Source organism: Pungitius pungitius, chromosome 20, assembly GCF_949316345.1.
Source record: "Pungitius pungitius chromosome 20, fPunPun2.1, whole genome shotgun sequence".
NCBI lineage: Eukaryota > Metazoa > Chordata > Actinopteri > Perciformes > Gasterosteidae > Pungitius > Pungitius pungitius.
The window spans coordinates 15,460,599-15,582,494 of NC_084919.1; the positions used below are offsets into that span (position 1 = coordinate 15,460,599).

At 44.0% G+C, this 121,896-nt stretch overlaps 2 protein-coding genes across 6 annotated transcripts; one reads left to right on the forward strand and one right to left on the reverse strand.

Moving 5' to 3' along the window:
- Positions 1-3,776: 3,776 nt before the first annotated feature.
- Positions 3,777-33,751, reverse strand: LOC134107830 (C-type lectin BfL-1-like). Of its 2 annotated transcripts, XM_062559699.1 has the most exons (7): positions 33,388-33,751; positions 5,997-6,075; positions 5,678-5,778; positions 5,455-5,594; positions 5,201-5,365; positions 4,708-4,837; positions 3,777-3,918 (listed from the first exon to the last, which is right to left on the reverse strand). In XM_062559699.1, the coding sequence occupies exons 3-7, from the start codon at positions 5,742-5,744 to the stop codon at positions 3,851-3,853; spliced, it is 570 nt and encodes a 189-aa protein (XP_062415683.1). In that variant the 5' UTR covers positions 5,745-5,778; positions 5,997-6,075; positions 33,388-33,751; the 3' UTR covers positions 3,777-3,850. The 2 variants fall into 2 exon arrangements, with proteins under 2 accessions (XP_062415683.1, XP_062415684.1); XM_062559700.1 differs by lacking the exon at positions 5,997-6,075.
- A 12,225-nt stretch (positions 33,752-45,976) lies between these two features.
- cnih3 (cornichon family AMPA receptor auxiliary protein 3) lies at positions 45,977-114,142 on the forward strand. Of its 4 annotated transcripts, none has more exons than XM_037449359.2 (7): positions 45,977-46,572; positions 54,533-54,601; positions 61,230-61,277; positions 95,867-95,979; positions 101,210-101,353; positions 101,912-101,967; positions 112,006-114,142. In XM_037449359.2, the coding sequence occupies exons 1-6, from the start codon at positions 46,495-46,497 to the stop codon at positions 101,937-101,939; spliced, it is 480 nt and encodes a 159-aa protein (XP_037305256.1). In that variant the 5' UTR covers positions 45,977-46,494; the 3' UTR covers positions 101,940-101,967; positions 112,006-114,142. The 4 variants fall into 4 exon arrangements, with proteins under 4 accessions (XP_037305256.1, XP_062415628.1, XP_037305259.1 ...); XM_062559644.1 differs by having other exon boundaries at positions 95,867-95,978; positions 101,206-101,353; XM_037449362.2 differs by lacking the exon at positions 61,230-61,277.
- Positions 114,143-121,896: the final 7,754 nt, after the last annotated feature.

The window sequence follows — 121,896 nt, forward strand, 5'->3', positions numbered from 1 at the left end:
TATACAAGATATCATTTGATTATGCACTTTAGTCAAATACACGGGCATAAAGATTGTCCAGGCGGTTTGGGCTTTATTTAGCTCATAATAAAAAAAAACATTTTGTTACACAAACCAGCGGATTATAGAGAACATTTTATGACTAAATGAATTCATCAACTAATAGATCTGTAAAAATATAAATTTTTGGTATTACAACAACTAATTAAACCACCATATCAACTGTCTTAAGGGAAAACGTTTGGGGGAAATTACAACTGTAGGACAATGCGGAAGAAGGTAAACCCATATATAAATATTAGGCTACTTGCTCAACAGGAGGGATGGAAGTACTGAAACATTTTTTTAGCATGCCTTGATTGTGATAAAAACAGAATCCCAAGGTTTAAATTACGAGAAAGCATTAGTATGTGTCAGGAATTCAGCTTCCTGAACCGGTTTGCATTAACATTGCCACTCTAACCTGAAGGTTTTTTTTTTTCTGAGTTCCCCCAAACACATCCTGACTGATGGATTCAACCATCGACACGTGCTGCTGTCTGCACACCCGGTCCTGATTACCATCCCCTTCACCATTTAAGCCGTGACCAGACAACCAGTCCCTGGCGGATTGTTAGCGTATCACATACGGTCTTGCTCCTGAAACTTAATTTCTTAGTTGGGAAAAGTCAGTGTGTTTGTTTGCTTCTGTTTTTGTATCACTAACCTGCAACCTGTTTTCCTACGTAGCTGTTGACTCCACTCCAGTCCTACTCATCACCAACCAACCGACCAAACCTTCCCCACATTCTATCCCAAATAAATACCCACCTTTGAATTTAGATTTTTCTGTGTTTGTCTGCTTTTGGGTTCCCGTCCTGGATGATCCCTGACAGTATGGACTTCATTGAGCTAAATTAATGTAAGGAAAAGGATTATTGTCTGATATTTAGATGTTTTCCAAAAGCATGGGATGTGTGAGATGTATGTTCCTTTTTGTGTGCTTTTTACATTTTTTTCTATAGAGCAGATGTGACAATCAAGTAAATATTGCTGTGACCATATAAAGGCACACAAGGGAACTGAGGGATGAAGGAGTACAGGAAGCGTGAAGATAAATCACCATCTGACACAGTGCTCCTATCACAGAATGGTACAGAGAGGGGAACACCTAAACATCCTCGTTAACAGCCGTCCTTAGACAAAACCAGCTCAAACTAGTGCTCAATGACATCAGGAAATTATAAAAAGAGTCTGACAGCAGGCAGACTCTTGGATGGATGGCTTGCTGTTACCTGTGTAGAGTCTCCAGATGCAGCTGCAGGGAATTGTTCAATGGATCTTTTTAACTTTTAAAGTGCCGGATTCTTCTCATCAACCAACTCAACGAGATTGAAAATCCCAACAGAGAATATTGAGGATGTATAAAAAAGAGAATATAGATGTAATAAAGAGCGAATTACAATTGCTGATCAATGTTTTTTCTACACAGAAGCTGCCATGAAGGCCACAGAGAGCCTGACATGAACCGAGACAGCAAGAATCAACAAGCAGATAGACTTTTCTGGATCTACCTCATGCATGATCAGAATCAGGAGACATGTATTGCCACATATGCTACACACAGTCATTTGTCTTAATGGTTTGTGTGATTTAAGAAAAAATAAGAAAGCAAAATTAGATAAAAAATATACAGGCAAAATCTAAATATATCAATGGATAAGATGTAAGACCTTGAGCCATTTCCTGGCAGGGGATTGCACTGTTGATGACTCATGGCAGATACCTGACTCCTCCGAGGCTGGCCAGCCAGGGAGGGGAGTACAATAAGGTCACCTAGCTCAGTGATTCTTAACCATTGAAATATTTCAACTTGATGCTTGACACAAACACAGCTGAGACTGAACGCCTTGAAAGTATATTTGTGTCTAACCGAGAGACGCTGGCACCGAGCCGACACAACAGGTGATACTGGTCAGCCTGAAGCAGCGCTGGAAGCAGCGTCATCCAGGAGGAGTCGGTGAAATTATATGGATGATGCCAAACACAAAAGCGCTTGCAGGCCAGATGTTTGCGTTATTTAAACAACAAATAACGAGCAGAGATTGGTTATTTTATTTCTATAGTGGATAGCGACAATACAACTCACGGTTGAGTAAAGCGTGGTGAATATTTGCTTGGCTTTTGGTGGGAACGCAGCATAACGCTCCCAAAGAAGCATTGGATTCACTGTTTATTTTGATCTCAGTGGCTGTATCGCTCCTCGCTGTGTTTGGGTGCCTCTAATACATGGTATTGGAGGACTACATCAGCGCCGGGTGGATGCTACCATGATTAACCAAGTTGAACCAACAGGTATCTCAACAGGACAATCAAAATTGGGGAAAAAACGGCAGAATGCTTAGGGAGTCATCTCGATCCCGTGACCGATTATATTGAGGCCTCAATGGCTTTATTTGAATCAAACTCTGACACCGGATTATGAAACAATGATTTATTGTCAAAGAATTGCGAAAAGTGATGAAAATATGAATTAAAGTATTTCTGGTATTGGCAAAAACAGACAGCTATCATCTATTTTATGTCATACCAGGAGGTCAAGCTTGTGTTTGTGTCCTGTCGTCACGTCTGTTTTTGAACATCCTGTTTTATTTTGGTGTCTAATTCCCCTCTCGTTTTAGGTGCCTTGCCCTTCCTCATGTGTCTCCTGTTGATTGTCTTCCCTGATTCCTAATTGTGTCCACCTGTTCCCTCACCTCCCTCATGGATACTTATAGTCTGCATCTCCCCTTGTCCTGTGCCAGTGTGTCTTGCATTGCATGTTAAATGTATTCACACCTGCGTCATAGTTTCCAAGGAGAATTATCATTTGTTACCTAACTGTGAGTATTGTTAAATAGTGGAGTGTTGGAATAAATCCGTATCAGTCAACCCATCTCTGCATCCTTGTCCTTCCCTCATGCCACGTGTTTGATATTAATATTTACAAACAACTTCAAAGCAATCCATTGACATTATATCTTCCTTTAATGTCTTTGTTTTATGTAATTAGTCAATTAGTTTACGCAGGGTGTAATGCTCAATCCGGAGAGAAGGTTACCAATAGTAGGCTCAGGCGAGCCTACCCCCACGATAAGTGTCAATCAACCGACACCACGGGCAGTGGACCGACAGACGCCCAGTGCATGGTGTTCTGTATCGACTGTTTACAACGAAAAGTAAGGACCATGAATGCAGTTTATGACTATCCGCTTCCTACTCTATCCTTCTCAATTCTCCGCATTTGTTTTAGATTCCACAGTGATGCTTTTTAGATGAAATGAAAATATTTTTTGTACTTTTCAGACAATTTTAATATATGAATTGATCTATATAAATGAAGCAATCCTTCGTGATATGTAGTTAGTACTTAATTGTAGAATACTGTGAGGTACTGTGTGATTTTATACTTTTCTTTTAACCAATTTTTACCAATTGTTTTTTCTTTGAGCAGTTTTAAATAAATCAATTATGCCTGACTTCATTTTATTAATGTGCCTTTAGTAATATGGCTTTAAGTAAGTTGGCCCCACCTTTGTTTCATTGGTATCAAAACATGAATTTAAACAGCGTGACTTTGTACATCAAACTATCAAGTTCAATCTACGTAAAATCCTTGTTTTCCAGTTTTAGTTTTAGTCCATATTCTGCCTTTAGTTAGTCCTGACGTAGTGACACCATGAAGCTTTGTGCTCTGTTGCTAACATGAAGGCAGAGGGATCATTTGTTGTACAAACAGGATGCATGACATGTTGATGTTGATGCTGAATATTTATTTCTATAGATGTGAAAGTAGACAGGTACACCTGCAGCTCTTCAAGTTTATGCTGAACTAGACTTTTATTGAACACACATAAGGCCTCGCCAGATAACATTGCTCATCGTTCCAGAGTCCCCAGCCTGGAAAAAAGAACAGACATGTGATTCAGTGGAATTTCATGGTTAGTGGTATTAATAGCTCTCGCGGGTCTTCCACATCGGCTTTGTACTGAAACAGTGCACGGTGACCTCAGACGTGCTCCCTGATACGCCTCATCCTGCGACTGAAGCTGCTGTCACTTTTTACATTAAATACTTTCAGATTGGGAAACTCATTGTGGTAAACTGCTGTGGTCATGTGATTTCTGACATCACAAAACGATGCATGGAAACATCTGGCAGCGCTCAGTGAGACACCACAGGGTCAAATGAATAATGCAATCTATTTTTAATTTGCTATATAATAGTTTAGTTATATCTAGCTATTCAGCAAAATTCTAATAAATTACATTTGTATTGTTACATATGGCGCTGTCTGCTTTGCCAGTCCCCCCTTGTTTTTCCCTTCAGGTGCCAAACTGGCTGCACCTGGGATCCTGAAGCGAGGGGGCCAATCATCTGAGTCGGCCCTGGTTTTAAAAGGAGGAAGGGGTCTTCTGATTTGACCACAAAAGTTATGTGGTCCAATCTGAAGTGTATTAGAATGTATGATATTATTATTAATATCATCTGAATTCTGTTTGTACTTACGGCTTGTGGTAATTTATGTTTTCTTTTAGTAATAAATACTTCATTATGAACACGTTTAGAATACTTTTGATTTCCCTAAACTATTGTAATAATCATCCTCATGCAATAAAAGTGTCTTTTATTCTCAGAAGTCTAGATTCATCTCCACCTAGTCTCCTCCCGAGCATTTGGTTTACTTACTCCAGTAGTTCATCTCAACGCAGTGCTCTCTCCATAGGAAGTTGTCTGGTTGTTTTTTAGCCCAATGGGAGAATCCTAACAAAGGTCCACTTCCATCAGTCCAGACAAATTGATAATCACTCTGTGAGGTCTAAAATATTGATGGAAAGAGAATTTATTTGTGGTGAGTTTTTATTATCGTCAAGAATTCAACAAAAATGTATTGTCTTCATGTAAAGAAAAGAATATAAAACAAAATGCATTTGTATCTGACTTGGACTGAGCATCAGAACATCAGCTCATAGTCCACCGATCCTGAAGTTCTCTGCTTCTCATGCAACTATCATGACATCAACGCTCAGCTGCTTCCTGACTGGGACTTTCTGAATGTCACAGTAGTCAGACTGGACTTACTTCCTGAGTACGACACTTTGACCAATCAACAGCACAAGCCGGTTATATATTAAATATATATAATGTGTAAATATTCCAAATATTGTTTTTGTGAACTCACCAGAAGAACAAACGGAAGTGCAACTTTGTGCATCTGCTTTTTCAGGCCGATCCAGTAATGAGCTTTTCCAGTTGTTTCTCTGTACATGGCACATTGCACTATAGACAGCTCTATAGGGCTCCTGATTGACACCAGATGTCCACCCGGTAACTTTTGACAGGTTCTCTGTAATCAGCCAGAAGTAAATCATGAAGGCAGTTCACATTCACTTTGTTTTGAAAGAGGAAAGTTCACAAGAGCATCAGTAAAATTACCTCTGCGTCATCAAAACTCAGGTGGGCGTTGTGAAAGAAGGCCTTCACACAGCGGTTTGGACCCATCTGGTACCAGCCTTTACCCATGTCTTTTGTACATGGAACTTTATATTTGGTACTGCACATTTCTTCAGGTGTCACTGTATCAAATAAAAATACTTTTGTTAGTTTTGTGTTTCTATTGTGCAGGTAGAAGATCATTTAAAGACTGTTTGGTTCTTACACTGTGTAGTGGCTGACATGGGCATCAACACCACCAGAAGGCAGGCGGTGATCCCAGCAGGACGCATGGTGCAAGGCTCACTGATGCAGTGTAAGAGGTGGCTATGTATAGATACAAGAATTGACAGAGTAAGTGAAAAATTATACTAATAGAAACATTTTAAACTGCTAATATTCATCTTCATTACTGAAGGTGAGTGATGAGGTTAAAATAAGATGACTGTTAATGACAAAAACACAGAATACATCAAAGGTATTCACAGGAGCAGCCAATTCGTATCGGTCCGTTTCCTTTGATGACAGAGGCTAAAAAGACTCACCTCAGGTGTGACAACTCTTCCTCCTCCGTCTGGATGTCAGTGCAATCTTTTCCACAGTTAAATACTCTGAGCTGATGGCCTGAAAACATGGAAGTTCATGATGATCAAAGGCTAAATATTAAAAAGTCAACAAGTCAACGGCGGTTCCTCCCTGTCTCCAGGCATTGACCACTGTGTATTAGCTCATGTTCATCTGCCCTACAGGATAATTACTGCTACTGTGTTTAACTGGTCAACAGGCGTTATTATTCCTATTACTGTGGGAAATATCCCGCTGACATTCAGACGGAGGAGGACGGTGGAAGAGCTCTGTCCCACCTGAAGTCTGTTTTTGTCTGTGTTTCAGGACAAAGATAAAAAGATCATTTGAGAGATCACCTTTGACTTTAAATGTCTTTTCTTCAGTTAAATACTCAGGCCTGATGCCCCGAGTACAGTATAATTGTAGTTTCAACGTCAATAGTAGGTTTTTCTTAAGTCAACGGTTCCTCCCTGTCTCCTGGCAATGACCAGTGAGTGTTTGCTCACATTCATCTGCACCTTGAAGGTACGAGGGTTACGGTTTGAGTGTTTCACAGATAAATATCAGAGCAATCACAACGTGAAGACACTTTGTGAGCAATAACATAGATCCCTTGTGGAAGTTTAACATTCTAAACATGGTGATGAAATCAACAAAGAATATGAAACATTTGTTAATACACAGAGTACAATGTGGAAGCCCACAGATGGGTCAGGTACTAAGCCCAGGTTCCTGGAGGACATTTACAGGGGCTGTTACTGCCTGAAACTGTCCAACAGGAATTATTGTTCATTTGGATGATACAGAGCTACTTAACAAACACAAATGGAACTGTCCTCTGTTTGCTGTGTACTTCAGGGGGGCAAAGTTTGGACCCAATAGAGATACATGAGGTGCTGCTGGGTTTTAAAATACACTTTTACTCTCTTATTTTACTATCAAACTTCCATCAATGATGAGCAAATTGTGCCACTAGGCAGTCCACGTAGCTCACATCATCTGACCACAACAACAGAAATACAATGATAAAAACTGTAAGTCGGAAATGTTTTTTTCTGTAGGTATAAAAGAAAACCCCTGTAAGAGTTCTGGTTTATTAAAATCAGTTAATGTTACTGATGAAGAAATAAGTATTGAACACTTCACCATTTTTCTCAGTAAATATATTTTCAAAGGAGCCATTGACATGAAATTTTCACCAGATGTAATACATACAACTAAAACAAATAAATTTAGAAATAAAGTTCTGTGTAATAATGTGAAATGACACAGGGAAAAATTATTGAACACAAAGGGAGGTGCAAAAAGGTATGGAAAGCCAATACAACAGCTGAAAACTATCAGTAATTAAAAAGCAATCCAGACCCTTGTCAGTGCAAATTAATATCAGCTGGTTCAGTCCCAACTGATGGCCTACCAAAAGGTCACATCCCATGATGGGTAAAAGCAAAGAGCTGTCTCAAGACCTTCACCACCTAATTGCTGCAAAACACAATGAAGGCATTGGTTATAGGCGCATTTCTAAGCTTCTGAATGTTCCAGTGAGCACTGTTGGGGCCATAATACGGTAGTGATGGCAAAGTGAAGCTTTCCAGCCAATTGTATTGGGAAAAGGTTCATTCATTCAGTGCATTGCAAACTCTATGATGACCTCGGCTGTTGAAAACTTGTAGTGCATGTTTCCAATAGCCTGCCAGTAGCATTTGGCCCAGTCTCTGTGGGTTGAACATAATTATGAAAAGTTGAACCAATAAATCATTGATTTTCAGGTTTGAATTGTGTCCTTGTTCGTGTATTTCAATTCTCTGTACATTGGGAAGAAGTGGAACAAACACTTATTTATGTGTCTTTCTGTGAGTTTGTGATCATACTAGCAGAAGAATTAATAGATGTATATATAATATATATATATATAGTATAGAGTTATATGTAAGCAATATAATTTAAAATACAAGCAAGTGCTTCCTACTGCATGTGCACTTCATGGCAGTCATAGGGACTGATGTGAATGGTTTGAATCCAGAATGTGGGAAGTGATTTACAGAGGAAAGGTCAGTGGGGCAGTGATTGTACAAGTTTGTTATGACAGGATATTGAAGTGCTTGTGGACACATGGGATGGGGCATAACATTTTTTTTTTGAGATATAATAAAAATCCATAATTAATAATTACACAATACAACTTTGCCTTCCTATTGCCAACCTTGTTAGAGGAAATCAAATTGAAGTGCTCCCACATCTCGGAGGGACCTCTTTGCAACAGGTTCCATTGTAAATTTGCTACTCTCAACAACACTGACTTTGACTGTATGAGACGGACAAGCCTGAACCCTGTTTTGCACCCATTTGAATCAAATCGAAACAGTCACGTGGCTGTGCCCGGAACGAAGCTTCGGACGTCACTGATCACGTGATCAGCAGCGAACGAACCAAGGACCGATACATTTGCTTCGCCTTGCACTGGTTCATATTTTTCGACTAGGGCTGTCAAATGATTAAAAATTTTAATCAAATTAATCAGGATTAATCACTATTTTCAATTACACCTGAATCCTAACCATTTTTTCTTTCTGAAATGCATGCCAAAGATAAATAACAGGACACAGATACAATAATAATTATCATCATTATATTTCACATAAATACTATAAAAATACAATATATTGACATTTGACTTAAACAAAATAACCAAAGCAATGTTATTTGATAAGTTAGACTGATTTCCCTGCATGGCTCTAGAAGGGTCTCATGTCGAGACTCCCGCATTCCACCCGAACGACAATATTGCTCCACCAATAATAAAGATTACACCTTGAGTCGAGTGGCAATTAGAACCGAGAAAGATGAGACTGGCGCTGCAAAGAAAACCGCTAGCACCCGCAGTAGTAATAGTAGGGCGGGTAAAATGGCGGACCTGTCAATCATCCTGTCAATCATTTTTTGACATTTTTATAATTTATGACCCTGATGATTTATGACCCTGCGCGTGCAGGCGTATGTGGGTGCCTGTGTGTGTGTGTTAATGGTGATAAAACAATAAATTGTTTTTTGGCAGCAGAAGGTTCACAGGGGGGTCCCCAGACCGGAAAATACGTCATCGAGGGGTGTGTAAATAGGTCCACAGAATTACCTCCAAAATACTTCACTCTGCCCTCAATCATCGCTGGGACCACTGCTCCTGATTCTGAAGCTGTTTTTTTGTTGCTGCTGCTCGCTTTGCAAAAATGGATCATGCTCCGACAGGCTCCATTATAGGTATGTCTACAGACAACGCCGACCATTCAGATGTTGATTACCCCCGACGTATGAGAAGGCCTGCTACAAGCTTTACTGCAGAGAAAGACCCATCGGTAGACTTACAGTATGAGGGAGTCAACGGGTATGTGTATATAGTTGAATACTATGATGGAAAAGTGACTCTGGCATCACACATCAACCCGGTGGATGAAAAAGCTGCCAATGTTGTCCATGGCGGTCACATGTCCGCGCAAGACTGGCAACTGTAAGATATTTTCGGCGTGTTCAAGGATTGGAAGCCCGGTCGGGGATAATTTAGCACAAAACAACTTCTCTCGTTCTGGTAAATTTATTCATCAGATCACAGGTCAAGTAAAAGCGCTGCGTTTGCAAAGGCAGGAGCAGTTCAGGCAGCACGCAGGCTGTAGGAACAACTAACCAAAATCAGCAAGAACATCATGTTTTATAACCCAAAAGACAAAGAAAAAGTTTCTATTGGCCCTAAGCTGGAATGTAGGAGGATCTGTCACCCCCTTGCATCCAAAGATCTGGTCACATTCAATGTGCAGACCACCTTGCCTAACGTAAACAATGAACACAGGATGAGTGTTGTAAGAAATGTGGTGTGGCCCTCCCCCCTTATCTTACACGTCTGCTGCTAGTTGACCCGCTGACCCTGCCTCCTTAAACAGAAACAGTTCCCATATATGTAACACAAGAAGCCTCTGTCTATAAGTATGTTATCTAGTTTTTAACGACACTAGTTAGAGCATCCCCCCTTCCTCCAGATGTCTGGCCTTGCTAACACATCCTGTTCGCCCCCCGACCTTGAATTCTTCAGCAGAACAGGAAAACAATTTTCTATCTTAGAACTAAGAAAAAAGCTTTTGATTATCACAACAGTTTTGGACAGTTGTTTGTACAGACCTTGAGCAAGTAGGTTTCCTGGAATCGCTTTACGCTGTTCAGTGGTATAGTGCATCAGGACCGAAAATATACCATCTTACCAGACGACATGGTGATTTCATTTTTCTGACGGCGTGCGAGGACCGCGAGCAAATTGTGGCAAATAGGGGTCGTAATGGCTGGAGGGAACAGCCATATCCGCTTACAGACGAAGAGTATAACAAGTGGTTCCCACTCATTTTCTTTATTCAGTGGTGTGACTGGCCTGCTCTGCAAAAAGTGTTTAAACAAATTGACGAAGCAATCAAGAGAGACAGGGTTAATCAGGCTTACGGGTCTGTTAGAAAACGTCTTGTTTACGACAATACACCGAGTGGCATGCAATCTGGTGTGCATGCTACCTTGCGTAGAACGAAAAGCATCCACCCCTTAAGCATCTAAAAGAATGACAGGTGGGTTATGTACTTGTTATATCTATCTGCAACTGAGGTTAATTATGCAGAATCCTAAAAATGTTTTTATTTTCAGGCTCTGAAAACGCCAGCCTCCCCACGACCTGGACTCCCCCCTCTTCTCCATCTCTGATGATTCACACCCAGCAGCCAACACCTCCCCCATCCCCAGAGCCTATGGCCACAAAGGAAGAGAAGAATTGTGAAACTCATGAGGTGTTTGAGTATTCTGAAAAGTTTGTGGAAGGTATTAGAATGAGCGTGATACACTTGCTGGCCAACGTCTGGCGTCGATACGTCAGAGAGACCTGTTATGGATGTCAGACGAATAATCCCAGTCAGAAAAACCATCCGTGTTTGGAGCCAGACGACTGTTTCTACCAGCTACACTTTGAACCTCTGATGAAAAGGCTTTGGACTGACAACTTCATACCCTCCATCTCCATGTTTATGTTCATGAATAATGTCGATGTGGGGGTAGACCGCATCATGGGGGCTGCGGAAGTACTTTTAAACAAGCTGAAATATGCAGATAATATGGAGCACGCCATGGATAAAATGTCTGAGACCTGGGGGGGAGACAAACACAAAATTAAACAACTGCAAAAGCTTCTCAACATGTATGATAGAGAGTGTGAGTCACCCGATGAAATCGATGTTGATGATGACGAAACTGATGTTGCGGAGACGGAGGAGGATGATGATGATGTGTAAAATACATGTTGACAGAGAGAAAATGAAATGAAATCGAAAACAATGTGAAAATCTTGAGTGTCTTAATAACGTAATTCTTAAACTTATCCGTCCGGCTACCGCTGATATGTCTTGTATGACAGAAATAAAACATGTTGGAATGAACGCCCCCGTGGTCACTCGTACTTTGACACCATCATAGAGAGGACGCTGCAAAAGATTTATTATGATCCATCGCATCCATAGGGTTTGGGCAGCGCGACACCGTTAGAGAATGTACCGGCGTGACCCCTCCCATGACCGAGGTGAATGCCTTTTTATTGGAGATGTGTACACGTTACACGCCAAGGCTGCGCTACATTTTCCGAGGAACAGGGTTTTAGTTAGCGGTATAGACAGACAGTTTCAGATGGATCTTGTTGATATGGGAGAATATGCGGAGGAAAATGACTCAGTACGGTATTTGTTGACGTGTATCGATGTATTTTCCAAGTATGCCTGGGTTAGATGTCTTTCTAACAAATCAGGCCCCACCGTCGCCAAAGCCTTTAAGGATATTCTGAGGGAGGGGCGTGTACCAGCGAAACTCCATACTGATGAAGGAACAGAGTTTTACAATAAGCAATTTAGGAAGCTTATAGATCGACACAAAATCACTCATTTTTCAACCTCAAACGAGACCAAAGCAAGTGTTGTGGAACGTTTTAACAGGACGTACAAGACTCGAATGTGGAGATATTTAACATCCGTTAATTCACGCAGATATGTGGACGTGGTTCAAGATCTTGTAGACGCGTACAACAACTCGCATCATAGATCTATAAAAATGGCTCCATCATCTGTAAATAAAGACAATGAAAAGATTGTCTTCAACCATCTATACAAGTCGAAGCCCACAAAGACTGTGAGCTTTAAATTTCACAAGGGGGACACCGTGAGAATATCAAAACTCCGAGGTGTGTTTAGGAAGGGTTATAAACAAACGTTCACAGATGAGCATTTTATAATATCAAAGTGTATAGCCAGAGATCCGCCAGTTTACAAACTTACAGACTGTGCGGGCAAAGCGGTGAAAGGAGCATTTTACGAGAGGGAGTTGCAAAAAGTGATAATAGGTAAAAACAAAGTCTTTAAAATAGAAAAAATCCTGGACAGAAAAATCTCCAGGGGCAGAAAAGAGGCGCTGGTAAAATGGCTAGGCTGGCCGGATAAGTTTAATGCTTGGGTCTCAGAAAAAGACATTGTGGACGTGTGATTTAAAAGTCCGAGCCGTACACCGTTAGAGGTCACTCTTAAACAAGCCAGCGACGGAATCAACACGATGGCTGCGAATGGATTTTATGTCACACTACCGAGTAACGCCTCATTTCAGGTATATTCTAAAAATGAGATATGGAATTATAGGACAAAATTATTGTCCTATTATTATCAAACAGATTTTCTAAAGATGAGGCGATCCACCTACATCCGCGATGACGGGAGATATATGGCGTATTATATGAACCAAGCCGGCGGGGAACTACCCGGATTTATAGGAGCGAGGGCCCAGTACGGTAACGGATTAGGAGGAATATTTCGCAGTCTGTTCAGAATGGCCATGCCTCTTCTAAAACGAGGATTCAGTATGGCCAAACCGCATTTGAAAACAGCCGCTGCTAATATCATCGGCGATGTGGTATCAAATATAACGAAAGGCACATTATCCAATAAGCAAGAGCGAAATGGTATGTTGGTCCACACGCGCCGGGCTTTGAAAAGACCCCCCCCCGGTTATGGGCGGACCAAGGATGGTGCTAAAAATGGTAAAACCGCAAAGAGAAGAGTCAAAAAGAAGACCGGCACAGATCGAGGAGGTTCCCAACTAAAACGCTCTAGGATTCTGACAAAAGACATATTTTAGGATAAGCCATGGCTCTCATTCACAATCAATCGGCCGAATGTGTCAAGTCCGAATTGGATCTCTTTACCGTTCCATTCACCCAAACGTCCATCGAGAGATATGCATTTATCGAAATCCCCCCCGTATCTGCGATTACAACCACCGGGCTTCTGGAGTTTCATATCTCGGCCAGCGGGGAAGATTACTATGATTTGAACGATACATTTTTGTTTATGCGCGTAAAGATAACCAACGCCGACGGCACCAATCTAGCGGCTGATGCGGACGTAGGCTTCATAAATTACCCAGGATGCACCCTGTTCTCACAGGTCGACATAATGCTGGGGGATCTCTCAATCTTCAAACACATACCCGTACCGGGGCATAATCGAATGTCTGATTAACTATGGAAAAGACACCCTGGATACTCAGTTCAGTACCGCTCTGTTTAGTAAAGACACCGCTGGGCACATGGACGAGACGTCTATAAAAGGAGACAACGAGGGATTAACGTCACGAGGAGGCTACACCGGGGAAAGCCGAATAGTGGAATTAATTTGTCCTATCCACGCCGATTTGTTTTTTCAAGAAAAGCTAATGCTTAACGGTGTTGAAGATGAATTCTCTCTGATGACACCGACGGCTGCACATTACAAGGTTAACATTGTGTCAGCTAGCGTATTTGTGAAGAAAGTTGCTGTAGCCCCAACAGTCCGGATGGCGCACAGCAGAGCCCTACAACAGACAAATGCCAAATATGCCATTGACAGAGTAACCCTGAAAACCTTCTCCATCCCGGCCGGGACCCGAGAATGCAACCAGGAGAATCTTTACATGGGTCAGATCCCTAAATTTATTGTTTTGGGATTCGTAGACAACGAAGCATACACCGGTGCTTATAGACTGGGTCGTAGTGTTGGAAATTAAACGGATTCAGAGTTTTTGTGCGTCGATGCTGACGGCAACGCGTACCCGTCCCGACCATTCCAACCCCTCTTTCAACGAGGGCAGTACGTAAGAGAATATTACCACATGATTCAAACTACCGGTAGGCATTTAAAAGATAGATCGTTGGCGGTAACACGGAATGACTTTGGCCAAGGATACTCCCTGTTCTGTTTTAATCTGGAACCCGACGACGGGCACTCGGGGAACTAATTAAGACGGGAAATGTTCAACTGGAGGTCCGTTTCAGAACAGCTCTGCCCCGGACGATAAACCTCATTTGTTATTCTGTTACTTTTTCATGTGTACAATGTGCGATTTAATATATATCCTGTAACAACGAATAAAAATAATAAAGTAGAGAAGACATTTTTCGAATCAATAGCAATCATTTTATTCATTTTACCAGTCCTGGCACAACACAAATAAGTCAGTACATTCAAAGTGACATAAAACAAGCATCGGTTATATTTATAGGTGACATAAAAAATGACAATAAGTATATTCAAAGTTGACAAAAAAAATAAATAACATGCAATCAGTATGAAAAAAACAACAACAAGAATAATGCAATCTTAAAAGTTTAACCAGGAATCGCCCATAAGGCCATGAGCTTTAGACTTTTTGGTCTTAAAGGGTGTGCTGTCTAAAGAGCGGCTGCTCCTAGACCGCGGGCTGAATGAGGCCTGGAATGGTGTGTCATAGTCACCCCCCACTTTATATTCAGCTATAGACCTGCGTACCTGGGTATTGGGGATAGCCGATAGCGGTATGTTTAAATCAGCAAGTGTTTTTTAAAAAAAACTCCACCCCGGGGGTCTAGAAGTGTCTAAAACATTATAGGGCGCCGTCACCCCTATCACCAAATCATACAAGTGTGTGCCTTTAATCGTTTTATTATTGATGATAATCTCGCCCGTGTCTGTCCAGGATATGACATTTTTCGAGTGGTTTAAAACATCTAAAATGCATTCAGCATGTTTCCTACTTTTTTTAGGCATGTGTCGGATGACATTGTTCAAAATCACATCTTTTCTGTGCCCGTCTGTTGAGGCGACCGGTGTTGAGACAGAGCCGCTTTCATCGGTAGGTACTGATAGTGACAACACGCCTTTCTCACGCTCGCCCTGTCGCACCACAGACAAGAATCTTTGTAAAATACCGGCATATTTTTTGGCCTTTTCATACATGTCCGTGTCAGGTTGGTTCAATACATCGGTCATGGCTTTATCCAGCTCATTTTGTACGGCTTGTCTTATGGAGCTTCGCTGATTGTGTTGTTGCTGCTGCTTTATCGATTCAATCTGGTGCATGGGGACCAGAAACATTTTTTGCGCATGCTCCATCTTATTTCCCACGATTGACGAGACTAATAATAAAAGGAATAGCGGCTCCTAATAACGGTAATAAAAAGCCTCCCGTCTGATTGAGTGCCTTTTTCTTCTTGTCAAGTCTGATCTTTTTATCGGTTACCAGTCTGATGAGATTCTTCTTCTTCTTTAAAAGTACAAACTGTTTGGCGGTTAAGGGAATATTGCCCCGTAACACATTGAGGGCGATCTCACACAGCGCTTTGATAAAATCTCCGTTTGCATTAGCCACAATGACTCTCCTCACACAGGGTGGGGATTTATATATCAATTCTAACCGAGTCAGATTCCTACGCATGCGTGACGACATTTTGTATCACCTCTGTGGTTTTTTAGGCATATACACCACCTGTTGTTCTGCTAGCAAACCCGTTCTGAGCCTCATGTGTTCAGGCGTCATGGCTTTATAATCTATGAGGAGATAACCATAGGCGGGGTTCGTTGCATCATTAAATGCTTCTAGAAAAAATGTAATATTACCGGGAAACATCTGTCTGGCCATTAGTGTGATTTGATATTTATCCCTAGGGTTTTTAAACAATATGAGAGTTTGTGTTTAAACTAATAGTGCGGCTAGCTTTGCCCTGAATAAACAGATTCTGCACCAAATATATACAGCTGAGGTTTCTGTGGTGTATGTATTTGGTAAAAACATTTTGAACTTCTATATTATTACTGGCGTCATTCATTAAATCATCTATGATGAGTAGATTGTTTTTATCTTGTGGTAACAAAGCATCATCACATAGAGACTCTGGTAATCCCTCTACAAACCTGATGTCTCTTATTTGAAGTAGTTGATCATATAAAGGTTGCCAACACGAGTAAATGTGAACAACATTGTCAAAACGGTGTGAAATAACCTTCTCGGCGTTCTCGATAATATTCCTGACAAAAAAAGTCTTTCCGCAATTTGATGGTCCGCTCAATACCAGACTAAATGGATGTTGTTACCGTGCATCAAATCCTTGATCACCATTAGTAGCCATAAGGGAGCGTTGTTTTATCGAACAACACCCGACGTTTATTGTACACCACCTGGACTTTCTTGAAAAGTGTCTCGTTTTTAAGATGGAACCTCTTTTTGTCCCGTCTGATGGTTTCAGACACAGTCGTCAGTGTAGGGGTGTTCTGATTGGCCACAAAAGATTGAACAAGACCGATCAGAGCGCGAGGCGTGACAACAGCTGCATTTCGGGCATTTAGTGTGATGCCTTTGCATTTGACGATTGTTTTACCCTGGAGTGTGTTGTATGCATAACATTTGGGGCCCCCCGATACAAACTCTGTAATATAGTCTGTTTCGGGCTGACCACACACATCACCACTGTTTAACTCGTCAGTCAAGTCCCCTAGATAAGAGCCCAGGGGAGGGACCCAGTCGTTGCCCCTTGATGTGAAGACTATGCTGTCTGTGTCACAATACAACACCCTCTCCTGCAGCTTATCTAGCAGGTCGTAAAGCAATAATCTCGCATGGGCAGTTGTCAGGGCTCCTATGAAAACATTGACATCTTTTACGCGAGAGTTGCCACTGTCTGCATGACGCCACTGCACCAAAGCCACCTCGTCTGAGATAAAACAGAATTGTCTCACATCGAATTGATCGCTAAACATCAACTGTGTAAACCGGGCTGGGTCAGTGATCAACTCACAGGAAGCCATGTTGCCCCTCATGCTAAACCGACCCCACAGAGAGTTTAAGAGGAGTTTGTTACAACTCCTCATGGCTTTGTTGACACAGATTTTGTCAGGGTTTAGTTGTATGCCCTCCTTTTCAAAATAGTCAGACGTATTTCTCGCGATCGGCCTGTGTTTTGACGTGACTTGGATAGCCTGACGCCTCTTGTTTGCATTTCATGAACGTCTTCACATACCCACTAAACAAAGTGTCCGTCTTGTCGGGGAAATGCCAGACTTCATCGATAGACACAACTCGATAACCCTTTTCCACAGCCTTCTGCAACTCCAGGGAGACCCAAACCCCCGACAGTTGTCTCTCTCCATCCCTGTGAGTACACGCGCTAGTTTGGTTCAAAGTTTCAGCACACAACCCACACAGGGGGAACATGAGCTTACCGTGAAACCTGTAAGGTAAGACGGGGTGAAACAGACCTCGGGGTGGAAGCATCGTACACTTTATGAAACCAAAGTAGTTATCGATAGATTCAAAATCTCTGACGATAATCTGTGGGTGTCCAACGGGATACTGCTTTTTTGCCTGCACAGTTGGGTACAGACTTGTAAAGTCGTAGTATCTGATTTTTTCATCATCGCAGACTGTGTGGTATAGCTTCATAGCATTTGTACGCCCTCCAAAGAGGGCCTCTCTGGGGTCCAGACGCTCACGCTTTTTGTATGTGGCCATAAAAGCCTGAACAGAAGCGGTGGAGAGCTTTAATGAGCCCCACTCACACTTCCACATCACTACAACATTCAAACCATGTTGTTTTTGCAGGGCATCTATTTTATCCATAAATGCCTTGTATTGCCTACCATACGGGACTTTGGTGACAGGTTTCATGCCGCTCTGTACATGACATTTGACACAACCATGGAAAAAACAACCGGCAAACTCATAACAAGTGTTTGTTTCCGTATTGTAGCCGTCCACATAGAACGGAGAAAACTTTTGCTCTCCGTGTGGGACACGTATTCAAGCCACTGCATGGAAACATCAGAATATGTCTTATTCTGCCTCGTGTAGGCCCCCTCGTGTGTCAGAGCCACAGTGTCCCTGGGGAGAAACAATGTTTTGAACACACCCATACAACTCAATGCCAACGTGGTGAAAGAAAAAGGGTCAAGCTGCGTACATTCTAAGAATGTTTCGCGGTAAATTGTGCACGCTCTCCGCAACACCTCTACGTCGTTTACACAGTAACAGCGAAGCTCTGCCTGGAGATCAAATTTTTCGCCACAAACAGTGGTGTACCAGCGCATGAAGGAAGTTTTTTCAGCGTCGCACATGGCCTCATATCCGTAGTATGACGGGTCTGGGTATTTGCCAACATAGCGTTCGTTTGCCCTTGTGTTGAACTTGTGTGGAAAATAACCTTTTTCCAGATCCTCAAACCCCAAAGCCGCTGGTGTTTTCGACAAACGCATAGGCAGAAAACTAAATGAGTCTACCCATCTCTGTTGGTATGCCTTGTCATACATCAGGATGACACGGCTCCCTCTCATGACCACCTCGGGTGTTATCTTCTGTTTTACAAAATACTCCTACACAATATAGTTGTCGAAACCAGATGCATTGTGGGCTATGAATGTATAACCCCGGTATTTTGGCCTCCTATAGCGTCTCACAAAGTTGTCCACGCATTTTAAAGTGCTGAAACAAAATTTGTCCCCCTCGAGATCCATCGCACATACATAATTCGCCTCGTGTTTACCACCGTGAAATCGTGTCTCAAAGTCATACAAAATGTATGCTGTTTGGGGCTCCTTCATTTGTGCTCGTCCTCACCCTCCAACCGGGGCGCCTTGCAGTGTAAACAGACGCTCGATTTGCACGTGTGGGGTTTTTTACCGGCATAGTGTGTTTTTCCACAGGCCTCGCAATATTTCATAGTTGTGCATGGCACGACGGAGTGTACTGCTTCTGGATGCTTGTGTTGATCGAAACAATATTTTGATTTACATATACGTTTACAGTCGTTGCATTTCTGTGTTTTAGTTGCGTGTGTTCGACACTCTGTTGTATAACAGACGTTGCACAGTTGTTTACAGTTGTGGTGCATGCGTACCTCATATGTCTCGTAGCAATACTGACACACATATGAAGCCCCAAAAAAGGCTGTCTTGTTTAGAATCATGTGGTAATGGTCATTTTGTAGATATAACCAAACTGTCTGAGGGTGGGGTGTGTCATGTGTTTTGAAACATTGCAGACGTTTACGTCCTTCAGTATGGTGGAAGATTATGATTTTCAATCCCAGATGCCTTTCAAAAACACCTACATCGGCGAATGAGACCTTGTGATTGGGGTCAAAATTCAAAGAGTTGTGTAGTTGTAATGCATATCTTAATTTATAACTTGTGTCCTCGTCTGGATGGTTAAAATGTGCTAGACAAATAGAGAAACAGAGATTATTATCCCTGTTGTTTGGTGTGTACAGATTGCCCCCTTTTTTTGATAATATCTGATCATAAGGGACATTCCCTAGCTTTAAACGCCCCCCTGAGACCACAATTTCCAATTCGTCATCCGATATACAGTCATCATTACTTTGCACCACTTGGGCTATTTGTTCCATAAACAGATCTACATTGTAGGAGTCGTCTGCTCGGAGAACTGCTTGCACATCGCTAGCCAGCGAAGGACCGCGTAAAACAACATTGAGAACGCTGCCTTCAGGCGCTTCGGCGATGGCTTGGTCAATAACAGCAGACACGCTGTCACTCGCTCAATGTCTGTGAGATCGATGTTTCTGAAATCAACACGTTGCCGCAGTTCAAAAGCGTTGAATGAGGGTATATCTCTCCTGGTACCGTTAAAACTTTTCCCAGCCCCCTCAGGCATTTGCGGTGCGTGTGTCTCCGCTCTACCTTCCTGAGAAGGAGGTGGCCCCTCCCCCCTCTGGTTTACACCGTGGGAATTGGCCCCGTCAGGGGGTTGTGTTATCGGTACATGTTCAGCAGTACGGGATGTTATTTCGGGATCAATACCATAATACATAGCAACATCCGTTACGGCGTTAGCTTCACTCTCCCTCCTAGCTAAAGCACATAATAGCTCAAAGTTATTCTCTGCACCCTGCAGAAGGATCCGAAACTCCGGATCGGGGCGGGATGTTATTTCGGGGGCGATGCCGCTCAGTGTGTTTATACCCCCCTGTCCAGATACGTCATTAGCAGTAGCAACATCAATCACATCGACAGCTTCACTCTCACTCCTAGCCAAAGCACATAATAGCTCCAAGTTATTCTCTACACCCTGGAGAAGGATCCGAAACTCCGGATCGGGGCTCCGATTGTCGTCAATAACCACATGATTTTGCACACAGTCCTCCGTACTACGCTTCAAAACTTTTCTGGGAGGTGACATATTACACACTTTGCAGACCCTTTATGACACAAAAAAAACCTTATAGGACGCCTCGGTTAGACCTAGCTCTGAGGAGGTGTCACGGTTTGGCTTCGCTTCCTGTTTTAGTTTGAAGTTTCATGTCTTTTGTGGTCCTGGGTTAACTTTACTTCCTGCCTTGTCTTGTGATTGCGTGATTGTCTCCACCTGTGTCCAATCACCTGCACCTCCCTTGTGTATTTAAGCCCTGTGTGCCTGTTGTCCCCTGTCGCGTCATTGTCAAATGTCCCTCGTCGTTGGAGCACGTTTTGGTTTGATAATAAAGAGCACTTTTGTGATTGAAAACTCTGCGCCTGAGTCCTCACTGCACCTGCACCAGCCCCGAGTACGTGACAGAATGATGCGACCCCAGGAGGACTCAGCAGAGTTTTGGAGCATTCGGGGCCCCGACTATTTGGACGAGGGAAGTCCTTTTTGGCGGCGCGAGACGGACCTTGTTCTCGGGCCCAGAGGCTACCGAAAGATGTGCCTCGAGATTCGAGACCTCCTCAACCCGAGGAAAGGGAGCCCGGGGGGGGTGGAGACCTCAAACCCCTCAGTCCCGGCTCCTGTCCCGGCCCCCAGAGTCTCGCCTCCACCCGTTCCGGAATCCAGAGCCTCGCCTCCACCTGTCCCGGCCCCCAGAGTCTCGTCTCCGCCCGTCCCGGCCCCCAGACGCCCGTCAGCGCCCGTTCCTGCGCCGAGACGCCCGTCAGCGCCCGTTCCTGCGCCGAGACGCCCGTTCCTGCGCCGAGACGCCCGTCAGCGCCCGTTCCTGCGCCGAGACGTCCGTCAGCGCCCGTTCCTGCCCCGAGAACCCCGTCAGCGCCCGTTCCTGCCCCGAGAACCCCGTCAGCGCCCGTTCCTGCCCCGAGAACCCCGTCAGCGCCCGTTCCTGCCCCGAGAACCACGCCCCCGGCCCCGGCTCCGCGGCGCCTGACCATGACCCCCCCTTCCCACCCTCTGGGGACCGTCTGGAATCCGGTCCTTGGAGGGGGATTGGGGTCAGGGCTCAGCCCGGTGATCCTCGCCACGACGACGCCGCAGCCGCACAGCTCGGCGCCCCCCGCCACGACGACGCCGGAGCCGCACCGCCCGGCGCCCCCCGAGACCCTGAAGCCCGGTCGCCGTAGCGGCCGGCCCCCCGAGATCCTAAAGTCCGGTCGCCGTAGCGGCCGGCCCCCCGAGACCCTGAAGCCCGGTCGCCGTAGCGGCCGCCCCCCCGAGACCCTGAAGCTCGGTCGCCGTAGCGGCCGGCCCCCCGAGACCCTGAAGTCTGGGCGCCGTGGCATCCCGGCCGGAGGGACCCGACACCGTGCCGCCGACCCTTGGGGTCCCCTGGGCGGCTGGGGGTCGTTGGGTTCCCCGCCCTCCCTCCCTTGTCTGTTTTTCTAGGTTCCACCCTCCTTTAGGACCGTCTGGAATCCGGTCCTTAAGGGGGGGGTTCTGTCACGGTTTGGCTTCGCTTCCTGTTTTAGTTTGAAGTTTCATGTCTCTTGTGGTCCTGGGTTAACTTCACTTCCTGCCTTGTCTTGTGATTGCGTGATTGTCTCCACCTGTGTCCAATCACCTGCACCTCCCTTGTGTATTTAAGCCCTGTGTGCCTGTTGTCCCCTGTCGCGTCATTGTCAAATGTCCCTCGTCGTTGGAGCACGTTTTGGTTTGATAATAAAGAGCACTTTTGTGATTGAAAACTCTGCGCCTGAGTCCTCACTGCACCTGCACCAGCCCCGAGTACGTGACAGGAGGTCTATGATAGCCGCACCTATTTTCTCTTGTACTTTCATATGAAGTTTTAGGGTTTGCTTCACCTCATCCTGCTCTTTACAGAGATTTGTCACTAATGTTGTTAAATTCTGGTTAGCATGGCGCAAATCACGGATCTCCTTTAACAAATCTTCATGTCTCTCATTTTCTTCAGCATTCGGTACAAACAGTGCTGCACCATCAGCATCTCTCTGCTCACCTACAGCCTCCTGATCTTGCCGTTCGTCAACATCCGCTTCGAGAGCCTCAACACAGCGTATTATTTCCTCGTCGGTTATCCACTCGTTGTATCTCGGGGTAAATAGGTCCTTCACATCACCAAATATAAATCACTAGACCTCATTGGTTCTTTAGACGGTTAACCTCAGGGAAGCCATTTTGTGGAGAAAACCTTAATAAATATATACTTTTAAGTATAATGCACTTGTACTACAATGTGTAATAAGAAGTAAAACACGACACTCACCGCCATAGTGTTCCATCGTCATTCCGGGTTGACAAAGTGTAGGATTGGGTACTGCACAAGTTACTTGAAAACTTCCCAAAACCTAGTATTGTGGGTGGGAGTGGTCTATAACACCTCAATGACGTGTTTTCCGGTCTGCTCATACTGACTGTGAACCATCTTCTGATAACACACCTCTGCCTGCTCAAACAGGGTCACCTGGGGGTTTAGCAGCCATCTGGAGTCTGGATCAGCGTGGTGACCAGTCGTAAACTGTATGCTTACGCTAAAACCACTTTTATTGTTTTATCGCCATTAACATCCTTAACAGACTCCTTGAACAACACACACGCCCGCACGCACCCACACACACACACACACAGTGATTATATCAGGATCAGTGTAGTGACCAGTCGTAAAAACTTGTTTATGCTTACGCTGGAACCTAAAACCACTTTTATTGTTTTATCGCCATTAACATTCTTAACAGGCTCCTTGAACCACGCACACACCCGCACACACACACGCCCGCACACGCAGAGTCATAAATCATCAGGGTCATAAATTATAAAAATGTCAAAAAATGATTGACAGGATGATTGACAGGTCCGCCATTTTAACGGTCTATCAGAGTCATAAATCTGTCACCCCTCCCCCCAATACCCACCCTACTATTACTACTACCCGCACCCCCCCGGTCCTTTTGAATATCTCCAATTCTGAGGTCTCAAGGTTGGCAAGTATGGCGATGACGGCCTCTTTATTTCTGCTCACGCGCTTGACCATTTCCAGCGTCGAATTCCAACGTGTTGGAACATTTTGCAATTGTTTTTCTGAACTTGACGGCCTGACATATGCCTGCAGGTGGCAGTAATTTGCAGTGTTGTATAAGATGAAGTGCATTACCTAGAGGAAGAGGTACTTTCCTGACCTGTGTTAAAAAAAATCACGTAATTAACAACAAACAATGAATTAACGTCGTTAACACGCTATTTTTGACAGCCCTAATTTCGACACAAGCTTCGAAGCAGGAGGTAACAACACTATAATACAGAAGTGGAATGACTTCACCATAGATTTGTCTCAACCAGGTGCTCCTCGCAAGATTTCTGACAGAGGAGTGAAAATAATTATCAGGACGGTTGTCCAAGAGCAAGGACCACTTGTGGAGAGCTTCAAAAAGACCTGAAATTAGCAGTTACTGTTGTCTCAAAGAAAACAGTAAGTAATGCACTCCACCGCCAAGGCCTGTATGCACGCTCACCACACAAGACTCCATTGCTGAAAAAAACCATGTTGAAGCTTGTTTAAAGTTTGCTGCACAACATTTGGAAAAAAGCCAGTAAAATACTGTGAGAATGTAGTATGGTGTGTCAGATCAGAGCAAAATTGAACTGTTTGGATGCCATAATACACACCATGTTTGGAGGAGAAATGGCACTGCACATCACCCTAAAAACACGATACTAACAGTGAAGTTTGAAGGTGGGAACATCATGGTGTGGGGCTGCTTTTCATCAAATGGTACTGGCAAACTTCACATAATTGAAGGAAGGATGAATGGGCAAATTTAAAGAGACATTCTTGACAGAAATCTGCTGCCATCTACCGGGATGATGAAGATGAAACGAGGGTGGACATTTCAGCAAGACGATGATCTGAAACACACAGCCAAGGAAACTCTCAACTGGTTTCAAAGAAAGAAAATGAAGCTGCTAGAATAGCCCAGCCCATCACTAGACTTAAATCCCAATGAAAATCAAGATTCAAAGACTGTGTGGAAGAATGGGTAAAAATCACACCAGAGCAATGCACGCGACTAGTTTCTCCATACAGGAGGCATCTTGAAGTGTGTTTAATACTTTTTCCCTTTGTCATTTCACATTATTATACATAACTTTGTTTGTATGTAATGTATTACTTTGTTGTTACCAACATCTGGTGAAAATTTCTTCTCAATAGCTCGTTGAGAAAAATGGTGACGTCCCAGGTAGCCAAAATTACCTGGCCCAGATCCGGCTTGAGCTCGGCATGCCGAAAAAAGTAGTAGTAGTAGACTCGTCTGAGACTCTGGGTGAATGATGCCCCAGAATCAGCCCGAATACATTGGCCCAAATCCGGTACACGACACTGTCGTCACTGCACCATAATCGGTAATAACCCGGGCCAGCATCGGCCCAAACACGGCGTTAGAAAATGAACGTGTCGGCTCACGCCCGGTTGCCGGCTCGTCTGAGACTAGGTATGAATATATTCTTCATGTCACAAAAACACTTCTATTACTTACAAAATCAAGACAAGTCATTATCATTGTTTGGTGATGAATGTACGTCCAGAAAAGATATCAAGTGAAAACCATAAGCCAAAAGATACTTTGTTGTTTTTATTTTGTGCAAGTTATAACAAACAAATGCCAAATAACATATGATATAGTAGTATTATTCAAATACGACTAAAATGTTCCAGTGAATTTGTAGAAAGCCCACTGTTAGTTAAATAATTAAAACTCATACTGGATAGCAACCTTTGATTCCGGCCAAAATCCAGAAGTTGCAGCCTGGTAGAAACCGAGACAAGAAAGAGTTGTGAGATCTCACATATTACAAAACAAGAATGGTATGTAATACTATTGATTAGATTTACCATTCATACCACTCCTTATGTTAACCACTGGGTAGATGTGGACATAGATGTAGCCTAGCAGCTAGCTTAGCCGTGGAGCTAGTTTGTAAATTGTTCCGTTTTCCACTCATTCCCGTTCTGTTTGACACACGGAAGACTTCTCTTCTCCATCTTCAACTACCACCTTGCAATCAAAGCGACCGCAAGTAGCGGCCGTTTTGTTTCATTGTTGTTTACTTCCGGTTTCCCGTAAGTAAACTAAAGTCACCCTTGTAACAGGTATTCAAATATTTTATTGCATTCATTTGCATTTATTGCTGCTTGCCCATGAACCCGGCTGCCATGTTCCAACCAGTTTAGGCCCGTTGCTATAGTGACAGATTCTGCCCAGGTCTGGATGCCATCAACGGGCCAGAACCTGTTTCAGTGCTGGTTGCCAATAAACCCGGCTACCATGTCTTAACCAATATTTGTAACAGCAACATCTGGGCCAGATATGGCATGAATGAAATGGGCCAAAGCTGGCTCACATCTGGCTCCATCGAGCCAGAACACAGCCGAGCTAGTCGACACTCAGCCACAATACGGCCGAATACTTATTTCACCCGCTGTATAACACACCAACAAAACCTCGACTTGGGTCTTTGCCACGATTGCCCGCGGTGAAGCCCACCTGTGCAGTGTGCTGGAAGAAAAAGTAGAAGGCCAAATTATTACATCCATCAACAGTCACACGATATGGAATGCTGTTGTACGAATGCGGGAAGAAGTCTTTTACAATTATGCAGACAGAACAAAATATACATAAAGAAATGCCATTCCCATTGATGGCCTCAGAGTGGTGGCATGACTTTGCACGGGGCATCTGAAAGTATTTGAGCACCAAGGTGTATTATCACAATATGATTAGGGCTGTCAACAGATGATAGACAATTAACTAGTTAATCACACATTTTGAAAAACATTTATCTTGATTACAATATTTGTTTCTCTTATATTAACTGTTTACAGTGTAGTAATTTGTTGTTTCTCCTCTATAAAGAGCTTGACGTGTGTATATTATTTCATTGGAATTTGGGGCATATTAATTATATAATTTAATGTTAGATTCATGCTCATTGTGAAGGAAATAAATATATGTAACATATTGAAAAGCATTGAAGACGCACATTACATTACATGTCATTTAGCTGACGCTTTTATCCAAAGCGCCCGGCTGCACGCTGCGGGCAGATTATAGACAATGAAGTAGTTAGTTAGCTGCTGCGAGCACGGTTCTACTCATAGTGTGTAAATAAAGTGATTCAATTGGGCCAAGGTATTTAGGGCACACGGAAACGTAAACAAAGTGGCGCTAATAGCGTGAAGAGGGGTCTTTTATCCCCGTGAAGCCACCGTAGTTAGCTTTACAGGAACAAAATACGTATGCTAGTTGATGTTCTTCAAGTATAGCTTAGGCTGCTCTGGGCTGTGCTAAATAGTGCCCAGCAGCCGGCAGTAAACTCAAATCAGTGTGACAAATCTGCTCTAAAGTGTAGTTATTTAAGTCAATAACCTCAGCAAATAGAGTAATCTGAATCACTTTGTTCGTTAGATCAGCCGGAGACACGGAAAAAAGAGTAGAAAAAAAAAAGATGTTTGTGACAGGACGTCCCTTAAGCAGCTGTTAGCAACGAGGCATTGTTAGCATGTTCCCCGCAGTATCCCCGCTGTTTAAGTGGGTAAGACTGAAGAACGCACAAGGAAAAAGTCATCACTCACCGTCCAAAGCATCTCCACTTGGTTTAGTCCGTTTGGATGTAAGCATAGGTGTGTAGTTAGCAGTTTAAAATATAAAATACGGACTGGATACGAGCTGCAGCTGTTCAACGCAGGGGCTCCAATGGCGAACTCTCGCGATAACAGCATGAACTCACGCGAGACTACGAGCGCGTCTGTGGCTCCGCTATTTATATCTGTAGATGTAATCATATTGAACTGTCCGTGTTATCTGTCCAGGTTAGATATGTCAAACTCACTACACGCTGCGGAACGGCTGTCCCGTCCAGACCGTACCGCCACTGGACTGCGTACTGCAAGCTGCCCCGCGTCTGCCTTTCCTTCGTCAGTCAGCTGTTAGTTCCGTTCCTGCTGATCCTACACCGCAGCCGACAGTAAACTCAAATGAGTTTGACAAACGTCCTCTAAAGTGTACAAAGTCAATAACCTCAGTAAGGAGAGTAAACTGACTCATTTTGTTCGTTAGATCAGCCGGAGACGCGGAAAAAAAAGAGTAGAAAAAAAAGAGATGTTTGGGATGGGGCTCGAACTCGAGATCCCCACGGGAAAAACGTTGGAGCATGTTTAGAGCTAAAGGCCCACTTGAGAATCTGGGATGAAAACGTCCCTCATAACGGGTTCACGGCTCTCTGCAAAAAATACTTGGAATAGTCACACTAAAAAAATTATAACTGCCGGTGTGGAACTTAAGATTGACATCCCAAGGTAAGTGCTTACTGCCAGCACCCGCCCCTCCCCTTTTGCCGTTGCTTCAGTGAGCAGAGCAGAGACAGTTTATGGAGATCGCAGAGTAAACGTGTTCGCATCTCCACCAGTATGTGGCAGAATACGTGTATTTAAACCATAGCTACCACAAGCGCCCTCCGTCAGCTGTTGGCACGGACATTGCACTTTAGAATGTATATTCATTAACTCAGCATGTACCGAACCATATTTTCATGTAAAAAAAAATATGACAAATGAAATCACTGCCCCTGCATACTGAACAAATATTACATCCTGGATTCATTAAACACATTTTAAGTCACATCAGGAGTCTTATTAAATAAGTTGTGGCAATGTACAAAGTGCAAAACCGAAAGAGGTAAAAAAAAAAAAAGATTTGCCATGCCTGGAATTGTACCCACATCTCCAACGCCAGGGGCCAAGAACTCTGCAGGTGAGATATCTGCTCTGATAACATTTTGTAATACGAAACGTCCCTCAAATAGGATTGGTGACTCTTTCAAAACTACAGGGAGTATTCACACTAATAGAGTTATAACTGACTTCCTGTTTGATTTGGAGCAAAGTCCTCAGAGACTCTTTTAAGTCTCTCTGTAATACATTTTCTCAAAAACCACCGTACTTGTAGGTCAAACATAGTGCCGGCGCCGCTTCGTCAAAAACCTCCAGGAGGCGCTATGGAGGGAATTTTTAACTTTTGATCCAAAACTCTACATCAGGTCTGTATAGGTCATCACCTAGGACACTCAGTGAGCTTTCCAAGAGTTTTGGAGTTTGCCAAGGCTCAGAAGATGTGCTCGAACTTTCATGCGAGGATGGCGTCGTCACGGCAACAAAGTTGGTCCAAAACTCCCAATTCTCACTGTGAGCCATCGTCAGTCTTACGTCTTATATTCCCAGATTTGAAGTTGAACAGATTAAAGGGCTAGGAAATGGACATCTAAATGTAGAAATTTTGCATTGACCTAGGCCAATAGGTGGCGCTATACTTATAGGCCTACACAAGCATCATGAATTAAAATTTCTAGCCAGAAATATCAATGTTCCTTGGAGTAATACCATTTTACATTTTTGAGGAAAATCGTCAAAAATCATCCTAACTGCACGCAAGCTCACGGCCAGGTAGTTTTATGAAAACTCTTGATTTTAATAACTTTTGACCCCAAGGGGGTCAGGATCAACTTGCCCGATTTTGAAATCGATCGGATTTAAACTCTCGGAGGAGTTCGTTCGTTTGTAAAACCAAAATACGGTGGAAATTGCGAAAAAAAGGCCAAAATACAGTAAATCACCATAGCGCCCCCTAATGTTCGATTTTTTTAAAATTCTCAGGGGAAGTTCTAGGACCCAATGTGAACATGTCCTAAAGATTTGGTGGCAACAGGCCTTTTACTTTTAAAGTTATTGGTCTTTCCTTTTCAGGCCACACCCCCTACAACTTGATTGGTCCATCAATTAAAAACGCAATGAGATATCAACAAGCTTTTAATGGCATTGAGCCAATGATCATTTTGCTGAAGATTTCGTGAAAATCGGACCAAGCGTCTGGGAGGAGTTCGCAAAAACGTGTTTTTCACAAAATTCAAAATGGCGGACATAAAACGGTAGGCGCATTTGCATACCATGATTGACTTTTTTGTAGAGCACAACCAAGAGCACCTGTGTGCAAAATTTCAAGTCAATCCGTAAAAGTGGACAAAAATGTCCCCAGAGGCAGCACTTTAGGGGGCGCTAGAGAGCACTTTTTTTCATCCCCAAATTGCGCGACCCCAAGAATATATAAATTTTTCGCACTTCTGAAGCGCATGCAAAAATTCAAGAGTTTTTGAACATGGCAAAGGCCCCAAAAGTGAGATTGAAGTGGTGAAATAATAATAATAAGAAGAATTCTTGCAATAACAATAGGGCTTTCGCCCGACTTTCAGTCGGCTCAGGCCCTAATAAGAAGAATTCTTGCAAAAACAATAGGGCTTTCGCCCGACTTTCAGTCGGCTCAGGCCCTAATAAGAAGAATTCTTGCAATAACAATAGGGCTTTCGCCCGACTTTCAGTCGGCTCAGGCCCTAATTAGAATTCTTGCAAAAACAATAGGGCTTTCGCCCGACTTTCAGTCGGCTCAGGCCCTAATAAGAAGAATTCTTGCAAAAACAATAGGGCTTTCGCCCGACTTTCAGTCGGCTCAGGCCCTAATTAAAGCTGCAAGCAGCGATGAACGGGCCTTCGCCCCCTTGCACGTCGGGGTGGGGCGGCGGTCGGCCGGGCGCGCGGGTCAAAAAGAGACTAAGGAGACAAAATAAATCACTCTCGGGGCTGGCATTCAAACCTGACTCTGTGGTCTCATGAACGGAATCCACCAAGACAGGGCTACTGCCGAGCTGCAAAAGGCCTGCAAAAAGTTGACAAGTCACATCAGGAGTCCTAATAAATAGGTTGAGGCGATGTACAAAGTGCAAAACCGAAATAGAGGTGAAAAAAAAAGATCTTCCGCACCTGAAATCGAACCCGCATCTCCAGCGCCGGGGGCCGAGTGCTCTACAGATGTGCTATCTGCTCTGATACAATGTAGTAATTCGAAACGTCCTTCAAATAGGATTGGTGACTCTCTTGCAAAACTACAGGGAATATTCACACTAATAGAAATATAACTGACTTCCTGTTTGTTTTAGAGCAAAGTCGTCAGAGACTTTATTTGAAGTCTCCCTTTAATACAATTGTTAAAAAAATCACCACAATTGTAGGTCAAACATGGTGCTGGCGCCGCTTCGTTGAAAACTTCCAGGGGGCGCAATGGAGGGAATTTTTAACTTTTGATCCAAAACTCTACATCGGGTCTGTAAAGGTCATCACCTAGGACACTCAGTGAGCTTTCAAAGATTTTTGGAGTTTGCCAAGGCTCAGAAGATGTGCTCGAACTTTCATGCGAGGATGGTGTCGTCACGGCAACAAAGTTTGTCCAAAACTCACAATATTCACAGTGACATACCATCACAGTCTTACGTCTTATATTCCCAGATTTGAAGTTGATCAGATTAAAGGGCTAGGAAATGGACATGTAAATGTAGAAACTTTGCATTGACCTAAGCCAATAGGTGGCGCTATACTTTTTCGAAAATCACTGCATGGCATTACTTACAGGCCTACACAAGCATCATGAATATACATTAATAGCCAGAAATATCAATGTTCCTTGGAGTTATACCATTTTACATTTTTGAGAAAAATCGTCAAAAATCGCCCAAACTGCACGCAAGCTCACGGCCAGGTAGTTTTATGAAAACTCTTGATTTTAATAACTTTTGACCCCAAGGGGGTCAGGATCAACTTGCCCGATTTTGAAATCGATCGGATTTAAACTCTCGGAGGAGTTCGTTCGTTTGTAAAACCAAAATACGGTGGAAATTGCGAAAAAAAGGCCAAAATACAGTAAATCACCATAGCGCCCCCTAATGTTCGATTTTTTTAAAATTCTCAGGGGAAGTTCTAGGACCCAATGTGAACATGTCCTAAAGATTTGGTGGCAACAGGCCTTTTACTTTTAAAGTTATTGGTCTTTCCTTTTCAGGCCACACCCCCTACAACTTGATTGGTCCATCAATTAAAAACGCAATGAGATATCAACAAGCTTTTAATAACTTTTGATGGCATTGAGCCAATGATCATTTTGCTGAAGATTTCGTGAAAATCGGACCAAGCGTCTGGGAGTTCGCAAAAACGTGTTTTTCACAAAATTCAAAATGGCGGACATAAAACGGTAGGCGCATTTGCATACCATGATTGACTTTTTTGAAGAGCCCATCCGAGAGCACCTGTGTGCAAAATTTCAAGTCAATCCGTAAACGTGGACAAAAATGTCCCCAGAGGCAGCACTTTAGGGGGCGCTAGAGAGCACTTTTTTTCATCCCCAAATTGCGCGACCCCAAGAATATATAAATTTTTCGCACTTCTGAAGCGCATGCAAAAATTCAAGAGTTTTTGAACATGGCAAAGGCCCCAAAAGTGCGATTGAAGTGGTGAAATAATAAGAAGAAGAATTCTTGCAATAACAATAGGGCTTTCGCCCGACTTTCAGTCGGCTCAGGCCCTAACTAAAGCTGCAAGCAGCGATGAACGGGCCTTCGCCTCTCCTCGCACGTCGGGGTGGCAGCGGTCGGCCGGACTCGCGGGTCAAAAAGAGACTAAATCACACCACTTTTGCTCCATCAAGAAATATTCACCTTTTAACTACACACACCGGATGACCACGTCGCTGTCTTACTAAAGAGATCTTTGCTTAATGAATTAATGAATACATTTAGTAAGATACGCTTCTCATCGGGGGCATTATATATTGGTGAATTCAAATTGAATCAGTGGAGCCAAGTCCTTTCAGCTAAAATTAATATTGCAATCTTATCCCTGTAAAATAAAAGGTAGAGTCTGAAGCGCAAGAATCACAGAAACACTTGTCTCGTTCTCCAGATTGCGTTTGTATAATTGATTCAACACATATGCTATTTACATCCAGTGCATTTTTCTTGTCCTGTACATCTTATAGATGCAGTCTCAATCAAGGTGAATTCACAGAAATATCCACCTGTAATTACCTTAGCTGTTATTACTGCCTAATATAGTTCCTATTGACCAACTACATAAGGGACATTCCCACACCATATCGACTATCATAAACCTATACAACTCTTATTCACATATGGATATTGCACTTTAGAATGTATATTCATTAACTTAGCATGTACCAAAAATATACAACATGACAAATTAAATCACTGTCCCTGCATACAGAACAAATATTACATCCTGGATTCATTAAACACATTTCAAGTCACACCAGGAGTCTTATTAAATAAGTTGAGGCCATGTACAAAGTGCAAAACCTAAAAAGTTAAAGCTGGCGAACTCTCGCAGTAACATGAACTCACGCGCTGTTACTTTGCAGTGGCTGAATAAACTTTTAAAAGGCTTGATCATATTTAGCAGGTCGACCCAACCATGAATGAAGTTATATTCAATATAGGATTTAATTGGAGTTTAAAACAACTATTTCACACTGAAACGTTTCCCTTTGTTCATGACCAAGCTTTAACAGGGGCACACCAGTCCTACTCAATTAGTTATTGTAACTGAAGGGGGCTCATTAACCAGAACACAACAGATAAATCCCCTGTAACAACACACAAGCACCTCCAATGCGTGTTAATGTTATTAGCAACAAATAGCCATAGATGCGGTAAACGACAGGCCAAGCTTAACACTGTTGCTCTTAACTGAATGCAGGAAAACATGCATTCACATCATTCAAGACTACCCATAACGAAGAGGTCCGTGCATACAATAAAGTTCAATGTTATTCACACTGCGTCCTCAGTATTATGTCCACCCGCAGTTCACAGTTCTACCCGTTCAGTTAAAAAAAAAGAGCTACGATCCGCTGCCCACATTGCTGTTCGTGGACAAAGTGGAGTAACATGTGGCAGGGTACTTACTCACAAACGTCTGTTAGTGGCGTGGGAGAGAGAGGGGGAGAAAGCCGGTGAGCTGCGGTCACATCACGGGCTGTCGAGGCGAGGCGGCTGGCCGTCGTTGTTTGCTGGCGCGGTGAAGCCTGCGGCGTTGGTGACGAGCTAATAAAGTTGCTAAAGTTAGCTAAACACTTCACTAGCTAGCGAGGAGACCCCACATAGCACTACACGAGCTATATTTTGCTAACCGCGGCGCCGGAGGTGACGCGGACCCTGAACTTAACTTGAAGCTAAACTTGCGGTTGCCAGACGTATCCTACTGTCCCGTGATTGTGAACGCGGTCCCCGCCATTCTTCCTCCTCCTCGCTCTTTGTCTGTCCCGCGTCCCGCCCCTCTGCTCGCCTGGGCCATAGACATGTATAGAAAGGCTAGATGGCTTACCGGCGCTGAGAGCCAATGGGACCCGACGACGTCACACGGCGGCCATCTTAGGACAGGACCGCTCGTCCAGTTATAACATTAAAGTCTACTGTGCATGTAGTGCTGAAATAACTATACTTTGCTCAATTTTCAACCGATTTTCAAACGGCTTGGTGTGTCATAAACGTCAGGGATGCGGCTATTTGACTGCATACTAATACTACATACTGCATACTACATACTTTAAACATCGCCATGAGCAGAGCAGGCAGTTTATGGAGATCGCAGAGTAAACGTGTTTGCATCTCCACTAGTATGTGGCAGAATACGAGTATTTAAACCATAGATGTAATTATATTAAAGTGTCTGTTAGCTGCCCCGCTACCACAAGCGCCCCACGTCAGCTGTTCGCATTAACTCAGCATGTACCGAACCATATTCTCATGTAAAAAAACTAAACATGACAAATTAAATCACTGCTCCTGCATACTGAACAAATATTACATCCTGGATTCATTAAATACATTTTAAGTCACATCAGGAGTCTTATTAAATAAGTTGTGGCGATGTACAAAGTGCAAAACCGAAATAGAGGTGAAAATAAAAAGATCAGCCATGCTGGGAATCGAACCCACATCTCCAGCGCTGGGGGCCGAGCGCTCTGCAGATGAGCTATCTGCTCTGATACAATGTAGTGGTTTGAAACGTCCTTCAAATAGGATTGGTGACTCTCTTGCAATACTACAGGGAATATTCACACTAATATGGTTATAACTGACTTCCTGTTTGTTTTAGAGCATAGTCGTCAGAGACTTTATTTGAAGTCTCCCTTTAATACAATTGTTAAAAAAATCACCACAATTGTAGGTCAAACATGGTGCCGGCGCCGCTTCGTCGAAAACTTCCAGGGGGCGCAATGGAGGGAATTTTTAACTTTTGATCCAAAACTCTACATCGGGTCTGTAAAGGTCATCACCTAGGACACTCAGTGAGCTTTCAAAGAGTTTTGGAGTTTGCCAAGGCTCAGAAGATGTGCTCGAACTTTCATGCGAGGATGGTGTCATCACGGCAACAAAGTTTGTCCAAAACTCACAATATTCACAGTGACATACCATCACAGTCTTAAGGCTTATATTCCCAGATTTGAAGTGGATCAGATTAAAGGGCTAGGAAATGGACATGTGACTGTAGAAATTTTGCATTGACCTAGGCCAATAGGTGGCGCTATACTTTTTCGAAAATCCTTTCAAGGCAATACTTATAGGCCTACACAAGCATCATGAATTAAAATTTCTAGCCAGAAATATCAATGTTCCTTGGAGTTATACCTTTTTACAATTTTGAGAAAAATCGTCAAAAATCGTCCAAACTGCACGCAAGCTCACGGCCAGGTAGTTTTATGAAAACTCTTGATTTTAATAACTTTGACCCCAAGGGGGTCAGGATCAACTTGCCCGATTTTGAAATCGATCGGATTTAAACTCTCGGAGGAGTTCGTTCGTTTGTAAAACCAAAATACGGTGGAAATTGCGAAAAAAAGGCCAAAATACAGTAAATCACCATAGCGCCCCCTAATGTTCGATTTTTTTAAAATTCTCAGGGGAAGTTCTAGGACCCAATGTGAACATGTCCTAAAGATTTGGTGGGAACAGGCCTTTTACTTTTAAAGTTATTGGTCTTTCCTTTTCAGGCCACACCCCCTACAACTTGATTGGTCCATCAATTAAAAACGCAATGAGATATCAACAAGCTTTTAATAACGTTTGATGGCATTGAGCCAATCATCATTTTGCTGAAGATTTCTTGAAAATCGGACCAAGCGTCTGGGAGGAGTTTGCAAAAACGTGTTTTTCACAAAATTCAAAATGGCGGACATAAAACGGTAGGCGCATTTGCATACCATGATTGACTTTTTTGTAGAGCACAACCAAGAGCACCTGTGTGCAAAATTTCAAGTCAATCCGTAAAAGTGGACAAAAATGTCCCCAGAGGCAGCACTTTAGGGGGCGCTAAAGAGCACTTTTTTTCATCCCCAAATTGCGCGACCCCAAGAATATATACATTTTTCGCACTTCTGAAGCGCTTTGCAAAAATTCAAGAGTTTTTGAACATGGCAAAGGCCCCAAAAGTGCGATTGAAGTGGTGAAATAATAATAAGAAGAATTCTTGCAATAACAATAGGGCTTTCGCCCGACTTTCAGTCGGCTCAGGCCCTAATAAGAATAATTCTTGCAATATCAATAGGGCTTTCGCCCGACTTGCAGTCGGCTCAGGCCCTAATAATATTTCTTGCAATATCAATAGGGCTTTCGCCCGACTTGCAGTCGGCTCAGGCCCTAGTAATTCTTGCAATTTCAATAGGGCTTTCGCCCGACTTGCAGTCGGCTCAGGCCCTAATAATTCTTGCAAAAACAATAGGGCTTTCGCCCGACTTTCAGTCGGCTCAGGCCCTAAAAATCAAAGACCGTAAATGGTGTTATTTTTAGCTCCTAAAGAGTGCTGTGATGGAGAACAGATTTGACATCAGTTGTATATGTAGGAATACGTATCTGACAAATGTATATCGTTTTTTATAATGTCAAAATATAAGATATTGTGACTTTTTTTTGTTTTCAGTTATTTGCTAATCTCACATAAATAATATTGGTATTCTTGTTAGTTTTAAACCAATTAACAAATGTGTAAAAAATGCTCATGTGAACCTTTATGGGTTCATGTGGCCTCAAATGGACTCATGAGAGTGAGAGAGGGGCTCGGTGTGTCCTAAGAAGTCGCCCGGCAGTCTAAGCCTAGAGCAGCTTAACTAAGGGCTGGTCCAGGCTAACCTGAGCAAGTCCTAACTCTAAGCAATATCAAAGAGGAACGTTTTAAGCTTTATCTTAAATGAACTGACCGAGTCTTCCCCACGGACCGAAAGTGGGGGGGTGGGGGGGGAGAAAGTCTGTACCGGATCCGGAATGGACCCCGAGAGACGGATGAGTGTACATGTTAATATGTGTGGGTGTGCGTATGTTTGAGAGGATGGGTATGAGTGTAAATTCCAATGGTAATGATGACAATGAACCCTCATATAATACCGAGCGGATTCTTGATCTAAGGTGATTCTGGGGATCGTCTCTCCTCCTGCAATTCTGCTGTTGGAGTTTCGTTTCATTCGTCCAAAGTGAACAAGGAGATTAAAACCAAAGAGGTGGACACTAAATCTAAAACTGAGTAGAAACGCTTTGGGAACGCCTCTGCGTGACTGCGTCATGAAGCAGGTGTGAAATCTAACCAATGGCAAGCTGGTACGTCATAGGCGGGCGACGCCGGACCAGGGCGCTATAAAGGGACCCGAAGGGCAGGACCATTCATCTCTGTGCCTTCATCTAGTACGTGTGAAGATTTTCCTAGTAGCAATGGCTGAGCGAATTTGTCCAGTGTGTCATTACGGGCAGTGACTCGCACGCCTTGTGTGTTGTCTGCCTGGGCGTGGAGCACGCTCAGCTAGCCCTCGAGGGGGTCAAGCCCTGGCTCCGGTCCAGCTCGTGCTGAGGCAGAGCGCCAGATGTCTTTATGGGGATCACAAATGCATCTCGCTGAGGCCCTTCACCGTGAGACACGCTAGGCACGCTTGGCGGCTTCCTCCACCCCGGACGAGACGCTGCTCTCACGTTCCTCCAGCTCCGAGGAGCTGGACGTGGTGAGCGTAGAGGCAGCGGGGGTGACGTAGAGGCGCCACATTCCCCCGTTGCCGCCAAAGAACTGCTGGAGGTCCTCACCCGAGCCGCTGACAGGTTTTCATAGCAGCTGGCCGGCGGGTAAACGGCAGGCTACTGCTTCCGGTAAGCTGCATGAACGGTTTCTGCCTTCCCGTAGAGTACCTCCGCGCCGGTGCTTGCCTTTCTTCCCGGACGTCCAGGCTGAGGTGTCGGCGTCCTGAGGGAAGCCGGTGTCCGCTCGCGTTTACAACCCGCGTGCGGCTTTGTATTCGTCAGTGGCGGAGGCTAAGCGACATGGCTATGCTAGCATGCCGGCGGCTTCCTGCCTGCATACGATGGTGCTACCTCGTAAGAGCCCGTCGACGCCTCGTCAGCGGGGCCGCTCGAGGGTCGTTCGCCCCCTCCGAGGAGGGTTCCGGCCCCGAGGGGCCAGTGCCCCTGAGAGACTTTTTGGGAGAGTGGCGAGCCCGCCGCAATGTATCTCAATGGGTCCTGCGCACAATTGACAAAGGCTACGCCACCCAGTTCAGGTTGCGGCCGCCTCGATTTCGCGGGGTACTACCCACTTTGGTAGACACCCAGCAGGCTCGGATATCGGAGCGTAGTACAGACCCTGCTGCGGATGGGAGCCTCAGAACGAGTTCTCCCTCCAGACAGAGAGTCGGGCTATTACAGCCTATACTAGATCTCCGCCATTTGAACCACGCTGTTGCGGAGTTAAGCTTCAAGATGCTCACTCTCAAACAGATCGCGGCACAGATCCGGTCTGAGGACTAAGGTTTGTCACGGTAGATCTTCAGGACGCTTACTTCCATCCTCCCACGACAGGAAGTTCCTGATGTTCGCTTTTGGGGACAAAGCTTACCAATGCCGGGCACTTCCGTTCGGCCTAGCCCTCTCACCCCGTATGTTTACCAAATGTGTGGACGCTGCTCTGGCACCATTGCGTCTCCAAGGCATCCGCATTTTGAACTACATAGACTAGTGGATTCTAGCGCCATCCGTGCGGCTGGCGGCCCAACATCGAGGGGCTGAGATTCAACGCCAGGAAAAGCGTGCTGTCCCCAGTGCATAGGACCACCTTCCTGGGCGTTGTTTGGGATTTGACCACGATGCAGGGACATCTGTATCCCGCTCGAGTAGTTTTGATCTTCTCTGCAGTCAAGCAGGACAAGCTAGGCCAGCCACTCACTGTGAAACAGTTTCAGAGACTGTTAGGTCTCCTGGCAGCGCCATCCTACGTGATCCTTTGCGGCCTGTTGCAGTGGGGTTGATTTATAACTTTTCATTTGTGTTCTCACAGGTGGTTTAGAGTTTCAGTATCACTCGTGTCTGCATACCAACAGAAATTATCTCCACAGAGCTCCGTGATACGTGGCTGTCTAGTTGACCTCCTGCTTGCAAGCAATAAATGGACTTTCTGCAACTTTGATCATTCATCAAGACTGTTTTATTAGACAAATCATTCTCTTCTACCGAGCGTATTGAAATATTCCACAACAATTTGCAGGCATGGCAGAGGTCATGTCTGTACGCCTTTTTTCCCCGGTTGATCTGCTCCCGGGGGTTCTGGAGAAGGTCTGTCAGGGCTCTGGCCGGCCCTAGTATGGTTTACGGACCTTTTGTCGCTCCTCGCAGGTCCTTCGTTGGAGACCCCCATCAGGGTGGACCTGCTGTCTCAGGCGTCGGGGTCCATTGGAAACCGTTGGCGTGGCCCTCAAAGGGACCTGCCTCCTAGGAGCCGGTCTCTCGACCGAAGTTGTGGAGACCATCCTCCACTCCAGAGCCCCCGCCACGAGGAAGGCGTATGCCGGTAGATGGAAGCTCTTTGCCACTGGGTGTGGGCAACGACAGCTGGACCCAGTTAACTGCCCAGTCGGTTCAGTACTGGTGTTTCTTCAGGAGCGTTTTGCCACAGGTTTATCCTCGTCCACCATCAAGGTGTAGATTGGTGAGGGTGGTGATGACAAACCTCAAGGCAGTGAAGACGAACTCAGTGAAACATAGGCAGGAACAATATATGAGGCACGAGACTGGAACGCCGGCAGGAACACGCCACAACACGGGAGACGTCAAACAACGATCTGACAATGAGAGGAAGGACATGGTGAGAATATATAGGGTGGCGAAATGGGCTGGCACACAAAGTGTGATCAGCTGTCCTGCTGATTATGCGGGATTGCTGACTCCACCCACTTCACACACCTACATAACAAACAAGACAAGGAGAGGGCAGTGGAGTCGTGAACCGTGACAGTGTGATAATTAATTTGCTGCAATAATGTTGTTCTCATATGTGGGTTGTTTGTTTTGTTTTCTTAAGATAAAGAGCTGGGGGCCAGAACACTGACGGAAGAAGAGCAGGACTACGCTCAGAACTTGGGCCTCGGTCACATCCTGGCTTTTGCAACAGGGAGCAGCAAAATTCCAGCAGTTGGATTTCAGCCAAATCCAAAAATTGTGTTTGTTCATGACGAGATCAAGCATCATCCAGTTGTGCACACCTGCTCAAATGAGCTTCTGATATTTGTCAATGCCAAAAACATGGCTGATGATGATGAATACTGCTTTGTGGTGGCGCTGATGAATGGAGGCTTGTTTAGCACCATTTAAGAACACGTGTAGTGACAGCACATAGTCACAAATGGTTTGTGTGTTTAGACTAGTAACCTGTTTTACACGATTGTGGTTGTTTCATGGAATAAAAACTTAACTGCATTGCTTTATTTTGCATCTTTATGTACCATTAGCTACAGTTAACTTAAAACGATTTACAGCTACATCTTTACAATGTTTAGGATTACGTACAAATGTTGCTGTTATGGTTTTGTAGGAAATTATCCAAGTACAGACCAGATTTTCAGCAGAAACTCAATTTATTTTTTATTAAGGTTACACTCAAAAGATCTGAAAACTAAAGAACTAAAAGAAAAACAAAACAACTAAACAGAAAAGGCGGGTCTCTAACAGGCTGTATTGGAACCACTATATTGTTGTGTGTATGTTCTATACTGACACGTAGTGGCGAATGTCGATGTTGAATGTGGATAGCTATCGACTAAAATAACAGGAAGTGACATACAGGATGTGACATACAGAAGTGTGATTCAGGAAGTGATTAGCATCTCAGTTTACCATCTTCACAATCCTATGCCTTAAAGTCCACAAACCGGCTTCATCTGAAAGTTGACTATCATTTATAGTTATATATGTTTGTTATATATAGAAGTTCTTCTTACATAGTCATGATGATGATTTTCTGTAAATTAAATGTGAGTGTGTTATCACATGGTAATCACGTTTTGGCGCTAACATAAACCAAACGTACAGTGCTTGTTATCTGTTGTTAGTTTTGGTTTACACTAACAACCTTTAGTTTGTGACTGATGTGATTTCTACTTTCCACGCACTTACCTTTTGTATTGTGCTCTTTTCAGTTTTACAAAGTTTATTTTCCTGCATTAAATCTTGCCAAGCACAACACCCCGTCTGTTCATTGGAGAATGAGGTGCTGGAGAATATATTGTTAAGCTGGCTGTATAGCTATAAAACAAGCAACTTTTAGCGAGGACAGCACACAGGCTTTAGATGACGACCAGACAGGGAACCAAACAAGTAACAACTCAACACCCCCAGAATCAACCCTTTTAATTAGTTAGAATGCATTGATGCATTCCAAGTATTGTTCTTTGAATCTTTATTGTTGGAATGCATTGCTTTCTAGCTCTTATAATTGAAGTAATATGAATTAAAATCATCACCCTTTTTAACATGGTTTCCAATGGATTACATTTTCAAATCCTTTCAAAACTTCAACTTTTTCAGCTTTTCCAATCTTTAGCTAGAGACACCATTTAAACTTTAAAATGTTGACACAAGTCATAACAATTTCATTAAAAAAACAGCTTGTTGATATCCATTATAGTTGTTGGGTCCGTTTGGAAGTTCGAGTGGAGTTTTCCAGAATGTCCTGGGATTTAGAGAGCAGTCTCAGAATCCGGTAAAAAAAGGCACTTTTTTCTTTACGGTCACATTATTCACTTTTTAGCCTCCATTTCTAAAAAAAAAACTCGTATGAGTTTGGAATCCCACAATCATTTACTTTTTGTGTGAGGAGCCCGATAGTGAGACAAAGTCTTCCCGAGCCCCATAAGCGTCAATACAAATCTGCCGACATTTAAAAAAACAAAACACAGAAGGTACACTTTTTGTAAACTGCTGTTTGGTAGAGTCTTTTGCCTCTCAAAATGCTATTATTTTTTTGGCTACTCCAATTAGTTTTGCTCCAGGAAGCATTTGTTTGAGGTGTGGATTCTGTGTAAATCTCTGCACTGTGAGCTCATTAGTGACCAGCTGGTGTTCGATGGCCATTTAGACCTCCACTGTGCAGGGACGTGTAGGTTTAACCGTGTTTAGCTAACCGTACATGGACGTGCGTGACGTGAGTTGGGACCGGAGACTCGGGATGAGCAGATCGTAAGTAATGTGGAGGCAGGACGGTTAGCTATTTGGGACATGGGAGAGCGATAAGTGCTAGCTACCTAAACTGCTAACGAGGCTACTCCCCGTATGCTGGACTTGTGATGTACGAGCGTCTACACTTCCGGCGTTGAAGATCGTCAGTCGCCGCGGTTAGCAAAGTATAGCTCGTGTAGTGCTAGGCGGGGTCTCCTTGCTAGCTAGTGAAGTGTTTAGCTAACTTTAGGAACTTTATTAGCTCGTCACCAACGCCGAAGGCTTCACCGCCCCAGAAAATAACAACAGCCAGCCGCCTCGCCTCTACAGCCTGTGATGTGCGCACAGCTCACCGGCTTTCTCCCCCTCTCCCTCCCACGCCACTACCCGACGTTTGTGAGTAATTACTAGAGATGAGCGAGTACAACATTATCTGTATCTGTTGAACCATATGAATTATCTGTATCCGTATCTGTACTCGGAGTGGGCGGGGCTTAACCCGGAAGTATGAAGGATTTAACCCGTAAGTTGTCTTGAAATGGGCTGGGCGTTAAGAACAACAAACCGAAGTAAAGCCGAAGAAATCCTTTAAATTTATCGGGAAAGACCCGCGATCCTGCTAACTGAGGGAGGAAGAGAGGAGTTCTGTGTGAGTGAGCCGAGCGGGACACAGCAACACAATAAACTGTATGTGTGTAGGGGAGGGGCACTGTGACTACCAGCCAATCACAGAACGCAGACACAGACAGCTATCCAAAATGAGGACTTTAATTCAATCCGAGCACAGATATTGACTCGTATTACTCGTATAATACTCGTACTCGGCAAAAGTGCTTTATCCGTACCGGATACTCGGCTCATTTCTAGTGAAGTAATAGTGTAATATTGCGGGGAATCCCTTCGCTAAAACAGCTCAGGCTTGTCTCTTCTGCAATTAGTATATCAAAGCACAACTACCATCCACCATTTTGGCTAACTAACTAATTTAAAGTTACAGTGTATCACTTGGTTCCTGGTTGGCGGGCAGCGGGAAAAACATTTTTTACCCTCCTAGGGAGTGTTTTCCTTAGAATGTGAAGTTACATGAAAACTACGAATATGCTGCTCTTGTTGGTTGCTATACAACCACAGAATTAGCTTTAAATTTGGCTGTTGGTTGAACTTGGACATCTGAAAAAAAAATCTACATAAAAATAAATGAATGGGCAAAGAGAACCACAGAAGTTGAAAAGTAGAAGATTCTTTGTAATCTAAATGTAAACTACAAACATTTTATCTGCTTTTAAAAAAACAAGTCAGCTTGCCCTTTAACTTAAAATAATGTAAATAGAAATAGGACGTCTATCCCATGAAATTTCTTTGCCAAGGTAGCAAACAAAATTTTAAATATAAGTTTTAATAAATGGATCACAAAAGCCCTGGCACATTATATGTATTCAACTGTAGCCACATTTTTTGTGCTGCATTTCTATACACTTAGGGGGCTTTCACACCTACCAAACAGGCAAAATTTGGTCCGACGAAAAGAGTCAACTAACCGAATGTATCAAAACATTCAGGTGTGAAAGCCCCCTTTAGTGTTTCGCTAGAGTTTGGGTACTGGTCATGGTTTTAAGGTACTTACCTGTCTCTGTAATAAAAAATGTACTGTAATTTAAGTTATTAAAAAAACATTAGTGTGTCTGCTGTTACTTTATGCAAAAAGTAATGTTGGAAGTAACTTAAGAGTAGTGTCTGTGTTTAAATACTTGTCCATTCTTTTCACCAGGACATGGCTGAGACCGATTTCTTCAGTTCCATAGAGATGACGACAGTGGGGAACTATGTTGTGAAAGACACTGCCAACAGCGAACCCTCTGACGTCGGACTAGTCATCTAGGGTGTGGTGGCACTTTGAGATCTTGAGAATGTAGCCCTTGCGTCTGCAATGTTGTTTGGACTCTTTTATGCATTAAACATGGAGTACCAAACAAAGCTCTGCTACACTTTTGAGGTAATTCAAAAGTTAATCATGGAGGTGAAAACTAAGCTCCACCAGTGAAGAGAGCTCATTGTTCTCCAGTGATATTTTTCTTTCACAGTACAAGGCACATTTGCATTTTTCCTTTCCATGTGTTAAAATGTAATACATTGTTCAAAAACCATATTTTCCCTGTGGTCCATTTGGAGTGAATTGTTTTATAAATAAAGTTTGCAGTTAAATTTTACATTCCTTGAGTGATTTGTGTTGTGCAGTCTTGTTTTGTTATCACCAATCCAGTGATATTCAAGTGCAGTACACCTAGGACTAGGGGTGCCTGTGGGATGTATTTTATGTTAGTTGCTTATGTTAAGTGAGGATTTTGGTTGCCTGTTTGTTTTGTCATAGTCTTCCTTTAGAAGATCTGCTTTTGATCTATTCTGTTTTTGATTTACACGGCACCCATTGGCCCCTTTTCTCAGTTCGTATGCCCTTTTGTTTGTTTCCCTGGCTCCGAGGATAAATATTCTTTTTACCAAAAAAGAATCACCAAAAGAACCTGGTTTTATGTACACTCACCGGCCACTTTATTAGGTACCCCATGCTAGTAACGGGTTGGACCCCCTTTTGCCTTCAGAACTGCCTCAATTCTTCGTGGCATAGATTCAACAAGGTGCTGGAAGCATTCCTCAGGGAGTTTGGTCCATATTGACATGATGGCATCACACAGTTGCCGCAGATTTGTCGGCTGCACATCCATGATGCAAATCTCCCGTTCCACCACATCCCAAAGATGCTCTATTGGATTGAGATCTGGTGATTGTGGAGGTCATTTGAGTACAACGAACTCATTGTCATGTTCAAGAAACCAGTCTGAGATGATTCCAGCTTTATGACATGGCGCATTATCCTGCTGAAAGTAGCCATCAGAAGTTGGGTACATTGTGGTCATAAAGGGATGGACATGGTCAGCAACAATACTCAGGTAGGCTGTGGCGTTGCAACGATGCTCAATTGGTACCAAGGGGCCCAAAGAGTGCCAAGAAAATATTCCCCACACCATGACACCACCACCACCAGCCTGAACCGTTGATACAAGGCAGGATGGATCCATGCTTTCATGTTGTAGACGCCAAATTCTGACCCTACCCTCCGAATGTCGCAGCAGAAATCGAGACTCATCAGACCAGGCAACGTTTTGCCAATCTTCTATTGTCCAATTTCGATGAGCTTGTGCAAATTGTAGCCTCAGTTTCCTGTTCTTAGCTGAAAGGAGTGGCACCCGGTGTGGTCTTCTGCTGCTGTAGCCCATCTGCCTCAAAGTTCGATGTACTGTGCGTTCAGAGATGCTCTTATGCCCACCTTGGTTGTAACGGGTGGTTATTTGAGTCACTGTTGCCCTTCTATCAGCTCGAACCAGTCTGGCCATTCTCCTCTGACCTCTGGCATCAACAAGGCATTTCCGCCCACAGAACTGCCGCTCACTGGATGTTTTTTCTTTTTCGGACCATTCTCTGTAAACCCTAGAGATGGTTGTGCGTGAAAATCCCAGTAGATTAGCAGTTTCTGAAATACTCAGACCAGCCCTTCTGGCACCAACAATCATGCCACGTTCAAAGTCACTCAAATCACCTTTCTTCCCCATACTGATGCTCGGTTTGAACTGCAGGAGATTGTCTTGACAATGTCTACATGCCTAAATGCACTGAGTTGCCGCCATGTGATTGGCTCCTTAGAAATTAAGTGTTAACGAGCAGTTGGACAGGTGTACCTAATAAAGTGGCCGGTAAGTGTATATGTCCGTCTCCCCCTAGCGACAGGACGTAACAGGCACTAAAGTGTCACACGGTGGCGCCATCCTCCAGGTTTAAACATACGTGCCTTAGTATAAGCACGGGGTTCTGTTTCTTTTTAAGTCATCAATTAAACCATATTTATTTTACTTCAAATAATAATCTTGAAAGTTTGCTCCCCCTCTGTGTAACTGTGCACCAGGCGACCAGTCACATCCTTTTGTACGTGTTGTGCAGATTAAGTGGTTACAGTCGCTGACATAAGAATGAGACACTGTGCATCAATCAGTTCACCCAGAATCCTGCGCGATTCGGTTCCCGAGGCGGGGAGCGTCATTGAGGCTGATCAGAGATTCACGGCACGTGGATCCGCTTCATGCGCACCCCGGGGTTTGCTGCTCTTTAAATCCACCTGTTCACGCCCCCCCGTCGCTGGTTTATTTTTTAACCCCTTGTGACTCGAGAGGAGCTCTCATACCGCCACACGGACACGCACGCACGCACGGCGGCCGCGGACTGAATGGATTACCTGGTCGTCTTTGCGCACTAACCCCATCACTATTTGAGACTCCGAAGTCACATCGCACGATCCGTCTGGAGAGCTTCGGCTTTTTCTCCTGCAAACGTTGCAAACACGGGGTGAAGTCATGGTGCCGGCAACGCATCGGCGTCTCATGGCACCGTGAGGACTTCCCTCCCGTGTCTCCCTCCGTTCTTCCTTTTTTCCCTCGTCTCTTTTGGGTGTTTTTTTCTTTAGATGTGTGTCAGCGGGGATAAGCTCCGCCGTTTCCCCTTTCAATTATGTTCACTTTTGCTGCCTTCTGCTACATGCTGTCTCTTGTCCTCTGTGTGTCCCTGATCTTCTTCGCAATATGGCATGTAAGTACCTTCAGTCTTTTTGTGCTTCTTGGAGGCACAGGTGTGACGTGTGGTTAAAAATCCCCTGAGTGTTTTACCTTTACCTCTGCTAAAACATTGGCATGATCATTATGTTTCTTAATGATAGGTTTCCACCTGTATCTTCATGATTGTGTCAATTAATTTTGATCACTTTCCTCTAATTTGGGTATACTTTGCTGACCCAATGCAGAAAGGCATTAAACAACCTTCCTTCTATCGATTAGAAAAAATATTGCCTGAAAACGTTGAACACTCCCCACTGCTATGCTCCATCCGTCTAATCAACTCACTGCTCTGCTATATTCACCAGCGCCCAATGTGACCAACTGCTATATCGGAATCATCTCATGATTTTCTCCCTGAGCCATATCTCCATCATGCAGGAGGGGCCTTATGTAAAGACCGATTTGGGTCAGGTCTTCCAGCCTTTTGTCTCGAATCTGCCTTTTTGCATGGAAACGGACCTGATGGTCGTTGGGTGACTGATCAAAACCCAGTCTGGTCTGCCTGTCCCTCTGAACGGGGTCCCATGTGTCTGCTCACATAGTGGAAATAAAGACACCAGGGCAGTGAGAGTAGACACGCGTGACAGTACTGTTTAAGTAAAGCATGCAAAATCAAAAGCCAAAAAGATCCAATGAAAGCAACTCATGTTGCTAGGTCCTGCTACACTGATACGGAACGATGCCAAAGAGGCATTGAAACCATTCTGTGATGCATTAAGCACTGCCATGACTGCAAACGCACTTTCTCTGTCTATGGTAATAATCCACACTTCATTTTGGGCTTTATTATGCTCTCTGATTGCGTAGCGGCACGCCATGCAGCGTGGTGCAAAAAGCCGTGAGGAAACACAATCACAGAGATGGCTGAGGTTGGGGAAGGGGGGGGGGCGGGGGAAGAGTTCGGCACAGCTGGAGCTGCACGTACACACCAGCTTAATGCTGCGAGTATTTAGGCACCCTTAGAGAGTGTCAACCTCGGAGACAAAACCAAACCTTCGTCGGCCGTTACATATTTTGCAACATTTTTTCCGATTGTCAGAGTTGTGTGGTCGGATATAATGATTAGACACTTGATTCTACTAGTATGATTCATCGGACTAGTGCTATCCATGCAACTATAGAACCTCAAAATGCTTTGAAATGTGCACTGTTTCATTGATAAAATAGAGAAACTTGTTGAGCAGAGGCCTAAACTTTCTAACTTCTATCTGCCACTTTGCCAGTTGGCCATTATTCCATCCCTCTTTTTTATTCATTTTTGCCTCAGAGGGCTTTTCAGTCCAGCCCCCTAAAATATTAAAACAATGGAGAACCTTAAAGAGAAAAGCAGAGGAGAGATCCTTTCCGCGGAATGAAGAATGTAAAAGATGTACAGTACGTTCAATACATACGCATCAGATTTAATCCTCATTCACAGAAACCTGTGGGGAGGGAAAGCACAGGAAAGAAGCAAAGTTAGTAATGTGATTAATAACGATGGCAGCATTAGGTTTCAACAGGGTGGAGGCAGGACCCGGGTACAGATAGCAACAGATCTATAAATACGTGAGGCGAGAAGGCAAAGAAGCTACATTCCTATAGAAGGAGATGCCTGTATGCATACATCTCGCTGACAGAATCTTTTCAAATTTGGGACATAGGTCAGAAAGACTGACAAAACTTGACCATGACTTAAAATAAAGTGCTACCTATGAACATTTCACACAAGTGTTTAATAGATGGAAAAAAATAAGTATACACATTTTAGAAATCCATGGATGTAAATTGCAATTCCACTGGTTGGCAGAGGTGACAACCTGCAAAGCGGAAATTTCAGTATCTCTAATTTCCAGAACTTGGCTCCTGAAGAAATTGCTGCCACATTAGCCACTGCAATGCACTGTTAAAAAGATTAAGTGCGCTAAGCCAAACTACCTGGGGGTAAAAAAATCAAGCGTGAATGAACGTAAACTAATAAGGCCTTCAAAATGGCCTGGCCACAGAGAAAAGACAAGGAGTCATGAACAACCGACTCAAACATATTAATGGACCTGTCAGCAGGTACCACCAGCGCCTCACTCATCCAAGTGACTGCACACAGATGGACTTCTGTCACTAATTGGACATAATCAATCCAACCATACACTGTTAATACCAATACATACAAAGTTAATTTCCTCCTTATCTACTGCTCTACACAGTATTGAGGAGGAAACCAACGCTGTATATTTACATACCAATATATTGGCAACTTTGTTGGTATGTTCTTCAAAGTGACTTTGGATTAGACTGAAAATGTACAGGGCATTCCCAGGTTTAACAAAGGTGTTTCACAAATAATCATACATGCTCCACAACCGTCACACTCCATTGTCTATTGCTGTCCCCATGGGGTTCTTGTGATGAGCATGCATTACTGTGTGCAGGAGGGTGGAAGGAATATATTGTGAAGGATCAAATTTCACTGGTTGATTTGGCTTCCGACACAGATGTGGAAAGATGGAAGAAAGCAGTAGAGGTATTTAGCAGAGCACTCTCTGTGCTACTGGCCTCAGTGTGCCTGGAGGCCTGAGCTTGTTCTCACGATCTGTAACACCTCAGACAGCTACTGTGGAGCTCTGCTGGGGACAGACTGGTCCAGTCAAAGTCACGTCTGCCTCACGTCTGCTGCAGGAGACGTGATGGTATGATGGAGAAGGACCAAAAGGAATATTGCTTTTGCTTATTGGGAGTTCTCTCAGTCTTATTGGACTGCTGGATTGATGACTTAGTAGAATACAAAATGGTGTTCAGACATGTTATAGAAGGAAAAGGCAGATACTGAGCAGCTGTACTGATCAAAGGACGACGGGTATGAAAATCAAAATAAAGTTGTGTGTAGCGTAAGCTTTTCTAGGAATTGAGGTTGACCGCACAAGTTGCAAAAAAAAAAAAAGATCAGAAAGTAAAGTAATTAACTGGAAACAAAAGAAGAGAACTTCAGTCACAGCGCCTAATGCGTTTCATGAAGTTATGACACTCACCTTCATCTGGATAATTCATTAATGAAAGTACGTGTGCTTTCCACTTTTTCTTGTGATTTTTTTTCTGTATCCAAAATAATGACTTTATTAAATAGTTGCTAGCGGTAATTTAATGGAGATGATCACATGGTGTTTTGAACAAAAGAAAATATCTCCGTCAAAAAAAAGCCAACTTGCATCCTCTCAAGTGAGAATCGGGGCGGGGGGCTCTGCTTGCACAGTATAGTCAATAGAAAAATGACTCCTTATCACTTGATTTATTCCCTCAGTAAATATTGTGAACTTGCATCTGTGGTTTCAATCTTTAGTTTTCAAGTCATTAATACATCATGATGTATTGTAAATTGTGCTCTATTTGGAGTAGAATCTACCAAAAAGCAGGGTACGTGCTTTAGGACGAGGCGTGTTTGGATTGTTCCTGCATCTCGTGTGCCGGCGTGTCTTCCCTCCTTTGTGATTTTGTGCCCTGTCCCTAATTGTTCCCGCTGGTGTCCAATGACCTGCATCTGCACAGTGTTGGTGGTATTTTCCCCTGTGACCCTGGAGTAGTGCCCTGTTGTTTCTGAGTTATTAGGTAATTTGTTTGAAACCTGGGTTCTGCAGTTGAATCTGAACTGCGACAAAGGCTGCTGTGATAGACAGATCTTCATGCAGTATTAGTTACTTTGGGTGTTGGTGTATTTTTTACTTTCACTCCAAAACAGATCTACAACTTGTACTCTTCCTTTCCCCATTAAACTCATGCAAATTAACATCTTTGCATAGAGTTCGTGAAGAATTGGGGCAGCTTAAAGTTTTCTTTGCATTCTGATTAAACACAACATTAAGGATTAAGTGTACTTCTTCCATCCCTTTGTGCAAAGAACCTCTTTGGCTTTGAAAATGCCATTTAAATGCTATATTCAAAGGGAGACGGGAATGATGGGAAAGAGGTGTAATGACATTCAATAAAGGCCTAAAAGCTTGATTCCGAGTACCTTAAGGCAAAATGTCACTATAAAGGACAACCGAAGAGAATGTTGAGTGAAAGATATTTGCTTAAAGGAAAAGACATGTCTGGTAATCCAAAGAGGTGAATTCCAGGCCTTTGGGCTCCACCAGGCATTTAACATGTACAGTCACAATCATTTTTCACCCCACTTCCTTAAACCGAACAATGAGGAAGCTGCTTGTGTCAGGTAGCGGGGTGCAGGTTGAAGGCAGGCAGGACTCAAATGCAGGAGTTTCCAGAAGGTGCTCTTTATTCACCACAAAGACAAAAAACGAAAAACGTGCACCAACGACGGGTAGACATTACGCGACAGGCACACAGGGCTTAAATACACTAGGGAGGTGCAGGTGATTGGACACAGGTGGAAACATTCAGGCAATCACAAGACAAGGCAGGAAGTGAAGCTAACACAAGAAACATGAAAACTACAACAAAAGACAGGAAGCAGAACCAAACCGTGACAGAACCCCCCCCTCAAGGACCGAATTCCAGACGGTCCTAAAGGGGAGCAGAACCGGAGAAAATCAGACAAGGGGAGGTAGGGTGGGAACCCGACGATCCTAGGCCGCGCAGGGAACTCCAGGTGAACAGTCCTTTCTGGCACCAGGTAGCATTCAGTGTATAGCAGGGCAAGCTCTATATTGATCCACATGTTCATTAACCTCCGCTGGCTCCTCATCCATCCTTATGACTACACTGTTTTCTATTGTTCCCCAGCGTGCTGCATACACTGAAATTGCATTATAGATTGTCATCAACCCTCTTTTTTCCTTTAGATAAACTGTCACTTCACTGACTCTCAAAATTGCTTGTAACATCAGATAAATCCCATTTCACGCGTTTTCTTTGTCGTAGGTTATTTTTCAATGTTTACAATGTGTATATCTCATTCTACACATAGGTTGGGTTCATACTCTAGTCATGGTACAAAGGTAGGAATGCCATGAATAAGTTGTATTGCATTCACATGAGAACAGTTTCCTCTGAAAGGGAACTTTGTGGGATTGGTGCCTCAGACTATCCATTGCCATGTCTTTCTCCACTAGGTGATTTATACTCTTTAGCGAATATTCATTAGGTAAAAAAATCTCAAATGAAAGAATTGAGAAATTTAGAGGAAGAGAAGATGGAGTCCAAAAAAGCTTTTTTCATCAAACCAGATTATGTTATTAAATCTAAATACATTTGCTTACTAGAAGCTAGACTAATTCAGAAATGAATGAATGCATGAATAAGCTTTGGTACTAAAAGGACAGAAATGTTCTTAAGTTTGGCCAAGTATGATCCACAATCTCAGTGTTGACCTGAAACAAATCAAAACATCAAACAACAAATGTAATTGTCAAACAGTAATCAATGATTTGAGTAACTGATTCATCTTTGTCGGTTCATTGTACTGTTTAATGGTTTAGTGTGAGTTAATATCAGTACCCATTACATTTATATGAAACTTGCAATGACATTATTGGTTACTCTGTAGAATAGGGTCTTTGTTTATACCTTATTTATACCTTCACCCTAACCCAACAAAAACACATTGATTTGTTCATACTGATGTGAATCCTGCAATCGATTTGAGTAACAAAAGCTTATTCTGTCCTGTAATGTCACTGCCGCTTACGTTTTTTTGCATCATCTGTGAAGTGAATGCTCAGCTTATATAATGTCTTAATTATTACTATCACTGTGGCAGTGCATGTATTTATCATTTGGCATTGGGGGCTTGGAATTTTCTGGAAGGAAGAGATTTGATTGCAACACAGTGAAGGAAAGGGTTAACTTCATAAGGGAAAGTGGCCTCTCAAGGTGTTCAGCACAGATACAAGCCAATACCCAGCATATGGACAGTATTTTAATGCTCCTTTATAAAATCTTGTATAAAGGGGGGGGGGAACGGTAAGGTGACCTACAACAGCGCTACTGTAGGAGCCTCTCATCTGTCTGAAGGAGGAAACTGTCACAGCCTGCGTTACTTTGGAATGAAATGTGTCCGTTAGTAAGCAAGGACCGTTAATTAGCATTATCATTAGTTTCGGTCATCTCCCGCGGTAGAACGCGCAGACGTGACATCGACTGGTCGACCGCGGTCATTAGTGTAATTTCTTTATATGCGTCATATTTCTAAAATGGGACCAGATATAAAAAAATATTTGACTAAATAACATAAAACCTATTGAGCCAGAAGAATGTGGCAACATAAGCTTCCTTATACAAGGTGATGGCACAAGGATCTCTTATGCTATTGATTTAAACAAGGAGGCGCTTATATAGATGAAGTCCACACCTTCATCAGGGAGCTGCACCTAGGACTCACAAACATCGAATGCACACAGACACATTCACTGCAGGACACCTAACAAAATCTACATTTACCAAGCAGGAGGTCCAAGAATGGGTTGGTGGCGGTTTTAGGTGAGACACTGTAATTTGTAATTACCTTGATTTAGTTTTTTGTTTTGAACATGGTAAAAAAGTTGTTTTTTCAAGTTTAACTGACTCTTGATTCTCTGGCCAGGATAATGGCGAAACGATACTTTGAGAAAACACAATTAGTTTTCACAATCCTAACGTAAGTGAAGGAACTGAACAATACAGTTACAAACGCAATAGTTCTCAACTCAATGATCCTTTAAGCCTTGACAGGTCTGTAATGCTCTTCTCATGGGGTGTGGGTGCTGCACTTCTATGTGACGTCGTACAATGGGTATGCTAGGGTTTATGCAGCCATGTGCACTGTGTATGTGGTCCCCTGTCCATGATTAGCAGTCTGATGGGGGGGGGGAAGCGTACTGTAACAGAGCGCGGAAATGAGCCAGCATCACCGTTAGGTTCCATTGGGAAATAACATGTAAAGAGCTACATGTCCGTGTGGGGGCGAGCCCAGGGAAATAACCAGGAATTGGTGCAAACCTCTGCCTTTTCTTTTATCTTAATTCCCCATACTGCGGCTAACACACGCATTCCCATGTACTAACGCGTATGTTTCTGCCTCATAGAGGACACAATGCATAGATGACATTTTCGTACTGCGCAAACAATTATCCTTTTTTAGTCTACACGCACACAATGATGTTCTCACATTGTATAATTCCCCCATGGTGCAAACAAACTAGAGACACATGCTGTTGTTCATCTAAGCCTGCACTGACTCCCTCACACACACACACACACACACAGTCGAGCAATGATGGCTGTCTTTGAAGTTCAATTGCCTTCATTGCCACACCAATGGAACTGTTCATCATTACTGCGGCGTTGTCCTCGCTCAGAGCGTCCCACAATGCTGGAGTGTGTGTGGGCGGCAGGATCAAATGGCGGTCAATCCACCTTTTGTGCTGATTTTGTCCAGTATTTGAATTGTAGCAAACCATGTGAATGACAGCACGGGTGAAACGCTGATTCCAAAATGAAGGCTGTGTGCTCAGAGCAACTTGGTGAACGCTGCAGCTTGGTAAGAGCACGTCAGGGACGGTTTTTATCTGACTGTGCAGAAAAGGGCAAGGCTTTACGGCCCTCGCTTACAGAGAATCGCTGACGAACACAGCTAAAAAAAAAATGAATATTTTGTTGGATAAACTCTTATTTTGAGAACTACCTCTTTTCAATTAATATTGGCTTTTGGGCTTAGGTTTTATTGACTTTACAATACAGCAGTCACATTGAGGTATGTGGAACCAGTCACAGGACCAGAATATTACATGAAAGAATACGTTAAATGTAATATGTAATGTAAGTGATATGTTATTTTGTTGGAAAAGGTGTTGTGTAGGCATTACTTGTTACATCAAGCAGCTCACCATATGCACTCTCAATGATGCATTGTCGGTCGTTAAAGATACACAGGAGGCCGCTGATGATAATGTGATTTCAGAGCCATTTGATTCTGTTTTGTGCTTCTAATTTACTGATAAAGTTTTTCCTTCTCTCTCTCTCTGTTGCAGATTACAGCTTTCGATGAGCTCCAGACTGATTTCAAGGTGCCGATCGATCAGGGCAACCCACTACATGCGGTACAACTGCTCTCCCTTTTATAAACGTGTTCTTAGTATTATACTTTATTATCATCAACACCATCCTCTCTGGATCGTCTTCATTCCCTTTACTTTCCTCTCCTCTCTTTCTCCATTAATATTAATCAATGTCTTACAGAACATATTAGTTCTGTAAGACCTCCTCTCACAACGTCCTGGCTCAGAAGCAACTCATCTCCTTCGACTTGTATATATAAGTATAAAATCATGTAAAAATAAAATCTTGAATCCCAATGAAATAAAAGCGAACAAAAAACAACAATACAGAATCTACAAATGATTACCGGTCCCAAACCAGTATTTCGTATCGTTCTCCTGAAACAATACCATTCAACCATCAAAACACGATTTCTAGAAACCAATCGTTGTGTTATGAGGGGACACCTTTTTGAAAGGGTTCCTTCACATGAGAAACGTCATGTTGGTCCGTTGGATTGCAGTGTTGTCATTACGAGACCAGCTTCGCTTCAGTTCAGCCCTATTTAAAGACTTTTTCAGGTTAATGCAGGCTTTCGTTGGTTCGGTGTATCCAGAGTGGTATTTTCAATTCATTTGTATAGCCCAAAATCGCAAATTACAAATTTGCCTCTGAGGGCTTTACAGTCTGTACACATGCAGCATCCTCTGTCCCAAAACCCTCACATCGGCACAGGAAAAACTCCCCAAAATATGAAAAAACCCTTCAATGGGGAAAAATGGGAAGAAACCTTAGGGAGAACGTCAGAGGAGGGATCCCTCTCCCGGGATGGACAGACTGCAATGGATGTCATGTGTACAGAATCAACAATGTAAAAGATGTACAATACATTCAATTTCTCTAACAGAAATGATACAAGTAATTGCAAGTAGCAGAACAAGTGTACGGCAGGACCACTGCAGGGACAACCACCATCAGGTCGAACCACCATCCACAGAGGCTTCTGTGGGGAGGGAGAGCAAAAATAGGAAGAAATAAATTTAAATGGGAATATTTATTTATTTCACTAGCTGAGACCATGCCATCCAGTGAAGGCGTCTAACGTGAGTGACTGTGTCATTGATTGATTTAGTCTGGTCGATCTGGTGGGGGTGTGGGGAGCTACGTCGAAAGATCTGCAAACCCCTTCAGGGCCCTACGAAAAGTCGGAAAAAGGAGGAAAAGAAAAGGGGTTGGAAGGGTGGGGTTTACTTGAGAACAAGAGGAGTGGGTTGAGCTGTATTTATAGAAATACCCGAAGAGGCGTGGTCTTGCTCCCGAAATTATGCCAATTACCTCCACTTCGGCTTATTGAATATTAACAGTAGTTAATTCATACATACAACCTCTTCTTTCTCTAGCTGTCCGGTAGACTAATCAAACGTGCAGTGCATAATAATCTATAAAAAGCAATGCATGCAGGGCATTGAATGGTGTGTGTGTGTGCTAGCTTTTTATTTCTTCCTACTTTATTCACTGAGAACTTTTGAGTAGACAAACACGTTCTGCTTCATCACTCCTTAAAATTGCCACAATAGCAACCAGGAGACGTTGTGGAGGAAAGAAAAGTGTGTTTGCATGGGCCGGCACAGGGAAGACGCCCCCGCTGAAGGTCTTTTAGGTTTTACTCCAGCCTTCCAAATCCCTTCCCTCGAGTCTTTTGGGCTTTTACGAACACTGTTGGGTCTTGATTGTGCATGGCAGCATGCCACAGCACGGGCCTTTGGTTTGGAGGTTACTTTGAATTTGGGGCTCTTGACTGTATGGCTTCTCTACGTGAGTGGAAGTAGGCAGGGGGGTGGAGAAGCAGACCGATGAAACAGCACCTCGTATTTGCATATCATTCTGCAGTGTAGAACTTATCAAAGAATCCAGCAGGAGAATCAATACAAAAGGTTTCATCTTTTCTTCTCTTGACCCCCAGGATTTCCGTGACCCATTTGTTTGCCCTTTGTTTCACATGAAATGCGTCAATACAGCCCATATTTATACAATTTCTCTTTCAAAGACATTAGTTCAATCTCAAAGGTGTCGTTGCCCTTAATCTTAGAGGTAAAGCTTTGTGGATTCCTGAAAATAGTTTGACCGAATTGGAAACTGTAAAGTTATTGAGTAGCATCCACAATTTCACAGTTGAACACTGAGTTTGCTCATTGACATGATAACTATCGATAGTGTCGAACAGTACAGTTAGCCTTGCTTGGCCCCAACACGAGTAGCACTCTCTGAACCCACAATTTCTAGTAGCATGTCTATTGTGGATGAAATAATCGGATATGTCAACAGTTTTATCGGACGATAGGTGTTGCTTTTTTACCTTTTGAATATGAAGCAATGCAGGTTTTGGACTAAACTTTGTTTTATCTCAACTTTATCTTCCAGTTTTCATCTCCTCCCTGTTCTTTTAATTGAGCAAGTCGATGGAGTTGTCCTACAATACAGTAATCGGACAATATTCCCCCCACCCCCGATCCTACACACCCAGAAATGATTCATACGATTCGGCTCTCACTTACTGTCTCCCACCCGGCCTTCCCTCCTTCCTGTTGTTGTCTCTTTCTTGAAACCCCCACAGTCTAATTAGCAGTTTGTGTCAACGTGCTGCCCTTCACACAAACACACACATCTGTGACTTTGTGAGGACGGTCATAGATTGAATTCATTGCCTGGCCAACTACCTACAATATAACTCTAGCCAAAAGAGGTTCTGATCCTCCCTATGCATGAGAACACACACACACACATTCATGTTCCACTCTTTGTCAGTCAGTGTAGAGGAAATATTACACTATGGTGAAGACCGTCACTGGAGAAGAAATGTTTATGCCTTCCAAAAAGGATTCCAAGAGAAGGAGGGCGGCTGTCGCCGGAGGAGCCAAGGATCTGGTTGTTGATGTTTTCAAAACCCCTTTGATAGTTTGTGTGCTTATTGCGTCTTTGCAGTGTACTTCAGGAGTGTAGTTTGCAATTACTACATCCTTCTGTATGATTGCCTGCACCTCCATCTCTACCAGAGTGTCAGGGGATAGTTACAAGCTGAAAAGGTGAGATCGGCCCACATGCTCCAAACAAATAGGGGGCAGCGTTTCCCCTCCACACACTCTAAATTCAGACATTGGTGTCCATAAATTTAAAATTCTAATCTTCGCATTGTAAAAAAAACTTTTTTCAAACAATTCTGGCTAGAACTCAAATGGCACCTTTCACTAAATGATTGTAAACATCCTGGTGAACTCAATTCCACTTAACCTCCCCCCAACTCCCAAAAACACAGGATAGTACGACCCAATACAAAATAGTGTCACTGTAGTAACCAGAAGTAGCAGGACTAACAGGTTAGTCCTGCTAGCAGTCACTGCACGACCAAGCTACACTCGCCACCTGTTACAAGAGGATGAATTAACTTGAGATATATATTTCTGTTCTAATGTCCTCGTATCCCACAGGGGTGGCAGCATCTATTGCCTGAGTGATGGTTGCACACATGCACGCTGCAGGTACACAGTACACATTCACATGCTTGCTTTCATAGTAAAATTGTGCTACATAGTATCTGTAGCTCGTTGGAATGATAATATTATCTCAGTCTGAAATCCGAGTGAGGATGGAGATGAAGGAGAAATCATTGAAAGGTATTTATTTGATGTTCATCTCACCAAGAACACAAGCTACAACAGCTTATGTAGCCCCTTAACACCATTTAAAATGCTCCCCTCCATATCACTCCATCTCCCTCGCCGCTACACGCCTGTCTCCCCCGCTTAAGTTCAAGTCTTACTTGAGTCAAGTAGGGGAAATTCATTTCACAGCATTTGAACACACACTTGAACACACAATTGCCGGCGGGACATTTGTGTCACGAACAAATCTCCGCCACTTGATCGTCAGGGGTTCAATGTCTGACTACACACGTCCCGTGAATGACAATTAGCTCTCAATCACTGTCAGCTTAAATAAATAAAGGTCAATTGAAAGCCTGCCACCCTTCACCTCACCACTTCTAGTTTTCCAACTCTGACTCATGTTTATACTTACGTCCTGCTTATGCTTGTCAAGCAAAGAGTCCTCAGCCTAAACGCTTGCTAATAAGCAGACAGTTGCAGGCATGTGCGTAGACTTACACACACAAACTAGGCTGTTTGAGCGTAATATAGGGGCCTCTTTCAGACTGTGTAGGACGCAGAGGTAGGGAGGAGATGGTGTTGTGCAGCAGCGCCTTTCATAAGGTGTCTCACAAATACAGACCAGCAGTGGAGATAATTGGCTATCAGACTCATCCTGCCATGGAATGTGTATGTGTGTGTGTGCTTAAGCAACAAGGTACGAGATAATGTACTATCATCAATAATGTTACAGTTCAAGGGTGTTGTTAGGCAACCTGTGATACGGTTACCAGCGGCATTATAAATACTAATAGCTGCCTTTCAGCACAAAATAAGTGAAGTTTCCTCTTTAGCAAAACGGTGCCTTGGAGCAGTCCTTTGAGGTCTTTCCGGTCTTAATTCGGCACTTGACGATCTATCGTGATAAAGCAGTCCTCGGACCTGATCTGTGATGCGATCTGTTTGAGTGTGAACATTTTGCAGCTCAACTTCGCGACTTCGAGCTAAAAGCGGAAATGACAACTATTGGTGGCGCAAAAATCAACCTTGTCTTGAGCAGTGATATGGAACGCTCCAGTGTATGTGAACAGGTACTGTACATTACAGCTCAATTCAGTACACTCCGTGACTCACTCTCAACCACTCACAATGCTGGATTTCATCTACCCATATTATTAATGAGTCTACTGTAAAGTGATATCACGGACAGTAGAATGGTTCAAATTCTGCTTTTTAATACTGTGTAAAAGCTGCAGCTGTAACCCACCACTATAATTGCAGATTTTTTCTCTTTCTCTGTTCAGGTCACGGATTCCCTTTTTGAAACGTCTTTTCGATGTACTTTGAAACATTGAAAAGTTAAAAGACAAAGTGCAATATGTTTCCCATGCGTTTATTCTGTAATGAGGCAGATGCCATCAGGCATTTTAGGGTGATGAGTGTGTCTTAATACTGTAGTCTGCAAGTTAACACACACATACCTATATAAGGACTGTTAATGCTACACAGGACTTTAGTGGTTATATTGTATTATCCATCTCTCTCCCATGGTGTTCCCTCAGCCTCTTACCCCAACCCCAACAACCTCTGGTTTCATTATTTAAAGCAATAGATACCTGAATAGAAACCTGTGTCGGAGCCTGCCGTTATTAAAAATAAATTATGCTTGTTTACGTATTTTCGGAAAGCACACAATACATTTGGAACAGGGTGCCAACTAGCCTAGCATACCAATAGTGTTGAATTATTATTACCGGTGTGTGGTAAAAGGCTTCTTCCAGGTCCACTAATCGTTTGAAAAAAATGATGACAGAGCCCACTGTCACACGCTGTAATGCAGTGGTCCCCAAAGCCCGCCCACCTGCTACCGGGCCACAGATTTTTTTTCAGACTCCAGGTCAAATTCAATATATTATATATTATATTATATATATCAATATTTAGTTTTTATGAAAAACTATATCCAAATTCTTTTTAGATTTTTAAACTTCTTTACTGAAATGGAAAGTTAAGTTATATTTGACTTCTCCATTTCTTGTCTCATCCAAAAAATAATCTATGCCGTGAATCCTCATTAGTGGTCCGAATCAAACTGTTATATAATATCGTTATAAGGCTGTCATTGCTACTGCAAATATATTTTAAAAACTAGGTTAACTTGATCAAAGCAATCTAGATTGATGAATAGCACTAGAGTTGGTTCTGGAACCTCCCTGAACGTTTTAGAAGAAACATCCAATATTTCAACAAGCTCGTGAGAAGCAGGAGAACAAGCCAAACTGACCACAAGCACAAAAAGCGTGACATTCAGATCATTATAAGATTCATAAACAGTTTTGCGTCACCAAGTCGGGAATGCTTCTCTATAGGAATTGGTTAATAATTGATGAGTGTTTAAAGCTCTGGCTGTTAGAGTCAGCTCTGTAGCGATTCATGATTTAAGCATTTTACAGTTTATTACACAAGCTGAGAATGCTCAAATATTGAAATATGGTAAATGAATGATAACTACTCCCCAAAGTTCCCTTAATCTATTCAACACTAATTTGGAGTCCATCCAAAGGAATAATGTTTATATATACATCCATGTGTTTGCTGGACCTTTGTATTCAGCCATTTGTATGTACAAGTGTCTGCCAAGCGCTAACCTTGTTGCTCATCTTTGGTTATCCTTGTTGGTGATTTAAACATCCGCCGTGACGACTCCTCAAAGACTTGACATTGAGTTTCCAAACAAAGCTGAACCACTCAGCATTTGTACAGGTGGAATATTTGTTCAATCTGGGCCTTAAAGTCAGCTATCTATATCTGACCACTGTCTTGTTGCAACTACTTAGTTAAAAGAGCAAAGATGAAATGCCTCTCAGAATTAGCACCACCAGCTTCTTCGCAAAACAATTACTGAGCTTTCCACGGTAAGGCCATAAAAAAATCTTTATTGGTCTCAAGTTTGACATGAATTGACTTCATGGTGGCTGAATATTGCTTCTGCAGTTTCTTCTAGACTAAAAAGCTATAAACTCTCCCTTTTCCGTCTGTCTCTTCACAGAGGGAGAGACTGCGGAACATCGAAAGGATCTGCAACCTGCTAAGGAAGGTGAGCAGAGAAAATAATTCCCTCGGAAGAATATGTGCTTCAATAAGAGCCCACATGGAATGAAGTGGAAAACAACCCAATCAATTTGCCGATGACACTGTGCTTTCACCTGATATTTGATATTTCTAAATGCAGCATTTTTTAAATTCCTTATCACGTTCAAGTATTCTGAGCTGCTTATCAGTATTCCACGGGTCTAGATGGTGCTGCTTTAATGCATTTTTGATATGCTTTCTTTGTCGTCTTGCACTGACATCAAAGGGGAAACCGAATGAGAGGTTCTGTGCTCTGCAGAGCCATGCTGTCCGTTGTGTGTGTGTGCAGACAGTTTGCCTCGAGGACCCAGTGTCAGTTTGAGAAGATGGCCTCCTCCCAGCCTCAGTGGGACATCTGTTTCCTCCTCCACCTCTTGGAAAGTGCAAGCGTGTGTTTGAGTGTGTTGCATGCTGGAGGTTTATCGGCTGAACAGCTGATCTTGGTTACCAGTGTTTTGGACCCCTCGGGCCATACACTTAGCCTTGGGGGAGGCCTTGGCCTACTCAGTGCTTGTGCAGAAAACACACACATACAAGCATGACCTCATAAACCCTCGCAAAGCAACATCCAATACATGCAGAACACATCCAGATGTCCTTGCTGTGACCTACATGTGCACTGATTATGGGGGTAGCTGTGGATGTGCAGCCAAGTAGAATACCACCCAATTTATGTTCAGTATATGATATTTCAACAAATAAAAATGAATAATTTCCATTTGTTTGGGCTATTGTTAAAGCTGTCAATCAGAACCCTGCTTTGGACTGAACAACCAAACCGGGACCGCTTGAAAAGATGAGTTCTGTTCCGCTTTAAAGCGTACAAACAAAAAAGGGATTTTACTTTAATTTGATGAGCTAAACTGGTGATCATGAAATCCATAGGGGCTTATTGATCTTCATTTCAGCATAAATTTCCCGAATTGGTTACATCCGATGCACAATCCACGAGTTTGTGATCTGTTTGACTTCAGGATTTCCCTTATTGGATCCTTTTGTAAAGAGTCAGTTCGAACAGAAACAGAATGAAAATGTCTTTTTTTTTAAATATTTTGGTCCGAACGACTACAGCTGGCTATTGTAGTCTTGAGATATATAACAGAATTTCCCTACAGCATTCCTAAGCAAATAAGTTATTCAGCATGTTTTAGATCAGAGGTGCCCACACTTCAACAAACCAAGTCATGGCAATCTAGGGGGGAGTGTAAATAATTGGGTGACCAACCACAGCGCTGCCGTGACACAGAACGAGTCGATATGAAGAAAAAGAAGGAGCCTCTCATCTGTCAGAAGGAGGAAACCGTCACAAGCATCTCGCTCCTTCTTGGTCATGACCTTACTGGAGTCAGCCTGCGTTGCTTTGGAATGAAATTAAATGCGTCCGTGTTACGTTCCCACCTATGGGAACTCGTTTTACAGGTGGGGAACGTAAAAACCTGTGCTGGCGCCCCCTGTATAATGAGCAGTGGACAGTGACGTAGTGTGGGGGGGGGGGGGGGTGCAGCTGAAACAAATGAGGCCTGACACGAAAAATTTGTGTTTGGTCCCCGTGGGACATTTAGTTGGTGACACAAACAAACAACAACAAAAAAAAAAGGTACACACATAACCAAATCAGGGAGGAGAAGGGGATTGTGGGGATTGGGGTCAAAGTAAGGAAATAAACAAAAGGTCCCTTTTGCTCTACACCCCTTTCCCTGCCTAACACAATCTATCCCTAACCAGCTCACCTCTCTATTGCAAAAACTACAGGGGTGACCCCACCCAGCTAACTTAGTGTGTGTAACAAAGGTTTACCTACGTGATGGAAAATGTACACCCATGGGCAGAACTACCTACCCCTTCTCCAGACTGAGGTAGAGTACCATTTGGTCTCACTCGACCAGCTCTCAAACAAAACCAATGTCAGCCAGGCCATACGACAAAACACCGCCTCTCCTTTCTCTTTTTCTCCTTCTGTTCCTCAACGAGGCTGGTTATATGGGCCACCAGCTCGTTAGCTGATTGCTCCCCAGGTTTTATACAGCCACGCCTCCTCGCCAACAGCCAACCAGCACTGCACACCTGTAACCCATGACAAAAAACAAAACACTACCCCCACACAGTTAAAGGCAGAGACACAAAACATGAGGACATGTAACACGCCCCCTCCAAAAAGAGTAAACCCGTGGGATTACGACATGGTCTGTACCTGACTCTACAGTGGTCACAACAAAAGTTCAGGTATCGAACACCAAAAAAACAAATCACAGACCTATTCATTTAAACCCTAGACAGAGCATCAGCAACCACATTTTCGGACCCCTTTATGTGTCGTATCTCTAAATTATAACTTTGTATAACCAACGCCCAACGCATGAGACGCTGGTTGTGGTTGTACATGCGGCCCAAAAAAACTAAAGGATTGTGGTCAGTATATACCACGACAGGCAACACACTGGAGCCAACATAAACTTTGAAAAACTGTAATGCAAACAACAGCGCCAGAGTCTCCTGTTCTATGGTGGAGTAACAGGACTGGCAACTGTTGAATTTTTTAGAGTAGTAACAAACTGGGTGATCTACTCCATCATGTTCCTGCAACAGTACAGCACCCGCACCCACAGAACTGGCATCCACCTCCAACTTAAACGGTTTTTCAAAATCTGGGGCAGACAGAACCGGAGAAGTGCACAATAGGTCTTTCACAGACTCAAAAGCAGACTGACACTCATCAGTCCACTTAAATGACACCGAAGGACTGAGTAATTGGGTCAGTGGGGCTACGACAGGGGAGAAATTCTTGCAAAAGGTTCGGTAATACCCAGTCATGCCCAAGAACCTGCGCAATTCACGCCGAGTAGCAGGAGCAGGAAACCGTGTGATAGCTTCTACCTTGGCAGTTAGGGTGCGAACCTGACCTCTTCCCACCTCCTTACCCAAGTACGTTACGGTTGCTTTTCCAAATTCGCATTTGGCCAAGTTGAGGGTTAACGATGCGCTGGCCAAGCGTGCAAACACAGCCCTCAACGTGTCTATGTGATCAGCCCAGGTAGTGGAATGAATCACTAGGTCATCCAGGTACGCTGTACAATCAGGAATATCAGCCAATACTATATTTACCAACCGTTGAAAGGTGGCCAGGGCGTTCCTCATTCCAAACGCCATCACCGTGTACTGGCAGAAACTGTCCGGAGTTACAAAAGCAGACACCTCAGAAGCATGCGGGGTTAAAGGTACCTGCCAATACCCTTTCAATAAATCAAGTTTGGTGACATGAGCAGCTGAGCCAATGGTGTCAATACAGTCATCCATGCGAGGTAAAGGAAATGAGTCAGGGATCGTAACCTTATTCACTTTCCGGTAGTCCGTGCAAAACCTTTGAGTCCCGTCTGGCTTTGGAATCAACAAGCAGGGAGAACTCCAAGGACTGCTACTGGGGACTGCCATTCCATTTTTTATCAAATAGTTTACCTCGGCTTTCATTACTGATCTCTTACTTAAATTAACACGATATGGATGTTGTTTGATTGGCGCAGCATCGCCTACCTTTATATCGTGTTCCAACACAGTTGTCCGACTCGGGACATCCTTAAAGAGACTCAGAAAATCAGCAATTAGTAACTGTATATCAGCACTCTGCTGATCACTCAAATGCTCCAGATGTGAGGGAAGAGACGCTAACATCTCAGAATTACCCAAATGAGCACACTGCTCTGGAGTATTTCGCATCGCTAAACTGTCCTCATCAGTTACCCAGAGTCCAGGTTGGGTAACGTGCTTAACAGCGGCAACAGCGGCAACCACCGGACTTGTACTGGTACCAGATTTGGAACCATCTCTAACCTGATATGCTTTAATCATGTTAATGTGGCATACTCGGGTTGGTCGTCTCCGGTCTGGGGTCTTGATGACATAATCTGTCTCGCTGAGTTTTTCCTCCACCACATAGGGACCCAAGAACCGGGAAGAAAGGGAAGAACCAGTTTCCGGCAATAAAACCAAGACCTGGTCACCTGGTTGAAAAGAACGAGACACAGCTTTTATATCAAAGTGACGTTTCATTTTCTTCTGAGTTGAAGACAGTTTCTCTCTAGCTGCTGCCCATGCATCATGCAGCCTTTCTCGGACTTGACTTACATAGTCTAGGACGTTAGTAGAAGACTCTGTTGAATCGCTAGCCATAATTTGTTCTTTTAGTATCTTTAGAGGCCCTCTCACCGTGTGACCAAAGACTAGCTCGGCGGGGCTAAACCCAAGAGACTCTTGCACAGTCTCCCGAATCGCAGACAGCACATATGGAATCCCTTCATCCCAATCCTTCTCGGTGTCCTTGCAGTATTTACTTAACATGGCCTTTAGGGTCTGATGCCAACGTTCCAGCGCACCCTGACTCTCCGGGTGGTAAGCGCTAGACAACTTATGGGTCACAGACAAGGTCTTCAACACTCCCTCAAACAGTTTAGATGTAAAATTTGTTCCTTGATCTGTTTGTATGGTTTTTGGGAACCCAAAAGTAGAGAAATACTTAATCAGGGCTTTCACCACTGCCTTACTGGTGACTGTACGCATAGGAATTGCTTCAGGGTACCTAGTAGCCGTGCACATTATGGTGAGCATGAATTGGTTTCCAGACTTAGTCCGTGGTAAGGGACCAACACAATCAATTAACACCTTCTCAAACGGCTCTCCCATGACCGGAATCGGGCATAAAGGAGCCGGGGGAACTACCTGGTTAGGCTTCCCTACCACTTGGCACGTACTACATGTACGGCAGAAACGAGCCACATCCTGTTTCATTCCCGGCCAAAAGAAATGACGGAGGAGGCGATCATACGTTTTAGTCACCCCTAAATGACCAGACCAGGGAATATCATGAGCTAAAGACGTTACATGTGTCCGAAACAAGGCTGGAACTACAATCTGGAAAACCGAACTCCAATCCTTCCCTGGATCCGTACGGGGAGTCCATTTTCTCATTAGCAGACCGTCCTTCAAGTAATATTTCACACCCGTCGTAGTGGTTTCCTCGAACTTCACAACAGAGGCAAAACATTTAGCTAAGCTCAAATCCTCTTTTTGGGAAGCTATTAGCTTTTCCCTAGTCAATGGTACTCTTAAATCGTCACCCGAGGAATCCATTTTCTTTTCTACCTCAAGAGCAACCTTAGCTGAACTACTTGGGATCACAGAAGTAGAACACGGGACTTCTTCTCCAGTCCACATAGGTGCAAGCACAGAGTCAGATAGGTCAAGCATGCTACCCAAGCGACGCGACTGGGCACGCGTAATTACGCATGCAGGGAAGGCCTCAGGAAATGTAGTGGCCAAAACATCTCCACTAGACTGCACATCTGGCTTGTCTATTACCTCCAACACTGGCACAACTTTACCTCCTGCTAGATCATTACCCATGATTAGAGCCACCCCATTTATGGGCAGTTGGGACTGTACACCAACTCTGAAGCATCCACTCACCAAATCTGAAACCAAATGGACAGTGTGTAAGGGAACAGGGACACAACCCATTTCAATCCCCCTCAACAATACACTAGAACCACAGTAAGACTCAGCTGACCAGGGCAGAACACTTGAGAGAATTATAGACTGAGCCGCCCCAGTATCTCTCAATATCAAAATGGGCTCCTGGTCCTTAGAATCACCTGTCAGGGAAACAAAGCCTTTAAATATGAACGGGTCATACGTTGGGTCACAACCACTCGGTCGAACGGCAGAACTCTCTTGTACCGTGCCCTGTGTAGCCATCTTGATTAACCCCACACCTTTGGGGTGTTTAGGGGTTGATGGTGGGGACTTGCGTTTTAAAGTCACACAATCGGCAATGACATGCCCAACCTTATGACAGTAAAAGCATGCACGCTCCTCCTTTTGAGATGGTCGTGCATGTACCGTGTAACGAGGGGAGTTATAGGCAGGTGCAGAAACAACTGGTCTAGTTTCACTACGGTGAGTGGGAAACACAGTTTTATGTGTTAACAAATTCATCGGCCAGCACCGCGGCTTCCGATAACTTATTAACCTTTTGTTCGTTAATGTATACAACCAACCGCTCTGGAAGGCTGTTTTTAAATTCCTCCAACAAAATCAACTCACGAAGACTTTCAAAAGTTTTAACTTTACTTGCCAAACACCATTTGTCCAATAGGGACTCCTTTTCTCTCGCAAATTCGACAAAGGTTTTTATAGTGGATTTGGTGTGCCGTCGAAACTTTTGGCGATAAGCCTCTGGCACCAGCTCATATCCACGTAGCACAGTAGCCTTAACAACGTCATAGTTAAGACTATCAGCAAGGGAGAGGGTACCCAGCACCTCCTGCGCCTTACCAGACAATTTACACTGAAGTAACAGTGGCCACACATCCCTAGGCCAATTTAAGGCCACTGCTATACGTTCAAAAGCACTAAAGTACGAATCCACCTCAGTCTCACAAAATTGAGGAACTAAAGCAATATGCCGGCTGATGTGAAATGTATTTGCAGCGCTCTGAGCGGAAGATCCCCCAGTGGGCATGGCAGAAGCAGCGGCAAGCCTCGCCCTCTCTGCGTCCAATTCCAATTTTCGCAGTTCAAAATCCATCTGCCTTATTCGGATATCCCTCTCAGCTTCCAACTCCAGTTTACGCATCTCCAACTTGTGCTGGAGCTCCTCTTTTCGGATCTGAGCCCTCTCTTCGGCGTCCAGCTGTAGCGGTACAGCAGGAGGCATGGGAGAGAAGGGATCAAACCGAGGCAAGGTGGCCGGGGCCTTATACTCAGCCTCAGGAGGTCTATCCGGGGACCCCGGAGTATCCACCCCTTCCTCAAACACAGGTTGAGACAAAACTAGCACCTGCTGTTCAAGCAGTGCGGCCAACACTAAAGCACGTACCTCCGCCTTAACAAATCCCCTTGGCACAGAGACACCCAAATGGGCTGCCAAGGATTCTAAATCCACTCTTCTACAATTTTCAAAATCCTCCCATGTAGGGTTATCCAGAAAGTCTTTTACATCAAAGGTGGCCATTTTATGAGTCACCCTAAACAAACACCTTAAACCCACTACCACACTTTACACAATCCAAAGCTACAAACACAGAGTGTGTGCACAGGCTGATTCAAAAGATCCCGGACGAGCCCCCATGTTACGTTCCCACCTATGGGAACTCGTTTTACAGGTGGGGAACGTAAAAACCTGTGCTGGCGCCCCCTGTATAATGAGCAGTGGACAGTGACGTAGTGTGGGGGGGGGGGGGGGTGCAGCTGAAACAAATGAGGCCTGACACGAAAAATTTGTGTTTGGTCCCCGTGGGACATTTAGTTGGTGACACAAACAAACAACAACAAAAAAAAAAGGTACACACATAACCAAATCAGGGAGGAGAAGGGGATTGTGGGGATTGGGGTCAAAGTAAGGAAATAAACAAAAGGTCCCTTTTGCTCTACACCCCTTTCCCTGCCTAACACAATCTATCCCTAACCAGCTCACCTCTCTATTGCAAAAACTACAGGGGTGACCCCACCCAGCTAACTTAGTGTGTGTAACAAAGGTTTACCTACGTGATGGAAAATGTACACCCATGGGCAGAACTACCTACCCCTTCTCCAGACTGAGGTAGAGTACCATTTGGTCTCACTCGACCAGCTCTCAAACAAAACCAATGTCAGCCAGGCCATACGACAAAACACCGCCTCTCCTTTCTCTTTTTCTCCTTCTGTTCCTCAACGAGGCTGGTTATATGGGCCACCAGCTCGTTAGCTGATTGCTCCCCAGGTTTTATACAGCCACGCCTCCTCGCCAACAGCCAACCAGCACTGCACACCTGTAACCCATGACAAAAAACAAAACACTACCCCCACACAGTTAAAGGCAGAGACACAAAACATGAGGACATGTAACAGTCCGTTAGTAAGCAAGGATCGCTAATTAGCCTTAGATTCGGTCTTCTCCCGCGGTAGAACACGCATTCGTGACGTCATTTTTTATTTTCTATAGATGCCTTCGAGATGAACAGCCCGATCGCGATCAACTTATTGGGTGCCTCTGTTTTAGAGGCAGGAATTGTGAGCTGAGAATAAATAACCAGACTTAATTGTACATTAAATAAATGAAAAAGCAAGGTTCTATAGCAATGCGGGGGACATGGAGGATTTCAGAATTAAATCCGACACACAGAAACATTAATCAATTAACGAAAAGGATCTTTTAATAATTCAATATTTGGAAAAAGGGGTGGGGTCGAAATACATCAAAAGGTTGCCTCTAGTGTCATTTTGGCTTTTCCATAGATCAGGTCGTAAATCATACATGAACTGTGCGAGTCAACTCATGAGCTATATTTTGATTCTGTGGCACACTGCATGTGTGAACGCCTGAGGTCCTGAAGCAGGACTATGTGCTGAATTGTAAAGGTTTTTTTCCACAACGCATCTTCCCCTGCTAGAACTATTCAGAGCAATCCAACTGGCACAGTAAGTGCACGGTGGTTCTGATTGATTTGGTTAAAAGCTTTGGCTGCGTTTTCTTTATGTTGGCACAGCTTCTTCCCATTTTTCACCGCAGAGACACAAGCAGGCGTATGGACATGTTATCAGTAGAATGAGTTGTGTTCCAATGGGTTTTCGATGCCTAAAAAGGAATAGATTGTGTTCGTTATTCTCAACTCTGTGTGTGTGTGTGTGTGTGTGTGTGTAGATGTGTTATTCATTAGATGTGTAGTCGGCTTGAAGCAATGAGGCAGCACGTTGTCACAGCAACTAAGCAAGCCTGAGTACTCATTAACGCTCTTCCTGTTTTTATTTTTGGACCTGCCTTGCCCCTCTCCTGCTTGATTTCAGCTTCCCTCTCCCTGAATTCCTCTTTGTATCCATCTAAAGCTTTCTGCACACCTTCCTGAGTTTAGTTCAATTCATGTGGCGCCAAGTGTGCTTTTAAGCCTTGGCGCTGGCAGTTTTTTGGTGTTCTCCAATGGCGGCTGGTTCATAGAGGGCAATGGGGCACCCCATTATGAGCAAGGAAAGAAAAAAAAAGATTCAGAAAAATTCATTTCGTTTTTTATTATATTAAAAATAATTTTTATACATAGTCAATATTTGTAAATTAAAATATATGCTTGATTTGCTATTAATTGTGTGACGTTTTGTGGGGCTTTTGAGTTGGTCTCTCCTCAACATAGTGATCAGGTGTTTCTCCAACAAAGTTCATAGGTGCATCTCAATATATACATATATATACAGGACTCTAGGAGGACCTAATTAAATAGAGTATTGGCCCTCCAATTTCACTTTTACCACACAAAGAATGAATATGCCTATAATAAAATGTCTTTGCATCTTGCTTGGTTACTTCAATATCTTGGAATTCCAAGTCTTGGTCAGTGGACTAGCACTTCTGCCGGTGATTTTAGCATTTGTTTTGGACCTGTAGGCAACACTGAGTACTTTTTTTGCTCGTTGCACACATAATGTCATTTTGAAATAAACTTATGTACCCAGGAAATGGTTTCTCTTCAAAGTAAAAGTGCTTGTTTCAGTTATGGAAACAACTTGGATTACAATATATATATCTTTTGTCATGTTAGTGTAGTGTATAATTGACTTAACATCAGTAAGTAAAATAAGATGACGCTGACTTTCTAAATTCAAATTTAACAGTGCAAATGAAATTAGTGTATATACTAAGGTGGAATTCATCATAGACAAAAAAGAATGTTCATATTATGACAAACATCCGAGATGCGACATGATGGCCCATTTACTTGAAAATTTGTATCACTATCTGATGTACCCAATGGTATTGGATTTCATCATATGCTTGTTGTGTTAAAATCTCTCCACTTGAAAATTATGACACCAAGTGCATCATGAAGGAAACGAGATAGAATCTCTTTGGATTAAGACCTCCTGTCAAATTGGTCTCCCTCGCACTTCCACTCTTTTTACGCTTCTGAGACTCTTCTGACTGTCCACCCCGCTTACACCCTCATTACTCTCACTGGGCTTTGTATTTTTCCTGCTTGTGTTCTCTCTGCACCACCCAGCTTTGTATGTGTCCCTCCTCACATTGGAAAGAGATGAGAGCACTGTCAGAAATGAGGTGGTGCTAAGCTGTGAACCCTACTTCTGTTGGCCCCAGTGTGTTGGTGGAAGCGAACGTGTTTGGGCCTATTGTTGCGGTCCAATTGTCTCTGTGTGTGCTTTGAATACACACGGGTGAGGGTGCAGATCCAATTGTGTCGACAACCAACAGGACTTTCATAGTTTCGGAAGGGTTATTTGGGCTTGACCAATGGGGTTTCCCATGGTAACTCTTGACTATTGACTGCAGTAGAATGATGCTCTTGATGTATGAACGTTAGAATCGCTACCAAAGTCCTTTAAATCAGTGTTTCTCAACTGGTGGTCGCGGGCCTTTGCATGGGAAAATAAAAATTTCTTTCTCTAATGCAGCGGGAGTGTCTGTTTTTTTTCCGGCTCGTCCGTCCATGTTTTCAGTCAGCGCGGCAATTAGAACGCGAAAGCACCCCCGCCCGTCGACACCGCTAGCACCACCCCCCGTTGACCGATCGATTTGGGTCGCGGCTTGTCATTAAGGGGTGATGGTGGGTCCCGGAGCCAGACCAGTTGAGAACCACTGCTTTAAATGGTTAGAAACATTTAACAATTGCGTATGCACGCCAGAAAACCATTAGTTGGTTTAATGTTTCTCTAAAATGGCCTCAGTGTCCTTGTTTCCCGACCCCCACAAGGTTCATGTCTTCATTGGTATCTTTGGGATTCAATGCCAGAGCTGACAGACCATCCGAATAAAAGAGAAGTAACAGAGGGGAATGTGCAGGAACAGTCAACCCTTGGTTGGACCTTGTCCGTCAGAGCACAGCTCCTTGGGGACGGAACTCATTAGGTAAACTAATATAGAATTCTCTGCTGAAGAAAGTACGACTGAAATTGTCTCCCCTCAAATGCAAACTAGTTTTGACTGAAAGACATGAACGTTTTATTAATGTGGAATGATTTTGATGGGGCTTATTTGAGAAACATTCTTAATGCCCATTTTGTCACTGAGAGGCGAGATTTGATGTGATTCACACAATGTCCCGCAGGACTGCTTTTTTAACTGAAATGTACAACCAATAATGGAATCTCTCATCCGTCCCCCTCAACCATGAGCAATACTGAGCAAGAGAATTTAACAAGCCACTAGTGAAAAGCACATTGCATATCCAATCTGTTACTGTCATGTCAAGGAAACTGTGTTGTCAGGTTGTCTCGTATATGCCCTATGAGTTCCTGTCTTATTTTGAAAATGAACCTTCCTCGGGTTTCAGGCAACTTGCCCCGTCCCCCTGTGTCTGTCTGATTGTCTGCCCCTGCCCTTGATTTTTTCCACCTGTGCCCGTACCCTGTGTGATCGATCGGTCGATCGCCATAGCTTCTCCACGTTTTCTATGCACCTTGTTTAGGCTCGCCTTCTGTTTTGACACCTTTTTCCCAGCCTAGTCTTTATGTTTTAGACCCCTTTTGTTCTTAGGTTTAGTATATTTCTCCTCGGCCACAAGTGATTTTCATTTCAGTGGCTCTTGCCCTTTTGTCAATAAACTTTGGAACCTCGTCTAGTGAGTCGTGCTTTTGGGTTCGGGGCCATTGTTCAGTCGTGACAGTTACCTTACATGTGGTAAATCATGAAGTGGTAAACACCTGGCAGCTATGCATTATTTGATGTGATCTTTTGTGTCTGCAGCATAATCAAAAGCGGTTGCATGTGCACAAGGTTTTCATGACCAGGGTGCAGCCAGTGTGTCCTCTAGGTTTATGTGTGTTGGTGTCTGCGCATCGGGGCAGAATTTAAGATGTAAGGACAGAAATGAAGGTAACCTCAGATTACGCATGTTGTAATATGGCGGTATGTAGAAAATGACCCAGAAGACCATAAAGCAGGGTATGCTCACTCTCTACATTTCGCCACATTCCAAATATGATCCAAGCCGGTATGGCAGAATCCCAAAATTCAAGGCTTTAAAATGTTTACACACCAATAGGTGACGCACGTATAATATACAGTGTATAGGGTGAACTCGTAAAAACATTGCACTCTATAGCGATTAAAATATAATTGTACAACCTTATATATTATAGAAAAACTCCTACGAATTAACTCAATTTAAATGAAAGGTGCTTCTTTCGCTCTTCAGTTGAAGTAAAAAACATCAATGCAGGACTCTGCAGTATTACAGGAGTTACCTTTGTAATTCTTTTTGTGGTGCATCCTGCAGTCCAATCGAAGGTTGGCAAAACGGCCAAACGATGGTAGTGCAAATAAGAGCTCTTTATTATCACAAGTAGAGCTATAAATACCATACACGTCTAAGATTGGGTCCCTTTAACCTTCTAATTCAAGTCAAGTGATGAAGTTAAATCTTAAGGTATTTAAAGTTGTTCACAGCCAATATATATTCAGCTTTCAGTGGCTGCAGCTTATTGTTTAGGACAGATTAATGTGACTCTACTTCAAAAAGGTATTGTGTCAGACTCCCAGACAAATTAAATAAGGAAATAGAAAAATAATTAAACATCTCTCTCCCTCCACTAAAAAAGTGTTCGTAGTTAGTAAACATAGTGCTTTCGATTGTAAAAGGAAAATGATGCAACTGCCAGACAGTAAGGAGACAAACTACAAGAATGCAACCCTTTCTGCTCGGAAGGAAAGCGAAGACTGCATGATGTTTTGGCAATCCTTCTCACAGGAACCGTGTCAATTCTGTGTCAGTCAGAATAATGAGCTTATATGCGAAACCGCAGCGGCTCCTTGATCACACTCACTGTTACCAGGAGAGAGGACCTACGAGGTGGAGAGTGGGAGAAGGGGGAGGTGAGCCGGATAGGAGGGGTACAGAAGAAGAGAGGAATATAGAGGGAGCATCGGGGAAGAAACGGGGGGATGGGGAACTCCTCCTTTGACAAGAAAATAACAACTGCTGTTAGGCTCGGCAGGAAATGAATATTAATCGTGCTGCGTGACTTACGTTCGAAACAACCCAGATATCCATAGTTGTAGTCAGCAAGTACGTACTGTAGGCCTGCTGTCTCTGAGATATCTCATTCTGCACTGGAAATTGTTCAAAAGGCGGTGCACTGGCAGAAGCATGTTTGGGTACAAGAGACTTGTTTAGTAAAAACTATTTCACACTAAATGCAACTTTAACAAGGGTCTTAATTTTCACAAAAGGAAATTGTGATAACTTGCAGCCCTTTCGCAATCAAGTTGATTTGTTTAACATATATTGCTTCTCTGCTATTTAGCATTCCCTCGTCCCCTCCTACACGTTGGCAATGTCAAGGTGAAGCACGCACCGCATACCATACGCCAATCACATCTGAGGATGCGGAGGAGTCTGTCTAGGGAGTGATGGGAGATGCGGGTTAGTCCCCTGTGGCTCCCATGTTGCTTTTGAAGTTGCAGTACAAAGGTTTTCTCCCCCTGCCCCCACCAACCCTCCCACCTCCAAGCGCACTCTCCGCCTCAATTAAATTGGCTGCGTCCGCCATGCGGGTCACATCCATCTTTTCCTGCGCTTTGTCTTTTATCTTCCTTCTTGTGTGACGGCTTGCACGTGCGCTTCTACATACACAACGTGTTCTAGCCAGAAGCCGGGCATACAGGTGATGTGGGGTCACTGAGGGCCGGTCCTGTGAAGTCTACCAAGACACAGGACGCACAGGAAGTTGGCTGCACAGGCCCAGTTTGTGGGACTGGAGCCTTCAGTGTGAGTGCATGATCGGCCAATCAGTGAAACGCCCGTGTTGGTGGATAAATATTGTTTAGCTTACAGTCTGTTTATTCTTATAATTAGAGCCCATTGAATATGAATAAAACATATTTTCTTTACAACTTGAAAAAAGGCTTATTGCTGTAAAAAATAGTCACAAATTGGTCGCGTCCACCGTAGAGAGCACTTTGCCGAGATAATTCATGCAAAATGCAGAAAGTCTTTGGTCTGGTTTTGATGAAAAGCTTGATTTCACAGAATGTATGTGAAAGGACCACGACAGCATATCTTGGTGGTGACACTGAATCGCTTTAAATGATTTGTCATCAGCATGAAAACAAGGCCAATCAGGAGGCATTTAAGTGGGGAAACACGCATTTCATCTTCCATTCATCTCTCAAAGGCCGAATCGAGTGCCACGGGCAGGCCGGGCGTATGGCAGAACGTTTACGCAGCGTCTCGTTCCCTTCAGGGAACTCGAGCTGCGTAAAGACGCTGTGGGAACCCTATACCCACTCACCATATGAGCAAGTGACCGTGGTGTGAAGTTTTTAAGACGCACACTCAGACGAGCACCTGTGCTCCAGGTGTAGCGTTAAGGCCAAGGTGGTAAAACCTCACGAACGTGTGGGGAGGGGACCAGCCTGCCGCCATGCAAAAGTCGTGTAACGATACTCTTCCCAACAACAGAGCTTTAGAAGCCGCCCGGACAGTCAAGGTGTGGGCTGGCCGGCCGATTCATAAGCAAGTGTGAAGGCCTCAACCACCCACTTGCTCATCTTCTGCTTAATTACCGGGCCGCCCCAAAACACAAAAACAGCTGTTCGGAGAGCCTACACAGGGAGTTTTGGGCTCTGAATGGGCAGAGAAGGTTTAAGCTTCGCCTGGTCCGGCGCTTTTTCTACTCAGGAATGGGGGAGGACAGTCAGCCTGCAGCACAATAGGGCCACCGAGAGAGCTTGCATATCTCCCACTCTCTTGAGGGAAGAAATAGCGAGCGTCTTAAGAGCCACATACTTCACTTCAACCTCCACCATGGGCTCGAAGGGAGCACCGGAGAGACCCTCTAGTACGATGGCCAAGTCCCACGGGACTCTAGTGCTGGCTGCTTGCCTTAGCCTCAGGGTGCCACGGAGGAAGCGGGATGCCAGCGGGTGTCTCCCCAGAGAACGCCCGTCTAGTGGGGCATGGGCTGCCGACAGGGCCGACACATATACTTTGATGGTGGACGGGAATTAACCTGTGGCAAAACGCTCCTGCAGGAACTCCAGTACTGAACCGACTGGGCAATTAACTGGGTCCAGCTGTCGTTGCCCACACGAAGTGGCAAAGCAGCTTCCATCTACCGGCGTACGCCTTCCTCGTGGCGGGGGCTCTGGAGTGGCGGATGGTCTCCACGACTTTGGTCGAGAGACCGGCTCCTAGGAGGCGGGTCCCCTCGAGGGCCACGCCGACAGTTTCCATAGCTCGAGGCGAGGGTAAACAATGGACCCTGACGCCCGAGACAGCAGGTCCACCCCGATGGGGGTCTCCAACGGAGGGCCTGCGAGGAACGACAAAAGGTCCGCGAACCATCTAGGGCGGGGCTACAAGCAGTAGGCCACCGTCCTGACGGACCTTCACCAGAATCCCCCGGGAGCAGAGCAACCGGGGAAAAGGCGTACAGACATGACCTCGGCCATGCCTGCACCTGCACTGCATCTCCCTCACGCATCCTGCCACAGAGGACAGTGAGTAGTCTCTCTGAAGGCAAACAGGTCTACCTCGGTAAGACCGCCTTTCCACAGGAGCGCCACCACCTTGGGGTGGAGTCCAGTCCCCGGGCCTCGGCCCCTGTCTCGACAGGGCATCTGCCCCCCATATGGCCAGAGCCCCAGGCAACGCCAAGTGACCTTGATCAGACGGCGCTGGTTTCCCCTCGGGGAGAACCCCTTGGCCGAGCCACCACTGCAATTGGTGTGTAACGGGCCGCAAAGGATCACGTAGGATGCTGCTGCCAGGAGACCCAACAGTCTCTAAAACTGTTTCACAGTGAGTGGCTGGCCTAGCTTGTCCTGCTTGACTGCAGAGAGGATCGAAACTACTCGAGCGGGAGACGGATGTGCCCGCATCGTGGTCAAATCCAACAACGCCCAGGAAGGTGGTCCTATGCACTGAGGACAGCACGCTTTTCCTTGTATGGAGTTGGCGCTAGAATCAACCAGTCATCTATGTAGTTCAAAATGCGGATGCCCTGGAGACGCAATGGTGCCAGAGCAGCGTCCACGCATTTGGTAACATATGGGGTGAGAGGGCTAGGCCGAACGGAAGAGCCCAATATTGGTAAGCTTTGTCGGCAAAAGCGAACCTCAGGAACTTCCTGTCGTGGGAGGACAAACCAGTCCTCGGACCTGATCTGTGCCGCGATCTGTTTGAGAGTGAGCGTCTTGAAGCTCAACTCCGCAACAGCGCGGTTCAAACTAGTATCTCTTCTCCCTTTCGGACGCAAAACGGTGAAGTAGCGGCTGTAGCAGCCCGACTCTGTCTGGAGGGAGATCACGTTCCGAGGCTCCCATCCGCAGCATGGTCTGTACTTCTCGCTCCGATATCCGCGCCTGCTGGGGTCTACCAAAGTACCCCGGGAAATCGAGGGGGCCGCCACCTGTACTGGGTGGCGTAGGCTCCGTCGATTGTGCGCAGGACCCATTGAGATACATTGGGGCGGGCTCGCCACTCTCCCAATAATTCTCTCAGGGGCGCCAGTCTCTGGACGTCTCGGGTCTACAGACACAGCGCCCTGTAACAGCGTACTGGCAGGGAAGTGATTAGATTAGTAGCGCCGGAACCCTCCTCGGAGGGGGCGAACGGCCCTCGGGCTCACGCTCGCCGGACCCGGTCGTGCCCCGAAGCGGCGGCGTGGACAACGGACCGACTCCCGGAGAGTACCGGGGAGAGGGGAGCACTGAAAAATGCGGTGACACCCTAGCCCCTCCGGTGGGGATACCTCTCCTTAAGGAGTCAGGGCCTGGTGGACGAAGCCCTGGGGAAGGCAGAAACCGTTGATGCAGCTTACCGGAAGCAGCAGGCTGTTGTTTACCCGCAGGCCAGCTGATATGGAACCTGTCAGCAGTTCTTCTTCTTTTCTTTTCTTTCGGCGGCAGCGGGGGAATGAGTCGCTTCGGCAGCCTCTACGCTCACCACGTCCAGCTCCTCGGATCTGGGAGAACGTGAGAGAGGCGTCTCGTCCGGGGTGGAGGAAGCCATGGAGCGTGCGTCCGACGCCAGAAACGAGCGCCTGGATCCCGCGGTGAAGGGCCAGGAAAAAGGCCTCAGCCGTGCCGGAATCCTCTGCGAGATCCATTTGTGATCCCCATGAAGACATCCGGCGCTCTGCCTTGGCACGAGCTGGACCGGAGCCGCGGGGAGCACGCCTCATCGAGCCGCTCCTCAGTGAAGAGAGCTCGACGGGAGACACAAGATTGCCCACACACAATCTGCACAGCTAGCCCCCTCAAAGGCTAGCTGAGCGTGCTCCACGCCTAGGCAGACAACACACAGGCGTGTCATCTGAGTCACTGCCCGTAATAAAACGGGTGCAAGGGGGGGGGACACACTGGACAATACCGCTCAGCCATTACGAGGTGGAAAAACTTCACTACCGCACTAGATGAAGGCACAGAGATGAATGGTCCTGCCCTTCGGGTCCCTTTATAGCGCCCTGGTCCGGCGTCGCCCGCCTATGACGTACCAGCTCGCCATTGGTTAGATTTCACACGTACTTCATGACGCGGTCACGCAGGGGCGTTCCCACAGTGTCTTTACGCAGCTCGAGTTCCCTGAGAGGGAACTATCTTGTTTAAACGGTTGGGTCACGTGTCACAAAAAGTTTTTGTTAAGGCCAAGTTTTCACAAATTTTACTTTGTTTATACAATTAAGTGAAGAAGAACCAGCATTCCTAAACATTTTGTTTCCTAAACCTACATGAAATTGTTTACATGATGACGGCTCCTAAATTCCACACACACACACACACAATGAAACAGAACGGTTATTGTTGTAAGGTTAAAAGAATAATCTTTTTCAGTGACGAATTTCTGATTTTTCACTGCAGTTTGAATCACTGGATGTAATGGACACAGCTCAGCTTGTTGCATCTGCAAGTCACCACCTCTAAACTGAACTGACCTCACATGTGTTTGTTTTGTTATTATGCAGGTGTACTAGATAACGAGGCCAAATGAGAATCCCCTAAAGCTCGCATAATTGGGCGAGGAGCTGCCTGTCAGTGTGTCTGACAGAGCACTAATGGTTTTGATTCATTATTATAACTGGGTCAAAACCGACACAAACAGCACAAATAATATCAAATGTGTTTTTTTTATCTTGTTGAAAGAGGTTCCTGATGATAAAGTCAAAAAGCCTTGATTGAATAGCGTGTTTTTGGTGACATCAATTTGAAAGCTGGACCCAAGTGTTGGATTCAATTCCATTAAAAATAGGCCAAATGAAAAGCCTCATGTTGTAAGTAAAGTCTGGATAGTCTTTTTCTCTCAACGCCTTGATAGGTGGATCTTGCCTTCCACCAAGGCAGACGTCAGCGACCATAAACACATGAATAGCACCACACATTACGCATTGTCCACCTGGTCAACTAAAAATACTTTCCTAATATGCCTTTTAAAATGAAATGAATTGCATATGTAATTTTTAACGAATTGATATCCACTGTAAACTATATTATCTGCTGCTCCATAAGTAAAAGCAAGAACAGCTTAGAACATTTAAACAGCATTCTCTTTTCTCCAAAGAGACAAGCATGGACACAGTTGGGATATCTGTGCCAAGACTAAACATGTTGGTCGGCCCCCACTCAAATACTGTAATTAGTAGATCTTCATAGTGTGTTCAGCACCAGCACTACAATTATTGTCACGTTTTACCAGATTAGCAACAGCACCGGGCTCAATGAACAGCACTAATGACAACCTGTAGTATCGTTGCATATACCAATAAAGGAAGGGGTATTCATATTGTTATGGTGTCCACTCAGTATTTAATAACTAAGAGTCTGCTGCTCCCAGCAGAAAGGTCAGTGTCAGTATACACTGTCAATAACATGAAGAGCGAGTGACTTCTCAATGAGAGAGGCATTAAAGTGTTTGATCAACCCCAATCGTTTCCCAAAGTTTTACAACTTGTTATAGATAAGAGCCATTATAAGTCCAGTTTAAGGTCTTTTAGTGGAGGTTTAGTCTGAAGATGTAAAGGCTCTCTGTGGTCCTGATGTCATCAGAGAGCTCCTTCCACCATTTAGGAGAAGAACAGCAAAGAGTCTTGATCTAGTCGAGTGTTTTGCTCTCAGTGAGGGAGGAACAAGCCGCATGATGTTGGGATGGAGGGTTTCACCATGTCCTTATCATTCCTACCCTTGAGGTGAAAGGGCATCAGCAGACTGAGATGAATAAGGGCAGCGTGTGATTTTCAGCTCAAGGGAAATTGCTCCTTCGGCAGCTTGGCAATCAATGAAAGCAGCACTGCAGTACACTGCTGGTGTGTTCAATTCAATTCAATTCATTTTATTTTGTATAGCCCAAAATCGCAAATTACAAATTTGCCTCAGAGGGCTTTACAGTCTGTACACATGCAACATCCTCTGTCCCGAAACCCTCACATCGGCACAGGAAAAACTCCCCAAAATATGAAAAAACCCTTCAATGGGGAAAAAAGGGAAGAAACCTTAGGGAGAACGTCAGAGGAGGGATCCCTCTCCCGGGATGGACAGACTGCAATGGATGTCATGTGTACAGAATCAACAATGTAAAAGATGTACAATACATTCAATTTCTCTAACTGAAATGATACAAGTAATTGCAAGTAGCAGAACAGGTGTACGGCAGGACCACTGCAGGGACAACCTCCATCAGATCGAACCACCATCCACAGAGGCTTCTGTGGGGAGGGAGAGCAGAAAGATGTTGGTTTATGATGACAGTAATATGAATCATATTTAAAGTAATGATGATGGCAGCAGCAGGTGTCAGCAGAGCCATGAGCCAGGAGTCAGAACCGGGGTCCGCACGAAACTATGATCCACGGAGACCTGCTAGGCGAGAAAGCACAAAAAACTCCCGGAAAGAAGCTTAATTAGTGATGTACATTAATAAAACATGGATGATTGTGGGAGGAGAGAGTGAGAGTGTGAGAGTGAAAGAGGGGCTCGGTGTGTCCTAAGAAGTCCCCCGGCAGTCTAAGCCTAGAGCAGCTTAACTAAGGGCTGGTCCAGGCTAACCTGAGCCAGCCCTAACTATAAGCAATATCAAAGAGGAACGTTTTAAGCTTTATCTTAAATGAACTGACCGAGTCTGCCCCCCGGACTGAAAGTGGAAGCTGGTTCCACAAAAGAGGAGCTTGATAACTGAAGGCTCTGGCCCCCATCCTACTTTTTAAAACTCTAGGAACCACAAGTAGCCCAGCATCTACGGAGCGTAGATGCCTTGTAGGGAAATACGGTGTAACAAGCTCTTTAAGATAAGACGGTGCCTCACCAGCAAGTGCCTTGTAGGTGAGGAGAAGTACCTTAAATTCTATTCTTGATTTAACAGGAAGCCAGTGCAGAGAAGTTAATACAGGAGTTATATGATCCCATTTCTTAGTTCTTGTTAATACACGTGCTGCAGCATTCTGAATCAGTTGGAGAGGTTTAAGCGATTTACAAGAGCAGCCTGATAACAAAGAATTACAGTAATCCAGTCGAAGTAACAAATGCATGAACTAGTTTTTCTGCATCACTTTGAGACAGGAAGTTCCTGATTTTTGATATATTCCGTAGATGAAAAAAGGCAGTCCTTGAAGTCTTAGCTCAAAACATCTGGAAAATATAAATGTTTTAGTCATTTTGCAACTAGCGATATATGTAGCTTTTAGATTAACATCACCGCTTCATTAACATTCTGGTTTGATTTGCCCAGTTCCATTGGTCACTAGGCGGATCCCATTGTTGCCTCCTGTGGCCGCTTCAAGCAAAACAACCAAAGCCTAAATGTGTGTATATAAGAATTCTGATATCATGAGTTTTGGGTTATTTATTAGACAAGTTTATCTGATTTTCTCAAGCCAATCCTCCTGCTGCCCCATCTAATGGTTACAGATTCTATTATCTTTAAACTAATATAAGATTTAAATTAGAAACGTTAACGTGTGATTATTCAGTCTCGTGTCATTCTGACTATCAAGGTAATGAACCTAATGTGACGGTGGCACATGAAATACATGGTGCGCTGGGAACCGCAAGGTTGGGTGTTTGAATCCCAGCTGCTCCATGTGCCATGTCAGAGTACCTGAGCAAGACACCTGACCCCCAGCTGCTCCTCAGGCGCAATGTAAGATGCTTTGGTTAAAAAGCATCAGCTAAATGACATGGGTTACGCACTCCTCTAAAGAGAGGATACTGTTACACGTGAGCTGGCCACAAGGTGGGTGAGGTGAAAAAAATTGTGTGGGCACACAAGCAGGACCAACAAAACACAGTACCGTTTAAACAAGGTTTATTTCACCTATAATACGGTAGTGGGGGAAAAGGGACTGAGCGGAACCAAAGAAATTAACCAATGAAAAAGACCCCTAACCTATCTAGTCTAAACACAATCTGCTAAACTCTCTATGATAAATACAGGGGGTGGTCCGCCCAGATCTTACCTAGTGTATATGGACAAGAGATTTATCTACGGGTAGTATGTAAACCCCAGGGTCTCTTACCTACACACTCCCATTGTGCGGTCCCCTTTTCCCTGGGACAACTGAAGAAACAAAAAATGAATAGTATAAACAACGTGATAACAACCAGAGGTGGAAAAAGTAACAAAATGTTGTACTCAAGTAAAAGTACTGTTACTTCAGTAAAATTTTACTGAAGTACAAGTAAAGTTACCAGTCTAAAAAAGTACTCAAGTAAAAAGTAGCTCATTAAAAAACTACTCAGAGTAAAAGTTACTGAGTTACTTTTTTTAACAGCTCGGTGGGGTGCGGGATTCTAGTGTAGTTAAAAAAAGACAAGGGAAAATAAATCTCAATCTAGTTGGTTGTAATTGAAGGAAGACCTTTAATTTGTAAATAGCAAAAATAATTTAAAAAATAAGATTTTTGTGCAGATCATCCAATAAAACATTTTCAACATTACTTTAACCACTAAATATGACATGAACTGTGGATTCATGCGATCTCCTTAAACTTTCTCTGCTCTGCTCACTGAAGCAAAACAATACGTGGACAATAAATATCAGAGCCAAGAGCAGCGAGTGTAGTCAACTACTGCTGCTAACACATGCCGTCGGACCAGGCTTACTTATTTATAGCCGTTAATTAACTTTTCTCCTCTTGTTACCCTGGTAACCGCTGTCATTACAGATGGTTGCGTCGATTCTTACTGTGAAAATCTACGTACTTCCGGTTTAGCGGCTACGCTTCGTATTTTCATTAGATTTCAGCTCGGTTTGCGTTTGTTTTGTCCGTCCCCATCATTCTTGTTTAGCGCGTTCGTTCTCCCACTCATCACTCAATCAGTGCAGTGACGTTAGTTTCCTGGGTGTGTTTTTTTTTCCTTTGCATTTTTTTTACTCAGTAATGGATATGATTTAAAATGTAGCGAAGTACAATACTTCAAACAAAAAATACTTAAGTAAAATTACAGATTTAAAAAAACTTTAAAAAGTAGAAGTACGCAAAAAAACTACTCAATTACAGTAACGCGAGTAAATGTAATTTGTTACTTTCCACCTCTGATAACAACAGACAGAATAAAAAAATAACAACCTTCACCAGTTTAAATTACCAAATACATACGTAAACAAAACAAAAAATGTCACTTGAACACAGCTCCGCTCAAAACAATAGTTCCTTCCAAAAGTTATTTTTCACAACAGTCCTTCCGCTCTCTCCAACAGCTCTGCCTCCTGTCTCTTCTTCTTTAGGGTTTATCGGCAGCTTGCATCCTTTTATGTTGCACTACCGCCATCTTCCGGATTTATTTCTGTTATATCATATCCTTATTTCATATTCTTTTCACCAGACCTGTTCTTAATAAAACATTTAAATAGTTTCTCTACATTGTTCATTCTCCCCACTCTAGTATTTCCTTCACTCCTGTCCCTAACTCTTCCATCATCTTTTTCCTATGTCCTTCATATTGTTTACAATTCATTAACACATGCTCTATTGTTTCTGCAACTGGACAAAAACCCGTTGAGTGTTTCCTTATAATATGAAGTGTGCTGTTCAAATTACCGTGACCTACTGTGATCTGCCTCCTGTCTCTCCCTCCCGACCTCCTTTTAAGCCATGGCCTCCTGCAGTTGATTGGCTGTGGGGGAGGGTGATTAGTGGCTGCAAGTGGGAGTGGGCAGTGGAGATTACTGCATGGTGGGTGTGTCAGAACACCTGTGGGAACACAAATCAAAACACACACACACACACACAAGCAGGCCGAGGCACGTAACAACATGTAATGTTTCCTACCTAACAAATCTGAATTGTGTTTGAACAACTAAATGAACATTGTGGCGCCCTGCTGCATGGTATATCAGAGCAACATTAATCATTAAAAGTCCATCAAATATTTACAATTACTTTTGGCCAAGCTTGATTACAGTTGTCTGTTCTGAAGGGATTTGAGATGGTAATTGGGTACAGGCTCATAAAAAAAAGGTCGGCTGAACCTAAAAGAAAGCTCGGCTGGTACTTTCCATATTAAAAATATATTTGCATGTTGGCCAGAGGCTCAAAGAGTTGGTGATTCTACATGCTGCCAGTTGGGTTCGGGGTTGTATTTTCTTACTACCAGACCATTTTTTTCGCATCCCCCACGATAATTAATTTGCATGTGAATGTACTGAATGATGTTGGCCGAGTCCAATGCAGAGTGTTTCAACATCACGTATGTTGGTGGCGTGACCCCACTATGACTGAACAGTTCTGCAGTCCATGTGTATGTCACTACAGAAAGGTGATAAATAAAACAAGAGGTCAGCAGACACAAGGGAGGTGATGCTAATCGGCAAGGTGCCTGTAGTCTATATCTATTGTCTAGTCATGTGGTTCAGTAAATGTCTATATAGACTCCAATGTAAAATACTATCGAGCCATTGCTAGATGTTCTGAGTAACCGGCTTAGTATTAAGACAGAGAGGTTTGGGTTAGGTCTAACAAACACTGGTTTGTTTTGACTCTGACAGAGGATATCACATGTGTAAAGCCCTCTCAGGCCAATTTGTGTTGAAATTAATTGCAATTGTCTGCAAGAGAACCTTAAACACTGGTTTGACGATGAGAAACTACTAAACCTTCCCTGAGTTAGGTCTGTAAATCCTTGGGGGTGGAGGTTGGGATTGGCCCATATCTCACCAAGCCACCCTTTACTGCAGGAGAGTGTGTTTTCATACCTGCCGCTTCTACTCTGCAAGGTCCCCAACCAAGTGGGTGACGGATCCCGGAGTCACGGTGAACGTGGGAGGTGCGCAGTGGTGAAACGAACACTGAATTTATGTTGCTTGCTCATATTTTCACTGTCCCATTGCCTTCTCTTATATTCTCCATTTACTTATTTCCCTCGTTGCGTGCTTTGTACGCTGCGCCGCTCAGAACAGGGCCCGCATGGAGAGCTCTCCAGCCTCACTGTAGCTGTGAATGAGCACGCTCTGTGGCAGGTCGCCTCGCTAATTGCGTCTGGATAGGTTCAGGCGGTGCTGTCAAGCTCAACCTGGAGTCTCAGCAGGAGCTTCTCATTTACCGTGTTGGATGGTGGTTTGGAGTAAAGGTCTGGGAGCCTCGGTGTGGGTGTAGTTTAGCAAAGAAGAGCCATTGAAAGGGGATAAGCAAAGACAAAGTTGTGTGAGGAGGAAAAAAAGGACAATTTCACAATGAAATGTACGTAACTAATGTGTACAAAATTGTGGCTTTTATTAGTAATAAACAGAGTAACAGTAATTTTTGTAATTTTGACGTACCGGGATCATAAAAATGCAACATTTTTGTAGTGTTTCTGCTTTTGCCAGCAGATATTAAACAGACAGACATCGATATCTTTCTCAATGCAGACGGACTGGAATAAAAACCAAGAAATACACTGCATATGTCTAGTTTCTGATGAGAGTATGGCCTTTCCTGCATTCGGAGGTTACAGCTGTTGTCGTTTTTAATACACATCGTCAAACACGTTCTCTCAACCATGTGTCAGTTTGCGCTCGACATGTGTTTCTGAAACATTACGTTTAGACTGTGGTGTCCAATGGTGCGAAAAAATTCTAGATACCTTTCAGCCAATAAGAAAGTAAAGAAAAAACACAGCCAGAGCGGAAATTAATCAATTTTTTCATCAGCCTTGTGGAAATAATTTCCTTTTGACACAGTAGGGCCTTTTTTGCAGTACATGAAAATCATCACAACTACCTGAATGCCCAAAATATCTCCCCACTATAAATGGTGGAAGTGATTGCCCTCTCTATTTCTCTCCTTTCCAGATTCATCCTCACAATTTCATCAGGTCATATGCAATTCATATTTAATTCATTCAGTAATTGGATCTCTGTTTCAGGGAAATAAAAATCCCAATTCTAATTCCAGTGGATTTGGCTATGAGGTGTCACCTCAACTCTTTATATGTTATAGCCACAAGCAAAACGTGCTGATATCAAGCAGATTGGCATTAGAGATGTATTGGGCGCAATGGAGGGACCGAGTGCAGCGTTTAAGACAAGCATGGGTTGTAGGCGTTGCTTAATAGTTGTAAGTTGTGCTGGAAACACCTGCAGAACAGCCAATCAGAGGGATGAGCCCAACTCCTCAGGTCACTCTGCTTTCAAGGAGCATTTAAACTCAAAAGAAAAAGCGGATACAACAATTGGGGAAGTAATTATCCTCCACATTGGCAGTTATCAAAGATGGAACTAATTGAAGCTCTCCTAATGCACATTGTATACATGGTACGTTCACTTAATTCATCCACTTTTGCACGTGGTAAAATATTTATTCAGAGTAAAAAATTAAACATGAGAATGGTTTACCAAAGTTTCCACTGGACTAACCGCTCCCTCGGTCCTCTGCTGGAGGATTTGTAAGGTTTACAGGTACTCAAACCCAAAAGCACAACTCGGGAGACAGAAATCCAATCAAAAGTTCTTTACTAGATCAGACAGGGTCAAAACCGGGATATCAGTCCAACAGGCGAACAAATCCAAAAAGGAGCAGGCAAGGAATCCGTGATCAAAAAAGGCAGGCTAGGTCCGACCGGTGTAAACGGGACAGGACAATCTAATCTAATCTAATAATCAAGACAATCTGGCAGAGGGCAAGTGTAAGTGCAGGCACTTAAATACTGAGTGGCTAATGAGGGAATGGACTGCAGGTGGGAAGGGAATGAGGACCAGGTGAAGAGATCAGATGATTTTGTGTTTGACGGGATCTGGATTGACAGTAGAGTTAATTGACAAAGAAACAGGCAGGAGAAAAAATGAAAAGGCCGGAGAATTTGTGACAGGACTGGCTGTGTCTTTGACATGTCCACTGCTGTCTTATTAATAATAAGTAACTAATGGTCTTTGGACTGATTCTGCTTACCTTTTGAATTCACGGTTTAGTTAAGATAATGAGTTGAGCTATACTTTTTATTATTATTCTGAAATGAATACAGAGCTCCTAATAGACGAGGACGATATGACGAATTATCGCGTCACTATCGCGTTACACCAGATTCATTAATTCCAACATGCATCCACACAGGGTTGTGACTTCCTTCAGTGCGCCAGGCTTTATGGTCGCAGCTGTTCAACATTTTTGAAAGTGGTGAAAATTTAGATTTCAACCCACTCAAAGGCATTCCTGCCACAGTTGCCTTTGGGTTGGATCAGATGGATAAGGGGGCGTTCGGCCCCCGGGCAACGCAGTCACAGAAACAGCACTCAGTTGTGCACAATTCCAGATGGGTCCCTGTGTCAACACACGCACACAATCTGTGATTGACGGGGGAACATTTTTGGTTAGCCATTAGCATGGTTATATGTTCTCCAAATACATCCCAACACACACAGGCCCACACACAAATGTACTTTCTAGTCAGCAGGGTCCCCAGCAGTGCACAATGAATGCAATTTGCATTATGCGTGTGTGTTTGAATTTTGTCCCAGATACAACCTGCGTTGCCAAGAAAATAGTAAACGACGGAATGCTCTGGAGGATTGCAGGGTTAGGTCTGCACCTGGCAGGGGTTTGAGATAGTGGAATAAAAAATTACACAATAAACACAGCAGCACTCAATAAGATGCTCACAACTTTTTTGCAAGTGAAAGTCAAATCACAAGTCTTTGGACACCCAATAAGCCGAGAACAGTCTGAGAGCCATAGAGTGCACGGCTACGCCGAAATCCAAGTACAAGTCAAGACCTTCCTCCCTGAACCGTACAACTCTGTTCACCTGCTCACTCACCTACCTCTCATCAATAATCAAGCCATTACATAGACTCCTGCCCCTCAGACACACAGATTGTTCTTCAGCTTTCCATGACCTACTCGCAGCACCCTCCCAAGGACTGATACCCTCTTACAGACTCTGCCTGTCCCGCTATCCTGACTTCTGCTAAACCAGTGTTAATTTCGTTGACGAAAACTATGACGAAAAAGCGGTGGTTCTTGTCCCCGATACGGACGGTGACGACTATTTTACGCTTCGCTGAGTGTGAGTGTGGCTTCCTTGGTTTAGCTCAGCTGTCTCAGTTTAGCTAACTGTTAGCAGGCTAAAGAACTCCAGAGACGATGTGCGTCGAGAAGACGGTGTTTTACTAATGCGCGAGCGCACGTGACAGGTGGAGGCTTTTAAATAAACTGCACAGTGCAGGTGCAGGAAAACCCAGAGGACAGACACAAGAGAAAAAGAGAAAGAAAAGACAGTTCAATAAAAAGTGGGGGTGTCACGGTTTGGCCTCGCTTCCTGTTTTAGTTTGAAGTTTCATGTCTCTTGTGGTCCTGGGTTAACTTCACTTCCTGCCTTGTCTTGTGATTGCGTGATTGTCTCCACCTGTGTCCAATCACCTGCACCTCCCTTGTGTATTTAAGCCCTGTGTGCCTGTTGTCCTTTGTCGCGTCATTGTCAAATGTCTTACGTCAGTCGTCGTTGGAGCACGTCTTGGATTAGTTTAAGAATAAAGAGCACTTTTGATTGGAAAAACTCTGCGCCTGAGTCCTCACTGCATCCTGCTCCAGCCCGACCTTCTGACAGAATGGACCACCGAAGGACTCAGCAGGGTTTGAGCTGAAATTTTTGGGAACCCGTCTGGCCTTTGGTGGGCCCCGCATCGTGCGGCAGGCCGCCCGGCGCTACGCAAACCCCGGCTCGCCAGCAGGCTCCGGGCAGCGTTCCGGTCACCGTCCTCGCCGCTCCCGCCGCCCCACGCTGACCTCAGGGGAGGTCACCACCGGGCATTTTCCGGCCCCCAGAGTCTCGCCAGCGCCCGTTCCGGCCCCCAGAGTCTCGCCAGCGCCCGTTCCGGCCCCCAGAGTCTCGTCTCCGCCCGTTCCGGCCCCCAGAGTCTCGCCTGCGCCCGTTCCGGCCCCAAGACGCCCGTCAGCGCCCGTTCCGGCCCCGAGACGTCCGTCAGCGCCCGTTCCTGCGCCGAGACGCCCGTCAGCGCCCGTTCCTGCGCCGAGACGCCCGTCAGCGCCCGTTCCTGCCCCGAGAACCACGCCCCCGGTCCCGGCCCCGCGGCGCCTGACCATGACCCCTCCCTCCCACCCTCTTGGGACCGCCTGGAAGTCGGTCCTTGAAGGGGGGGTGGGGTCAGGGGTTGGGCCGGAACCCCACGCGATGCAGTCGGAGCCGCACAGCTCGGCGCCCCCCGCCACGACGACGCCGGAGCCGCACAGCTCGGCGCCCCCCGCCACGACGACGCCGCAGCCGCACAGCTCGGCGCCCCCCGCCACGACGACGACGCAGCCGCACAGCTCGGCGCCCCCCGCCACGACGACGACGCCGCAGCCGCGCCGCCCGGCGCCCCCCGAGACCCTGAGGCCCGGTCGCCGACCCGGCACGCCCCCCGAGACCCTGAGGCCCGGTCGCCGACCCGGCACGCCCCCCGAGACCCTGAGGCCCGGTCGCCGACCCGGCACGCCCCCCGAGACCCTGAGGCCCGGTCGCCGACCCGGCAGGCCCCCCGAGACCCTGAGGCCCGGTCGCCGACCCGGCACGCCCCCCGAGACCCTGAGGCCCGGTCGCCGACCCGGCACGCCCCCCGAGACCCTGAGGCCCGGTCGCCGACCCGGCAGGCCCCCCGAGACCCCTGGGCGGCCGGGGTTGTTGAGTTCCCCGCCCTCCCTCCCTTGTCTGTTTTTCTAGGTTCCACCCTCCTTTAGGACCGTCTGGAATTCGGTCCTTAAGGGGGGGGTTCTGTCACGGTTTGGCCTCGCTTCCTGTTTTAGTTTAAAGTTTCATGTCTCTTGTGGTCCTGGGTTAACTTCACTTCCTGCCTTGTCTTGTGATTGCGTGATTGTCTCCACCTGTGTCCAATCACCTGCACCTCCCTTGTGTATTTAAGCCCTGTGTGCCTGTTGTCCTTTGTCGCGTCATTGTCAAATGTCTTACGTCAGTCGTCGTTGGAGCACATCTTGGATTAGTTTGAGAATAAAGAGCACTTTTGATTGGAAAAACTCTGCGCCTGAGTCCTCACTGCATCCTGCTCCAGCCCGACCTTCTGACAGGGGGTCCAGTTGAGAATGACTGGTTTATGAAAAAAAGGTGAAAAAGTTTATAAACTAAATCAAAAATAGCTAACAAATTAATACTGTGCTAAACCCACCAGTCTTGCCATCCTGACTCCTAAAAAAATGCCAAATGGGCTGTACTTGCATAGCGCTTTTCTAGTCTTCTGACAACTCAAAGCGTTTTAACACTACGTCATTCACCCATTCACACCCTGATGACAGGACCTACCACACAGTGTCACCTGCACATCAGTAACTAACATTCCCACACTATAGTCACACCTACAGAAGCAATGCTGGGGTGTCTTGCCCAAGGACACATGGACAAGCATCTTTGCAGGACTGGGGATCGAACCACCAATCTTCTGAGTCAAGGACTCCACACTCACTTGTGGGCTATTAATCCACATACATATTTATTTATTACATCAGTATTTACTAAATATCTAGTAACTGATAATAATAATTGTTTGGTTTGGAGTTTGATTTAATTTCAAACGAATTAAATGAATTCTATTTAGTAAAGAGGTTTACATTTTTTATTCTCTTAAAGTAAAGTTACCTGGACTGGTATCACACTTGGTCGGGTGATGAAGGCCAGGAATTGGTATCGAGACTGAAAAAGTCAGATGCCTTACAAATAGAGCACTTTCCCCCCCAACATTCTACCATGCAATTTAATAATGTAAATGTATTTGTTTAATATTTTTAAAACAACTACAAATGGATCATTTTTCAAGACATGAAATATGCACCTTACAGAACATTAACAGTGGTATCGGACATGCTTCCATTTGAAATGGCTGGAACTGTCAGGGATCGTCCAAGACGGGAACCCAAAAGCAGACAAACACAGAAAAATCTAAATTAAAGGTGGGTATTTATTTGGGATTGAATGTGGGTAAGGTTTGGTCCGGTTGGTTGGTGATGATTAGGGCTGGAGTGGAGTCAACGCTAACGATCCGGCAGGGACTGGTTGTCTGGTCAGGGCTTAAATGGTGAAAGGGATGGTAATCAGGACCGGGTGTGCGGACAGCAGCAGGTGTCGATGGTTGAAGGATCAGTCAGGATGTGTTTGGGGGAACTCAGAAAAAACTAAGTTCCGGTTAAAGTGGCAATGTTAACGCAAACCGGTTCAGAAAGCTGAATTCCTGACAGGAACATTGATGCAGTGTTTTAACATTCTTAAACACGGCTGCTTGAGCACACAAGGCTGTCACATTCTTGTCATGCTGTTGTCAATTAGGTTTTATGTTATTCCCTGTGTTGCTTGACTGCTGAAGTGAACGGTCATACGTGTACCTTCGTCTGAGTGCTGAAGGCCAACATGCATTAAGGATTTTAACAAGGAGAATGTGAAGCTCAGTAGGACTATTTGTTTTTTAATGAGCTCTTCGGCCTGGTGGGGAGGGTAGTGCTTGTGTGTATTCGCACCCATGAACTGCATACATGCGGCATTAGTGTGTGTGTGTGTGTGGCTTCCCTGCTGTACGCGTGGAAGCAAATGGATATTTTTATGTTTCATCTTAGCAGCAGTTTCCTCGTGTCCCGCTGCTGGAGAGCTATTGAGTGAAAATGGGTTTTTCTGTTATTAGGAGACATGTGGCCACCTGAATAATGCATCCTGAAGACCGCCTTGTTATGCAGCGTGTGCAGTAATGTTCCATGGCCAGTTCGTCCAGGAGGCCACCATAATGCGCCACCGCGCACCCCGTTAATTATAAATGCGTTGTGAAGTGGCTTTGTTCGTGAATGACTTTAACTTGAGTGGTGAGAAAGTTCAGCCGACTGTGCAGATGTTGCAAGGAGTTCAACAGCAAGCTATTTGACTGCATCATCCAATTGGTCGGGAATCTGTGAATCCTGGGCAGTTCAGTCAGTCTTTTTAAGGATCCACATCTGGATGATTAAAAGAAACAGTCAAACTGTTTCAGAATCAGAAGCCATTTATTGCCACATACATATGAAACGCATCTTGATGATTGGTGCGATAAAAGAATAAAATAAAGTAAAGTAAAATGAGATAAAAAATATACACGCAAAATTGAAACAATATAAACAACAGTCAGTATTTGTGTCAATCTGGGACTTAAACTTGGTTCACAAGACTAAGTGAAGACTGAAAGAAACTTTCTGTGGCAAGATGTCTTAATCCTGATGGACCACAGCCTCCTCCCAAAAGGAAGGGGCTCAAAAGACACAAATGTGAAGACGTATTTGCTTACTGCTGGTTGTATATTAATCTCAGTTAATCTAGAAGTGAGCGCACATTTCTCAATTCCACTAGCACAGGGAGTCCAGACCAGTTACATCCAGGCATGTCTAGATTCAAATTTAGGATTGGGTTTACATGTTGATTCTTGTTCCTCGCTCAATCCCTCACTAGACCTAATAGAGCAAAGAGGTTTCACAGCTGTTCATTTGCTCCACTGTGATTTTTTGTGATGTCCGTACCACTTAATTCATCTCGTTTCCGCATCATCTCAATCATCATTTTTGTGAAAAAAAAACAAAACAAAAGTTTTATATATAAATCTTCACTCTTCTTCTCAGCAACGGGAACAGGGCCGGCGCAAGCCATTTGGGTGCCCTAAGCACAAATGCTTGGGGGCGTCCCCCCCCCCCCCAACCAACCAACCAACCACCACCACCAAAGGAATAACAACCATTCAGAATTCTTAGTTAGGTTCTCTTTATTCCCCAAATAACTTCTAAACATAAATAATTTACATAAACAAACATCAAAAGAAATAAATTATATACAAGATAAAACTATAAATACCAAATACCACCACAATTACTAAAAACACAGATTTGGAACTGAACATTGTAAGCGCAGAAAGTATATAAACGTGTAAGTAATAATGTGCACATTTCTTCAGTAAATAATATGAAAAAATAATAATAATAAAGTGCAAATTTTAAAGTGCAAACAACCACACATACAGTACGAACTGCACAGTAGAATTTACTTTACCATCTCTATAAAAGAGACCATTCTGCTATCCGATAGAACTATATTACAAACATTTTCACTACCATCAGTTGTCAAAGGCCCTACAGAGGCACACGCCTGCATTTCCTAGCTGCAAAATCAGCTATCAGGTCATCATATGACAGTTTCTGATCCACGTCCCCATTGATGCTGATGAAAGTTTAAGCATAATCAGAAATACCATTGCTAGCTAGCGAGCAACTTAAGGAACGATTGCTAGTCTTATTGCTAACGGTAACAGAAACTTCGGGCGGCCCGTGGACGAGTGCCGAATACGGCCCACCGGCGATCCGTGCGGACATTATGGGCGCGAATATATGTGGCCAGCCGGACGCCCGCTAGCAACGGTCCTCACAAGACAAAGTTTGGGGACCCCAGATTTAAAACATTGTCTTACCTGAGAGCGACGCGCAAGCATCATCCCGCTGTCTCTTCTTTTTTCCGCCCCCGACTCTTGATGCCTTTTCGAAGCCATTTCAAAGCTGTCTGCCACATTTGAGATTTGAGGCATAATCGAACAAACCACTAAGAGGTGGGGGGGGCCGCACAGGAGGTTCCCCTTTTTCTCAACTAATTTGGTCTAGGCCTATTACTTTGTATTGCTTTTGCATATTAACATGTTTTAGACATATTTTATTTGTTTTTTATACTAGTAGCCTACTGTGATGTTTTTTCACGTCCCAGATTTTTTGATGCCCCCCCAGGCACTTGGTGCCCTACGCGCAGTGCGTGATGTGCGTGTGCGGAGTGCCGGCGCTGAACGGGAAACTTAAAAGAAAAAGCCTTTTCTTTTCATCGCTGCATTATTTATTACTACCATTTGTTTTTTTTCTAGATACAAAATACTATGTATTGTCATTGAAATGACCCCCCCCACCCCCGTCGTAACGCCCGCGCCACAAATCAAATATTTGCTGTAAGAGCAAATATACAAGCAGCAGATGTGAAATACAGTAAAAGAAAGGTCTTTAGCATTTAATATGATTAAGTGAAAATAGTTTGTCTTCCTGAAAAGTGTATTTTCAGAAAATCGTAACGAGACACACCAAACAATCTGAGGTGCTATTTAAGGGCCTTTCTTTTCATGGGAAGCACTATGAACAATTTTGGCAACAGCCTGGAATTGTAAATAACTAATGAGTTAAGAGGTAAATGTAATAGCAGACTTAGAGACAGGCCCTCGGCATCTTGAAAACCAACACATTAAGGCACCATTTAGCTTTTTTATGACACACACCAGGCTATCAAGTTAATGAAATATAAGCCACTCCGAGAAATGAAGTATACCCAAAACAGAATTTCACAATAAACATTTTTTATGTAGCACGCACCCCCTGCGTCACTTTTTTCACCCCTTATGGGTTTGCAGGTGTGCTTATCACAGCATTAAATAATGGTCCAAAGACCATTTGGATTTCCTGCCCGATGCTACTGGTTGGGCTAATGGCTACGCAGCTTTGCCAAAATAAAAGGTCTCTTGCTGCATGGGATGAAGTTCCAACTTTTGTTACGGCTTATTATGAAGCAGCATAAACATGAGCTTTTTTAAAACTATTTTGGTGAAGAAAATGAGGCCTTCTTGCTTAAGGGGTCAGTGGTCTAAGTCTTGCTTCCTGCATTGTGAGGGCCAAGCCCTACAGTTATTATGTTAACGATGGAGCTCTGCCATCGGTGTGTGCAGCCCATTGTGAAGCTAAGCTCTCCATAATGTAGATGGGGGGCATTTAGCCTTTTGGAATGCTGGCAGATAGACAGATTTGCAATATCTAAATATAGACTGGACTAAGGATTTGAATGTTAATGAAGATACTTGAGGTGTTTTCTTGCACCTGCAGATGTTCTAAATGGTAATGTGACATCTGCTAACCAACATGCCCTTTAGTTAAGTTTAAAATAACGTTGTTTCATTGATGCAGTTCTTTTATAAGTGCAAATGCCATTTAAGCAGTATCAGCGTGTAGTAACACTAATCACCAGCATTGCAGTTAAGGAACAGGAGAAAAAGAAAAAGTGTTGTCAGACTTTAAGACTGAATAAGCGGTTAGTCTTTACTCCACTTCCCTTTGACTCATCCCCATTCCTCCGCTGTCTCTTTGTAGTTGGTGCTACCAGAGTACTCCATCCATGGACTCTTCTGCATTATGTTCCTGTGTGCCCAGGAGTGGCTGACGGTGGGCCTCAACATCCCCCTGCTCTTCTACAACACGTGGAGGTGACTAAGCAATCATGAAGGGTGTGTGTATGTGTGCATAAGGTTTACATGGTGAGTTTGACTCGAGCATTTAGCTGTAAATGTTAGTTTAGGGCGAACATTGCTCAGATAGGATGAAGACAGAAAAACAATTCTAACAAAACCATTTCAACCAAGGAGCTATACAAAAGATCAAGATATATCAGGATGGGATATACTATATGCCATGCATATGTTTAATTAAACCTTGAAAACGTCTTGCCCTAATTGGATAGAAGCAACCAACGTTGTGAAGGAAATGGGTGGTTAAAGGCCAGTAGATATAGAGCCAGTTTTCTAACTCATCTCAAGGCAATGTCTGAAAATAGGTCACCAGATCTTAAGATCTCCTTTGCTGCTCCTTCTTTGTTTTTCTTCTCCATCTATTGTACAAAAGAGCCAAAAGAGTGCAGAAAAACCCCTGGTCTCGCTGTCTCATTAATTGGAGACTGTGCCAGATGCCCAGCGGCCACAGATGCTGCTCATGCACGCAGAGTGTAGAAGGCCGAGCTGGAGGAGGGTGGACAGTGAGTCGGGACTGAGTGATGGGAGAGAAATCTAATGTTGACAAGGTGGTTCGGAGGAGTGTCAGATACTCTTTAGTCCCTGTGTCCATGTGATGCTCTGCAGGGTTCTTGGGGTGGGAGAGGAGGGGGGGGGGCAATTTCGAGCCCAGATTTACAAAAGGTGAGAAAAACTTGATGAAGGTACGTTTTGAAGTTGTTTTACGAGGGCTCATTTACTGGAGCAAACACCACTACTTTGAGGATTCTCTTGAATGCATAAAGGACCATGGTGGCTTTTTGAGTGATTTAGTGCAGGCGTCCCCAACCTTCTCTGCCTCACAGACACCTTTTTTGGACCGGTCTCGAAGGTGTGGCGGATAAACACAAAGAAATAACGAAGGGGGTACTATTAGTCATTACGGACAGACCGGCCAGGGGGGATTAGTTGCTTCGCACAGCAAAAAAATGCTTCGGTGACGCTTGGGAAATGTTTTAAGAGCACATGTCATTGTAAAAGATTGCAGTCAATTTTCAAAATGAACTATTTTTTCGATCCACAAAACGTGCAGCGAGGGAAATGATCTGAAGAGTGAGGAACTGACTTTGAGCATCAGAGAAAAAGATGATTGTGGTTAATTTAAAAATGAGACTACTTCTTGATTTATCGCTTTAATACATCTTGTACAAAATAAGTCCCTCCTTAAATTTCAGCGTGATTTTCATTTAAAAATTGAAGGTCCGACTAAGCGTCAAATTAACTTTCGCTCAAGAATGGTGAACTTAAATGTTCATTTTACCCATTAGTCACCTTCACACTAGGAGATACAGTAGCTCCCTGTGTTTAAAGGGCCTCAAAGTAAGCTTAGAAGGGCATTCTGAGAGTGGCTTGCCATAAATCGCTATTGCTCTAAACGTGTTTGTGTGTACTTGTGCATGCTACATTGAGAGGACCAGCAAGTTTCAAACTACAGCAAGGACATTTTGGAAAGTGAAGATTGAAAGGGCGGTTGTAACCTTTTGCATGTGTATATTTTGTTATTTATACTATGAGGGACCTCATAGATCATCTATTTAAGTCGTTAGACTTGTAAAAGAAAGTTAGTGTTCTTTGTACAATCAGGCTAATTATGGTACAATTGGTGTCAATAGAGCTGCAATACTGACGTATCATTAGCTATTTGTATGACTGTGTGTTAAGTATTTTCTAACCTTGCTCCCCCCTCATCATCATACGTTCATGTAGCTACTTTAAATATTATATTCAGCAACTCAAGACAAATCCTTTTCATCACAGAACATCAGTAGTCATTTTCAACGGCATTGCTGGAGTTTTCCTTCATGCAGGACTCATCTAAATGGCCGACTTGAATTAGTAAATGTACATTGTAATTCATTCATGATAACTAAATGTATTATCATTTCACTGTCCATGTGTATATACATTAACCACCTGTTGGCAAGTTTTACGATACTGATGGCAGCTTTGTGGTTGAACTGTGAACTGCATTACACATCATACCCTGCGAAACAAGTTCAATTTCTAACCAATTTTCTGTGATTGCCTTATTTGACTTAAGGCCCCACGACGTCAATGCAACTGGTCTGTCACATTAATATACAAGAATCCATTAATACAAAAGCATTGTATTGTCATTCATTTGTGTCAATTCTAGGGTCCATTAAGACCAATTTCCCTTGTAAAAAGTAATGAGGCATTCGTGTATCATTACATGATAGCTCTCTATTAAAGCAGTTGTAATTCCCTCCTCTCTTTTCCTCATGGTGATTTCCCTTGCTCTGTACAATTCTAACAGCCCCAAAAAATAAGTTTTAAATAGATGTTAAAGCTCCAAGAAATATCCTACAATTCCCCAAATCCAATGTGTTCTTAATCACAGGTAATAGCAGGTTGTGCTATGAGCACAGCAATGGCACCTGCTGATTTGCTGTATTATATGGTGGATTTATGGGGGGGGATGTTTTAAATCAGTTAGCAGTTAAATAAATGGACGTTTTATAAGAAATTCAGAATTTCATGCACAGGATTTAGGAAGTGTACTTTACTTACTGAGCTGACTGGATTTAGTTGAATTAACCCCACTGATATATTTGTATACACATATGTGACCAAATACTTACATATATACATCAGACACAACATTATGTGTCATGTCCAGAAAAATATGTTAGTCAAGTTGTCTCGTGTCTGTCTTGTGAGTTCCTGTTTTATTTTGAAAATTAACCTTCCTCTTGTTACAGGCAACTTGCCTCTGTGTCGGCCTGGTTGTCTGCCCTGCCCCTGATTGTTTCCACCTGTGCCCCCACCCTGTGGGTGTATATATCGCCTGAGTCTCCCTTTGTCCTGTGCCAGTTCGTCTTGTCCCAAGCCACAGAACCATCGTTCGAATCCTTGTTCTCAGCCCAGTGTTTATATCATAGATTTATTTTTGTTCTTAGATTTAGTGTAGGTTTTTTCCTCTCTCACAAGCGATTTTCATTTCAGCGGGCGGCTCTTGCCCCTTTTTTGTTAATAAACTTTATTTTATTGGTGAACCTCTGCGTGCATTTGGGTTCAGGACCATTGTCCGGTCGTGAGATTATGTCATCTTTGAAATCTGCTTATAAAATATACTCCTGTACAAATGTTTAAGATGATCCATCAGGACTTATAATATATACAATATAATAATTAGCACTATTTCTGACTTGATTCTTTCACTGTCTTCTAGAGAAATATCTTGCCTATACTTTTTCTGTTTTCCATTTCCATAATAACACAGATGTCTACAGTTTACAAATAGCGTTTACCAAATACCAAAGATCCAATTCCAGTTTTCCTGGCCACACAAACTCTGCAAGTATTGTGTTACCTAAGCAGACGGATCATAGTCAATCCCACCTCACAGCTGGAGCTGTTCAGGTTCAAATCAACATTATGTTGAGAAAAATGTTTATTTGGACTGATATTTTGTTTTTGAATGTAACATTGTAGAATTTAAATTAAAAAAATGTATTTCATGTTAGGTTTAAACAACAAAATGAGTTGGTTATGTTCAGGAACCAAAGTAAAAGCTCTTTTGGGGGTTTAAGAGAAGTGCAATTGTAATTAATTGTAAGTCATTTTTTATCATACTTAATGAAATATTTACCTAATGTAGACTTTTGGATGAATATATGCCAAAAATTGGCACATAGGGAGTTTGCAACTTTGAGTTGCAAAGGGACGGAAAATTTCAGGAAAGTTTCCACGGAAAAGACGATATGGCCGACAGGAGAGAAACCAACGCGGCTCGGATGATTCTTTTAACATAATGACACATTCACACCGAACGTTTTGCGCCACAGGAGACACATGCAAAGTCTATACACTGACCCGATGACGTATTGTAAAACGACACACTGGTATACTAAATATGAAGTGATATAAAGGACGTTTGCTTAATGATAACGTGTGTGTCGCTCTTAAAAGAGCTGTTTTGTTGTGCTTGAGCACACGGTGTCTCTCCACGGGACAGTTCCCACGGAAGTATGCCGTGAAGGCGGTGAAGTCCAGTGCCCGATCCGAGCCAACGAGCTGACGGCGAGCATAGGGTTGCCAACTCTCCCAACCCCAAATCAGGGACACTTTCGCGGGCTGACAGGGGCGGGGGTGCTAGCGGTCGGCGGCCAGGCTTGCACAATGAGGAGCGCACAACTTCACAACAACCGGGAGTTTTTCGCGCGTCATTGACTTAGGAGGCTGTGATTGGAAATCGGGACTGGAGCTGTCCCGACCGGGACAAATCAAAATTGCCCATAATTCGGGATGTCCCTGGTAATACGGTTGGCAACCCTAGGCCAGCATCATGTACCGCTTGAAGCACTCATCCAAACGCAGTTCTTGTAGAAGCTTTCTGCGCCTACGGATGCTAGTTAGTACAAAAACACCACTCTGTTTGATCCAACGTGAGTAGAACTTCCACAACAAGTACAGAGTCGAGTATGATGCAAGGACAAAACTATGGCGGAAAGTGAATCTGTTTCAGGGTGATAAGCCACGCCCCCTCTCAGTGCGCGATACACGAGAACTGACCACAAATGTACCCCTCGAGTTCTGCAGCGCACTTACAGCATCTGTTTGGGAGTCAGATGTTGAGGAAGTGGACAGTAAGGAGGACATTGATGAGGACCAGGAAGAAAACATTTAGAGACATGAGAGACATACAAACCAAATAAAATGTTTTTGTTGTTTGAAAGAAAGAAAACTCACAAAATATCCCCAAAAAAATTGCATACATGTCTGCTTATGACGAAGTAAATACAGTTAAATTACCATAGAATTTCCAATTTATTCCTGTTAATTTCCCTAAATTCCTGTTAATTCCCATGGAAAGTTTCCAACTTTGAATATTCCCGGAATTTTGGAACCCCATAAACAAACATCAGTGTTCACGACAAAAGCCTAATTTGTCACCAGCTTTGTTTTTTACCCAAACAATAACATAAATAGCTACTTTGAATGTGATGCTATGCTAACGTTAGGGTAAGTAAAGACACAATTTAATTTCAGCTAAATTTCCACAAACATAATCACCAGTTCCATCCATGTTTGCTGCATGACGGTGTCTTCCTAACATGCCATCTATTTCCATACTACCCCCCCCCCCCCTCCCCCTGGTGTGGAACGGGTCATCTACCCGCGATATGGTCTTTGCCCTCTGTGGTAGGTACTTCCATTCCCCAACGGACACGAAGGAGCTACTCTATGACCCGGCATCGGTGATGAATGGCGACACGCTCAAGTTCTGCCTAAAGGAGGCCTGGTGCAAGCTGTCCTTCTTTGTCCTCTCGTTCTTCTACTATCTGTACTGGTGAGAATGTGCCGGGGGTTTTGGGACAATTATTATATTACACGTGAAAACATTACATTAATCAAATCAAACCGATGCTTTTTCAAAAGAAAGGACACTTGGCGAGTATTTGAAGCAGAAAACTCACATAATGTTTAATCCTCGGCACTATTTCTATCTCATGGAAATTTCTCTAGGTTAGATTTCTGAACCACCGCAAAGTGTGAGTGCAAATCATTGAGTAAAGTAACTGTTTCTCTGACAATCACATGCAAGTTGTGATGTTAAGAGAATTTGATTCGTTAATTCATTGACAAGCACTGCCAGAATTTATAGATAGATAACAGAGCTATAAAATGCCTACACATTAATACACTAGTCTGCATTTTTAGACAATAATGTTTTTAGGAATTACAAATGATTATATGCCTGTGCAATATTGAACCATGTCTCCAGTGTTTCTGCTAAAATGTCTGCTTGTTACATTATAATAATGCACACAATCTTCCTGTCCTTTTCTTCTAATGCTGTTATTAATCAATCCGGATTCTTGTTCCATGTGTCATGTGGGTGCTGCAGTGTCTGGAACCTGGATATATCCCTCTAATAGGTCTTATCAATGGAAACACTAAAAGGTACAAGAGTTTTTTTATTAAACCTTTTATTCATGGTATTAAATGGAGACAGTACAGTGTTCTTCTTAAAGTTACAGTTTATCTTAATACTGATGATTCACTGGGTCTACATAAGTAAACATGAGCATCAGAGAGATGATTAACTGACTCTAAATAAGATTGTCACCCGGTCAACGATACTCCCACGATATTAGATGAAATGACCCCGAAACTCCTGCTCACACTCCAGCAGCGACAGGCCTTTTGACATCAGGAAACAATTATTGCCATAATATGTCAGACATACATGGAATTTGACCTGACAGCTGACTGTACGACAATGGACAACAGACAACATAGTGCAGAAATAAGAATATCATGCTATGGGTTAGTTAAGTTAAAAATGAAGTGCAGCAGCTAACAGAAAGTGACAAAGTGCATGTACATGTAGAGAGAGTCAGTCAGTGGGGAACCCAGACTGCCTGACGGGAAGAAACTGTTAGTGTGGCGGTCTTAGTCCCGATGGACCTCAGCCTCCTGCACTTAACATACTTTTGCAGGGTAGACACTATGTTCCAGGGCTGGACTGGTAATCTGGCATACCGGGCAAATGCCTATACAATTTTTTTTATTTTTTTGCTTTCGACCGGCCCATAAAGCAGGGACAGCGGCCCATTGGTTTATTTTCCATACTGACACTGGGATGGCCCAATCATCTCTTAGCAGGCTCCGCCCCTCTCTCTCTGTGTGTCAGTCAGATGCAGTCAGTGGCTCAGAGCCAAAAATAAATCTGTGGATTAGGATGGAAAAACAAAAACGTAAGAGGGGTGCGGAGAAATTGCGGTCCAAAAAATAAATAAAAATCTAGAGGTTGATGCCTCAACATGTTCAAAAATAACCGACATGTTTAGTGCTGTAGCTTCAGTTTCCAAAACTACTTGCAACTACTGCAACTGACTGTTGCAGAAACAGCAGGTGAACATAGCGCATGGAGGAGGAGAGGTGACTAGCCATAGCGATAGCGGTGCTTGCGGCTCGCAGGTGTCTGAGTCTGACAGTGGAGTGAGCAGGAGAGTGTTATTGAAACGGTAAGCAAGCATGGTAGCTACATGAACAGGGAGGGAGTGTTAATCAGGGCGGGTGCATGAGGATAGTGTGTGTGGGCCTGGCTGGGCCACAACCAAGATGGTGACGATTTAACAGTTACCTAAATTAATGAATATTATAATAAGGCAACAAACATAATCGTTGTCGGTTAAAGTCTGAGTGTCACGTGTTCATTTGTCAAGTCAAATAACACAGCACTGCTGTGTTCACTTATTCAATTGCAACTTCGGATATTCTAATGTAACCATTTAAAACTCATAAAGGCCGTCGACGGCCCTTCTTCTCTAGAAAAAAACTTAAATGACGGCATTTAAATATTTTAATTATTACTCGCCCACGAGTTACACGTTAGAAGAGGTAGCTAACGTATGTTATTTGGGGGTTAAAAACCTGCATATTCAACTAACTAGATATTTTCTAATGTTCTGAATTTCCAATACCATCAATATGCAATATTGAATACTCTAAATTTTATATATATATTATCAGGACGTTTTGTGTGAGTAATTTGTTTTGTATAGGCTTTTTATGGGAAGTATCTCAACACTTAGAGGTAAATGTTGTTTGGTATCATATTAAAGAGGGGTTTGTGCTATTTAAAAGGGATAGTTCACCCAAAAACGAAAATTGTGTCATCATTTACTGACCCCCAAGTTGTTTCAAACCTGTATAAATTTCTTTATTCTGCTAAACAAAAAGAAAGATATTTTGAAGAATGCCGGTAATCAGACTCTCAGTTTGTGGCAGTCTCTCTACTCTACTTGCTTACTTTGTGTAGGCCCTGCTCCATTGCCAGCTTTGATCACCAGGGACTGGGAGTCAGTCAAGAGAGAGTGAGTACACTGGTCCATGGTATTTACAGTAGTTCTCAGCTTTTTGGGTTGGGTTTTTGGGAACGGAACAGTAGATATGCATATCTACAGGGATCGCAAGGATAGTGTACTGGTTGGTGGTTGTGTCCGACCGATTGTGGTGGGCCGGTCTGAGCAAAAATGCCAGGGCCCTTTTTTTGTCCCAGTCCAGCCCTGCTATGTTCTTTTACATGAACTTGCTCATGCTGTCATTCACACCAGTAAAATAAAGGTGAGAGCATCTGGTGCTCGTTGTAACGCCATGACTCCGTTTCATACAACTTGTTGTGTGTTCTCCTCACGCCGTGCGCGTTGGGAAGGCTCCTTACTAAGGGCCTAATTCCATTCCATTTGAAGGATGATTTTTCTTCCGTAGGTTTATCCACAATTCTCCGCATCAACATAGTCTGCCCAAGTCTTGCTCCAATGGTTGTTTCTAGCTGGTGGGCTGCTTGAGTGCTGCGTGACGCTTTAAGTGGAACATCAGGCTTGAAATACTATAGCTTTGCTGTTATGGACTACGCCGTCTGGTAGAGATTTCAAAATGTCAATGTGCCATTGCTGTGACTTTGTCCATTTTTTCAGTTAATGTGTGCAGCAGTGTGAAGCTCCTCCCAATGCTCTAAAAAAATGACAAAATAAATGCTGTTAACGCATGATTTAATCATTATCAGTATAGCGGCGTTCCTTTGGCAGACATGCATTTCTAAGCCGCTTTTGAGCTGCAGGCAGATTTAATTTGGTTTATTTACGCATTAAATAAAGTTGATTAAATACACAAAATAAAACATTCCGTCACACGGTAGAAAAACTGTGCACAAGTGTCTAATCAGCTCCTCTCGGGAATCACCTGTTGGTAAAACATGACGTCAATATAAGCAGGAAAATAAAGGGGGCGTCACGCCAACATATATTCAATATAATACGCCCTTAACATAAGGAGGTCGTCTAATTAAACAACACACACACTTTGGGCTCTTACAGTCAGCGTTAATGAATTGCTGTGCGTTACCCTGCCTAGCTATTATATATATACTGTATATATATACAAACAGGAGCCAAAACTCCCCTGCATCTACATGCAATTGTGCACGCCCTCTCCAACGCACGGATGAATACACAGCTCCACCTGAGTGATCGCCTCCACACCTGGGGGCTGTGTCATTTTAAAGCCCCCTTTTTGGTTGCTCAGTGGAGCTTATCTGGGGCAGATGGAATGACCCTGTTAACCTGGCAGGAGGATAGGCAAACAGGCATTGATTAAATACATATTTATCCACACCAAAAAAAAAAAAGATGGACGACATTGCTCCACTTCCGCCCACTCTACAAATATTAAACAAGGGACAAATTAGGAATTATTTTAGTGCTTCCACACATTCATTTGCTTATCTAGCATGTCTACCGACCCAAAACTCTGGTAAAAAACAACTACCTGCATGAGTGAGATTGAGTTTCCGTGTAATTGTATCATCAATGTAATGGGAGTCTCTCTTACATGGCCTTGGCCCCCCGCCACCCCTACACTCACTATAGATACGATGTTCCAGTCCAGACATTGATCAGCTGTGCTGATTAATTCTTACACGGTTCCTTGAACAATTCCCCCCCTCTCCCCTCTGCAGCTGAACTAACCACACCACACTGAGGTTTGCAAAAACCAAGGGAAATCCTTTGGCAAATGTCTCACGTAGATAAAACAGTGAGCAGGACTTGGAGCGGGAGGGAGAGACTCGAGCAGTAGGGTGAGAACGACCTAAAATTATGGAGGAAGTCGGGTTTACAGTCATAAACTCAACACACCTGAATTCTCGTGGGTTGAAAATCCAAGAGCCCCCCCCCTAAAACCAAAAGCCTCCAGTGCAGCACCTTTACTGTCAATATTTAGCCCTGAGCACAACATTGCTGGAGCTGTTGCTGCAGCGACCCGACCCTGGATAAGCAGTTGAAGATGGATGGATGGTTTACGGCCGCTCGCTGACCAGATATTGTGTGTGGAGCGGACCAACCCGGACTCCTTAGTTCTTCTCCTTTAACAAAGGAAACCTCAGCCATGAACTAGCCAAATACAAAGTTAGTTAAATTGCACCACTGCTACTCCACTAAAAGCAGGGCCTATCACGCTGTCCCTCATGCTGCACTGGGACACTGCTTTGATCCATCTGATTCCTGGCGTGTGATAATCAAAAACGTTTTCGTAATGCTGAGTTAGAGAAAATTGTTGCCCTGTTCTGCTGAAGATTTCAAAGTCAGAGACAAAGCAGGATGTGCCGAGCAAGGCCGAGACAGTCTGACAGGATGGGGGTTCCTGTCTGGACATGATTTAAGAGTTGGAACCAACACGGACAAACAGAAGTTTCTCTGTGTGTATTGATAAGAAGATCGGTTTCTGTCCTGACTGAGGAAGCAAGGTGAGCGGGTGAACCAGCAGATGTGCCAGATTAGGGAGTTCTGAAATTCACACCACACGTTCCAACATCCACACTCTATTCATTGTTTACGTTAGGCTAGGAGTTCTGGACATTGAATGTGACCGGATCTTTAGATGCGGGGGGTGGAAGATCCTCCCCTACGCCAGTTTAGGGCCAATAGAAATCTTTTCTTTGTCTTTCGGGTTATAAAACATGATGTACTTGCTGATGTTAGTATGTTCTTCCGGCCTGTGGGCCGGCAGGATTGCTCCTGCCGCTGCAAACGCAGCGCTTATACTTGACCTGTGATCTGACGAATAAATCTACCAGAACGAGAGAAGTTGTTTGGCTGAATTCTTCCAAACGTCCCCATCCAGGCTTCCAATTTTTGAACAGGTGCCTCTGATGCGTTTGTTCGCTCCTTCTCATTTTAAATTATTTAACACGTGTCTGGACAGTACGGGTTGGGATGTTCTCAGGACTGCTTCCAGTAGTTTGGATGGGTTCGCATAAGCTGTGGCGGGTTACATCAGCTTCAGTAAAGACCGCTGTGCCCCATGATGCATCAGGTTGAGTTACAAAAATGACAAATTCTGGTCCACAGCTGAACTCAGACGGCTACAAAAGGATCAGGGGACAAGGACTTGTTTAAAGAGTCAAAATACAAGTTTAGCAAGGCCGTCAAAGACGCCAAACGACTGTACTCAGAGTGGCTCCAACAGCACTGTCTGCTAACGACTTTACATCAGTCTGGATAGAACTCAGACTGATTCAACCTACAAGCCCAAAGCCCACCACTTCATAAACAACCTCCACCTGGCTAATAGCTTAAGAGCTCACTGGACACCTGCCATGTGCCAGCCTGCTTTCTGTCTCCTCCATCATCCCCGTCCCCAAAAAAACAAGGACTAAATGACTACAGGCCCTTATTCTGTCCCTCTTCAAAACTTTTACTGACTCCCTACTGGACCCACTGCAGTTCGCCTACAGCGCCAACGGGTCTGTAGAAGATGCTGTCAATATGAAGTTGCTGATGACACCGGGTTAGTGTGTGAGTGTTTTAGTGGAGGTATAGTCTGAAGATGTAAAGGCTCTCTGTGGTCCTGATGTCATCAGAGAGCTCCTTCCACCATTTAGGAGCAGGACAGCAAAGAGTCGTGATCTAGTCAAGTGTTTTGCTCTCAGTGAGGGAGGAACAAGCAGCTTGATGTTGGGATAGAGGGTTTCACCATGTCCTGGATGGACACTGGACCCCATCCATTCACAGCATGTTACCTGAGCACCAGTGCTTTGAACTAATTACAAATTAAGCGCCACACACACACTTTCCCTCTCTCTCTCATGATCATCAGTGATACAGAATAATGAGTGATGAACATAAGAATTAAGAAGGAATGCTGTTTTAACCGCAGAAATGCGTCAGTACAGTACACTGTTTTTCAAGTTCATGTATGATTCGTCATATCACCTGTCAATCAAGCTCCCTGCGAAGGGTCAATTGCATGCTTAAAAAAGAGCATAACGGTTAAAGCCCAGCCAATTTCAAGACAACCCGACAACTTACGGGGTAAATCCTTCATACTCCCCTTAGGCCCCGCCCAATCCGAGTACAGATACGGATACAGATAATGCTCTACTCGCTCATCTCTAATCAGGACCTTTCCCGTCAGGAGTCTGTGTCCATTGATCCCAAAACGTCATCCCTGGAACATTTGCACAGTGGTATCTCTCACCATGGAAACATATGGACATACATACGTGTTTTTTTTATTCTCAATTCTTACTTTTATGTTTCTATATTGACTAACTTAAAAAAAGTTTTATTACTGCAGTATCACACATAACAACTTGTGTTTTAGCATACATTATGTACGGTTAATGTCTAATTAGGCCGTGTAAGCAAATGAGCTGTAATTTAAGGCACAAAAAGTGCATCTATTAATAATCAAGCTGATTCTTGTAGGATTTAACAAGAGGTCAAATCTCAGAGGAGAAGCCAGCTTTTCACTACTGGTCTGTCGGTCGCCCCTTTCACATACCCTCTGCTCTCTCTCTCTTTCTGGCCATGGAGAGTTGTGAATTCGCAGTCTTCTCCCCAGCAGAGAAACTCTGAAAGGCCTCCGGGAGCCTCGTCAGCGAGGTGCTGATCTGTTCTTGTCAAGTCACAGCACAGTCAGACAAGTGTTGAATCGCCAATCTGGGATTTCTGGCTCTTCGCTTGTTGTTTCATGCAATCTTTTACAATTTTATGTTTTATAATCAAAAAAATTCGGTACACAGTACAAATCACTGTTTCATGTCAAGCACATTGGGGAAGCTGATCTCTTTTAGATAACAATTTGGGGAAATCACTGCAGCATTTGGAATGATGCTCAACTTTTTCTTTTTGCAAAATACAATCATGTGTATATGGATCCATAAGATTATTTGAAATGGTGAAAGTTCAAACCTGGACGCTTGGTGAGGGATGTATTTGTTTTAGTGTATTTTTTTGCTAATAGTTTCCTGCTTTTTGTGTCCTTGAGTTGGCGTCACTTTCTGCCTTGTCCTGTCTGCCGTGTCCCTGATGGTGTCCACCTGCACTTTGCCCGTGTATATGAGCCATGTGTGCGATAATAAATAAATTATATATATATATATCAAATGATTACAATTTTTAATCAAATTAATCAGAATTTTCATTGGATTAATCAGGATTAATCACTATTTGAAATTACACCTTAATCCTAACCATTTTTTCTTTCTGAAATGCATGCCAAAGATAAATAACAGGACAGATACATAATTATTATTATTATTATCATTATTTTTTACAAATATAAATGTTATTGATATTTTACTTCTTCATTTGACTTTGAATTCATTCCAGAAAATAATCAAAGCAATGTTTTTTGATAAGTTACAGACTGATTTCCCTGCATGGCTCTAGAAGGGTCTCGAGCCTCGCCAGTTTATTCCACTCTGCTGCGGTCGGCAAAACGAGTTTGTGCTCCTGATGGTCCAGGGGTGCGATGACCAGACATGCCAACCCTCCCGATATTTCCGGGAGACTCACGAATTTCAAAGCTCCTCCCGAAAATCTCCCGATATCCACCCGGTCCTTTTGGAGGTCTCAAGGTTGGCAAATATGGCGATGACGGCCTCTTTATTTCTGCTCACGCGCTTGACCATTTCGCTATTGTGTTGGTCAAATGATCTGAGGTTGATTTTGTTGCTGAACCTGACGGCCTGACATATGCCTACAGGTGGCAGTAATGTGTTTTATAGGATGAAGTGCATTCCCTAGAGGAATAGGTACTTTCCTGACCTCAATAATTTGTCACACTGCGCATGCGTGAAATGCGTTAAATGTGACGTAATTAACAAACAACTAATTAACGTCGTTAACGCGCTATTTTTGACAGCCCTAATATATATTAGTGGCTGCAGTCACTTACCTAACCCGTTGGTTTACTTTTTTCAACCACAATCCCAAGGCATCCCGACTAAAGAATACCATTCCTTTTTTAATTTTTATTTAATTTTTTACAATAAATGGGAGCATAATCTACTTAATCATGCTTTATTGAAGCCAGCTTTAAGCTTTAAGCTATCTCGGACCACAAACTCTGTTTAGAAGTCGGGCCATTTTCTGACAGACTTGTACAATCGTGTTGTCGGTTATTAAAATGAATGCAGGATTTAGGCACGTCGCATTGGCTTCCCTTTTCTCATCAGGAGTGAACCCTCTGATCTAAGTGACGATGGGAAAGCATTTTGAGATCGGTCCAGCAGTGAGGGCGAAGGCTGCAGACCACAGTATCTAAATGGGCTGCAATGTTGTATTAGTAGACATCGAGTACAAATGTGTTTTTGCCACTTTAAAGTATCTAAATATCATGGAAAGGACCCTACTGGGTAAGAAAAAGGGGTTTTCTGAAATTTTGCAATCCATTTAAGTTCAGTCACAACAATAAAAAAACATTTACAAAACACGGAGCTACACTTTCTGCTCTCCAATACAAAAACTTCTTTCTCCACTATTCAACTGTCCACCGTTGCCAGAAGACAACGGTGGACAATTGACACTATAACAGAAAAAAAGTAAAATGTTATGAACACTTATTCTTCTTTAGCTGTATCAAACTAATCAGGTCGTCCACAAGTCAGACACAACATCTGCACCTGCAAACCCAACCCTGCAGTATATTATCAAGTAATCTACAGAGTAACACATTTACTGGAGCCGGGACTGCTGCATGAGGGCTACTGTGAGACTGACCACCTGACAAGCAGCCTTCTAAAGCCTTCGTCTTGGTGCTTTGGGTGCTTTATTATTCTGCTCTCTCTCTCTAAACTGAAAATGACTCCGAAAGAAACATTTTCTGTCAAAGAGTTTTTGTCACAGCTCTTTGATCATGTGACGTAGAGGAGAATGTGCCTGAGACAAAAGATGATGTTGAGAAGGACCCTGATTATGAGGCATCCTCCTCTGAAGAGAATAATACCCTCATTGTTGACCCTCCTGTTGTCTCTCAACTAACAAACACTCAACCCTCCAAAGATGTAAAGTTGTTATGGTCTGTCTCCCCATATGAACAACAGGTAGACTTAGTGATTCTAATGTCATCAGAATGCTTCCAGGTTCTGACAGATACGCTATCAGCCAGGTCCATGAGACAAAATCAGCATTTGAGCTCTTCATAACACCATCAATGGAAAAGGATTGACTTGAGATGACACATTTAGAGACCGACCTGCAGGCCGATATTGGGTTGCTCTTTTTGGCAGAAATGTACAAGTCAAAAGGTGAAGCAACAGCAAGCCTTTAGGCTGCTGATACTGGAAATATATCATATATTATAATAATATATATAATAGTATTATTATATATTATAAAAATGATCTAATTAATTCTAATTTTAAATGGTATGTCAATAAGTGACTTTTTGTTCAGATCTGCATATTTCTCCATTAGTCGCTTAACAGGTATTTCCGAATGTTTAATGGGGTGGGTGTTTCATAAAAATGAAACGTGCTATTTATGTAGTCAACAAATTAGCACAACGTTCCAAATACATAAACCTGGGGAGAAAAATATAATTTTAATCATTTTCTGGGTGTTTAAATCGCTGGTGTTCAAATTAACCCCAAAGGTAAAAGGTGTTAGTAAAGTGGAAGGTAACAAGAGGGTTAAGGGAGCAAAGGATTTCTGCTGTTTCCCCTCAATAAAATTTAATTGTTGCAGCAGTTAAAGCTTCCAAGACTTAAGAAATCCTGTGTTTAAGTATAAGAACATTTTGCTGTTGAACGATACTCCGGGATGTATCACTCAAATTGGACTGTCTGGATTAGATTGCATTATTGCAGCAGCCCCTCATATCGTTTTAGTGGTGGCCCCATCTTGACCGAGGGGCTGTGTTACTCTGAATTATGCAGATGGTGACGGAAAAAGCTTTCTGTCAGCGACTAGGATAGGTAAGTCCACGTCTGAGCCTCTCACTTCCAAGGAGACAGACAGCAGTGGAGATGAATCAGCAGAAATACTAACTATGAATCAAGGAAATGTTTGAGCGCACGCACAAAGCTGTATAGCTTCATCCAAATGCTCCAAGCAGCCCATCAGATTATTGTTCATTCTCACCTTGTCACAACCTGCCTGCCCGTGTTGATTCACTGACGGTTTCCTGTTTTTTCTTCTTGTCTTCCAGTATGATCCACTCCTGGGTTACCTCATAACAACTGATTTATCAGCAACAGGAAAGAGAGAAAGACGCCTCCAGGATACACGCGCTGCCACTGTCTTGGGTCTAGAACTGAAAGACAGGTTATTTGAAAGAAGATTACAGGTGGGGTGGGGTATTGAAGCTTCTTTTCAGTTTCATTTGTACATAAAAACTGAAGCCTAGAAGTCCTGTTTACAGATTGAATGGTTGTAGCGAGGACCCGATGTCACCATTGCCTGGCCAACGTTTGTACCACACACACGTCCACAGCCTCCTGGTGGTACTGTTTACTTACTGCACGGTAGCAGTGGCGGTAGCCCCGGAGGACAGAAGAGCACAGTAGCGTTTGCACAGTTTGTCTCAGGCAAAGCATGGCGGAGTGCTGTGTCCACCCCCCCCCCCCCCCCCCCTTCATTCGACACCTCACCAACCCGTAGCTTTAGCAGTGAGCCTTGAAACGAGGGACGGATGGAAAAAGTGGACGCACGGATAACCCTGTACAGATAAGAGACGGGTGGGTGTGGAGAGGTTGGGGTGGGGGCACCTGAGCAGCTAGTACTCAGCCTCCCCCCCCCACACACACACACACACAGAATGGCACACACAGTCCAAGGCCTGTGGGTTGGTCTTTCTGACATTATGGCTTTTGTGACGTGTGCATTTTAGTGTATTCATAAACAAAGGCATCCAATTGAAAGCAAAGCGGTCCTCTATACAACTAATGCCTTCTTAGTGTTGTCCTTAGTGTCGTTCTACTGTGGCAAACTTTTCTAAAAACTAAAGACTGACACCTGTTCGGGCTTTTATAGAGGGACCACACAATCTTTGCACAAATATGTGTATTTGAACTTGCACAGTATTCACACTATTTGGCTATGTATTGGATAATGGTAATTTGAGATAGATGAAGGTCTTCCAACATGTAAACTACTATCCCGCCCTGTTTGAGGACGGGGACAATATGAATCTTTTCTAGAGCGATTTACACCATGGACAAAAATGTTGTTTTTTCAGTATTTAAATGGATTTTCTTGCTGTCTATTTGTGCGATTCCAATGGCTTGCCTCAATCCTCTACCTTAAAAAAAATCCAAATATAACCACACCATGACATGGAAAGTAAAGAAAACAGAAGATAAGAAAGGTGCTGAGCATGGATCCATATTTCTTCTGTGATTTGAACAAAACCAATTGTAGCAAGTGATGAAGACCCATAAGAAACATCTCCGTCACCACTCTTCAAACATGGCAGCTTGGTCAGTGGCCAAGCGTCTTTGTTAGTTTGTTAAACCTGGAGGTTTAGGCAACAAAAGCCTGTGGTTAGATCTAGGGAAAGACGGTAGTGTAAAGACAGTACAGTTGTTGCATAGTAGGCTACATTACATGTTCAAATGTAAGTCTACACAGGACTTGAACACATGTCTTCCTGGAGAAATTCCTGTGTCTTAGACTCTTACGTTATGTACTGTTGCTTAACGTATTAACTTTAAACTGTTATGTCACTGTTGACTTTTGGGGCTTTTTCTCAAGAAACCCCAATATTGTGGCATGTCATGGAACTTATGTATGTAAATCTATATGGTATATCATAACTTATGTCATGTTAAGTAACTCAACATACTCAGGTAAGTCAATGTTGACTTGTGATGTTATTCTGACCCTACCATGCACCACAACAAACTTCACGCTTTGTACCTCTTCGCCATCATTTTGGGCCATTGACCAAGCAGCCATATTTGATGATGTTAGAAATGAGAATGATTGGCATTCATATGAGATCTGTCAGAGAATATTGAGGTTTAACTGTATAATGATTTAAAGATCACCATACTTGCAGCTGGAACAAATTCAGTCTCTCGCTCTGAAACAGAGCAGGAGCTTGAAACTTGCATTTTCAATGTGTAGCACAGTGTTCTGACCACTCTTTGGATCTTCACCGTTGTCTTCACACATGGAGTTCACTTTCTAAGCTGCCACTCAGAAAGCAGATAAGAATGCCCAGATGTTATTGTTGTTTTATCTTATTCTTATTCAAGCATTTTCTATTCTTACTGTGTATGTGCCCAACCAAGTAAAATTTAGATATTGTTTATCGAATAAAGTATTTTAAAATCAAAGATTGACTTCTAGTTATCAGGCTTTTCATTGCAGTGAACATGGGAAGAAGAAAGTGGGGGTGAAATTAACTGCAATATATACACACTGGTCTATTAAAGCACCCTAAAGGTAATATATATATATATATATATATATATATATATATATATATATATATATATATATATATATATATATATATATATATATATATATATTTAGAAGCTGAAGACTTTTTCCACGATGTAAAAATATGTCAGTAAATACCCCTTAGGTGTGCACTTGTGTGTCTGTCTGCCTGAGTCGTGGATGACAGGCATATTACTGATTGGTGACAACAAGTGTTCCCAGCATGCACCTGGCTGCTGTCCACATCACTGTCATGTATATCATCATAATTAAAGCGGGCACACACTACAGACCTTTCGGCCCTGCGTAATGTGTGTTAGTATGTGTTTGTGAGTGTACATGTGATGAATTTGGATTAGCCCCCACAACTTCCCTCGTTCCTGGAGATCAACCTTTCCCTTCCCACTGTTTCTGTTCTCTTCCCTCAGCACCCTCACCAGGATCTCGCTCTCCCCTGAAAGCTGGGAGATGACGTTGAGATTTTTTCTTGTGGGTCTTGCGCGCTCAGAGCTCTGTAACCAAGGGTTTTTCTCTAACACCTCTACTTCTTCACACTTTTTACAGCAAGGGAGCCCATCTTATGTCTTTGCGTGGGACCAAAGCGCACAGATGCGTAATGCTTACTTTCTTTATGCGAACTGGCCGATCACAAATAGTCACAGAGACTCTTGGCGAGTTCAAATAGTTTTTTTAAACTGTGAATGTGGGGGGGTGACTCAACTTTTGTTGGACAAGGTTCACATGGAAGTCAAGGCGATCAGTGGTTTTCTACCATGTAGAAATGCCTGGGATTATCATCATTATCATATAAACTTGGACTTACAAGTGGTCGTCATGATGTCACACATTACTACTTGGACTCTGCAGTTCACTCCTCGCTATTTGCATGAGGTTATTTTCAACTGGTGAAATGATGTGACAATACTTCTGGCAGAGGAAAAAAAGACAAATTAGCAAGAGACTTTTGAGCTTTAGTGTTACTTGGAAGCAGCCAGTGTTTATCACAATGCTCGTGAAACTGAGCCACAGAAATGTAAACTGCTGTACATTTGTCTGCTGGGTGACATCTGAGCGAGGAGAATGGTGTTACCACTACCATCTTGTTGGAAATGAAGAAGTGAGTGAATCAGAGTTCGATAAATGCCACAAAGATAGTGCCCCTTAAAGGGATAGTTGAGTCATTGTGTTTGAGTCCTTTTCACTGGCCCAGTTTATCTCTCATTTCAAATGCCATCTAAACACTTCCTAGGCAGCTGATTCTTGCTTTTCATTATATTCTGAAAACTTCTGTCCACCACAATTTTTTTGTTTTCACTGAACACCCCTCACCTTCTGTCACTGATCCTTTCATCCTCAGATACAGGGTGGAAGAGAGAGAGCAGTGTGGTGGGAAGCAGATGCAGCTAAACATTGTTGTTGTCCAGTATACCTGGACGGCAATGAGTAATTGCCCTGTGTGCGTCAGATGGCCATCCTGTCAAACTGCATTACCTACACTACCACTGCTGAGAGGAGGAGGATCTCACCGTTATCTGACTCAGATAGGAGCAGTACTGTCGGAACACTCAAACGTCAATTGACTGCTTTGGAAAGTTAATTTATAGAGGCTGTCATTAACCTCTTATCAAAGATGATTTGAAAAAAATGATCTTGGGAGATACTGCAGTCTTAACCTTGCACTGACCATCTCAGTTTGGAAACGCTTGATTTGACCTCTCAAAGGCTAAGACTATAGAACCTCTTCCTGTGCAACCAGCTGCCCTCTTGATCGCATTCCATCCCATCGCTCCTAACCTTCTTCCTTTCTTCACCCAGCTTATCAACTAATATGGCTGTTCCTCCAACTCTGAAGTAGGCAAGAGTTAACACCCATCTGAATATAATAACTACAGACCGGTCTCTCTACTTCACTTTCTGTCCAAAACTCTTGAAGGTGCTATCTTTAACCAACTCCCCTCCGTAAAAACCTCCTTGACCCCCACCAGTCAAGCTTCAAGGCGGGCCATTCCACAGAGACTGCTCTCCTCGCTGTCTAAGAGCAACTCCACACTGCTAGAGCCGCCTCTCTCTCCTCTGTCCTCATCCTTCTGCTGCATTGGACACAGTAAACCTCCAGAACCTTATTTCCTCCCTTCAGGAACTTGCTGTCTCAGGCTCTGCTCTCTCTATTCTCTCGTCCTACCTTGACAGCCGCACTTACCGGGTAACTTGGAGAGGATCTGTGTTGGAACCATGTCCTCTTACTACTGGAGTTCCTCAGGGTTCTGTCTTGGGTCCCCTCTTCTTCCCTCTTCACACCAACTCTCTCGGCTCTGTCATTCGCTTGCATGGCTTCACTCCTACCACAGCTATGCCGATGACACCCAACTAATTCTCTCCTTTCCTCACTCGGACTGGTGGCGTCACGGATCTCTGCCTGTCTGACTGACATCTCTCAGTGGATGTCTGTTCACCATCTGAAAATGAACCCCAACAAGACTGAACTACTTCTCTTTCCGGGGAAAGATTCTCTGACCCAGGACTTGACTGTTAACTTTGGCAACTCTGTGTTAAAAAAAAACTAGTCCAGTACGGAGAGAAGGAACTCACATTACACAGCAGGGGGACACCTGTGGTGTCGTGGCTTGACCAATTAGATCTTGGGTTGTTTCACAGAGAGAGAGAATTCACACCTAGTTGTAGGGACAAATTCCTTGAAGGGGTTTTGTCCTGCAGCAGAAATGCATTCAAAAGTCAGCCAGGGTCCTATGCTAGGGTGGGAGCTCAACAAGGATAAAACATGAGAAAAGGCTGCGCAGCTACAATCAAAGGTGTAACCATGGTTTAGACATTGGGGAGGTTCAAATGAATACCGTTCCCCATAGAAAAACGTTAAAGTGGCCATTGGGCTGGTGTTGGCACAGTGATCCAGACAAACTGGTCACGATAGACACGGATGGGAACCAGCTGTGAGCACTAGTCCGCCAACTTAAAGCGATATGCTCGCCGGTGTCCCCACAATGCCACCGCTGGCTAGGCATCACCACCAGTTATATGCTTGACTTACCAGATAGTTATGGATTCAAATCCCGTTGATATCCTAGGATCGTGTTTACGTCAGGCCGAAAGTAGGACTGGAAAGCCGAAGAGGACCATCGCCCCATCCCCTGCATGGCGTATGCCGAGAGACCTTGGTTGGCAGCTGAGGTCGCAGCACCTATCCTAAAAGAATGTCCTGAATATAGCTGGGGTGGATTACTGGCTATGAGCGAGAACTACCTTCAAATGAGACCGGAACCAGGTCTTGGATACCGGCCCTAGCCCTGGTGTGAGGAACAACGGCGACTTAGGGCCAGTCATAGGTCTTAGGCGGAGGTACTTTAGCATTGAGTTAAAGGGGCAGAACGCTGTATCAGTCCGTGCCACTATACTGAGCACCCCCCTCCGCATTTGGAGTGTTTCAGCCACAAGGCATATTACCTTAGATGAAACATTATGTCAGACTTGGTGATATCTCGCTCTGCGTTGAAAGAACCAGTAGCCGTCGTAAACTTGCCACCTCTGAGGAAAGCAAAAAAGGCTAAGAGAAATACTGCTTCCAGCAAGGCATCGCAGTAGGGTGAGAAAATGCCAGCCCGGAGTGCTTCCACCATCCGGTGCAGAACCGCCAGTGTGATAGGCTGCCTACTGTCCGGGATATGTGGAGAAGATTTACCGATCCCTTTAGGCAGTAAATTGATGCCCGTATTTGTGAACAAACTTGGTGCCCCGGGCTCCGAGCATCGAATGTGAAATTGAATCCCTGCTGCGAATGTAGGGGGTTTTAAGGTGTCGCACGTCAGCGCAGAAACAAATAAACGCACACACCGTGGGGATTAGAACCGGTTTAAGAGGAACAGAAACAGACCGACAAAACACAGCAAAACTCTTCCAGGCAAAATCATACGTTTTACAGTCGACGCAGCTAAACCCTTCCTCATATATTGCTTTGCGGACTCCATGTATACCCCCAGTAGGCTATAGCTTAAGAAAGTATCAGGTCGTGCAAGGGAGGAACTGATAGCCCCCGGGGCCGGCTTCCAGACAGAGCCTCCAGAAAACCTGAAATTTAAAATGAGACGAACACCCACATGAAAACCTGACACAACCCCGTAAGCAGATGGTCCACAAACACAATGTCCGGATGAGACGACAGTTCATTCGTGTCGAAGGATGTTGTTTCAAAATGTTTTTGAACCACGATGTTGCCCCCCTCTTGGTGGGATCCTGGTTGCCCGCCGGGGGCAAACTGACCGGGGATGTGCATCCCTGCAGCTGCTACATACATGGAGAAAACGGCAATTGGAATAGGTACACACACTCTCATTGAAATTGTTACAGATTTGCATGTTACAATAACTCTGCACCTCCCGTCCTCTGCTATCGAGCCCACTCGCCCATGAGGGAGCTGCCTGAGTCACCGCGTATCCCGAGCTTGGCGACTGAAATGCCGCAGCAGGACAGAAGGGACTTTGATGCCCCGTCTCCTCGCACCCGTAACACGCCAATGTCTGTGTCCCACCTGCGATCATCACTAGCAACTCCAGAACGGACCAGTCCAACCGGGAGTTACGTTGTGTGGCAAACGCCTTGTGGTACAGGTAAAATATCTTCCTCCCGTATTTTAAATGGAGCAGCGCCATATACATATCCATCTCCTGTCTCCTTTCTGGGTAGACCATACACAACACGTCCCTATATACACTAACCGCCACCAAGAACTGCCCGATAGATAAATCTCTAATCGGGGATCTGCCGATCTCAAGATTGCCGTGACGTTCCCACCGGAAGATATGCTTCGATCGCACACCAAATTCACATATTTACCGTGCAGGATTTTCTCTCTGAGCGCCGTGGTTATATTGGCTGCCTGTGTAATGTACAGCCTACCCTTTGGCATCGCAGGGGCTGCAGACACAAGAAAATATTGGGCGGCTTTGATCTGAGTGGTTGCCGGTGCCTGAGCCAGCCGCCTCGTACCCTCCTGGAGTCCTCGGTTGCGGTGATGGTGACTGCTGCTGATGGCGTTCCGGCGCTTCCTAGGAAATGCAGGCGTGCATCGATGGTCTGGATGGAGCTCACAAGCGACTGCAGGGTGGACATTACGGCGTTGTCTGTAGCTGATGGGCCGGGAGTCGCGGGAGAACGAGCCTGTGACGTAGAGTATTTCCTTTTCTCCTGCGGCGCTTGGAATTCGCCCGTCTTCTTGGCTCGTTTCCGCCCTGTCGCCGGCGCTAGCGAGCTATCGACTGCGTCATGGCTCACTGCTACCCTCGTTAGCTCCCGTAGCTCAGTGATCGGGAGATCCGGCGCTGCTGAAACGCCTTGCTCTCCCAGTTTCTGCCGGAGGGCTTCTCGCTCCTCTCCGGGGGAGCCGGTGCACCTCACCCTGCATTCGCTCCTACAAGGCCCTTCCCGAATGCTGAGAGTCTCTTCCGACTGACCGCCAAGATCGGGCCCGACCTCTATCCGACCGGGCTTTTCATCTAAATCCGACATCGTCGGTCTCCCCTGTTACGCGGAACAGGGTAAGCAAGATTGTCCGCGTTCTAACTGCACTCGTTTGCGTCTGGTCCGACCTGAGATGACAGCTGACAGGACCCGCCAAGATCACTCCTTAAAAAGTTTGACAGCAATGCTATGATTGGTCAACCGACCCATAGCCGCTTCTGGTTCTTGTTTGTTACTGGTGGAAACCACCCTCCCCTGCCCCCTTTGTTATTTGCAAACAGCTAAGATGCCAGCCACATCTATTGACCCTCTGTGAAAGGGGAGTCTTCCTTCCAGAACTACCGCTTGAGCTTTACTAGACTCTTTTTGACTTCCTGTGTCCTGCCAAGCCGGGGAGAGAGCATTTCCATTGTTGAGACAGGTTCAGACCCCACGCTATTATCAGAAGTATTTGGGGATTTCACTCTTTCAAACACCTTGCTATTATTTTGTAGATTACAGTAGATGTAAGGTTAAATAGACTGCAAATGAAGCCACCTCTCTAAGTAGCATTTGTACCTTCACCGCCTCTGGCAATTACTCCAGTGAGACTCCAGCCTTCCAGCCGAGCCATCCGATAAAAATTGATTGCCTTGCCTGGCATGTTGAATGTATACAGTGATGTGTGTGTCTCTTATTCACACAGCAGACTGTGGAGGACAGTGGGAGGGCTGTGGAGGTTGTGTTTACTTGTTAACAAAGAGTCCTGGGGGCTGAATCGGTAAGTGGTGCTCCCAAAAATAGACTCTACAACTCTGACTACAACAATGAAATTCTCTCTGTGTGCACACGGCTTTGCCTTGTGTGTTTTTGTCTGCCTGCAGAGCCAATGAGGAGGACAAAGTGGTGGATATCTGTGGACAACAGTGCTGAAAGTGTGAAGCCTCCTTGTGGGTGAAGTAAAAGTCAAAGACTCAGTTCTTTCTCAACTTCACAAGAGAAATGTTGAGTTCCTCCTCTGCACCAACAACAACGGCTTCTTCGCTGAGTGTGACGGATGTCTACAGGCGATAAATAAATTAAATTAGCTAACACCATTATATCCCAAAGTTGGTAATCAAGTAAGAAATCCCCAATTTATCAACAGCAGCACCAGCATCAGGCTTCCAAAGCCCTTCCCCCAAAATACCATAGAAAACCCCAACAACCTTCAAGCTGGTTGAACTCTGATATCAAATTGCTTTCTTTTCTTCTTTTTTTTGTCATAGAATTAGATTAATGGACTTTTGTTAGGAGAATTTCAACAAATAAAAACATTTTATTTTGAAGCACTATTGATATTTGGTTTAAAGGGTTCAGTGCAAAATGTAATCTGACACTAAAATAAGTTTCTCTTTGAGTGTTAAAATTTAATCAAATATTTTAGTGGGGGAAATGCCCAGACTTTAAAGACACCCTCATAATAAACGTCAGAGTCAATGCACTTGAGCAAAGGTTATAATCCTTGACTGGAAAACCTTTACACCTTTTTTTTAATCATCTATTTTTTGTCTTTGTCTATTTCTCTGCTGCTACTCACTGTCTCCTTGTTTTACAGTTTGGGTTCCTCTCTCTCCCTTAAGCTGCCTTTACGTCTAAGATGTTTGTGCAGGATAACTAATAATAATTGAAATTCGTGAAACATAGAACCAGCACATGATACATCCTGAGTGGCATTGCATCAGTCTCTGAAGCGGTTTTCCTTTCAGCGCTGCTTCTGATGGGGATTTGGATGTGTGTCTCTATTCTTTTGGTCGTGACTCAATGGCTGTCATATATGTAACAATTACTAAACATCAGGTGAAAAAGCAGTGGTTTGCATGCAGTGTGGTGTATTTACAGTCATATGATCATAGCAAGACAAGAAAGATGAAGCAGCTTCTGGAAATGCCACACATGGTCAGATTTGATTATTTAGCCCAATATCACTCATCACAAAATTGTCTCATATGTTACAGCTTTCAGAATGAATAGGGCTCTTTATGAGTAGCATTACTTGGCTCTCATGGTGTCTTTAGCAAATGATTCGATCATAGAGTAAGCGGCGGAGCGTTATGGCTCTCTGCTCTGGCTGCAGGGATTTAATTCCATTTCCTGTTTTGCTGGTTGTTAAAGTAAAGTTTGTATTTTACCTTCATCCAGCAGAAAGATACTTAGTAGTTAG

What these genes read in the sequence shown, in the direction of transcription:
- LOC134107830 (XM_062559700.1), bottom strand. Translation starts at nt 5,744, where the DNA reads ATGCGTCCTGCTGGGATCACCGCCTGCCTTCTGGTGGTGTTGATGCCC. An exon ending in CATGTCAGCCACTACACAGT is followed by an intron (nt 5,595 to 5,677) that starts GTAAGAACCAAA and finishes TATTTGATACAG; the next exon opens with TGACACCTGAAGAAATGTGC. An exon ending in CACTTCCGTTTGTTCTTCTG is followed by an intron (nt 4,838 to 5,200) that starts GTGAGTTCACAA and finishes TCAATATTTTAG; the next exon opens with ACCTCACAGAGTGATTATCA.
- cnih3 (XM_062559644.1), top strand. Translation starts at nt 46,495, where the DNA reads ATGTTCACTTTTGCTGCCTTCTGCTACATGCTGTCTCTTGTCCTCTGT. An exon ending in AGGGCAACCCACTACATGCG is followed by an intron (nt 54,602 to 61,229) that starts GTACAACTGCTC and finishes GTCTCTTCACAG; the next exon opens with AGGGAGAGACTGCGGAACAT. An exon ending in GCTCTTCTACAACACGTGGA is followed by an intron (nt 95,979 to 101,205) that starts GGTGACTAAGCA and finishes TTGCCCTCTGTG; the next exon opens with GTAGGTACTTCCATTCCCCA.